Genomic DNA, 144,179 nt, shown 5'->3' on the forward strand with positions numbered 1-144,179 from the left:
GCAATTCTTGGCATATCTATTGTGTAACAAAGCCAAGCAATTCTACCTTTAGATGTTTGGCTTTCAGCACTGTAGCTGTACTGGAATGAATTCAAAACCATTTCAGAGAGGCTTCTGGCTGTTGGTAATAGTGCAATTAATCAAGGTGCTCTTTGATTTATCAGTAGCACCTTTAAACACCCTACCTCTTTAAGCCAATTCCTATGACCATAATCAGATGCCCAGTTCTATTACAAACCCTTTCTGAATAGCTGCGTACCTGGATCTGAGAAAGAAAGAAGGTCTGCAAGGCTCTACTCGTGAAGGCTGTTCACATTGCTACCTGAGGCTGCTATCGTTTTAATCACAGTATGATAATGGGACCTTATCTTCTCCTAATCAGCCTCCGCCTCTGAGTGTAAGACCATGGATGAAATCACTTATCATAGTAGATATTCTTCTGGTGTTGTGCAAAGAGTTTAGAACAAGTCAGGACTTGTTTCCAAGTCTCAGCTGCCCCGTGTAGTTCTGGTAATTCTCTTCGCTAAGCCTTAGAGCTACGTGGCCTGATGTCACGTGACCTCCGTTTCTTCCACAGTAGGAATTGGCTTAAAGATCTAACTGTAAATGGTTTTGTTTGTTTGTCTCTTCTGCTGGAGTCTCTTCCGGCATAGACCCGGATACCCACATATGGTGTTAGGCCTGGCCGACTTTAACTGTCTGTCTCACTGAGGCAGTTGGCAGAGTTAGTAGAGAGTGTGAATGACAGGATTAGCCAACACACACACACACACACACACACACACACACACACACACACACACACACACACACACACACACACACACACACACACACACACACACACACACACACACACACACACACACACACACACACACACACACACACACACACACACACACACACACACACACACTACTCATCCCCAGCCCTGCTAGTACACTGACCCATAATCTAACTAGGTGTGTAGATGTTGCTATTCCTGTCCCTGGTCACTTCTAGAAGTCTCCTGACTGAGCTACTACATTTGCAAGTGTATACAAATAGAGGAGCACTACTGTTGCCAAGTCTGAATTACAACTGAACTGAGCTTCAATCTGCATGTTCTCCAATCAACAATTAAACCCCCTCTAAATTGGCCCATTGTTGCTTTCTTTGCTATATGGAAATATTCATAGTTAAGGACTAGTTAACATTTCACTATGTGTTTCTTGCATAAAAAATTGGCCCATGCAGGTAGTGTACTATCAGACTAAAGTACACAGGAAATAGAGCTGAAGTACACAGGAAATACACTTACAATGTTGGCCAACAGGGATGTCTGTCCATCTGGGTGTTTTCTTTGTGTGGGGATGAAGATGAAGCAGATTGTGGGTGGGGATTGTATCCCCTGACCCCTGTCCTACTTTCAGTGAGAGTTGCATTGAATTATACACATAGGATTGGTGGATATAGGCTCTCTCATGATTACTCTGTGATGTATTGAGAGGCACTCAGGAAGAAGGCCAGTTCGTAGCTAATCCAGAGTGCGGGTGTCATCGGCCAATCTTCAGACAACTGCCAAGGTGGATAGAGTGTCAGTATGGCCCGGTATTTCTCATATAGTCACAGTGATGATGACTACCAGTCAATGGATCAGTGGCAGTGCAAGTGGTCCTGTGTGGCTTAGTCGGCAGAGCATGGTGCTTGCAACGCCAAGGGTTAAGGGGTTTGATTCCCGCTGGGGCTACCATATGTTAAAATGTATGTGAGCGTGACAGTGAGAAAAGAGTCCGCCAGATGGAATATTATATCTCAAGTGTGAAGACTCCAAGTTGGCCCACAGTTATCTCATCACAAGGACATCTTGTGTGACATTGAGAAGATGGTGGGTGTGTCTCTCTGCCCAGGCGTTGCTGACGCATGCTAGATCTTACCACGCCTGGATAAGGTATTTTACGTTTCAGCTAATCACATCATATTTTATCGCAATCTGGTGCCCGATTGCACAGTTGATGATGTGGCACGTGACCATTGACTGATGCATGCAACATCTGAGTTGGTGGAAAGTGACTGGTCGCGTTGATTGGTAAAATGCCTATCCAGACATTTGTAAGATCTGGCATGCGACAGCGACACGTGCAGAGGAACGCGCTCTATGGCATGCATCTCGATCTGATTGGCTGTCACAAGCCTACTGAGATGGGTTGTAAAAGAGCCTACTATACCAGTCAATGGGTGTTCTGTATGTGGGTATGCCAAGCATTCAAGAGCTGAAGTCACAACTTCTTTACCAAATAAAGTGTTAAGTTACTTCCCTCTAGTGGTGAATACCATAACATTATTATAATTATGAAATCTAACTCTCATCCAGCTTCTATCATATAATGAATGGACCAATCCCAGATATCTATTTACTTCCGAGGGGAATGTTCTGGGAGTTGCTGCTGGCAAATTCCCTCACCATATTGAGTTAATTACTTTGCAGAATGGATTCGTCCATAACCTTCCTCAACCTTTTCGCATCTCAATTCCAGTGAAACGCAGTACTTATCTGTGCAAACGCTGGCGCTGGGACTTGATGATAACCTGTCGAACACATCAAATATGTTAATAGATGCAATGTAATTAGAAGAGGTTGATGAGGAGTGGTGTCCCTGAACACAGATTGGATCCGGAGGAAAATGAAGTGTCTTTGTGTGTTGAACGAAACACTACACTTCCTTCTCATAAAAGCAGTGTTCCCTGCAGGATGTGACCCATATCATAACCAGTGCGTTTAAACAAATCTGATGGGTTGTACATGATGACTGAAACTGATCACTTTTTTGTGTGTCTTTTGAAACTTGAAACTTGTCCTCTATGTACAGCATGAGTGCCACCTTGTGGCAACGAGCCCAACATTACATTTTTGTTGAGCTTTTAAATGGTAAGCTAAGGGGATCAATGGAATAACTTGTTAACCTAAAGCCCCACGCTAATACATGACTTACAAGCAATATACATATATCCCAGTTGAAGTAGAAATCTACCAATTGGAGAAGGAAAGAGAATGGAAGAGGAAGAGAGAAAAGTGGAGATAAGGGGACAGAATAAGAAAGAAGGAGAGAGAAGGAGAGAGAAGGGGAGAGACGAGAACATACTGAGATTACCAAACCTCAGTGTTGTTTTCTTAGTTCTACCCCTGGTTACTCCCCCAGTCAGTGTCCAGACCACTAGCGCTCCCTACACTCTGCCAGGGATGAGTCAGCCACTTGGCAAACCTTTTCAACTCAGCGAGAGGCTCTGACCTATAGCCATGGTTACAGCAAAACACAGGGAGACCGCATTATCTCACTCTACAAAAGGTGACATCTCTCTTTTGGAGAGTTACAGCGAGACAATGTTTTTATAAACATTTTAAGAGTTATTTAACTTGTAAGATGTAAAAAAATAAAAAAGCTTTTTCCATAATAGAGGTGGGGTGAGCACTTTCTTATTGTTTCAATTAAGGACTTTTGCTTTCAGCCACAAGTATAACATATCTGTCTACCAACATCTCCAAGCCATATAATCCAGTTTTGGGGTTAGGTTAACACCAGTATCAATAGTAATATTAAAGACGACGATGGATAGCTAGCCGATGTGGACAAGGAATGACAGCCACACTCACCTCCTGGTACTACAACTCCTGCCCTGAGATGACTAGTCAATGGGAGCACGTGATTGGTTGCTTGGCTAGTCTTTACAGAGCCCTGTTTGTTGTGTCTTCACTACTATCCCAGCATCCCCCACCACCGTGGCTCATCATATGCATCTCTTCAAGATGGGAAGTCACAAGTCCACCAGAACCCATCAGACCCAATAGGAACACAACACTCTTCATCTTGATCTGTATGAATCCTCTTACTTGATATGTGATACACTGAAATAATCATGCATTCATCATTACACCGATTTGTTTGTGCTTAAAGGAGAGAGAGAGAGAGAGAGAGAGAGAGAGAGAGAGAGAGAGAGAGAGAGAGAGAGAGAGAGAGAGAGAGAGAGAGAGAGAGAGAGAGAGAGAGAGAGAGAGAGAGAGAGAGAGAGAGAGAGAGAGAGAGAGAGAGAGAGAGAGAGAGAGAGAGAGAGAGAGAGAGAGAGAGAGAGAGAGAGAGAGAGAGAGAGAGAGAGAGAATTCTCAGCTCGGGGTCACATTGACAACTCTATCACCTACCTGCCCAACAGTCCTGTCGGGTCATTGGTTAGAGTGCAATTTGATATGATCAGATGATTGTTCGGTATTGGGTGGATTTTTCTCTGAGCTCAGCTGAAATCATCTAGAAAAACTCAACCTCAACCTCCTACCAATAGCATTTTCCAGAGCGTAGTTTGTTTTATGCTTAATTAATGAGTTAGAGAGAGAAGAGGTATGAAAATGATAGATCATGGATTTGACTGGATCAGTTTATATAATCATCTGACTACAATGACTGTAGACAGTCTTTCAAAGCAAGCAACGCTGCGTTCTACACACAAGAACAACTGTTTTCAGTGGACAATGGTCAACTGTTGTCAGAAGCATGTGAAATATATTTCGGAAGAGACAAAGAAACATTTATCATGAAGTAAAAATCACTTTCTCCCAAACGCTTCCTGAGAAGAATGCAAAACAGATGCTGGCCAGAAAGTTGAGGGAGTTCGTGGGAGGGTGAAGTCAGTAGAACAGGAATTCAATGTGTTCTGGAACTTGATCAAAACATTTTTTAACCTCTTTTAATGAAATGGTAAGGGATTATGTTGTTACTGTAGGTTAAGCTTTTTGTAGTTTATGCATACCTACACTTTGGACACCTCATATTTGGAAGTCTTAGCTCAATAGTAAATCAACTAAATCCGAGCCCTCCTATTTCTGCTCTAGTTAACTGTAACACTTATCATTCCTACAGTTCAGGCATCTATTCATAATGGTGAAACACGACAGCATATTTCACTTCTTTTTTTTGACATGAGCTTGACATGAATGGCTGTGCCTACTCAGTAGTCAGGGGGTGTATAGGGCACACGTCTGGCCAACTCCACAAGTGAAAAGAAATGTGTTCATTAACATGCACAACCATCCATTTCCTCTGAAACAGGCCATTGTCTCAGACAAAACGTCGGTGGGGATTGTGGCAACCAGAAGGTCCTAAAGTCTAAGAGATCAATACAAATGGCCATGCATGGAAAATCCTCTTCACAATCACAGGTAAAGTGGTTTAACGGTGGAGGTTAGGAAGGCGCATAGGGGGAGAGGGTGAAAGTCCTCTTTGTTTGTTTTGCCTAATTCGTTGGACAATGCTTTCAAGGCCTGTGCAATCATATGAACATTAGATAGCCTATTATAATATAGTGCAATCTAGTGTTATCCCTTTCTTACACATCAGTTGTAAACCTGGAAGCTCAAATTCAGCTCAATGTCATACAAAAGAATGGTATTCAAACAACACTGTAAATGGACCACTATAACATGGTAAAAGACTGGCATAGCCATCAATGGTGAATTCTGTGTGAGAATACAGTGGAGTGAGAGGGTGAAAAAGAGCCTATTGGTCAGTGTGCTGGACTGGCAGGGTGGTTGACCAGAGGCACTAGGCCCTCCCCACACCAACTATAAAAGCCTATACTCTTTGTCCCTCCACAGCCACTACTCACTCTCATCCGCAAATAACCTTTGTTCCAGTCCGAGACTCACTGGTAAGTCAAGATGTTCTACTGTATCTGCTTGTTTGGAGGCATTCGTTCATGGACTTTGATTTGGGGATTTGTATAGTGTAATGACAGGCTTAAAAGGTTATTTTAAATTGTACGAGTATCTTCATTACTCCCCGCTAATCACTGAGCTGTCCTTTTGTTGTTGTTGAGAGAGAGGTCTGAGAGATAGAATGTCATCATGTGATGTATTTAAGTTACATGACTGCTTACAGGTGTAGGATCTTAATGTTTTATCACCCTGTTTGCAGGTTCCTCCAACGAAGGAAACGTCTTGTAGTATATTTGTGGTATATTTGAGGTTTCAAAATGCTTCGGAAGTTTGTCATTTCCACTTTGACCTTTCAGACTTGATTTTCCCTGATGAGAAATGTTTCAACCCCTACGAAAAAAATGTCCATTTGGTTATTATCCCCATAATAATTCATATTTCCTGTTGCTGCGGGACTATTTCCCTGCTGTAGCAAACTCAAATGAATTAAGACCGTGTTGTTTATGTCACATGCTAGGCCTAGAGATGAAATGCTTTTTTGCTCTACTTTGTAGATCGCATTACAAACCACAATGACTGATCTGGAGAGTTCACTGGCCACCATCATGGAGGTGTTCCATAAGTATGCAGAGAAAGAAGGGGACAAGCACAAACTGAAGAAATGTGAACTGAAAGACTTGATCAATGAGGAGCTGCCAGCCCTTACAGGGGTGAGTATATCACTACCACATTTTCACTACAATATTTAATACGTTGTTGTTTAAATTGAACATGCGTTTTGGATCTAGGCTATGTTTACAGCGTATGTGCATTTATCAATAAATCATAGGTCTACAGACTTTGTTGCACTAAGCTCATGAGGCCTTCGTACATTATTATTCTAGAATCAATGGGTGAAATGACCATAAACCAGCCGTAAATATTGCCGAATGCACCTTTAGCCAATCAAATATGACCATATCTTATCTACTGTTTTTGCCCTCAGCAAGTGAAGGACCAGGCCACTATGGACAGTTTGATGGAGAGCCTGGACACGGATGGAGACTCGGAATTGGACTTCCAAGAGTTCATGACATTTATCACCATGGTAACTGTCTGTTGCCATGATTTCTGCGAGCACCATGAGGACGAGTAGCTAGGCACCAGTTAAACAAGAGAGAGAGAGAGAAAGCGAGTAAATTATGAAGTAGGAACTTTAGTTTGATACAAAAAAAATAAATGTCAATGAAAACGTTGTATTTTTCCTGTTGGTCCCATTTAGTTTCAATAGGTTTCTTATACCCTGTTTGCCTACAAAGGGTTAACGCACTTTGTTTCATTGCCTGTGTCTTGTCAGAGCTGACAAAACCAAATTGGTTTAGTACTGAAACATCATAGAATAGCTTTTGCCAACAAACCATAGAGTACTTTCCTTGTTATACTGTAAAGCTAAGCCCCAAGGTAATAGACTCATGCATTTCTGCGGCTCTAAATTGGTTAAAGTGTTATCACTAACAATGCATGTATAATCAGCTACGTTGGACGTGGTTAGGCAAGTAAAAACAAGTATTCTCCAGTTTGATTTTGAACCCAAAAAATGTTGACGAACTCCAGCCATTATCTTGAACTGAATTCTGTTTTTATGAAAGTTGTTTTCAAATTGAACTGTGCTTTGTGAGATGCTATTAAAAGTATAACATAGAGAATCAATAAAGATGATCCAGTGAATACAAGGACATGCTTTTCACCAGTTACACCATGTCCTTTTTTACTTGAGATTCATACCATTCATATGTCTGTCTCTTGTAGAAAAGTTGTGATGTGTGCCCCTGAGTGGCAGTGTTGCTCCGTGGCAAAAGCATTGGCACCTACTGGACCTAGCGACTGTGTAAAAATATATTGAATCGGCGACACGGAGAATGTATACATCTCCCTGATGCATCCTCAGTAAACATCTCCATACTATCATGACTACGTGCCATACGTGCTACCTCTTGATGTCTGTCACCAATTCTGTGTTTCAACTGTGCTGGGAATGAAGAGACAGTGAAAGCAATAAACGGAGTGGTCCCACTGAGCCAATGGCAACGCTCTCCTGGGAGACCATGTTCTCAGAAAGTATAAACACAACGGCTGACACAAGATGAGATTTTTCTCTCTGAAAAAAAAAACAGTACATCAAAATACCTTTTTAGAATGGACACGTACAGGGTCAATAGTTTTGTGACGTGATGGGTTAAACGTGGACAACATTGACCAGTTCACTGTAGTGAGGGGGGTTCGCAGAGGTGCTAGGCTCCCCGTCCGTAAGTAAGAGCATTTCACTTTTTAAAAAAATTAAACAGCATTCTCCTGTAATCTAGAGCCATAATCATTACGCTTGGATCGATGTCAAAAGGTACATGTTTATTTTGATGCACGTCTAAGCATACCTCTTGAGCTGTCTGTGTCCCTCTGAATGGTGGTTAATTTTTAAAAGAAACAACCTGCGCGTCTCTGCTAAAAAGAAGAGTAAGAAGATTGAAAGGAATGTGAGTCCTATTCAGTACGTCTAGTTATTGCCTTCTTTTCTAAAGTCTACCAACATTGCCAGCTAAGAGAGTCAAACGAGCTAGCCGCTCTAACGCGCTAGTCTGAAATGGCTTTTTTCCTATGGACATGACACCGCTGGGGACAGTATACGTATTGTGGATGTAAAATGTCAAAAAGTATTTACGCACACGGGACATAAAAGCCTCATTTAAACACCCTTCAACACAGGCTGCTGCATCTGGTGCTGAAACATAACGTAATGGTCTGGAGAGCTGCCTCAGCCCCCAGTGTGAGACCAGGAAATAAAGTGGATGGGCAGTGCTCCAAAACTCTGAGGGAACATTGTGAGTTGGCAAATAGCTTGTTTTTACTCCTCAACAGAGACAGACGTTAATGGCATTTGGGGAAAAGTTTTAATTGGACTATCAATCTCTGACGCACTTCCTTGATGGATTCCTGGTCCTTTTGACGCGACTAGGCGAGATGTATGTGTTGCGTGTGAGAATAGACAGCAGAATGTTACCATGCACACGGTGCATCTGTTAAAACATGCATGCACCTGAGTGCATGATCAGAAAATGCATCCTTCTTACTGGTTGCGGCCATCTTAATTGGCAGGGCCTCATTGGATGATGGCCTGTGGTACATCCCTGCTACCCTTTGAGCGGGCGCAGATGGAGAGATGTAGGGATGTGGTCCTGTCGTGTCCTCTGTCAAAGGCTTAATAAACTGCCTATTAGAGATTCTCTCCAAGGTGCACTGTCGTGCACCTTATTCAAAGAGCAAAATAACCTTTGAACCAGGAATGCAACTGTATGTGTGCGCCTACGTTGTTCACCTGTGGTGGTCACACCAAAAAAAAACGTCTGCTTGGCCACGGTGTCTAATGAGTCGGTCCAACTTGGAACATATTGTTCAACATAAATGGCAATAATAAGAATCATGAAGCTGCATCATCAGTCCCATCAGACCCTTCAACACATCCCAAGGAGCTGCAGGTAACAGCTGGGCTTGAATATTGTGTAGTGGACGTGTTGTGGAAATGGAATGTTGAGACACCAAACAGATGGTCCAAAAATAGCTCCAGCTGTTTCATTACTTGAGTGGACTGTAAATAGACCTTATTCACATGGGATATTCCCACTGGAATCAGATCATATATATATTGGCTTTGTCTCCATACACAGCTGTACATACATATGATAGATCTCGTATCCAATCACTTAGACATTAGCTGGAACGTAGAGATGGGACCTCCTTTTAATCTCTCCATAATTCTTTGCAATCTAGATTACATTATGCTACTCTTGGTAAACAAAGGGATTAGTAACTGTACAGGTGTTTTTTTGCGCTGGACAGGATCATTATATGCCTTCAATTCCTGTTCTATTCAAAGATGACAAAGCATAAATTTGCAGATAATTCTTTGAGTTTATTTACTATATATGAACTGCTGGTGCAGTGTGTGTGTGTGTGTGTGTGTGTGTGTGTGTGTGTGTGTGTGTGTGTGTGTGTGCGTGCGTGTGTGTGTGTGTGTGTGTGTGTGTGTGTGTGTGTGTGTGTGTGTGTGTGTGTGTGTGTGTGTGTGTGTGTGTGTGTGTGTTGAGCAATACTGTTCCTGATCCAACAATGCGCCTAACTGGAAAATAAATTGAGTTCCACTGCAATTCATTCTGGGAGTTGATCTAGGAGAGCTGTGATGGGGACTCTGTGGGGTAAATTGAATGCCATTTAAATTCCCATCAACCCATCTGTTCTGTTTATTACCCCCTGTTGAAGTTTGGACATTGGACGTGACGTTTCAACGCTGAAATACTCTGGAAAAACCATCTCTGTAGAAGCTACCTATGAATATGACATACTGTGGGAACAAATGATGCAATGACAATATTCCCTGTGTTAATAGGTTATTAATGGACTATCAGCATGTCGCAGTATCAGTCTTCTCTCTTTACCTGTGTCCCAAATAAGCACCCTATTCCCTATTTAGAGCACTGATTTTGACCAGGGCCCATAGGGTAGTGCACAAAAGAAGTGCAATATGTAGGGAAAAGGGTACCATTTGGGACATATCCATTGTGTCTCTGCAACACATTGTCGTGGCATGACAGTGCATCTCCCCTGTTGGGACCAGCAAGGTCTAAAGTGGAAATGGGGAGCATTGTCACTCTGGTGGGTCGATTGCTTGTTCCTTTTCCCATAGTCACCAACTGAGGAACCATCTGTTTCATGGAACTAGATAGGTTACCACAATGGGACTCAATGACAATTACTGACATAGACTGACATAGACTGACTGACTGTGGAACTTTAATTAATGACAGTCAGGCACCAATGGTGACTTTCCTTTCATGACGTACAGTATATGTAAAAATGTTAGTATTTTTAATATTATGTTAATGTTAATATTATATTGCTGTTACCATGCCACCAATGGTAACAGCGATCCTAAGGAACCAAGGGCATAAAAAAAATCATTGGCATCTCCATTGGGCGATGGTATTGTCAGCCACGGGTGGTTTTTGGCTGACTGTCACAGATTGGCATTAATTGTCATGAATCTTGACCTGGAGGCAGCTCTGCAGAGTTGTCACTAGCTAGCACAGCCACAAAGTAACATAATTAAGAACTTTTTTTTGCAATATAGACAATTTTGACTTTGCAGCTGGCCCATCTAGTGTAAATCACAGCCACAAAGTAACATAATTAAGAACTTTTTTTTGCAATATCGACAATTTTGACTTTGCAGCTGGCCCATCTAGTGTAAATCACTCAGGTCTGCCTCCAGGGAAGATTAGTGACAATAAACGTCAAGCTGCCTGTGGGTCCGGCCATGGAGGATTGGGAAAATGTCAGTGACAACTTGTTACTTTTTTACTCTGGACAAGTCCCCCACTTTATCATCACCACAAAGGTAAAGATTTGTGTTCAGTGAGTGTTTCAGGTAAACCGACTGATTAATTTAATTAATGAGTGACTGAGAGATTAAGAAAACATCGCCCCAGGGCAAGCATAACAGTATTTCCAGTTCGTCCACCCCTGAGACAATATTATCAAGTTTCAAATATCTTAAGATCTGTTCTACAGGGAGAAGAATAGACATCTAAATCTATTAAATCAAGTGAACATGAACCTGGTTCGCCGTGGGCAAAACTGGTTGGAATGACATCAATTCGACCAGGCTTCTATTAGCTTTTAATCCACAAAAAGTGAAGCTTTTGCGAAAAGATAAGAATCATAGGTAATGCCCACTAATCAATTGCATTCAATGTACAGAGCAATTGTGTTGTCACGCCCTGACCTTAGAGATCCTTTAAATTCTCTATTTGGTAGGTCAGGGTGTGACTAGGGTGGGAAATCTATGTTTATATTTCTTTGTTGGCGGAGTATGGTTCCCAATCAGAGGCAGCTGTCTATCTGATTGGAGATCATACTTAGGCAGCTCTTTTTCCCACCTTCTGTTGTGGGATATTGTCTTTGTGTGTTTCATGTGTTTGGACTCCTAGCTTTATGTTCGTTGAGCTGTTTATTGTTTTTGGTGGAACATTTAAAATGAAAAGAAAATGTACGCCTACCACGCTGCACCTTGGTCTCCTTTTAACGACGGACGTTACATGCGTCAACATCGATATGCATTTGAAATTAATCAACAGGTTTCTGGTTTTAATGACATTGAATAGTTTTGCACACTGGTTTGGAGGAAATATTTCCCTTTCAGCGACAATTGGTATCTGTTTTTTAGTAAGGAAGAAAAGGAAGTTTCATTCCAAATCGCTATATATCCATTTTCAGAAATGTTGGTAAATGAACTTTTGTTGTTTAAAAGGATCTGACCCTTTGTTACTTACAACCTCATGCTAATCACATTAGCCTATGTTAGCTCAACCGTCCAGTGGGGTGGGGGTGGGTGGGTGGTGTTAAAGAAATGATGAAAGAGATTGGCGTGTTTTTTCACTATCCAATCAAGGCATGGGGTTGTTCAATGACAGACTTGATGGTTTAATTTCAGTACTGCAAGTTTTTACACAGTCAAATGTAACAAATAAATTTACATTTACATTTAAGTCATTTAGCAGACGCTCTTATCCAGAGCGACTTACAAATTGGTGCATACACCTTATGACAACCAGTGGAACAGCCACTTGCATCTAAATCTTGTTGGGGGAGAAGGGGGGAGAAGGATTACTTACCCTTACTTACCCTATCCTAGGTATTCCTTGAAGAGGTGGGGTTTCAGGTGTCTCCGGAAGGTGGTGATTGATTCCGCTGTCCTGGCGTCGTGAGGGAGTTTGTTCCACCATTGGGGGCCAGAGCAGCGAACAGTTTTGACTGGGCTGAGCGGGAACTGACTTCCTCAGTGGTAGGGAGGCTGGATGAACGCAGTGCCCTTGTTTGGGTGTAGGGCCTGAAGAGCCTGGAGGTACTGAGGTGCACAGCTCCGTAGGCGAGCACCATGGTCTTGTAGCGGATGCAGCTTCAACTGTGGAGAGCGGAGGAGCGGGGTTGAGAGAACTTGGGAAGGTTGAACACCAGACGGGCTGCGGCGTTCTGGATGAGTTGTAGGGGTTTAATGGCACAGGCAGGGAGCCCAGCCAACAGCGAGTTGCAGTAATCAAGACGGGAGATGACAAGTGCCTGTAAATGCATGTTTTATAAAGAAATGTACAAATGATACATTTGTGAAATATAAAAAGAAACTCAATTCAATACAGTAATATGAGATCTGTACGTAAACATTTAGCAGATGCTATTATCCAGAGTGACTTACAGCCAGTGCATTCATTTTACGATAGCTAGGTGAGACAGAGAACACTCCATTCCAGCTAAATAATAGATATATAGCATTTTACAAAAATAATTCTGAAATGTATGAATAAAAAAATCTGAGAACAGTAATATTTTACACACACATGAAGGTAATCATTTCTGATGAAAAAACACAAATGTGAAACATTTTTGGATATAGTGTTTAGGAAACAAACTCCGTAAATATACTACACTATAAATCCTGCTGGTCCAGTGATACATTACCCGCATCATCTATCAGCCATGCAGATAGATCTCCAGTGATACATTACCCGCATCATCTATCAGCCATGCAGATAGATCTCCAGTGATACATTACCCGCATCATCTATCAGCCATGCAGATAGATCTCCAGTGATACATTACCCGCATCATCTATCAGCCATGCAGATAGATCTCCAGTGATACATTACCCGCATCATCTATCAGCCATGCAGATAGATCTCCAGTGATACATTACCCGCATCATCTATCAGCCATGCAGATAGATCTCCAGTGATACATTACCCGCATCATCTATCAGCCATGCAGATAGATCTCCAGTGATACATTACCCGCATCATTTATCAGCCATGCAGATAGATCTCCAGTGAGCTGTAGTGGCCTTGTAAACAGTGCAGCAGATGCAGATGTGGGCCAGAGGACAGCGACAGCCCCAGGTATGAAAGCCACATGGACATTTAAATCCATAAGCCTCTAAATACCTCTATGGGGAGTGACTTCCACAGCAGGGTGGGACTCAAGGATGATCTCTCTTCTTCTGTTTCCAAGGATAATTTTTAAAAAGTACTACGTCTGGCCGAGGTTCAAGGATAAGCATACGATAAACATACATCAGGCCGATCTGCACCAGATAAGACTACTACTGGGGTGAAAAGGTGTTTTTTTTGTCCAGGGATATGCTTAATCTGGGTCTGGTAAACTCCTAACCAACATTTTCCTGGTATTTCTGGTACCATTGGAGCTGTTTTGAGAATGATTATAGCCCCTGACAGGAGAGCTATATTTATGTCATTATATTAATACCATAAAATCATGCATGTGGGTCAGGGTTGTCATCTGGGGACCATGAAGACCAATCATCAAGTTATCGCTGCATTTACTGTAAAGCACTTTTTTTTGTGACGATAAACCTTTGCTTAGAGGAGTCATCATGGTTTCATTATGTTGGCATGGCCAGATGACTCTTGGCTCCTGGAATAATGTACCTTTAACATTTTTGTAATGGCATTTTGATGAAAGCTGCAGCAACATCGGTCATTGTCCTAGTTGTGGATCATGAGGATAATATCACTATCATGATGCCACTGCAGGCATACAGATCTACAGATCATAGACTGGTTTTGTACAGGTGAGAGGACTATATTCTACTTGTTAAACTCAGATCTATAATCCGAGATCTTGAATTTGAAGTGCACACTGCAAAGCTTCCAAAGTCTGTCTTTAGCCCCACAAACACTTGCTTTCAAGTTAAAACTCTGTAGACACATAAACTCATGACTTACATATCTGAGAGCACAGTTGTACCCTTGGATTTCAAACGTCAACAACATAGACAAACTCGGGTAGACGTTTACCCTTACACAATGCAATCTGCTCAAATGTTCCTGTGAAGTTGCAGAGCAGGTGGAACGTTGAAGAGTTATGGGGATAGCTTGGCTTCTCTGTGACATTCGTTAATGTAACTGGCATCCCCCGGGTTTACATCCAATCTGCAGGTACCAGCCTGAGGCAATAAAGTCCATTTCGACTAAAAGTAGGCTAAAGTTATCTGGACTGAAATTTCAAATTAATAAAACATTAATGACAATATGATTTATCCAAGGTTGGATGTTCAGACTTTAATCAGATAGCGGGTCTTACAAAGGGTCATATTACATATTATTAATAGATTGTCTATTGAATGGCATGTGTAATGATGATATCGAGGATACGACCTGCCATTATATGATATCCATACACGGAATCAGGCGATTTGACCTCTATTATAAAGGTTTCTCTGTATTTAAAATGAATTGAACACTTAGGCAGTGAATGTCTTTGCCACAAGTCCATCAACAGGTTCCTTCCACATCTCCAATATTTGGAGAAACTGTTAGAGGGCCTGGTTGTTGGTTGTACCATCTCGTGTATAACCGACCCATTGGCACATCATGCCTGGCTGTGTCTAAACGAATGCAACCAAACTGATTGATCAACCGTCCAAATGAAATAATACTGTCTGCTGCTGCTGCTGCTGCTGGGCAGGGTAGTGGGCAGTTGGGCACCGGAACTGTCTCAAGCCCAGAGCAGATGATCACTCATGGCCAGATCATTTCCCCCCTTGCCTCAACGGACAGATTTTTAGGAACCCAGCCATATTTTACATTACAGCAATGAAATAGTGAAATATAAATTATAATCTGACATAGACAAGTGGACATTCACGGGAAGCACACACGCATACACACACGCACACGCACATGCACACACACACACACGCACACGCACACGCACACACACACACACACGCACACACACATACACACACACACACACACACACACACACACACACACACACACACACACACACACACACACACACACACACACACACACACACACACACACACACACACACACACACCCCTAAAGCTAATACACAGATTTGTTTGAGGACACAATCCTGGTGTCTCTGGAACGCTGTATCCTGCCCTCCCCTGGGCATACCCTTCCATCATGCTCTCTCAGTCCTTGGATAAACAGACATCCCGCCAGGACCGCCTGAAATTGATTGTGCGTTTGCTGAGATTAAAGTGCTGTCTGGGAACACGGCGTGGGGAGGCTATTGAAAACTGGTAATGAAATTAATGGAAGCATGAACATGCACTGTAACAGAAAACTGTCATTTAAGGTATAATCAACAGTCAACAAAAAAAAACATTTAAATGTTTTACTATTTACTGCACACTGTAAATTATGTTGCATTGTGGGGAAATTGCTGTATTTCGAATGGTACTGTAATTCCACCTCACAGAATACAGTACCGTATCTGTAGAAGGCAAAAACATTTTGACCGCTAGTGGGTGCATGGTATTGTTGTTTCTGTTTGATTAACACATTTTGAGGTATGCCTTGTAAGAGTCTATATTTGTTGCACCCGTGAGTGAGAATGCTGTAACCAATTTAACTCATATGTGGTTATTTTGCCCCATCAATTTCATATGTATACTGGACAGAGTGGAGTGGCAGCAAGTCATTAATTGTAATGTGTATGCTGGGAGTGGGGAAGCAAGTACAAGGAGCGCAAATGTAATAGTAAATAGAACATAGTACGAAACACGAAAAGCGTACAGTCATGAAAGAGAAACAGAGTCGATAACGCCTCAGTAAAGAACCAAGGGGAATGACAGATATAGGGGAGGTAATCAGGAAGGTGATGGAGTCCAGGTGTGTGTCATGAGGTGCAGATGGTGGCAAGTGTCGCGTAATGATGTGGCAACGTTGAGCGCCGGAGAGGGGGAGCGGGACTAAACTTGACAAGCATTTTGCCATGTCCTTTTGGTCTGGTTTGCCCTGTAGCCGCTGCCAGTTTTTTCAAAGGCCTCTAGAAGTGCAAGTTATATAAAACACCAAATATGCATTAATATGCTGCAATGTGTTAACACTGTACCTAGCAGCCAACCTGCATGCACCACTCCCTTGTAATTACAGTAAAATACTGTGAAATACAAACTCCTCCCCTAAATCAATTTCATTCATTCATCCATTCATTCATTTATTCATTCATTCATTCCGATTACGGTAGCATTGACTTTTTTTTTTTTTCAGTATAATACAGTCAATTTTACAGTATTGCAGTGTATGTCATTATACAGTACTTGATTTTGTACAGTATTTATATTGCAGAAGGTGTACTGGGCAGCAGGGTAGCTTAGTGGTTAGAGCGTTGGACTAGTAACCGGAAGGTTGCAAGTTCAAATCCCCGAGCTGACAAGGTACAAATCTGTCGTTCTGCCCCTGAACAGGCAGTTAACCCACTGTTCCTAGGCTGTCATTGAAAATAAGAAGTTGCCTAGTTAAATAAAGGTAAAAAAAATAAAAAATAATGAAATTCAGAATTTTACTTGCCACCAAGCTGCCTGGAAATGCAAATCAAATCAAATTGTATTAGTCACGTAGACCTTACAGTGAAATTCTTACTTATGAGCCCCTAACAATAATGCAGTTAAAAAACAATACAAATAAAATACGAATAAGAATAAGAAATGAAAGGAACAAGTACTTAAGGAGCAGCAGTAAAATAACAATAGCAAGGCTATATACAGGAGGTTACCGGTAAAGAGTTAGAGTGCGGGGGCACCGGTTAGTCGAGGTAATATGTACATGTAGGTAGAGTTATTAAAGTGACTATGCATAGTGTCGTGTCTTTGGCATCATTAAAGTGAAGACTTATTTTATCAATTCAATTCTCTGTAGTTATTATTACGTGATTAAAGTAATCATGTAAATGTAATTAACTAGGAAGTCGGGACACCAAGGAAAATCTTAAGATTACAACGTTATAATTTTCCTAATATAACTCCAGATATTTTCATATCTGATCAATTAGTCTTCTAAAGAATTAATTATTCTTTACCTCACGTTAGTCTCAATCCAAACATTGTACATTGTTGGTTATCTGCACGAACCCAGCCTTTACTATGAATCATCCATACATCAATTGTCTTAATCATTTATTTACTAACTAAATAATCACAGAAATGCATTAACAAACAAATAGTAGATATGGTTACAAGGAAATGATTAGGGGAGGTTCCCTAGTGGGCAAAGGCGATATGACAGCTTGGTGGACAAAGGGAAGTGGGTGTGGACTGAGAATGACAGGAAAGACAAAAATGAGGAATTTACGACCTGAGATAACAGAACCTGGGTGTTAGAGGAAGAGAGGGGGAAGCCACTCGCTATACCCAAAGAAGGCCACGTCATGACAATAGATAATAACAGAGAGTAGCAGCGGCGTTCCGGGTGGGCAATGCAAATAGTCTAGGTAGCCATTTGATTAGCTGTTCAGGAGACTTATGGCTTGGGGGTAGAAGCTGTTTAGAAGCTTCTTGGACCTAGACTTGGCACTCCAGTACCGCTTGCCGTGTGGTAGCAGAGAGAACAGTCTATGATTAGGGTGGTTGGAGTCCTTGACAATTTTTATGGCCTTCCTCTGACACAGCCTGGTATAGAGGTCCTGGATGGCCGGAAGGTTTGGCCCAGTGATGTACTGGGCCATAGGCACTACCTTCTGTAGTGCCTTGTTGTCAGATGGCGAGCAATTGCCATACCAGACAGTCATGCAACCAGTCAGGATGCTCTCGATGGTGCAGCTGTAGAACCTTTTGAGGATCTGAGCACCCATGCCAAATATTTTCAGTCTCCTTAGGGGAAATAGGTTTTGTTGTGCCCTCTTCACGACTGTCTTGGTGTGCTTTGACCATGTTAGTTTGTTGGTGATGTGGACACCAAAGGACTTGAAGCTCTCAACCTGCTGCACTACAGCCCCGTCAATGAGAATGAGTCCTATTGTTCTTGTAGTCCACAATCATCACCTTTGTCTTGGTCACGTTGAGGGAGAGGTTGTTGTCCTGGCTCCACACGGCCAGGTCTCTGACCTCCTCCCTGTAGACTGTCTTGTTGTTGTCGGTGATCAGGCCTGCCACTGTTGTGTCATCTGCAAACTTACATTTGTTGAAGGCGTGCCTGGCCATGTAGTCATGAGTGAACAGGGAGTACAGGAGGAGACTGACTTGGCGGATGTGTTGTTACCTACCCTTACCACCTGGGGGTGGCCCGTCAGGAAGTCCAGGATCCAGTTGCAGAGGGAGGTCTTTAGTGCCAGGGTTCTTAGCTTAGTGATGAGCTTTGAGGGCACTATTGTGTTGAATGATGAGTTGTAGTCAATGAATAGCATTCTCAAATAGGTGTTCCCATTGTCTAGGTGGGAAAGGGCAGTGTGGAGTGCAATAGAGATTGCATAATTTGTGGATCTGTTAGGGAGGTATGCAAATTGGAGTGGGTCTAGGGTTTCTGGAATAAGTGTGTTGATGTGAGTCATGACCTGCCTTTCAAAGCTACAGATGTGAGTGCTACTGGTCGGTAGTCATTTAGGCAGGTTACCTTAGTGTTCTTGGGCACAGGGACTATGGTGGTCTGCTTAAAACATGTTGGTATTACAGACTCGAAAAAGGGAGAGGTTGAAATGTTACTAAGACACTTGCCAGTTGGTCAGCGTGTGCTCGCAGTACATGTCTTGGTAATCCGTCTGGCCCTGCGGCCTTGTGAATGTTGACCTGTTTAAAGGTCTTATTAACATCGGCAGCAGAGAGCATGATCACAGAGTCATTCCAGAACAGCTGGTGCTCTCATGCATGTTTCAGTGTTATTTGCCTCGAAGCGAGCATAGAAGTAGTTCAGCTCGTCTGTTAGGCTCATGCCACCGGGCAGCTCTCGGCTGTGCTTACCTTTGTAGTCTGTAATGGTTTGCAAGCCCTGCCACATCCGACGAGCGTCAGAGCTGATGTAGTACGATTCGATCTTAGTCCTGTTATGACGCTTTGCCTGTTTTTAAAATGTATTTATTTCATCTTTATTAAACCAGGGAAAGCCCATTGAGACCCAGCATCTCTTTTTCAAGGGAGACCTGGCCAAGAAGGCAGCAACAATCAATACATTACATAATTAAAACATACAAAAATGCAATACAACAACATGATCCAGCCAAAAAAAAGCATTTTACACTCCTCTGTAACAGAGTTTCCCATCAATATTTTAAATTAATTCAGTGGCACTAACATATCTAGATGAAACATGGATTCTAGATTATTCCATGCATCTGGCGCACAAGAAGAGAAGGCAGAGAAAAGTGGCCTGAACAAACTTCTTTCCAGCCATAAGAAGCAAGCCTTATTACAAAAATAAAAACCCAATTTCAATTTAAGCTGTGTCACAAGATTATCCACATGAACTTTAAAGGACATCTTGTCATCCAACCAAATACCTAGGTATTTGTAGGTTGACGTTTTTTCAATGGATAAGCCACCTGATGTGACAATGCTAACGTTCTCTGGCAGAATTCTAGATCTGGTAAAGGTCATGAATTTAGTTTTTTGTACATTCAAGACCAGTTTGAGACCATAAAAGGAGGCCTGCAGTGACTGAAAAGCAGTCTGGAGCTCTTCAACAGCCTGAACCAGAGAAGGAGCACATGAATACATAACTGTATCATCTGCATATAGATGTAACTTTGCTGGTTGCATCCCTTTTCCCAAATTATTTTAAAAAATTGAGAACAACACAGGAACTAAAATGGAACCCTGGGGCACACCTCTATTAATCTCAAGAAAGCTAGACTTGTGATTGTCAGAATATACCCATTGTAATTCTGCCAGAAAGATAGTTTCGAAACCAATTTACTGCCCCTTCACTGAAACCAATGTTTCTGAGTCTATCTAATTCATGGTGAACTGAATCAAAGGCCTTTGATAAATCCACAAAGAGAGGAGCGCAATGTTGCTTTTCATCAAGTGCATTTATGATGTAATTTGCCACTGCCATAGCTGCAGTTGTGGTGCTGTTCCCCGATCTAAAGCCAGACTAAACCCCGCTCAGTATGATGAGCTTTGAGGGCACTATTCTATTAAATTAACACGTTTTTAAAACTGTGAGTTCTGTGAGTCGGTAGAGATTGCATGGGATCTACCTGCCCAGGGTTTGGTCGCATATTACCAGAGATAAACAAAAAACGCATAACAATATATCTCAGTTGCCCAATGCGTGAGGACTTGTTGGAGCCAGCACCATTGTCAATAAAACAAGTCTTTCGACACAGAAAAAAAATAATTCAATAGTTTGAGATTTTGGAAGTATGCCATCAAGTGTATGTCCAATTGCGTTTGAGAGTAGTACAAATTTAATTGTAGAGAGACACTAAGTTCCTGGTGGTATTGACATGTTGTTCAATACCACCGGTGTTCGCAAATTGTAGGGCATAAGGTGATGATAATTCACTCCCCCAATGATAATTCAGCCTATTTAATCCAGAATGCCATTGAGTAAAGAGTAGGCACAGTAACAGATACATAATGCAGTTTTTTTTTCTCTCAATCCAATAACCGCTTCTCCACTCCTAGCCTTCAGTGCACACCTGCGCTAGCATAGCAGGCCTTGCGCGCAGACAGACACTCCTGACACGGCGAGCTCCAACTCCAGAAAGGTGTAGAAAATAAAATAAACGCCTTCTCAATCTGAAATCTTTGAAAAAGTACATTTCGTAAAATAGGGAGTGAGATCTAAACGTAATAGTTGTTATATACAGCATCCACCTTCACATAAAAAGTGTTTGCTTCTGTAAACAGGATCAGGGTCAATAAAACATAAAAACTCTTTAAACTCTGATCTCAAGGATCACACATACAAACGGACAGACTAATTGGCTACCATCTTGGGTTTGAGAGATCCCTCTGCCAGGACGGAGGGGTTTATCATTATCATCATCTGAGAGGAGGGGTTTTGATGGTTCGTCGGAGGGCATAGCGGGATTTCTTAAAAGCTTCTGGATTAGAGTCCCGCTCCTTGAAAGCAGCAGCTCTAGCCTTTAGCTCAGTGCGGATGTTTCCCGTTATCCTTGGCTTCTGGTTGGGGTATGTAGCTACGGTCAATGTGGGGACAACATCATCGATGCACTTATTGATGAAGCCAATGACTGATGTGGTGTACTCCTCAATGCCATCGGAGGAATCCTGGAACATATTCCAGTCTGTGCTAGCAAGACAGTCCTGTAGCTTAGCATCTGCTTTATCTGCCCACTTTTTTATTGATCGAGTCACTGGTGCTTCCTGCTGCTTGTAAGCAGGAATCAAGATAGAATTATGGTCAGATTTGCCAAATGGAGGGTGAAGGAGAGCTTTGTATGTGTCTCTGTGTGTAGAGTAAAGGTGACATGCTGATAGAAATGTGGTTAGACAGATTTAAGTTTCCCTGCATTAAATTCCCCGGCCACTAGGTGTGCCGCATATGGATGAGCGTTTTCCTGTTTGCTTATGGCGGAATACAGCTCATTGAGTGTGGTCTTAGTGCCAGCATCAGTTTGTGGTGGTATGTAGACAGCTACAAAAAAGTAGATAGTGTGGTCTACAGCTTATCATGAGATACTTTACCTCAGACGAGCAAAACCTTGAGACTTCCTTAGATAATGTGCACCAGTTGTTATTTACAAAAATACATAGTCCGCCTCCCCTTGTCTTTACCAAACACCTCTGTTCTATTATGCCGACACAGCGTATAACCAGTCAGCTGTATGTTGATGATGTCGTCGTTCAGCCACGACTCCGTGAAGCATAACATATTCAAGTTTTGAATGTCCCGTTGGTAGTTTAATCGTCCGCGTAGGTCATCGATTTTATTCTCCAAAGATTGCATGTTTGCTGGCAAAATGGAAGGCAGTGGGGTCTTATTCGATTGCCTACGATTTCTCAGAAGGCAGCCCGCCCTCCGGCCCCTTTTTGTTTACCTTCCCTTCACGCAAATTATAGGGATCTGGGCCTGTTTCCGGGAAAGCAGTATGTCATTCACGTCGTGCTTGTCAGACTCGTTAAAGGGAAAAAAGGATTCTGCCAGTTTGTGGTAAGTAATCGCAGTTGTGATGTCCAGAATTTATTTTAAGTCATAAGAGATGGTAGCAGCAACATTATGTACAAAATAAGTCAGAAAATAAGTTGCAAAGAAACAAGCAAAAAAAACACAATTGGATGGGAACACGTTCAACCTTCTTCTCCGGTGTCATCCTGTGAAATTCAAATGTATGTCAATCTCTTTACAGTGTGGGTTCAGCTTTTGTCAGGAGAGAACATTAGAAATAAATGCTTTGGACTAAAGCGATTCTTAGTCAGAGAAATCACATTGTCTGGCACTACTGAGACTATGACGTCTAATATATTAGCAAGTGTCGACTCTAATTCACTCAGCAAAGTCACGTTATATCAGTAACCAAATAGATGTTGATTGGAAATGAAGATGTGGAGCTATGTGTTGATTAACTATTTCTGACAGACTCCCATTAAATCATGTTTATGGACAGACAAATAAATAGGCCAATAGTCAGTGGTTTCATGTATCGACATGTTGAACAATACAATGCCCTCCATAGACGGTCATTGCTATAAGAATAAAAATCATCCCTTTCGGGGGAGTCTTTCTTTAGTCACCTGTAATGTTGGACATGGGCTTGCAGTAAATGCTTAATATAGGTATATTCTGCTCTCCTTGAGATCTGTGGAAGGAGAGAGGGAATGTAGCGGAAGGATTTATTTCTCCGGTCATCATTTATACCGTATGAAGCGTGGGCAGGATCCAGGGCCCTGAAGGAAAGGGCAGAACACAGCTGATATGAGGAAGAAGGTGGGGAATTCAAGCTGACAGTAGAGGCCGTGGGAGAATGAAGGAGTGGAGGATGGGAGACTCTCCTCTCGTTCAGCGGGCTGAGCCGATTTACTGAGTGACTACTGACTTCCACAGGGCCACTGATATTTTGAAAGAGAAAAACAAAGTACTTTAAGCATATGTTTTCGTTTCAGTCTCCTTCATCTCCTCTAACTGAAGCTAATTGTATGGATTTTTTTCTATTGACACAAAAAAGGTCAAATTACAGAGGAGGAACTTCTTGATGCAGTTAAAGCCTTTAAGTCTGGGAAAACTCCTGGGCTGGATGGCATACCAGTTGAGGTATACCAAACCTTTTTTGATATATTCAGAGGACCATTATTAGCATGTTTTAACCACTCCTATGTAAATGGAAGATTATCAAACACACAACAAGGTCTGATTTCATTATTAATGAAACAGGAAACAAGTGGGAAATATAAATATCCAGTCACTTTAAAAAATTGGAAGCCACTTACACTTCAGTGTTGTGATGCAAGAATTCTAGCAAAATCTATAGAATTAAAATCTATAGAATTTAAAAGGTATTGTCGGACATTATTCATTCTAATCTGACAAGTTTTTTACATGGACGATACATTGGACATAATATAAAGCAAGTACTGGAAAATATATAACACTATGAAAAATCTAGGATACCAGACCTGCTATTCATAGCGGAATTTGAAAAGGCTTTGTCACGCCTTGGTCTTAGTGTTTTGTGTTTTCGTTGACTGTTTGGTCAGGCCAGGGTGTGACAGGGGTTTGTTTTGTTGTATTTCGTATTGGGGTTTTGTGGTTATTGGGATTGCGGCTGAGTAGGGGTTTTGTATGGGCTTGGCTGCCTGAGGCGGTTCTCAATCGGGGTCAGGTGATTCTCGTTACAGAATCACCCACCACACACGGACCGAGCAGCGTGTTAACAGGCAGCGACAGCATGAGCAGCGAAGGGAGGACGTTATGGACAGCAGAAGTATGGAGTATACTACGTGGGAAGAAATAGACAGGTGGGCGGTCGACCCAGAGAGAGTGCCGGCGCCCGCCTGGGATTCGCTGGAGCAGTGCGAAGAGGGCTATAGGAGAATGGAGTCGAAGAGAAAGACATGGCAGCGACAGCATGAGCAGGGAAAGGAGGATTAATTATTCGGAGAATGGACATGGGAAGACGTGTTGGATGGCAAAGGTTGTTACACTTGGGAGGAGATACTGGCCGGAAGAGATCGCCTCCCATGGGAACAGGTGGAGGCACTAAGGAGAGCAGAGGCAGCCGGAGATAGGAGTCGACGATACGAGGGAACACGGTTGGCAAGCCCGAAAAGCAGCCCCCAAAAAATATTGGGGGGGAGCTTACAGGGTGTAGGCCATGCCAGGTAGGAGACCTGCGCAAACTCCCTGTGCTTACCGGGGGGCTAGAGAGACCGGGCAGGCACCGTGTTATGCTATGGAGCGCACAGTGTTTCCAGTGCGGTGCATAGCCCGGTGCGATTCATACCAGCCCTTCCTATTGGCCGGGCTAGAGTGGGCATCGAGCCAGGTAAGGTTGGGCAGGCTCGGTGCTCAAGAGCTCCAGTGCGCCTGCATGGTCCGGTCTATCCAGAGCCACCTCCACACACCAGTCCTCCGGTAGCAGCTCCCCCTGTGCGTGTCCTCGCTCCAGTATCACCAGTGCCAGCACCACGCATCAGGCCTACAGTGCGCCTCGCCTCTCCTGTGCTGTCGGAGTCTCCCGCCTGTTCAGCGCTATCAGAGCCTTCCTCCTCTACAGCGCTGCCGGAGCCTCCTGCCTGTTCGGAGCAGCCTGAGCTGTCAGTCTGCATGAAGCAGCCAGAGCTGTCAGTCTGCATGAAGCAGCCAGAGCTGTCAGTCTGCAAAGAGCTGCCAGTCTGCAAGGAGCTGTCAGTCTGCAAGGAGCTGCCAGTCTGCAGGGTGCTGTCAGCCTGCATGGAGCAGTCAGAGTTGTCAGTCTGCATAAAGCAGCCAGAGCTGTCAGTCTGTATGAAGCAGTCAGAGCTGTCAGCCTGCATGGAGCAGTCAGAGCTGTCAGTCTGTATGAAGCTGCCAGAGCTGTCAGTCTGTATGAAGCAGCCTGAGCTGCTCCTTGCAGCTGCCAGTCTGCAAGGAGCTGCTAGTCTGCAAGGAGCTGCCAGTCTGCAAGGTGCTGCCAGCCTGCATGGATCAGTCAGAGCTGTCAGCCTGCATGGAGCTGTCAGAGCTGTCAGTCTGCATAGAGCAGCTAGATCTGCCAGTCAGCCATGATCTTCTAGATCTGCCAGTCAACCAGATTCTTCCAGATCTGCCAGTCAACCAGTCTCTTCCAGATCTGCCAGTCAACCAGAATCTTCCAGATCTGTTAGTCAACCAGAATCTTCCAGATCCGCCAGCCAGCCAGGATCTACCGTAGCCGGCTACCTACCTGAGCTTCATCTCAGTACTGGGCTTCCTCTCAGTACTGGGCTTGCTCTCAGTACTGGGCTTTCTTTCAGTACTGGGCTTCCCCTCAGTTCCGGGCTGCCCCTCAGTCCCGAGCTGCCCCTCAGTCCCGAGCTGCCCCTCAGTCCCGAGCTGCCCCTCAGTCCCGAGCTGCCCCTCAGTCCCGAGCTGCCCCTCAGTCCCGAGCTGCCCCTCAGTCCTGAGCTGCCCCTCAGTCCCGAGCTGCCCCTCAGTCCCGAGCTTCCCCTCAGTCCCGAGCTGCCTCAGTCCCGAGCTGCCCCTCAGTCCCGAGCTGCCCCTCAGTCCCGAGCTGCCCCTCAGTCCCGAGCTTCCCCTCAGTCCCGAGCTGCCTCAGTCCCGAGCTGCCCCTCAGTCCCGAGCTGCCCCTCAGTCACGAGCTGCTCCTCAGTTCAGTGGGATTCTGGGTGAGGACTATTAGGCCATGGTCGGCGGCGAGGGTGGATTATCCCAGGACGCGAAGACGAGGAACTATGACTTTAATGGAGTGGGGTCCACGTCCCGAGCCGGAACCGGCACCATGGACAGACGCCCACCCGGACCCTCCCTATGGTTTTGAGGTGCGTCCGGGAGTCCGCACCTTAGGGGGGGGTTCTGTCACGCCTTGGTCTTAGTGTTTTGTGTTTTCGTTGATTGTTTGGTCAGGCCAGGGTGTGACAGGGATTTGTTTTGTTGTATTTCGTATTGGGGTTTTGTGGTTATTGGGATTGCGGCTGAGTAGGGGTGTTGTATGGGCTTTGCTGCCTGAGGCGGTTCTCAATCGGGGTCAGGTGATTCTCGTTGTCTCTGATTGGGAACCGTATTTGGGTAGCCTGGGTTTCGCTTTGTATTTCGTGGGTGATTGTTCCTGTCTCTGTGTAGTGTTCACCAGATAGGCTGTATAGGTTTCACGTTCCGTTTGTTGTTTTTGTATTTATTAGATATTTCATGTATCGTTCCGTTTTTCTTCATTAAAGACATGAGTAACCACCACGCTGCATTTCGGTCCGACTCTCTTTCTACAAACGAAGAACGCCGTTACAGGCTTTTGATAAAGTATGACTGGAGTTTATTTATAAATGCCTGGAACATTTCAATATTTGAGAATCTCTTATAAAATGGGTTAAAATAATGTATAGTAACCCTAGGTGTAAAATAGTCAATAATGGCTACTTCTCATAAAGTTTTAAACTGTCAAAAGGAGTGAAACAAGGTTGTCCAAAATCGCCATGTTTATTTATTATGGCCATCGAAATGTTAGCTATTAAAATCCGATCAAACAATAATATCAAGGGATTAGAAATACAGGGCTTAATAACAAAGGTGTCATTGTACGCTGATGATTCATGTTTTCAGATTATGATCAGATTAATATTGCCATTGAGAAAATTCAAAACAAAACGAGACATGACCTTTTTCAAGGTCAGTCTCGCAAAAAGACGCATTCTTGTGTTCTAACTACCCGCTATTCAAAGCGTTCTGAACAAATTAAGGGAATCGTTCACAAACATTGGCACATTCTAAAATCCGATCAAAGTCTCGGTAATGTGTTTTCGGACCTTCCCGTGGTCGTATTCTCGTGGGGCAGAAATCTCAGAGATCAATTGGTACACTCTAATTTACAACCCCAAGATATTCCTGAACAACGTCTATTTGCGCCCCTACTGGATGGAAATTACAAATGTAATGGCTGTGCTCAATGCAATGGCACTTATAAATGTAGATCCTTCAAACACCCACAAACAGGGAAATCGATCCCAATCAAAGGTGTTATTACGTGCTCCACTAAGGCAGTTATTTATCTTATAACTTGCCCTTGTGGTAAAAATTATGTGGGTAAAACAAAGCGCAAATTAAAAGTACGTATCTCAGAGCATCGTAGCACCATTAGGTGTAAAAACTTTATTTACCCAGTTGCGGCTCACTTCTTGGAGGCAGGCCACTCGATTTCGTCTCTGCATTATATTGGCATCGAACATGTCACTCTCCCTAGGAGAGGGGGTGACCTTGATAATTTATTGTTAAAACGAGAGGCTGCCTGGATCTTTAACTTAAAGACCCTTGCTCCCTTCGGTCTCAACGTAGACTTTGATCTGAAGCCATTCTTGTGATTATTGTGACTGTGCCATTGTAATTGTTTGTAAGCTCGTGTAGTCGAAAATGAATTTATGATCTTATTGCTATCCATTTGCTGTTTGTATGCTGTTCTTTGTATGCCATTTTAATATTTGATAATTAACCAATGATATTAGGCCACTCTTGGCCATGATTACAGACACCTGTGTCTTTTGACACCATGTAAACGAGTCATCCCGCAGTGTTTGTGATTATATCCTGATGAAGACAGCTTGGCTGTCGAAATGTTTGTAATTACATTTTTGCATCTGAGCTTCTAGAGTGTGATGCTCTCTTTTATTTTCAAGTTCTTTTAAATCCACAACTTGGATCCCTCAACAGCCCCAAAGAGGAGCTAGATAATTGTCTAACCTCTGGATTACAACCAAATTATGATAAGTTTACTATATTACATATTGGATCACTAAAAAAAATACTGCTTTGACTTACCATGTAATAAAATGGTCTGACGGGGATGTGGACATACTCGGTATACAAATCCCGAAAGAAAGAAATGATCTCACTCCAATAAATGTTAATAGAAAGTTTGCAAAAATAGATAAGATCTTGCTACCATGGAAAGGAAATTCCTGTCTATTTGTGGGGAAAAAATCACCCTGATTGACTCTTTAATCATATTTCACCTAGCAAACAATCTTTTGAATTACATGAGAAATAAATATTCAATTTTATTTGGAATGGCGAGCCAGACAAACGGGCCTATTTACAGTGGGGCAAAACAGTATTTAGTCAGCCACCAATTGTGCAAGTTCTCCCACTTAAAAAGATGAGAGAGGCCTGTAATTTTCATCATAGGTACACTTCGAGCAGCTTGGTTTGAAGAAATCAACTGTGGGAGCAATTATTAGGAAATGGAAGACATACAAGACCAAAGATAATCTCCCTCGATCTGGGGCTGCATGCAAGATCTCACCCCGTGGGGTCAAAATGATCACAAGAACGGTGAGCAAAAATCCCAGAACCACACGGGGGGACCTAGTGAATGACCTGAAGAGAGCTGGGACCAAAGTAACAAAGCCTACCATCAGTAACACACTACACCGCCAGGGACTCAAATCCTGCAGTGCCAGATGTGTCCCCCTGCCAGTACATGTCCAGGCCCGTCTGAAGTTTGCTAGAGAGCATTTGGATGATCCAGAAGAAGATTGGGAGAATGTCATATGGTCAGATGAAACCAAAATAGAGCTTTTTGGTAAAAACTTAACTCGTTTGGAGGACAAAGAATGCTGAGTTGCATCCAAAGAACTCCATACCTACCGTGAAGCATGGGGGTGGAAACATCATGCTTTGGGGCTGTGTTTCTGCAAAGGTACCAGGACGACTGATCCGTGTAAAGGAGTGGCCTAGCCAGTCTCCAGATCTCAACCCCATAGAAAATCTTTGGTGACACCTGGAGTGAGTTGAAAGTCCGTGTAGCCCAGCAACGGCCCCAAAACATCACTGTTCTAGAGGAGATCTGCATGGAGGAATGGGACAAAATACCAGCAACAGTGTGTGAAAACCTTGTGAAGACTTACAGAAAACGTTTGACCTATTATGTCATTGCCGACAAAGGGTATATAACAAAGTATTGAGATAAGCTTTTGTTATTGACCAAATACTTATTTTCCACCATAATTTGCAAATAAATTCATAAAAAATCCTATAATGTGATTTTCTAGATTTTTTTTCACAAATTTTATATGTCATAGTTGAAGTGTACCTATGATGAAAATGACAGGCTTCTCTCATCCTTTTAAGTGGGAGAACTTGCACAATTTGTGGCTGACTAAATACTTTTTTGCCCCACTGTATATAATGACTATGAATTCAGAGAGCAGAAATGATAAAATATTAAAGCATTAGACTTTTTACTAAAGGCTTCAGTCATACAAAAGTTATACTTAAATCCAAATTGGTTCTCTAGCAAATTAGTAAGAATGTCTCACCCTATGTTCAAGAAAGGCCTTTTTCCCTTTATTCAGATTACAACCTCTCCCTTTCAGTTACTTGAAAAGGAAATCATCTCCCAAATATTGCTATTTTTAAAACATGCCTTAGAAAGTTGGTTGCAATTGTAACGGCGTTCTTCGTTTGTTGAAAGAGAGTCGGACCGAAATGCAGCGTGGTGGTTACTCATGTCTTTAATGAATGTAATGACGATACATGAAAATAACGTAATATACAAAAACAACAAAACGGAACGTGAAACCTAATTACAGCCTATCTGGTGAACACTACACAGAGACAGGAACAATCACCCACGAAATACACAGTGAACCCCGGCTACCTAAATACGGTTCCCAATCAGAGACAACGAGAATCACCTCAGGCAGCCAAGCCTATGCAACACCCCTACTCAGCCGCAATCCCAATAACTACAAAACCCCAATACGAAATACCACAAAATAAACCCATGTCACACCCTGGCCTGACCAAATATATTACGAAACACAAAACACTATGACCAAGGCGTGACAGCAATTTCAATTTAATCCACCTGAAAAGACAGACAGCAAAAATTGTGGTTAAACTCAAATATACTGATTTAGGAAAAATAAATACATATATATATATATATATATAATGTTTAAAAAAGGTATAATCTTCGTAAATGATATCATAAATACGACTGGTGGAGTTTTGACATACATTCAGCTAACTAAAACATATGGAAATGTCTGCTCAACCCCAAATTACAACCAACTAATTGCAGCATTACCGCAAAAATGGAAGAGGAAAGTGGAAGGGGGAAAAAGTCCCTGCATTAAATACCATAATTGTTTAAAGAAAATCGTGATAAATAAAAAAGTATATCAGTTTCATTTAAGGACCAAAAAATTTACAGTGCCATATAGATTTCAAAATGGTTGGGAAGTATAGTTTATGAACTGATACACAAAACGTATAATTGTTCTATTAAAAATGTTTTATACAGAACACAATACTAATGTTTTAATTTAGGAAGAGTTCAGAAATCAATATTTGGTGGAATAACCCTGAATTTCAATCACCGCTGTCATGCGTCTTGGCATGCTCTCCACTAGTCATTCACATTGATGTTGGGTGACTTTATGCCAATCCTGGCACAAAAATTCAAGCAGCTGATCTTTGTTTGATGGCTTGTGACCATCCATCTTCCTCTTGATCACATTCCAGAGGTTTTCAATGTGGTTCAGGTGTGGAGATTGGGCTGGCCATGACAGGGTCTTGATCTGGTGGTCCTCCAAACATATTTATTGACCTGGCTGTGTGGCATGGAGCATTGTCCTGCTGGAAAAACCAATCCTTCGAGTTGGGGAGCATTGTCAGAGCAGAAGGAAGCAAGTTTTCTTCCAGGACAACCTTGTACGTGGCTTGATTCATACGTCCTTCACAAAGACACATCTTCCCGATTCCAGCCTTGCTGAAGCACCCCCAGATCATCACCGATCCTCCACAAAATGTCACAGTGGGTGCGAGACACTGTGGCTTGTAGGACTCTCCAGGTCTCGCACCCACTATGAAATATGACCAGTTGTCATGTTCTGCAAATAAATGTTCTAAATTACAATATTTTTATTTGGAATTTGGGATAAATATTGTAAGAAGTTTATAGAATGAAACAAAAATGTAAATTTTACCCAAACACATACCTATATATAGTAAAACCAGAGAAACTGATCATTTTGTAGTGGTCTCTTAAGTTTTTACAAAGCTGTATATGGGGGATACAACCTTCCCAGATACCTATCACGTTTCAGGTAAGACCCATATAGAGACAGTGTTGAAGTAACAAAAGTTTATTACTAGTACAGGGACAGGCAAAACAACAGGTCAATGGCAAGCAGGGGTCAGTAATCCAGATAGGGTGCAAAAGGTCCAGAACGGCAGGCAGTCTCAGGGTCATAGCATGCATGGGTCAATAATCCAGTGCGGTTTGGTAAGGTCCAGAACAGCAGGCAGGCTCAGGGTCAGGGCAGGCAGAATGGTCAAAACGGGGCTAAACAAAAAAAAACGGAACTATAACAGACAGGAGCAAGGGGAAAACCGCTGGTAGGTTTCACGAAACAAAACGAACTGGCAACAGACAAACAGAGAACACAGGTATAAATACCCTGGAGATAATGGGGAAGATTGGCGACACCTGGAGGGGGGTGGAGACAAGCACAAAGACAGGTGAAACAGATCAGGGTGTGACAGATACATTCTCCCTTGACACTGTCTGTCTGAGTGGAGGGAGACCGAGGCAGATATCTGTGCAGGGTCTAAGTACTCTCTGCCTTTCTTAATGAAGGAATTCCAGACCTTTGTCATGGTTGAAAAAGCTGGTTGTATAGACCCCTTTCTGTGTTTGCAAACATTGCCGCACGAGGGCGATGCGCGAATGTTTGTGACAGAACACGGGGCAGTTCTTTTTGAACGGCAGCCAAAAAAAAGTCTCTATTTACATGTTGCTTATGAGTGCATTTCACGCTAAGTTTGGATTATAATTGGATATTAAGGCTCGTGTATGAATGTCCTGTTTAATATAATGTTTGTGTCATCATCTAAAATCGCCTGGTGGATTACACTTAATGGCTCTTTGGCTAGCTTTTGCTATAGTAAATGTTGTTACAGCAAACGTTGTCAGCCCATGTCAATGAATGTTAGCGTTCTAGCTAACAACTGATGATCCAAAATGGTTATTTTGCAAAGACCACAACAAAATATAATCTTAGCGACTGTTCAAGTAATAATCCAAACATTGTTGTAAGCATTTGAAAACCCCCAAAAGTTGATTTTGTCGTCAAAACATACGGGAACAGATGGTGATGGCTTTCTTACTGCAAACAAAAGTCGCTCTCATCTGAGCATGACTTTAAGTGTGTTGTGTTCTGAAAAGGGACCTGTAGGTCATTGTACCCCTTCTATGGGTTGTATTTTTCAAAATAGCCTGGAGATTGTGGAGACACTCAGAGAGTGTAGGACAATGTGACAATCAGGAAGCGAGGTGCTTAGATTTGTCTTTTATCCCAAGCCATTGTTTAAATGACAGTCAGAGACGCGTTGACACGTTGATAAATGAGCACGTCTAAAAAGCAAATGAGGTGCAGGACACATATCTAAATGAAGGTCATTTGTTAAGGCAGCATAAGGCGTAAGCTATAATTGCGTCTGTGCACCGATGTTTAATAACATGAATATTAAGATGGGACCTTATCTTAACTAACTTCAAGCCCAGTCGTCCCTGGTTATATATAAGATTAAACTCTATGCAAATAGGGAATGTAACGTTTTGATGAAAATAAACAAACTGATTGATAGGCATTAACCTTAAAAAAGGTTTCCTTCCCAGACTTTTTGCATACAATTGCAACTCTCAGTTCAGTCTTTTCTTTGAGTGAAAGGGTCCGCCAAAAATATGTTGCAAGAATAATCTATTTGGCTTTAATATTTTGCACAGGATGGCATTTTCCAAAAACATTGAATTGCTGTTGGTGATATTTAGTAGAGGCACGTATAAACATTCTTACTGTATACACTGTGAGACATTTGTCCTTTAAGAAGCCTGATCTGCAGGAGGAACATGATCTTGTAATGGCTGGAGCACACTGAGACACAATGTCTGTCCTCGGAAAGGGATTTAGTGGCCAGGGTCACAATCCTACTGTCGCCATGTCCTCTCCACTGGTCTCTCACGACATCTGAAACTTTTTTGTATCATCCTCAGAGATTTGGATCTACGTGCACTATGGACCCTCTGGGACAAAATGCATTCTTCAAACAGAACTAATGAAGATGCATTACGGAACAGACCATCTTACTGGAAAATGTGTTCATTCTCGGAGAGTCAAGTGGCAATGTTATCCTCTCATTTCTTGCAAGTGATTATTGACCATTGTTTAAGTACATTTTTAAATAGGGCATCGTGACACATGATCGAAAAGTATTAAATGGTTAATCCAACTTAAACTAAGCTCAGGGAATGTGATACAAGCTCTCAATTTGCATGTGCATAACAGTACAGCAATAGTCAATAATGAATTTTGGCTCCGTAGAGGTTTCCTTTTCAGACATCCGACATCTTTTCAGATTCTAGCTGTACAACTCCCTCTGTCTCTTAGGCAGGTATGTTTTTGATTTGTTAGATGACACAGGTGAAGGGTTTGAAATGAGAAACGCGTTGGCCCTCAGACACGGGTGAATAAAGCAGAGAGAATTTGCTGGGTCAGTGGAGCAGGGAAACGACGTCTGACGGCTCACCTCTCTTAACCCTTGTGATGGATGGGATCTCTTACGGCACTTAACTGGTTTTGAACAAGTGAGTTGAGTTCTATTGTTATACAAGCTCAGTAACAGTGTTGGTAATCACTCAGTAATCACCTCATTAGTGTGACTGTGTTGATTTGGCTATGTTGCGAGGCATTCAAAAACAGTCCACAGATAGAAACATCCGTTTATTTGCCTAATTAGAATATTTTTCAGCATCACGTCCTTTTAGCTTATTATTGTCCGACATTTATCCAGCGCCGCCACAATGTACAGTCTGACTGTGGCCTCTTTGTAAGGTTGTCTGCTTGTTCAGATCTGATGGCGTCTCGGCTTCGTTTATCATACTGATTGATTGAATGTGACTGTGAAACCACAGACAGTATTTGCTCCCCATAGTTTGCCTGACCACCTCAGATTCTAATTGTGCCATGGCCTTACCAGAGGAATATCAAGAGAACATTGCGATCTAAAATTAGGCATTCACAGGATGCCTGAGCTCGGCACAAATTTTGTCCCGGCATTCTTGTGTTTCATATTCCATTACTGGCATATTGAATTTGAACAACATTTAAACCTAAAATGGCGTTTAAATACTTCATGTATGTCATTTAGAGAGTTATTTGTATTTTATACAGAGGGTTTAAAGATAAGGTTTTCGTGTATGAACAAAAACGTGATTGTGGCATGTCTTATAATGCATATTCTGTAGCTCAGTTGGTAGAGCATGGCGCTTGTAACGCCAGGGTAGTGGGTTCGATTCCCGGGACCACCCATACGTAGAATGTATGCACACATAACTGTAAGTCGCTTTGGATAAAAGCGTCTGCTAAATGGCATATATTATTATTATTATATTACCTTCAACACAATGCATTACAGTACATGCAGGCTATAAGTAGCGTTACTACATGTTTGTAATACACGATTTATGATAGCCTACCCCTTAATCCTTTTGCTGAACTGTTCAGATGCATCAAAGATCCCAGCCATGAGACCAGCTATAAACTGACGAAACATGACTATATAGATAAGATGTAATGTAGAATGGCTTTCCGTTTCAGCCCAGCTCACATTTCTCCAAGCTATTAGTGAACAATCTTGTCTCTCAATTGCCTCAATCTTGAGCAATCAGGCACCAGAAGGGTACAAGTCTAGCTGATGATGGCTAGCTACATTTCTAATGACAAAGAAAATGAACAGAGAGCGACAGAGGATATGTTCCAAATGACACCCTATTCCCTATATAGTGCACTACTTTTGATCATAGCCCTATTGGCCCTGGTCAAAAAAAAAAATTCTGAACCATGTACATAGGATGGATCATGGAGAGTATCACACTAATCTCTACAGTGGAGCAAAAGTATCATGGATGGACATGTCACTTTATGACAGGTCTTCTGTCATGTTTACAACTGTAATGGAGGTGGTTTGTCGATCTACACTAGCATTATGGGTAGCCTTGACTGAGTAGACTGAGACCTTGAAGACTTCTGTTAGCTCCCTGAGGGTTTAGCTCCCTGACGGTTCCCCTTCGATCATACAACAACCACATTATTGTAAAATAACATGTTACTGCAATGACTAGCACTACATTCTTAGAAAAAAAGGGTTCCAAAAGGGTTCTTCAGCTGTCCCCATACTAGAACCTTATTGTGTTCCATGTAGAACCCTCTGTGGAAAAGGTTTTACCTGGAACCAAAAAGGGTTCTTCAAAGGGTTCTCTTATGGGGACAGCCGAATAACCCTTTTAGGTTTGTAAAAGTGTACTGGTCTGTGAATCTTTCCATAATCTAAACCAGAGCTTATCTATTCACACGATCTAGTTTACATCTGTAAAGCATCCTGGCACAAGGAATAGGATGTTTTTCCACCTAAATCACAGAGGCAATAGCTTATGGACTAAAAATATGTGCTGGTGCACAAGCAGGCAACCTAGTCTCAAGGCAATTGGTAGGATTTGGTACGTGAAAATATGAATCCTTATAGTATGATATATTACATTACATTAGGTTACAATAAGAATGGAATAGCGGTCATTTAATATCATAAATAGGCTAACCTCTTATCCGGCGGTACAATATCATATGAATTGGAACATTACTTATCGTTCATCATGAGGACATATACTACTATATGACTTTCTCTGAGACCAGGCTGCTTTTTGAGTGGTAATGACAAAGGTTAGGATCATTTAAGTAAAGTCAAATCAAATCAAATGTTATTTGTCACATGCGCCGAATACAACAGGTGTAGTGAAATGCTTACTTACAAGCCCTTAACCAACAATGCTGTTTTAAGAAAAATACCTAAAGAAAAAGAAAAAGAAATAAAAGTAACAAATAATTAAAGAGCAGCAGTAAAATAACAATAACAAGGCTATATACAGGGGGTACCGTTACAGAGTCAATGTGCGGGGGCACCGGTTAGTCGAGGTAATTGAGGTAATATATACATGTAGGTAGAGTTATTAAAGTGACTTATGCATAGATAATAACAGAGAGTAGCAGCAGCGTAAAATAGGGGGAGGGGCAATGCAAATAGTCTGGGTAGCCGTTTGATTAGATGTTCAGTAGTCTTATTTATGGCTTGGGGGTAGAAGCTGTTAAGAAGCCTCTTGGACCTAGACTTGATACGATACCGTACGCACTACCCTCTGTAGTGCCTTGTGGTCAGAGGCCAAGCAGTTGCCATACCAGGCAGTGATGCCTCGATGGTGCAGCTGTAGAACCTTTTGAGGATCTGAGGACCCATGCCAAATCTTTTCAGTCTCCCGGGAGGAAATTAGTTTTGTTGTGCCCTCTTCACGACTGTCTTGGTGTGCTTGGACCATGTTAATTTGTTGGTGATGTGAACACCATGGCTCTTGAAGCTCTCAACCTTCTCTACTACAGCCCCGTTGATGAGAATGAGGGTAAGGAGAATTAGATTAAGGTTAGGAAGAGTTAGAAAGAGTTAGCTAAAATTCAACTCGAACACGCAACCTTTGGATTGCTAGACGGTCGCAGCATATGGACATCCATCCTCCCTGGCCAACCTTCCTACTTTGGTTTCTGTCTAAAGTAACCAGACCATTAGTACATATCATACATGTTGGAGGTGCAGACAAATACGTATAATATCCTTCGTAAGGATCTGAGGCCAGCCTGAAGCAGGAACAAGCGGTAATATACTGTACTGTAAGGACAGCAAAAGTCATGGATAGGCAGGAGAGGACATTTTCAGTTTTTCCTCCTTTGTGGGATTCTTGTGACCTGGCCAAAATTTGGTTAGAACCACACTGCTGTGACATTGTCCTTTCCCAATTACAAGCCATCACGTGAAAGTGAACCTCACAAAAACACAATCTCTACAAGACTTTAAAAAACAATAATAATTGGTTGCTGAGGACAGACTGCCTCAAAGCAACTAAAAGCAATGCCACTGACCTTTATATAAAATATTACTTATTTCACACTTATATTCGCACCTGATCTGATTCACAGTGAATCTTCTACAACTAGTAAGATATGTCAAGGGCAGAGCAGGGTAAAGTATGAATTTAACATATTGAATGCATTTACAGTGGCTTGCAAAAGTGCTCACCCCCCTTGGCATTTTTCCTATTTTGTTGCCTTACAAGCTGGAATAAAAATATATATATATATTTTTTTTTTGGGGGGGGGGGGGTTGCATCATTTGATTTACACAACAGTATGCTTAGGGTCATTGTCCTGCTGGAAGGTGAACCCCCGTCCCAGTCTCAAATCTCTGGGAGACTGAAACAGGTTTCCCTCAAGAATTTCCCTGTATTTAGCGCCATCCATCATTCCTTCAATTCTGACCAGTTTCTCAGTCCCTGCCGATGAAAGACATCCCCACAGCATGATGCTGCCACCACCATGCTTCACTATGGGGATGGTATTCTCGGGGTGATGGGAGGTTTTGGGTTTGATGGCCAAAAACCTCAATTTTAGTCTCATCTGAACAGGGTTCCTTCTTCCATATGTGTGGGGAGTCTCCCACATACCTTTGGCAAACACCAAGCATGTTTGCTTATTTTTTTCTGGCCACTCTTCCGTAAAGCCCAGCTCTGTGGATTATACGCGTTAAAGTGTCCCTATGGACAGATATTCCAACCTCCGCTGTGGAGCTTTGCAGCTCCTTCAGGGTTAACTTTGTTCTCTTTGTTGCCTCTCTGATTAATGCCATCTTTGCCTGGTCTGTGAATTTTGTTGGGCGGCCCTCTCTTGGCAGGTTTGTTGTGGTGCCATATTCTTTCAATTTTTTAATGATGGATTTAATGGTGCTCCGTGGGATGTTCACAGTTTCAGAAAAACATTTTTTAACCAACCCTGATCTGTACTTCTCCACAACTTTGTCCCTGACCTGTTTGGAGAGCTCCTTGGTCTTCATAGAGCCGCTTGGTTGGTGGTGCCTCTTGCTTAGTGATGTTGCAGACTCTGGGGCCTTCCAGAACAGGTGTATATATACTGAGATCATGTGACACTTAGATTGCACACAGGTGGATTTTATTTAAGTAACTAACTTCTGAAGGTAATTGGTTGCGCCAGATCTTATTTAGGGGCTTCATAGCAAAGGAGGTGAATACTTTTGCAAGGCACTGTATTGAATGCTCATTCACCAGTCTCAGATGAAGGATCTTCATTTGATCACCCTGTTGTAGGAGAACATTCCTGCAGTGCATGACTTCACACTTGTAGTTTATTTGACATTTAAGAAGGCTTCAGAAGTTTGTAATTTCCACTTTGAAATTTCAGACTTGATTTTCCCTTAAGAAAAATGTACCATCCCCTACAAAAATATCCATGAACTATAATCCACATAATAATTCACATTTCTTTGTAGCAGGTTGCTTTTAGAATAGTTTGTTTTAATATTTATGTTTTTGCATTGATTCATTGATATTATACTACACGGTCTGTAATTGATTGGACATATCTCACTCGTTATTGATATGGTTTGTCAGTTTAGACGGTTTAGGTCATCCCATTTATCAATCTTCTCTACCTTGGCAGTCATTCTGACTGTGATTAAAAGTTCAAATTGTTTGGATTTCCTAACTCTGGTGATGGGAAACCGAGGCTTTCTGAAGGCTTCAGCGCTTTCACCTAATTGTGTCGTAAAACAGTTCATTACTCGGAGCTTTATAATCTGTTCACAATGCATATTAGTGTCATCTGCTGATCAGCAGAAAATAGCAGCGTGTGATTATCATATATATATTTTTTTCTCTACTGTTTCCATTAGAGCTTTGTGGTGCACAGTAAATCGTCGGCAGTAGTAGCCTATAATCAGTTGGAATACCAGGTTTCCATCATGCTTCCCTTTTTTGCCTTCACGTTTACTATTTTTCAAAAACGGAATCTATGGCGTTATTTAGGATGGTTATATTACACTAAATGAAACAAATGATTTGAACAACAGTGCAGAAAGTGTGGTTTCAAGTAAAAAATATTTTCAAAATAGTGTGCCTTCAACAGGATTTGACCTCGTACCCTCACGTCACTGAATGGTCCACAATTCCCTACTACACCTTCTAAGCCACCAGTCCGGTGACCCTTCCTGTCCAAATTCCTAACTATATTTATAAGTACAGTGTCCAGTAGTGATCGGTGTTTGAAAGCAGAATTGAAAAAAGCACTGGAACCTCAACGAAATCAGTGGGATCTTGCATTTTTCGACACACTGTCTGAAAGGCACGTGATCAAATGAAGCTTCGGACGTCAGTGATGATGTACTTCTGATAAAGTGATACACGCATCCGCACACTGCTTCTAAGTTAGCTGCTTAGCGATTTTGACACATGCCTCGGAGCTCCGGTATCAAACGTAACATCGCTACCTAACTCTGGCTGGATTCCAATCGGAATGATACAACACTTTGCAAACCAGCATAATATGACTTGCCGATGTGGCCTGCAAAACAGACGTTTCAGACCACTGTGTTGTGGTATAACAACAAGAAATATGGTAATGTCAAAAAATGAATGCACTGACGTATGATAAATAATTTCATTTTTATAATAAAATATTAACTTAAGAGCTCACTTGGGAAAGGCTATAGAACTGACAGCTATCGAATCCAACAACCATGCCTCTGTCACTAGCAAACACAGTCATGGGTTGTACTAGTACCAAAAACAAATCACTGAAAAAGCACCCTGGGAAATAAATATGCAAATAAGGCTGGTCATCGTACAGTGTTAAAACCAACACTCAAAAACGAGTTACTTTAACTCCATAGATATGTATGCTGAGAAAGTGTAGCAGCATCAGCTCTAATGAAGTATTAAATTATGTCTGAATTTGCAAAACCCATGGTGTTAGAACACAATCTTGGGGTGTTCATTTATCAACACTTTAAAAAGTGTGAGTTTAACCCTATTTTGGTGGGTTCATGTTTAATTACTAAGAAAGTGTTAAATGTGCTGTGTAGGAGTGCTTATTCATACTGACTATATGACAGTATAAGTCCATGTATATTACTATTTCTACGCTGTATGCAGAACACAATTAATCCTGGACTTCTCTGACATCCTGACCTCAGGGGATTAAATATGCCATTGGTATTTGAAAATCTTAAAACCTGTCTCATCGGAAAGAAGACCGTCTTCTGTTTATGTGTATGCATTGTATATTTTCTATACATTTACTCATCTACTCATCTACTCTACAGTCTTTGGGGACAGTGAATTTCTAGATGTTTATAGAGGTTTTATAGATGTTACATTATTTTTGCTGTCCCAAAAAGTATTTAATTTTTCAGTTCTGTGTATTTTTTATTGGAATTTGGGAGACAATAAGACCACGTATCTACTGTTTTGTGTAACAGACCAGGTAATGTCATTAAAAAGTTGTTATTAACAGTCTAGTAAGTCTAATAATGACGGCACAGGATATGTACAGATCTCGAATACAGCACAACAACATGCCATTATCAGAAGTATGTTTAGGAATCAAATTCCTAACAACATCATTGGCATGGCAATAACTGTCATATTTCACATATAATATCTTTACCATTATTTAATTGGATTCAGTTATCTTTGTATTAAACCTGAAACTAGTCCTTCAAAAGTGCCTCAAAATTACATGAAAACACAACAAATGAACAATTATGAACAATGATTATTTGGATGGATGGCGTATTTGTCCTGTCCAACCTGAGTTGGTGAATATAGAATAGTTGTTCTAAACCTTCCATCTGGCCTTCCAGGGTTATGGCTGCATGCCTACCCACAGAAAGCAGATGCTGACTGGCCTTGCCAGTGCCTTGCCAGGCAACCCAACTGAGCACTGCATCATGTTATCTATGGAACAATGCTCTTATATTATCCAGGATGTACTTAAGTGTGTGTGTGTGTGTGTGTGTGTGTGTGTGTGTGTGTGTGTGTGTGTGTGTGTGTGTGTGTGTGTGTGTGTGTGTGTGTGTGTGTGTGTGTGTGTGTGTGTGTGTGTGTGTGTGTTTGTGCATTTAAAAATGAGACAACAACACAGCATGGTAGCAACACAACATGACAAAGACACGGTAGCAACACAACATCGCAGCATCACATCAAAGGTGGCAGCACAAAACATGGTGCAAACATTATTAATCACAGAAATCTATTTAATTAGATATTCAATGAGGGAAGAAACCAAAAGCATAAATGCACAGAGAGAGCAGCAATATCTGAAATAGTATCGCAAGTGAGTGATTAATAAACAAAATGACATGATTTATGAACGGTTTTTAGACCATCCCATTTCAAATGGATACTGTTATAGGATGGATAACATAATTTTCAGTCCAAATGACCTTGCTGGATTAATAGTGCAGAGATGATATGAGATAGATTAGGATGAGGTTTAGTGTATGATGACTAACACGTTACAATGCAATAATCCGTGACAGGCAATCACAATCAAATGCTAAGCAGCGTCTAATTAAATATAGGCTTGATGGGTTTATTATGGCATCTGAACTGAACAATCTATAGAGTATGCGTCAAAAGTGTTGGGTCTCATGTTTTGATGCTATAGCATGAAAGCACAGCGGGATATGCAAGCCCTGGCATCGCTTGTACGCGCGTGGAGCTGTCTTTGGTGCTGAATCTCCTTCCCTCTCTCTCGCCCTCTTTCTATCTATTTGACGCTTACTCTCTCTCTCTCTCTCTCTCTCGCGCGCGCGCGCGCACGCACGCGGGCTTGCAAATTAAGCAGGTGAGATGCTCACTGCGTGCTCAACATTCTGATTGATTGCCCTTTGGAGTCGCGACGATGCCAGTGCGTCGGAACGCACCAGAAGTAACCAGCGATCCTTGATGAAAAACGTAAAGCTATTGTCCATATAAATATAAATAGCGACTTTTGTTGTTTTTGAAAAAACGTCTTTAAGATGATATTTGTGAGAAGGTCTCTACGATTTAATCACATGGCTTTTACAAAAATATATCGAGGATAGAGCTGGAAAGCCACAGGAACATTCTGAGCGGCGGCGCGCACACGTTTGGACCTATTTTCTGGAGACCACCGGCATATGCTGTAACGCAAATGGGATAAAATGCCTGCTCTGTTGGCGAAAATGAGCTTGAGAAGCGCCTCGTGGTTCTATGCATTCAGTGTCGTTGTTTTGAGTATTTGTGGATCCACACATGCAGCAAGTAAGTCAATTGCAAGTATGTTTACAGTAGACTCGCCTATTCGATATCGGTGTTTAAGGTTGCCAAATATATCTGTCACACTCTGATACTCATCCAACTCAACTTTTGGTATGATATTTGAGAGGTGTATATCATTTTCCCATAATGATTCTGGTGAGCTATTGTTTTAACACATTAGGACACATGTTATGTTAGGCTAAGAAAATGCATTTGGTGTGCTTTGAATTCATATTCAATTGTCTTGTATTCAATTGCATGGTGTCTATGTTGACTTCAAATTGACAGGTGTTAAATGCTTATTAGGCTACTCAATGTGGCTGTTTTGGAGAAGTCATAGGGCGGCGCACAATTGGCCCAGCGTCGTCCTGGTTAGGGTTTGGACTGTGTAGGCCGTCATTGTAAATACGAATGTGTTCTTAAAACTTCTTCGGGTTCGGTGTCCCGTCATTGTAAACAAGATATTGTTCTTAACTGGCTTGCCTAGTTGAATCAAGGTTCAATAAAAGTCAGATGAGGTCGGCTACTGTATCAGGTGGTTTGCGGGGACACTCCCTCTTTCCATCACCTGGTGGCAGTGTTTCACACTATTGTTCACGCACGGGATAAAATAACCATGGTCCTCTTTCAGAAAGTTGTAATGGACCATTGCTATCAGTTTTGCCTGAGTCATCCTTCAAAAGCTCTTCAACATCCTCCAATAGTCAGCTGCCTCACACCGCAAAGCTGAACAGAAGAGAGGGTAAGTATTGCCACGTTCACTGTAAGCAAAATATTGTCAGATCTCTTGAGGGATTTGGCTGTGTTGGCCTGCATTATTAGAATCAGAAGCTTAGATTCAGATTCAGAGATTCAGAGTGTTTAATAGTCACATGTACAGGGTTGCAGGTGTGATTGCAGGGTAAAGTGAAAATCTTCAGCTCCGAGCTCCAACATGCAAGGACAGTATGAAATAAAATAATGAAAATGGTCATAAAACAACAACAATAGAAATAGCACTATATACGTCATACCTCTAGCAGTGATGAATAAATACATGTCCATTGGGGTGGAGGCAGAGTAAAGACTGTTGAGAGGGTGAGGGGGGATGACCATAGGGGGAGCAGCATGACCACTGAGTGGGTGTGAGGACCAAGTGAAATAAAAACAATGACAATTATGCTAAAATGAAATACATCAATAATATACATATTAACAACTGCAACAGGGATGAATGTCATTCTTAATTGTCACACACACACACACACACACACACACACACACACACACACACACACACACACACACACACACACACACACACACACACACACACACACACACACACACACACACACGCACGCACATTTTACCCTTTCCTGCTCCAGGAGAGGGTGGCTGGGCCCCGGAGCGGTCAGACAGACAGCCTTGGCTCCAGCTGGACCTCAGGGAGAAGATGGAGATCACGGCCATCGCTACACAGGGCCGTTCAGGGAGCTCTGACTGGGTGAGCAGCTTTATGCTGCTGTTCGGTGACTCTAGCCTGGCTTGGAAGCAGTACGGACAGAGCGAAGACACTGGGGTGAGGCTCTGCCTGTCTGGCAGGTTGATGTTTATTGTCATGAGTCTTGCCCTGGAGGCAGAACTAAGAGGCTTTTCCTTCTAGAGGGGCCAGCTGTAAAGTCAAAATTGTCTATATCATATAAATTCATGAAAACTACAATGTCACCGGATTTAGGTTAAAAGTTGGGTGAAAAAAATATGAAATTCCCTTATGTTAATTACTAATTGTCATGTCCCTTCAAAAAGCATAATAAGAAAAATAATATTTGTGTAAGTCATAAGAAGTAGGGATTCATTTCAGGTCTTAACGGGATTCCTTCCTTGGCAGATATTATAAGACATTTTAAAGCTGTAAAGTAGAGATTTTGGTTAAGTACAGCAGAGAAAAGTAGAATGCGAAAATGAAATGTTTTGCTGTAATTAATGGAAGAAAATAGAAAGAAAGAAAATAAGAATGAAATAAAATGTCACACTTCTGAAAATACCAAATGTAAACTTTTGTTTACCTCATCAACCCCCAGCTATTTTCTGCTCTCTGTACTTGAACGCTCTCACCCCAGAAGCTTCGGGTGGCCGCTTGAGAGTTACACAGAGCATAAAACACAGTCTTTTGGCCTCTAGGGTACAGCGCTTCCTTTTTGCTTGACTTGAATTACTTTATTTTTGGGGGTTTGAACTTTTGAATTGATTTCTGTGGCCACTGGGCCCACCAGAGACAGAGGTCGCATTGCTTCTTCCCATGCTGAAAGGCTAAACAAATGGGCTCAGATGGGCTTAGGCCTCCACAGAAGAATCAATACAAGTCATGAAAGAGCTTTATCTTCCCCTTAAATCTCATGTTCCTCCTCGTTCTTCTCAAAAGTTGTGAGGAAGAAATAGAAAAACTGCATCTTGACACAAAAGCAAAGCCCTCAATTTGCCCTCGTTAGTATCATTGACTGTCTACTATTCCTGGATTTTTTTTCACATTACCTTTGAACGAATGATTACTTTTCATGATCTGTTACCAATTGGAAAAAAACTTTGATTTGAATGTGTTTGACCGTTCTAGTCAGTACTGTATCTATTCTCCCTCTCCTCTTCCCAGCAGACATACAGAGGGAACACAAACTCAGAGGGTGTGGTCCAACACAAGCTGGTCCATTCCATCACAGCTAGGTTCCTACGCTTCATCCCACTGGACTGGAGCACTACGGGATGGATCGGCCTCAGAGTGGAGGTCTATGGCTGTGCATACAGTGAGTGGATCATCACATCGGGCTGTCTCTAGTTAGGATCTTGTTTGTGTTAGTGATGCGCGGATCAGCTGTTTGTTCACCCGCAACCGTCCGTGATAAAGTGAAAATCGGAGGCCCGCAAAGTTTTTGACGGGCCTTTTTAGATAGGTCTATGCTTATGATTTCCGAAATTTTTGTATGTTATTTGTTACTCAACTTGTCTATAATTAGGTACAGTTAAAGTCGGAAGTTTACATACACTTAGGTTGGAGTCATTAAAACTTGTTTTTCGACCACTCCACAAATTTCTTGTTAACAAACTATAGTTTTGGCAAGTCGGTTAGGACATCTACTTTCTGCATGATTACAAGTAATTTTTCCAACAACTGTTTACAGACAGATTATTTCACTTATAATTCATTGTATCACAATTCCAGTGGGTCAGAAGTTTACATACACTAAGTTGACTGTACCTTTAAGCAGCTTGGAAAATTCCAGAAAATGATGTCATGGCTTTAGAAGCTTCTGATAGGCTAATTGACATAATTTGAGTCAAGTTGTTATTTTGAAGCAACAGAAGACATCAATCAGGAATTTAAAGCTTGGTCGCAAATTAGTCTTCCAAATGGACAATGACCCCAAGCATACTTCCAAAGTTGAGGCAAAATGGCTCAAGGACAACAAAGTCAAGGTATTGGAGTGGCCATCACAAAGTCCTGACCTCAATCCTATAGAACATTTGTGGGCAGAACTGAAAAAGCGTGTGCGAGCAAGGAGGCCTACAAACCTGACTCAGTTACATCAGCTCTGTCAGGAGGAATGGACAAAAATTCACACAACTTATTGTGGGAAGCTTGTGGAAGGCTACCCGAAACGTTTGACCTAAATTAAACTATTTAAAGGCAATGCTGCTAAATACTAATTGAGTGTATATAAACTTCTGACCCACTGGGAATGTGATGAAATAAATAAGATGAAACTAATCATTTTCTCTACTATTATTCATACATTTCACATTCTTAAAATAAAGTGGTGATCCTAACTGACCTAAGACGGGGAATGTTTAGTAGGATTAAATGTCAGAAATTGTGAAAAACTGATTTGAAATGTATTTGGCTAAGGTGTATGTAAACTTCTGAATTCAACTGTACATGTAGCTTCTCTTCTGTCATTATTTGTTGCCCTGGAAGAGTAGATAAATCCTTGCTCACCAGAATAATGTCATAAATTGATAGAATTAATGCTTTAACCAAGTTGACTAAAGTTTGTTTTCGCTTTTCCTCTTTAATCTCTGCTTCTCTCGTGCAGCAAAGACGTTTAGGGACCGGGGAAAAAATGCAATAATAAAAAATGTACAACTGGAAAGATTATTTGGCTCACGTACAGTTAAGCCCTAAAGCTTAGGTTTAGGCTATGCACTAACGCCAGACTAAATAATGAAAGAAAAACCTTAATGTAGCCCATAGATAAGAATTGCACAAGAATGATACATTTATGGATTTTTAATGCATTATTTCTCTTTATTTAAGTACTTCGTAACGACCAAACTTGTGGCAACTGAGCTGCCACCAACTTGAAGGAGACGATACATTAACTTTGCTGGAGTATTGAAACTCATCATCCTGAGATGTTTTTAAAACATTAATTTATTTAAGTGTTGTCCAACACCTTCCTAGGGTCTGGGAGCACTAACAGAAAAGGTTGAAAACTATATTTTGGTGTTTTGAATCCTGTTTAGTGCAGAATTAGATACCTTCTCTTTTGGTGCGGTTTCCTCCCTCTAAAGCTTCTAAACACCATTATAATGTTTTGAATTCTGTCGAGTGCAGAAATAGATCCCTATTTCTGACGTGTCTTAATGTTTCACTTTGTTTTAAATATTTGTCATTTTATACCATTTTGGCAGACATTGTCAGGCATAGTGTTCAAATCACCAGCAGTAGCTGTAGGTTGACCTGAAAAAATTGAGGATTCTGCTCTTGCCTCTTTTGTTGACAACCAGGTTCTTCTTCTTATTCTTTGGTATTATGGCGGTCCGCAAAGAAATGTTGTAGGTGCCTACTGCCACCCACTGTATCGGCTGTGTATCAGCCAACTAGTTGGTAGTATAAATTCATTACACTTTGTGAAAAAATTACACTACCAACTAAACCTACAACCATCAAAACCTCACCACTACTTGGCCCAATCGGATTATTTTGGTAAAATGAAATGAACAAATCATTGAAATGACTTGGGGTATTTTGACAATTTATTGAGACTGCTATGAAATGACAGAGGGGATACAGCTATGTAGGAGAAACAGATGGAAGGGAGCATGGAATTTAACCCCGGTCTTCGGTGGGGAGAGGGGTGACGTGTCTAAGCCAGCTACATTAGGCCTACAGCTATACCACAGGCTCTACACGACTTGCATTCATTTTTATTAAGTATGGTATATAGTGCATTCGGAAAGTATTTAGACCCCTTTCCGCATTTTGTTACGTTACAGCCTTATTCTAAAATTGAATAAATCGATGGTTTTCCTCATCAATCTACACACAATACCCCGTAATAACGAAACAAAAACACATTTTTACAATTTTTTCAAATATATAACAATGAAAAAATATTATATCACATTTACAGAAGTATTCAGACCCTTTATTCAGTACTTTGTTGAAGTAGCTTTGGAAGTAATTACAGCCTCGCGTCTTCTTGGGTATGACGCTACAAGCTTGGCACACCTGTATTTGGGGAGTTTCTCCCATTCTTCTCTGCAGGTCCTCTCAAGCTCTGTCAGGTTGGATGGTTGTCCTTCTGGAAGGTTCTCCCATATCCACAGAAAAACTCTGAAGCTCTTTCAGAGTGACCATTCGAGTTCTTGGTCACCTACCTGACCAAAGTCCTCCCCCGATTGGCTCAGTTTGCTCAGTTTGGCCAGGCGGCCAGCTCTAGGAAGAATATTGGTGGTTCCAAACTTCTTCTATTTAAGAAATATGGAGGCCAATGTGTTCTTGGGGAACTTCAATGCTGGATACATTTTTGGTACCTTTCCCCTGATCTCTGCCTCAACCCAATCCTGTCTCGGAGTGCTACAGACAATTCCTTCAACCTAATGGCTTGGTTTTTGCTCTGAAATGCACTGTCAACCTTATATAGACAGGTGTGGGCCTTTCCAAATCATGTCCAATCAATTGAATTTTCCACAGGTAGACTCCAATCAAGTTGTAGAAACATCTCAAGGATGATCAATGGAAACAGGATGCACCTGAGCTACATTTGGAGTCCCATAGCAAAGGGTCTGAATACTTTTGTAAATAAGGTTCTGTTTTTTATTTGTAATACATTTGCAAATATTTCTAAAAACCTGTTATCGCTTTGTCATTATGGGGTAGATTGATGAGGATTATATATATTTTTTCCAGTTTAGAAAAAGGCTGTCAAGTAACAGATGGGATCTGTTGGGAGGGATCTGAATACTTTACGAATGCATTGTATGTTGGTTGTTTTTGTTGTTGTTGTCAATTTCAATTCACCCCAGAATAGTTTTACAGTGTGGCTGTGTGGCTGAGCAGGTAACATTCAAATGAAATGTACTATGTTGTTGCCCCTCCCCCTGTTTCTAATCTGTCCAAATAAACCGTTGGAAAGATAAATGTGGAATTCCACTCAAAAAAAATACCAATAGGCCCTTATCATCAATCAATAAACCATTGATTGTATGAGAAACACAGTTTTTGTGTTTTTATGCTGCCTTTTACATGCACTGAAACCCCCAAAAGTGTTGTTTTCACAACAGTCTTAAAAGAAAAACACCAATATTCAAGTTGAAGAAGCACTTTGGGTGTTTCAGACTATTTTGTTTCTGTATTAGAACACATTCTGTGTATTAAAACGCTCACATTGGGTTTACATTCAAATACCCCCCAAACACCAGATCTCAGATTAGGTGCACTACTTTTAATGGTTATTTTTAGTGCAACTGCCCTTCATCCATACAATATGTGTGTGTGTGCGTCTGATTATACACTAATGTATTATAAAGCGTTAGCACAAATTTTAACATTATGCTAATATTCACTATATGGGTAATCTGACTGTGCTTTCTTCATGTTTATCTTCATCCACTATTGGTTGACAGAGTCAGATGTGGCAAACTTCAACGGCAGGAGTGCTCTGTTGTACCGGTTTAACCAGAAGTCCCAGAGAACGGTGAAGGATGTGATCTCCCTCAGGTTTAAGAGCTACGGGGCAGATGGGGTGCTGGTGCACGGGGAGGGACACAGAGGAGACTACCTGACACTGGAGCTGCACCACGGGACCCTGGCTCTGCACCTCAACCTGGGTAAGCATAGGCCAACGGTCTCATACAACTACTATAAGGGAATGGTGTTATCATTATGACAAAATCAAATATACAGTAAAAGATGCGGATTCTGAAAACTCCTCATTCAACCTACTGTATCTGTGTTGTACTCTTCTTCCCTCCTCCTCCTCTCCCTCTTCCCTCTCTCCAGATGACGCTAAGCTCTACCCCAGCAGTGGGAATGTATCAGTGGGCTTGGGCAGTCTCCTGGATGACCAGCTCTGGCATTACGTCCTAGTTAAACGCTCCAACAAGCAGGTCAACCTCACTGTGGACGGGCACACACGTCAACTCAGCACTACAGGTGTGGAAGACTCACTGGAGGTGGACTATGAGGTGCGTCATCACTCATTAATGTACTGTATTTCATTAGAGCCACTGCAAATTATGCGGCATAATTCATTATGCGCCATCAATCATTCATTCATCCATACATTACTGAATGATATATATTTAAATGTTGTTGTTTTTTGTGGTGTAATCCATCAGTAATGTTTTGTTATGAATCCCATTCTCTTTGTGTCTCAAAGCTCAGCTTTGGAGGAATTCCTATACCCGGTAAACCAGGAAGCTTCCTTAGGAAGAACTTCAATGGCTGCATAGAGAACCTCTACTATAATGGAGTCAGCATTATCAACCTGGCCAAGCGACGCAAGCTCCAGATCCACAGTGTGGTAGGGATCTATACTATACATAAAGCATACTGAATGTACACTGGTCTAGCATACTGTATGTACCCCAGATCCACAGTGTGGTAGGGATCTATACTATACATAAAGCATACTGAATGTACACTGGTCTAGCATACTGTATGTACCCCAGATCAACAGTGTGGTAGGGATCTATACTAAATATAAAGCATACTGAATGTACACTGGTCTAGCATACTGTATGTACCCCAGATCCACAGTGTGGTAGGGATCTATACTATACATAAAGTATACTGAATGTACACTGGTCTAGCATACTGTATGTACATCCACAGTGTGGTAGGGATCTATACTGATACTGAATGTACACTGGTCTAGCATACTGTATGTACCCCAGATCCACAGTGTGGTAGGGATCTATACTATACATAAATCATACTGAATGTACACTGGTCTAGCATACTGTATGTACCCCAGATCCACAGTGTGGTAGGGATCTATACTATACATAAAGTATACTGAATGTACACTGGTCTAGCATACTGTATGTACCCCAGATCCACAGTGTGGTAGGGATCTATACTATACATAAAGCATACTGTATGTACCCCATGAAAAAAAAAACTACAGAAATCAGAATGTTTCAGATTAAAATAACGTACTGAACAATATGTGTTATTAAATGTACTAACTGTGAGCTTCTGCTGCTCTGTACTATAATTGTGCATATTCTAGTTTCTACTTTCATCCTTTGCCTATATTTTAACAGTATTGCAAACGTTTTTGGTTCCTAATGTTAAAAAAAAAGCTGTCTGCGTCATGAGATTTTTATGATGCTTTATTATAAATAACTAAACAATTGGGGACTTATTTTTTAATATTCAGTATTGTAGTCAGTTTCAATTAAGAAATTACCAATGATCCATGTTTAAGATTAAATAATTGATTACCAATTCTTATAAACAAGGCTAACCCTCTACTGCCCATAATTCCTAAATATATGCCTAAATAACATACCCAAAATAAAAACAATTCCTGAACTATGTGGACTGCAGGCATAAATGTGGTACCTACAGAGAGCAAGCATCTGTGAGACTGCAACTGTAGTGTCAAGACATTATGTGGTTCATTCCTGAGTAAGTTCCACACGAGACAAACCATAGCAGAACATACTCTGAAACAGTATTTTGCCCGTCCCCGGGCAGGCTTGGGTAGAACAGGTTAAGGCATTTGCCCTTGTGTTTGTTCCCTGTAAACAAAACTCAGAGATTATTACCCTGCACCAAGAGCCCAGCATCAAGCCTTCTTGTTTATAATGTCTTTAAAATTACATTTTCTAGCTAACTGGTTTTCATTTGAAAGGGTGGCAAGGCTGTTCAACCTGCCTTGGCACATTGCAGATCTTAGATTGTTCTTTGGAAGTTTCAGCTTACTGAAGGCACGTTCACCTCCAGCTACTGTTGCAGGCATTGTACAGAAGATTTGCAGTGCAACGCATATCTCTCAAAAAAAATGCAACTTGTGGATGGCATGTAGGAGCTCTACAGGAGAAAGTGGCACCGTATATCATCTTTAGACCGCACCTCATTTTCAAATCCATCTGTGAGATCTTTGTGGAGTACTTGTTTCACAATTTGTGGCAAGATACACACACATTTGGGTTTGGTGAAATCTCCTTGCGTATAGCTGCAATCGCGTGGAACCGCAAGCACTGTGTTGCGAAATCCAGTGTCTGACTTCTGTTCATTTTCCTTTGTCATCTTCAGTATCGCCAGAGAAACATTTTATTTGTTTTCTGTCGGCTCCTCTGTTAGCTGTGAAACTGAGCAGTTCCGCCCCGTTCATTTGCCACCGTGGTGGCTTCTGCCAAAAGAGCGTCACCATTGATTATGCAGAGCCTGTATTTCTTCCTGTAGTGCCTTAATGTGAGCTGCTTCAGTGTCCACTGAAATATTTCCTGACTGCAGAATTAGGCTTCTATACTCAATACACTGCAAAACTCTTACCCAGAAAGTGAGCAGGAAGATTGCCTTGAAAGACATTAAGTAGCTTTTCAGACCTTTTGCCTCAGATTTGGCTTCTTGTTTGTCAGGCTGCAGCTAGCAAGAAGCATGTCTAGGGCCTTGATGATAGACAGTAAATGAGTTGCCACTGGTCGGACCGCAGCAATACACGCACTCCATCGTGTGTCTGAAAGGCGGTTAAGACAGCAGCCAGTATTTTCTTTGAGAATGGCCCATCGCTCTGGGCTGGAATTGAACAGATTGTACAGACGATTCACACAGACAAAATAAGGTTGATACTCCTGGGCACGGCTGAGCTACATGTACACCCACAAGAATAAGAGTATGGGAGGCACACGGTGAGTATGTGGCCAGTGGATTATTTTGCTGTGTGTGTGCCTGAACTCCCTTCACTTTCCCTGACATATTTGTACCATTTATCATAGCCTTGACCACGGCAATCTGCTATGTCAATACCATGCCCTTCCAATGCACTCAAATCACTTCGGAAATTTCACTGCCTGTCTTTCTAGCAAAGTCTTTAAATTCAAGAAAACGTTCAATTAATTCCCAGTCACCTGTTTCCTAAACTTTATCTTTGTGTACATATCTCATCAAGAATACATTTAGCTCAGTATGGGAAATGTCTGGAGTTGCATCACATACAACCGAGTAATAGATTACATCTTCTCTTTCATAAAGTACTGTTTTCAAAAACCCTTTGACCACATATTCCTATGAACTCGTTGTGGCTCTCAGATCTGAGGTAATAAGACTGTCGTGCTCCTTTCCTTTTGTCCGTGACTTTCTGTAAGTGCTCACGTAATAGCGGGTCATAATTTGACGACAGTTCAAGGAAGCCTAGGTAATGTCCATGATGCACATCATCAAGATCGAGTGATTTCCGTCCGAATGGTAGATTCCTAGATGCGATGTACAGTGTCATCCAAAATCCTTTCTAGAAGTGCTCTGTTTTTATACATTTCGGACTGGATTTGTTTCTGCAGCTGACTGTCTATACCTGTAGCTGTTGTTACGGTATGCTGGATATTTTTTCATTTCCAGTAACAGTTCTTGTGAGACACCATCCTCATGCTCTGGTAGTGTGTCATACATTCTCTGCCATTTCACTGATGATATCGTATAGCCATCCTTACTACTCAGAGAACTGGGTGAAGGTTTACTTTGCTCGTGAGAAAAAAAGAACACATGGAATGCAATATAATGCCTTTACACTCTTACTATAAATAAGCCAGTCTCTCTGCAACTTTTCTCTTCTGCTTGCTGACTTACTGTAAATAGTTGGGGAATGGCTTGCCTTCTGAGTCTGGGTGCATGCTTTTATACAGTTCTGTCTCCTCACCACATCAGCTGGCTAGTCTGCGAACAGTAGCTTCCCTTTCCAAACCTCATCTTCCACACTTCGAATCTGTCCATTCTCTTCCTTTCCCTTATTACTTGCTTGTTCAGTCTCTTCTGTCACTCCTTTACTGGCACAGCTGCTACTCCTTAACTCCTCTTCATCCCCCCTGCTCTCCTCTGCATCAGAGTCTGTCTGACAGCTTTCTGCTGACCTGGGGCTCTCTAGGCACTAGGAAATGAGTAAGCAAAGGGAAGTTTAGGTTTAATGTTCACTCCTACAAAGGTTACCATACTAGAAATCTACTACAAAATGAAAAAACGTTTTAATAGTATACAGTTGAAGTCGGAAGTTTACATACACTTAGGTTGACTGTGCCTTTAAACAGCTTGGGAAATTCCAGTTGGTCATAAGTTGACATACACTAAGTTGACTGTCCCTTTAAACAGCTTAGAAATTCCAGAAAATGATGTCATGGCTTTGGAAGCTTCTGATAGGCTATTGACATCATTTGAGTCAATTGGAAGTGTACCTGTGGATGTATTTCAAGGCCGACATTCAAACGTAGTGCCTCTTTGCTTGACATCATGGGAAAAATCAAAAGAAATCAGCCAAGACTTCAGAAAATAAAATTGTAGACCTCCACAAGTCTGGTTCAAGTCTGGTTCATCAAATGCCTGAAGGTACCACGTTCATCTGTACAAACAACAGTACGCAAGTATAAACACCATGGGACCACGCAGCCATCATACCCCTCAGGAAGGAGACGCGTTCTGTCTCCTTGAGATGAACGTACTTTGGTGCGAAAAGTGCAAATCAATCCCAGAACAACAGCAAAGGACCTTGTGAAGATGCTGGAGGAAACAGGTACAAAAGTATCTATATTCACAGTAAAACAAGTCCTATATCGAAGTAACCTGAAAGACCGCTCAGCAAGGAAGAAGCCACTGCTCCAAAACCGCCATAAAAAAGCCAGACTACGGTTTGCAACTGAAAATGGGGACAAAGATTGTACTTTTTGAAGAAATGTCCTCTGGTCTGAGGAAACGAAAAATAGAACTGTATGGCTATAATGACCATCGTTATGTTTGGAGGAAAAAGGGGGAGGCTTGCAAGCCGAAGAACACAATCCCAACCGTGAAGCACGGGGGTGGCAGCATCATGTTGTGGAGGTGCTTTGCTGCAGAAGGTACTGGTGCACTTCACAAAATAGATGGCATCATGAGGTAGGAACATTATGTGGACAATTATGTGGACATATTGAAGCAACATCTCAAGACATCAATCAGGAATTTAAAGCTTGAGTCTTCCAAATGGACAATGACCCCAAGCATACTTCCAAAGTTGTGGCAAAATGGCTCAAGGACAACAAAGCCAAGGTATTGGAGTGGCCATCACAAAGCCCTGACCTCAATCCTATAGAACATTTGTGGGCAGAACTGAAAAAGCGTGTGCGAGCAAGGAGGCCTACAAACCTGACTCAGTTACACCAGCTCTAATAAGTTGGGCCTAAATTGACCCAACTTATTGTGGGAAGCTTGTGGAAGGCTACCCGAAACGTTTCACCCAAGATAAACAATGTAAAGGCAATGCTACCAAATACTAATTGAGTGCATGTAAACTTCTGACCCACTGGAAATGTGATGAAAGAAATAAAAGTTGAAATAGATCATTCGCTCTACTATTATACTGACATTTCACATTCCTAAAATAAAGTGGTGATCCTAACTGACCTAAGACAGGGAATTTTATATGAAATTAAATTGCAGGAATTGTGAAAAACTGAGTTTAAATGTATTTTGCTAAGGTGTATGTAAACTTCTGACTTCAACTATACATATCAAATAGAATTCGTATTTAAGTGTGTCTAAGTCATCATGTGCCTAACTTTACAATAAAAAAAAATGTGTCTAGTTATGCTGCTGCTGCTATAAAACAACTGCCTCACCTCCAAGGTCCACTATTTCAACTTCATGTGGTAGACACATGTTGGGATCTTTGTCTACGGCAGTAGTAGTACTAGAATCTAACAGTATGGATAGGTCGACTACATTTTAGGTTTTAATTTTAGTCTTATTAGCTATCCAATATCACACAAATGTTGTGGAATAATAGCTAATAGCTAAATAATAGCTAATTAGCTAGCCATAGCTGGTAGTGGTAGCTCATCATTATCATGTTAATACTGTAATTACTGCTCTGACCGAGCCGAGTGAGTCAACGGTGGGCAGTTCCCTGCAGCTAGCAAGCTATCAAGCTAGCTATATTGGCAAGCTCGGCTACTCAGTTCGGCAGGCCGTCTACACTGACTTACCACTCAAATCCTTCTCCTCTTTTTTTCTGTGAAAAAACGTAGTGAGTCATTTTTTCATTAAATGTTGCTTAATCCATCTCCATTTCCTTTCTTTCCTTTTCTGGAAACCCGATTTTGTTTTTGAGGGGGACATAGTGGTTATCTCTCGTGACTGCTTAGGCTACATGCTTGAGCAACTGTCAGATCAGAGGTATTGTTTCTTCACCTCGTGGAGAATGGACCAAACCATGTACATTATGGGGGGGGTTGCCTGACCTGATTATGGTTATACGTTTTCATTTTCATCACAGATTCTTTTGTCTAACATTTTTAAAATTATTAACAAATAATTTTCTAAACATTTAGGGGCCCTTACCAGGCTAGGGCCCCATGAATCATCGATGCCCCCCTTAACGTCGCCCTTGTATATACATACTACACTCCAACTGAATAAACTCCAATAAGAATGACTATTAAAAATTAAAGTCATTCTATACGTTATGCCTAAATGACCCAGTATGGATGAATGTGGTGTGTTTTGCATTAAAAACCAGGTGATTCGAGCCCTGAATGCAGTTTGAAAGCTGTGCTATATCAGACCGTATACCATAGGTATGACAAAAATATATATTTTTACTGGTCTAATTGCGTTGGTATCCAGTTCATAATGGCAATAAGGCCCCGCGGGGTTTGTGATATATAGGCAATATACCACGCAGTGGTAGGCGTGCATGGCCACGCAGTCAAATCAAATCAAATGTATTTGTCACATACACATGGTTAGCAGATGTTAATGCGAGTGTAGCGAAATGCTTGTGCTTGTAGTTCCGACAATGCAGTAATAGCCAACGAGTAATCTAACCTAACAATTCCAAAACTACTACCTTATACACACAAGTGTAAAGGGATAAAGAATATGTACATAACGATATATGAATGAGTGATGGTACAGAACGGCATAGGCGAGATGGAGTAGATGGTATAGAGTACAGTATATACATATGAGATGAGTAATGTAGGGTATGTAAACAAAGTGGCATAGCTTAAAGTGGCTAGTGATACATGTATTACATAAAGATGCGGTAGATGATATAGAGTACAGTATATACATATACATATGACATGAGTAATGTAGGGTATGTAAACATTATATTAAGTAGCATTATTTAAAGTGACTAGTGATATAGTTTTACAATTTCCATCAATTTCCATTATTAAAATGGCTGGAGTTGAGTCAGTGTGTTGGCAGCAGCCACTCAATGTTAGTGGTGGCTGTTTAACAGTCTGATGGCCTTGAGATAGAAGCTGTTTTTCAGTCTCTCTGTCCCTGCTTTGATGCACCTGTACTGACCTCGCCTTATGGATGATAGCGGGGTGAACAGGCAGTGGCTCGGGTGTTTGTTGTCCTAGATGATCTTTATGGCCTTCCTGTGACATCGGGTGGTGTAGGTGTCCTGGAGGGCAGGTAGTTTGCCCCCGGTGATGCGTTGTGCAGACCTCACTACCCTCTGGAGAGCCTTACGGTTGTGGGCGGAGCAGTTGCCCTACCAGTTGCCGTACTCTCGATTGTGCATCTGTAGAAGTTTGTAAGTGTTTTCAGGTGACAAGCCGAATTTCTTCAGCCTCCTGAGGTTGAAGAGGCGCTGCTGCGCCTTCTCGACGACGCTGTCTGTGTGGGTGGACCAATTCAGTTTTTCCGTGATGTGTACGACGAGGAACTTAAAACTTACAGTCATGGGTGAACAGGGAGTACAGGAGAGGGCTGAGAACGCACCCTTGTGGGGCCCGAGTGTTGAGGATCAGCGGGGTGGAGATGTTGTTTCCTGCCCTCACCACCCGGGGGCGTCCCGTCAGAAAGTCCAGGACCCAGTTGCACAGGTCGTGGTCGAGACCCAGGGTCTCGAGCTTAATGACGAGTTTGGAGGGTACCGTGGTGTTAAATGCTGAGCTGTAGTCGATGAACAGCATTCTTACATAGGTATTCCTCTTGTCCAGATGGGTTAGGGCAGTGTGCAGTGTATCAAGGGACCCCGCTTTGTGTCGTGCATAAAAACAGCCCTTAGCTGCGGTATATTGGTCATATACCACACCTCCTTGGGCCTTATTGCTTAATCATGAATTTGTTTTGTGTCATGAAGGTTCACACCTCTCAAAATACATTTTCAAAACTACAATGCTGGAAGATGATGCATATATAACATTAAATGGTGGTTAGGAAGAGGCAAAGTAGGTACAGTTTTCCCAGTCCATTACAGAACGCCTCTGCTCTGTCTATTTTAATGTAATTTTGTACAGCTCTCTCTAGAACCCTTTGGTGACCAATTACAGGCAGGCGCTGAGCCATGGACACCCACTCCCTCCCAGCCTACGGTGAGCTCTGTCTGTGGAGGTAATGTGTATGTCCCAAATGGCACCCTATTCCCTATATAGTGGTATACAAAAGTAGTGCACTATATCTGGAATAGGGTGTCATTTGAGACACACCCAATGTGAATATATGGTAGATGGACATGTTGAGGAGGCGGCATTAATGAGAAATGAAAGGAAGCCACTATTGTCATTATTTTCAGCCCAAATGGGCATCTGTGCAGAAGGCGTACCTGGTAAATTGCATAGTTGCCATGGCAAATGTTCAGGTATTAGATCAAACAGAAAGTGCTAAAATGTTCTGTTTGATCTAATACAATACTTGCCCATTGTTTGGCCCTCTTTGTCATTCAGCTGAACCCATTGCCGTCCATGTGAACTGTGGAAGCCAATGAAAGAGACTGTAAAAGGTATTTGAGATGCTGCCTGGCAGATAGTCTGTAATATGTTAGGCGACAGTTTCAGATTTGTATTTGTATTTGTATTTATTATGGTTCCCCATTAGCTGCTGCCAGGGCAAGTAGTGATGAAGTCAATCTCTCCTCTACTTTGAGCCAGGAGAGATTGACATGCATGTTATTAATGTTTGCTCTCCATGTACATCCAAGGGCCAGCCGTGCTGCCCTGTTCTGAGCCAATTGCAATTTTCCTAAGTTCCTCTTTGTGGCACCTGACCCCACGACTGAACAGTAGTCCAGGTGCGACAAAAGTAGAGCTTGTAAGGACCTGCCATGTTGATAGTGCTGTTAAGAAGGTAGAGCAGCGCTTTATTATGGACAGACTTCTCCCCATCTTAGCTACTGTTGTATCAATATGTTTTGACCATGACAGTACAATCCAGGGTTACTAAAAGCAGTTTAGTCACCTCAACTTGCTCAATTTCCACATGATTTATTGCAATATTTAGTTGAGGTTCAGGGTTTAGTGAATTATTTGTAACTAACTTATTCCTTGCCACCCATTCTGAAGCTAACTGAATCTCTTTGTTAAGTGTTGCAGTCATTTCAGTTGCCGTTAGTAGCTGACGTGTATAGTGTTGAGTCATCCGCATAGACACACTGGCTTTACTCAAAGCCATTAGTAAAGATTGAAAAAGGTAAGGGGCCTAGAAAGCTGCTCTGGGGAATAACCGATTCTACCTGGATTGTGTTGGAGAGGCTTCCATTAAAGAATATCGCCTGTGTTCTGCTAGACAGGTAACTCTTTATCCACAATATAGCGGGGGGGTGTAAAGCCATAACACATACGTTTTACCAGCAGCAGACTATGATCGATAATATCAAAAGCTGCACTGAAGTCTTACATAACAGCCCCCTCAATCTTTTTTATCATCAACTTCTCTCAGCCAATCATCAAGTAATTTGTGTAAGTGCTGTGCTTGCTGAGTGTCCTTCCCTATAAGCGTGCTGAAAGTCTATTGTCAATTTGTTCACTGTAAAATAGCATTGTATCTGGTCAAACACATTTTTTTTCCTAAAACTTTATAAAGGGTTGGTAACAGGCTATTTGAGCCAGTGAAGGGGGCTTTACTATTCTTAGGTAGCGGAATGACTTTGGCTTCCCTCCAGGCCTGCGGGCACAAACTTTCTAGTAAGCTTAAATTGAAGATATGGAAAATAGGAGTGGCAATATTGTCCACTGTTATCTTTCAGTTATTTTACATCCAAGTTGTCAGACACCGGTGGCTTGTCATTGTTGATAGAGAACAATCTTTTTTTTTTCCTCTTCCACACTCACTTTATGGAATTGAAAATTACAATTCTTGTCTTTCAATTTGTAGTACGTTTGCCAATCGGTTGTGCAGCCAGACTTATTTGCCATTCCTTTTGCCTCATCCCTCTCAACCATACAATTTTTCAATGTATTAATCCACTGGAATTTAACAGTTGTTACAGTCATTTTGTTAATGGGTGTATATGCTTATTAGTAACTGGGATAAGTTATAAATGTTTCAAGTGCAGACAGACTGCCCAGCGCCGGAGTTCTGTTCTCCTCTGTGGCAGGCAGCAGGATCGATGATGTATTCACAGCTAAGCTGAGCACGTGTATCGGACAAATACTGAACTCTGTATTCACTCTCAATGCTCCTTCACTCTCCCTGGGACAGGAAAGCTGAATTAGTGATAACATTTGACATTTCCATGACCTTTCCACTCAGATGACCATGAATAACATTGCATCTGCTAGTGTGTGTATGTGTGTGTGTGTGTGTGTGTGTGTGTGTGTGTGTGTGTGTGTGTGTGTGTGTGTGTGTGTGTCGTACAGTATGTCAGTCACGCATGCAACATTCATTCTGTATGTGTCACAGGAAAGGACCTCTGACTCAAAGGACTCCAGAACAGACACACAAAAGGAATGACTTCCTGTACTGTGTACAATTTCCGTCTCTTTGAACAGTTGCTAATCAGCACGTCTCAATAGAAGAGAGTAGTAGGCTACCACTGAATGTGTATAGCATTGATTCCTACTTAGCCTTTCCTCTGTTCCCCAGGGCAACGTGACCTTCTCATGCTCTGAGCCCCAGCCTCAGATGGTGTCCGCCACCTTCCTGTCCTCCAGCGGTAGCTACCTGTCTCTACCCCTGGGTCCTCTTGGGGTGTGGGGGCTGGACGTACACTTCCACTTCAGGACCTGGAACCAGGAAGGACTTCTGTTCTCCACCGGCCTGGCACAGGGATCACAGCACCTGGTGTTGCAAATCAGCGGAGGTCAACTGCACCTAATGGTCCATGGAGCTGCTGAGCAGAACACCAACATTTCCATAGGTTAGCAGCTAGCTAGCTAGGAAAAAGCCACCTAATGGCATGTCACATTGACTTTGGGGTCGCTAATGTTTGCTACGTTTGCAGGTAACAATGAACTGGCAGCATTATGGGACTGCAGTAAACGTAGCCTAACCCATGCTTTGTTTTTCTGTGTTCTGTTTTACTAGAAGTCGGTGTCACTGATGGCCTGTGGCATTCTGTTAGTCTGAGCTACAGAGATCGGATGGTTTCCCTGGTCTTGGACAATGAGCCAACATCTACCGTGGACGTACAAAGTCATGCAGACTCAGGCAATAGTGTATTTTTTGGAGGTAAGACGGCAGTCTTTTAGCTATTGCTTATTGTTGGTGGAAAATTGGTAATGACTGTGTCTTAAATTATGCTTGAATTGTTTAAGTGTGTGTTTTAATTGGATCATTGTTTCATCAAAATGTGTTTGATGACTATTCCTGGAATGATTTAGCAATACAAATATTGTCATGATTTCCAACAGGTTGTCCCCAATACAGTGGTGACTGTAAGAACCCTACTGTGGCCTTCCAAGGGTGCATGCGTCAGATCTTCCTAAACAACCAACTTATGGATCTACCCCATGTGCAGCAAGGGCTTTTGGGTAATTACAGCAAGCTTCAGTTCGACATCTGTGGGATCCGCAACAGGTATGCTCACAAAATCTCAACAATTCATGTTTTTATATCTTGTATTTAGGCTACAGTATGTCATCTGTGACACTGTTCTATGCAATATACGTGAAAGTATCTCTGTGTCTGTCTCTTCAATCTATCAGTATAACATGTGTATGACCTGAGATCAGATGGAAGGACTCCCATTACAACAGAGAGCATTTTGCTTGCTGGATCCTAAATGGCACCAAAAGTAGTGTACTATATAGGGAATAGTGAGCCATTTGAGATGCATCCCCCTGGACTGTATGCCTGTACTGTCACACTGCCAAAGCCAGAAACATCCTCTGAATAATTTGTTCCCATCCCTCTAAGGCAGCTGTGTGTGTGTGTGTGTGTGTGTGTGTGTGTGTGTGTGTGTGTGTGTGTGTGTGTGTGTGTGTGTGTGTGTGCGTGTGTGTGTGTGTGTGTGTGTGTGTGTGTGTGTGTGTGTGTGTGTGTGTGTGTGTGTGTGTGTGTGTGTGTGTGTGTGTGTGTGTGTGTGTGTGTGTGTGTGTGTGTGTGTGTGTGTGTGTGTGTGTGTGTGTGTGTGTGTGTGTGTGTGTGTGTGTGTGTGTGTGTGCGCGTGCGTGCGTGCGTGCGTGCGTGTGTGTCTCTCCCATCCCTCCCTGGGCATATATCCCTGCCAGTATTGATTTGCCTGTGTGCCAGCTCTGACTATTAGACTGAGTGAGAAATATGTTGTGGCTGTGCCAGAGCAGGCAGCAGTGATTAGGTTGACGCGCTCCAGGAGTCACACTCTGTTTCCTCCCTAAGCCTGCTCTATGGAGGGGTGGAGTGATGGAGGGAACTGGCAGAGGAGACAGCACAGACAGTGGCTATATCGAGGGTTATAGACAGTGGATATGCAAGGACACAACACTATGATAGAGGAACTGCCTTATATATATCTCTTTTATCTTCTATTAATGGCTTTTCATGTTACTGTATGCAGCTCTGCAGTCATGAGTTATGTTCGGAGTGTGAACATGTCTCTCTCTCTCCATAGATGTCTGCCTAATTTTTGTGAGCATGACGGACGATGCACCCAATCATGGGATACTTTCTACTGTGACTGCTCAGGGACAGGCTACACTGGAGAAACCTGTCACAACTGTAAGTCAAACTGTCACAACTGCGGCCCAAATGTAATGCCCATGATAAATTTGGGCTGACTTTGGATATCCTATGGGGCTAGTTAGAGACAATCGGTAAAATACACAAGCTACATGGGACAATGTGTTAAAATTCCAATAGCTCCAAATTTCAAATGCTTAAACACCTCAAACCAACAATACATTTTAGTATTTTCCTATACAAATATTGAAAGTATTTACTGAGAACTAAAAGGTGTGTCATGTGAAAATATTGTCTCATTTACATTGTGTAATTTATTGATGGTCTCTAACTAGCCACAGTGATAGGCTATCCAAAGTCAAACCAATTTTGCCATGGTCGCACACCAGCTGGCTAAAGCTAATTGGCTAAATTATTTGGTTAACTCTTCCCACTGGTGAAGACACACAAGAGACACCCACATCAAACTACACCCCAAAACCACATCACGTTTGAATTCAGTCATAGCATTTCTTAATGAACCAATTCTAAAACCAGGCCAAATCAAGAAGTGCAGTCGCCTTTTAAACTGGCTCCTTCATGATAGTGAACATCTTCACCTGTGAAAATATACAGTACAAATACACTCAGTGGACAGTTTACTAGGAACACCACCCTGTTCGAGAAAATGGTTTGTTCCTACCGACAGTGAGTCACGTTGCCGTGGCTTGCTATATAAAGCAGGCAGACAGGCTTCGAGGCATTCGGTTACTGACCGAAGCGATTTTGAGCATGGTATGAGCGTCGGTGACAGGTGTGCCGATTCCAGTATCTCAGAAATGACCGACCTCCTGGGCTTGTCACAAACGACACAAACGACAAACGAATGTCTAGGGTTTATCGAGAACGGTGCGATAAATAAAAAACATCCAGTCAGCGGCAGTCCTGTGGGCATAAACAGCTCATTGATGAGAGGTCGAAGGAAAATGGCAAGAGTCATGCAAGCTAACAGGCGGGCCACAAACAGGAAAATAACGTCACAGTACAACAGTGGTGTGCAGAATGGCATCTCGGAATGCACAACTTGTCGGTCCTCGGTCCTTGTCATGGATGGGCTATATGCAGCAGAAGACCACACGAAGTTCCACTCTTATCAGCGAAAAACAAAAAGAAGAGGCTCCAGTGGTCACGCGATCACCAACACTGGACAACTGAGGGGTGTGAAAACATTGCCTGGTACGACGAATCCCAGTTCCTGTTGCGTCATGCTGATGGCAGAGTCTGAATTTGGTGTAAGCAGCATGAGTCCATGGCCCATCCTGCCTGGTGTCCACCCGGTACAGGCTGGTGGGGTATTGGTGTGGGAAATGTTATCCTGGCACATGTTAGGTCCCTTGATACCAATTGAGCAACGTTTCCATGCATAAAGAATTCAGGCTGTTCTGGAGGCAAGAGGGGTCCGACCCGGGTGTACCGGCACTAGACGGGCCCCTGAGTGTATATTATGTTTAATATACTGTATAGAGTGACTAAAGTTACATTAGTGTTTCCACTATTTCCCGTCACTGAACTCTCATTGATATTCCCATCAGGGTGTCATAAATTGTGAAGGGGAGGGAACTTTACTGACTGCTGAAATATAAAAGCTGCCGTGGCTTTCTACTTCACACCAATACCGTTCACACATTTTGCATGTGACAAGAAAATGTAATTGAGCTAGTGCTCTTGGCATACTGCAACACACGTATGGGCTATTGATATAAGTACTCATCTTGCTTCCCACAGCTATTTATGAAGCGTCATGTGAGGCACACAGACAAATGGGGAGTACGTCTGGCTACTTCTACATTGATCCAGATGGGAGTGGTCCTCTAAAGGCAGCACTGGTCTACTGCAACATGACTGGTGAGCTCATGGCTTGGCATAGCCTGGTTAAACCAGACTGAATTTTAGTGAAGCAATGGTGAGCACAGCGTTTGGTAACCGGGCTAGGCCGGGGAAGCTGCTGGTGCAGTTTTGGATATTCTCAATGAGATAATATGAGGCTAATGCGATTAAGTGTGTCCACCACTTTACACATCTTTGTTTATCTCTGGTGTACTTTTCATACAGTTGACTAACCTGAATTAAATTAATCATTAGAAATGTGAAGGACACCTATCCTGGAAAACAAAATTACATTCTAGTAGTCTTTCTCATGCTAATATGATAATCTGGATTATCCACTGTGCTGTTAACCAGATAATCCTGTATATAAATTAAAATGCCTGCTCTGTCTTCCCTATAGAGAACAAGGTATGGACAGTGGTGGGCCACAACAACAGGGGGTCTGTGAATGTGACTGGAGCCACAACAAAGAAGCCGCATGTGATGCGGTTCAACTACACTGTCTCCCTGGAGCAGCTCCGCACTCTGATTGGACGGTCTGAGCACTGTCAACAGGAAGTGGTCTACAGCTGCAGGAAGTCCCGTCTCTTCAATACTTGGGGTGAGTCTTATTGGAAGCCTGATAAGTGCAAACAGTATACAGAGAGCTCAAGTTGAATTCAAATTACATAATGGATTTCTGCCCCCCCCCCCAAAAAATAATATTCAGTGAGTTCAAAGTATTTCCGAACCCTCTGTTCCCTTTGATTCCAACTCCAGCCTCACTGACTTCTTCGCCTGTCTCGCCTGGGGATTTTTTGTTTCTCGTATGAAATATTGATGCGGACGGTCTTGTTTTAGATACAGGCAAGACAATATGTCAAGACAAGGTACTTCACCAACTTCAGTGGAATTGCCGACAAAATCAATTAGTCTCCCTTGGCAGACGTTTGCCTCCCACAATGTGCGCAGGGTCGGGTTTACAAGACTAAAAATCAATCATGTGTTTTCTATGATGGCAGAAGGTAAACCTCTGTGTGTGTAGTAGGTGAACATGTCCCATGGGCCAAGCAGACCACATTGGCCAGACAAAGAGTATAGTTGATGATGTAGTAAATCTTTTTTTCATTTTCGGTAGAGATTGCATGACGGAAATAAATGTGCATTGGTTGTAGACGGGAGGCCCCTGTCGTGGTGGCTGGACGGGAGTGGAGAGAAACAGACCTACTGGGGAGGCTCTGTACCTGGGGTCCAACAGTGCTCCTGCAGCCTGGAGGAGAACTGCATCGACATGAACTACTTCTGCAACTGTGATGCAGACACTCACTTGTGGTACAGTGGATGCCAATGTGTTTTATGACCTGCATTAACAACATGCATGTGTTTTTACCAATCAGTCTTTCCTTCTATAAATATAAGTAAGTAATAAGTATAATTTCTTAGAGCTTTGAGTGCATCTTTAACTTGAGTAAACTGAGGTCATGTCTAAAATGATCTCGACTTTTTCCAACAGGGTAAACGACACAGGATTGCTGTCCTACAAAGATCACCTACCACTGACTGAGATTGTAATAGGAGACACCAACAGGACAGGCTCAGCAGCTGTATACAGAGTCGGCTCCCTTCACTGCAACGGTGACAGTAAGTTTAGTTCAGTTCATATAATTATCCCAAAAGCGAGTGTGCCAATAATAATTCTAGATTTTGTTCATACAGAATATGCCAACAAAAATTCTGTCACTGTAATTTTTAACACCAGGGAAGAGTGGAGCAAGTTCTGTATATCTGTAACAGCAAGGGGGAGTGGGGTAAATTATCCCAGTTTTTACATTTTCAGTTACTTAACTTTCTAACTGTACTTTCCTGTATTTGCAGGGTTCCTGTGGAATGCAGCCTCTTTCTACCCTGGGTCATCATCCCTCCACTTCCCTAAGTTCCTGGCTGAGCTCAGTGCGGATATCTCTCTGTACTTCAAGACCACAGCTTCCTCTGGTGTTCTCCTGGAGAACCTGGGGACCACTGACTTCATCACCCTGAAGTTGACCAGTGAGTTGGTCTCTCCCTGAATCCCAAATCAACCAAACCCTAATCCCTCCCTAGGCACTTGTGTAAATGATAGATGATCACCTCAAGTTGAAACCTTTTCTGTTTCTAGATGAAAGATGACTTGGTATTTGATTAGATAGTTCTGATAACATTATGGAAAACTCTGGTTGAGTGGGGAGAATACATTGGTCCGGGAGCCAAAGACTACAAGCCTAAGACAAATCCATCTTAAACAAAAGTGGGCCACGTTTTGAAATTGAATTTCTGTCTGTCTGTCCCCCTCAGCTCCCTCAGCTGTAACATTCATCTTTGACGTGGGAAACGGCCCGGTGGACTTGACGGTGACGTCCCCTGTCCCCCTGAATGATAAGCAGTGGCACTACGTTAGGGCTGAACGCAACTTGAAGGAGGCCTCCCTGCAAGTGGACCAGCTGCCCCTACACACTCTGGAGGCCCCCTCTGAAGGGCACTACCGTCTGCAGCTCAAAAGCCTACTGTTCATAGGTAGGCACTAGACCCAGGTCAAACCATAACAACACTTTCTTTGCATATTAGCTACTGTTTAGTTCCACATTGGAAGTAGTATTCTTCTATTTCTAGAGCATTTTATACGTACTGTTTATACTTCCTGTGTTTCCTACTTCCTACTTCCTGCCAGGAGGATCCACCTTCAAAGAGAGCACTTTCCTGGGCTGCATCCGTGCGTTGACCCTGAACGGCGTGACCCTTGACCTGGAGGAGCAGGCCAAGTTGACCCCAGGAGTGACCCCAGGCTGCCTGGGCCACTGCAACGGCTCTGCTAGTGTCTGTCATAACAGAGGGCGGTGTATGGAGAAAAACAGTGGATATGTCTGTGACTGTACACACTCTGCCTACAATGGACCACACTGCAAGAAAGGTGAGTAACAGCAATAAGCTAAAAAAGATTGCGAGAAGCTGAGTTAATGTCTGTCTTTGGGGTTAGGAAATTGTAGATTTGAAAGTATGAAAATAGATTTAGAAAAGTATTATTTCAAAAAAATTTGGGGAATGTATTTTATTTATATCACAAGGAGTGATCAAAGCATGTATTAGAAAGATCAGAGATACTTTCTTTTCAACCCCCATTGGCGCATTCATTTCCATAAATCTGAAACTAATATCACAGGCCAGGACATATTCTCTGTTGGATTGAATTCCATTCAAAAGCTGTGTTCATGCTGGCCTGGCTGACACACAACAGGACTCCTGCTGAGACGACGCCACCCATTATGGATGAATCCTGTATTCATCCACTGGCATCAAAGCAGGTTTTATCACTTCAGATATCACCTATTCACAGCATTTTGAATGAGGTTTCTGGACAGAGTCGTGCTTTAGGGGAAGGGGCACTTGGTACCTCAGAGAATGTGAGACTTCTGTTTGATCCATTGATGATCTAGCCGTGTTTCTTTGAGTTTTACTCTTTCAAGCATCCCTTTTGTTCTGACCCATTCAACATTCAGATAAGCCGGTTCTTGCAAATGCTGTCGGAATCAGTGTCTGAGATCAACAGCACAATACGGCACTACTGAATAAAGAGCCTTCTACACTAACAACAACATCTGTGTTTGTATCCCTGTAACAGAAGTGTCAATGTCCTTCGAGAGTGGATCCTCGGTGACCCTTGCCTTCCAGATGCCTTTCCCAGTCATGCACAACAGAGACAGAGGTAGCCAGTCATCTAGCAGTCAGCCAATCCATAGCCAGTCGTCTAGCAGTCAGCCAATCCATAGCCAGTCCACAGCCATCTATGCCCACAACGGCGAGTCCAGAGAAAACGTTGCCTTCAGCTTTCTGACGACTCACACCCCTGCCATGTTACTCTGTGTCAGCACCTACCATCAACAGTACCTGGCTATCATCCTGGCTAACAACGGTAGCTATCTTTTTGCTATCTCCATCCATTGTTCTCTTCGTGTTTATCTCATAACAACATTGTACGATTAGAAGCTTTTTTCTGACTTTCTTAACTTTTGTAGGGAGTCTGCAGATCTGGTACCGTCTGAACAGAGAGAAGAGAGCAGAGATCTTTACTCCCAAAGTCTCCAACCTAGCCGATGGGCAGCTCCACCGTGTCCAAGTACACCGGGAAGGCAAAGACCTTTATGTCCAGGTCAGTGATCTCTATCGGAATCTATTTCAACATAGCAAAGCATTATGTTTACAGCATAGACAGTCAGCCCACCGTGATGGCATGTTGAACTGTATTTGGAAATGTTTTCTTTTTTCTTAAAACAGATTGACAAAGACATCGACCAAAAATACAACCTTTCTTCTGACATGAAGATGAACACACTACGATCTCTGACTTTAGGTAAAGTCACAGGTACATCAGCAGGACATGCTGGTTTGGATGAGGAAGTGCTTAGGGCAGGATCCAAGGGTTTCATTGGCTGCCTGTCGTCTGTCCAGTTCAATCATTTGACACCGCTGAAGACAGCCATTCTGAGTCGTGGAAGCTCATTGGTCCATGTTCTTGGCAATCTAGTTGAATCGAACTGTGGAGCCTTGGCTGATAGTACAACTTCACAATCAGCATCTGGTGAGTTTAATAGCATTGATGTGAATCATGTTCGGCTTCATAAATATTTTATTTATGTCATTTTTTATCATGCAGTGCATTCGGAAAGTATTGCGTTTTTCCACATTTTGTTACATTACAGCCTTAATCAAAGATTAATTAAATTGTTTTTTCCCCTCATCAATCTACACACAATACCCCATATTGACAACGCAAAAACGGGTTTTTAGACATTTTTACAATATTCAGACCCTTTACTCAGTACTTTGTTGAATCACCTTTGGCAGCAATCACAGCCTTGGGTCTTCTTGGGAATGATGCTTCAAGCTTGGTACACCTGTATTTGGGAGTTTCTCCCATTCTTCTCTGCAGAACCTCTCATGCTCTGTCAGGTTGGATGGGGAGTGTCACCGCACAGCTATTTACAGGTATCTCAAGAGATGTTCGATCGGGTTCAAGTCTGGGCTCTGGCTGGGCCACTCAAGGACATTACGAGACTTGTACCGAAGCCTGCATTGTCTTGGCTGTGTGCGTTGGGTCGTTGTCCTGTTGGAAGGTGAACCTTCACCCCAGTCGGAGGTCCTGAGCACTCTGGACAGGTTCTCATCAAGGATCTCTCTGTACTGTCCTCCGTTCATCTTACCCTTGATCCTGACTCACAGTCCCTGCCGCTGAAAAAAATCCCCACAGCATGATATTGCCACCACCATGCTTCACCGTAGGGATGGTGCCAGGTTTCCTCCAGACGTGTCGCTTGGCATTCAGGCCAAAGAGTTCAATCTTGGTTTCACCAGAGCAGAGAATCTTGTTTCTCATGGTCTGAGAGTCCGTTGTCATGCTGTCATGTGCCTTTTACTGAGGAGTGGCTTCCGTCTGGCCACACTACCACAAAGGCCTGATTGGTGGAATTCTGCAGATGGTTGTCCTTCTGGAAGGTTATCCCATTTCCACAGAGGAACTCTGGAAATTTGTCAGAGTGACCATTGGGTTCTTGGTCACCTCCCTGGCCTAGGCACTTCTCCCCCGATTACTTTAGTTTTGGCTTACTTATTCCATTTAAGAATGACTGAGGCCACTGTGTTCTTGGGGGAAGAATTTTGTTGGCACCCATCTTGAGAACTGTGCCTCGACACAATCCTGTCTCTGAGCTCTACGGACAATTTCTGGTTTTTGCTCTGGCATGCACTGTCAACTGTGGGACCTTATATAGACAGATCTCTATTTTTTATATATATAAATTTACAAAAAAATCTAAAAACCTGTTTTTGCTTTGGCATTACGGGCTATTGTGTGTAGATTGAAGAGCGAAAACATTTATTTAATACATTTTAGAATAAGGATGTAACGTAAAACAAAATGTGGAAAAAGGGAAGATGTCTAAGTACTTTCCGAATGCACTGTAAATCCAAATTATACAAAGGGTTGTAACGGCTGCACAGAGTGGGTCTTTAATGACTCATTAACTTGACCTCTCTCTTTCAGGTTTTGACATGAGCAGGCATAATTACTAAATTAAATGACTCATTGATTGAAATGCCTTTATAAATTCCACGTAGCCTTTCATCGTCCACCGAATATAATTGAAGGTCATGTCTGACATCTCCTTTGTTTGCTTGCTTCCTCTTCTGGAATAAATCCCTCAGAGGGTGTCGATAGGGGCGTAGATCGACTGAAGAAGACAAGAAGTGATTCAGCAGTCATTGGAGGTTAGCCAGAAGATCATCCCCAGTTATCTGTGTTTCTTCACATGATAAATTATGTAGAAAATTATTTAATTTCTGTCAATGTGCAGCCATTCTCCCTGAAACAGATACTTTTTACATTTGGCGTAGTAGGAAGGATTGGGATATTCATGTTGACCAAGTAACCCCCAGAATGATTAACTTTAAAGTCAAAACAATGTTCTCTGTCTCAGGTCTCATCACAGCTGTGTTCCTCATCACCCTCTGTGCCGTGGCTGTGACGTCGTGCTTCCTGTACCGCCGCTGCAGCCACAGCCACACCCACCCCCAGGAGAAGGCCTCCATCTCACAGAAGAAGGATTCCAGACACAGCCCGGAACACAGCTACCCTGCAGGCCTGGAGAACAGCTATCCTGTAGACTTGGTCTTGGACCTAAACCTGGACCTGCACAGCTCTGTGAGTCACAGCAGAAAGGAGTACTACATCTGATGCCACCATAGCCTTCTTTGCCCAATTTCCTGCCTCCTGTTCCACACGCTGTTCTGCCTGGCCTCAAATACAGAACAGGCCCCGCTGGGTAGAGCAGCCATTCATCACAAAACCCAGTGTTAAGTCACCTGACTGTTCCCGGGCTATCTAGGAGCAGTGATCATTGGTGATCCATTCCCTGTGTGGCTACAAGAATGACCCAATGGAGGATGGTCATGCCGCAGTGTTATATCTCAAAGGCTGTTTATTGGAGCATGGGAGCTGCACCTCTTTTGATGAGCGATGACAATTGGAGAACATTTATTGTGTATCTACTTCCTATTACATTGCTCTAAAGTCAGGAGACAAAAAGCCTCAATGAATCGGATCCACCCCAGTGACTTTATAAGCCCGCTTTACATAGGCTTCCATTCTGAATGTACAATTAAAGGGATTTATTCATTTGGGGTTGGTTGGGCACTGGTACTCTAACTCACTTAATTGTATTCACTTGTGGATTCTGAACGTGATAATGACTAATTAATGATGTTCGACCATCTGCCAAGGCAAGGTCTGGGAAAGCAATGCACCTGCTCTTGCTCCCTGGCTAACTGATCAAATCTCACTGAAAAGCATTGTGACTATGTGCCAAGGTCTTTGTGGCTGGCCCCTTTTGTTCTCGGAACACGTCGTTTCTTTTTCTGTTCCCAGTATGTTTGCTGCGAACCTCACTGCCAATAACCCTCGTCCGCCATCACCGACATCCCCTCGACACGTTATGCTTTTATGAATCACCAAAGGGTGGTGCAGTAAACTGATACTAGATGTCTGAAAGTCAAAATGTAGTACGGTACAACGTTATGTGATTGCGCTAGTAACGTTTGAAGTGAATTGTCTCTCGACCTGTAGGAGATAATCAGAGGGAATCTAGGGTATAAAGGTAGGTTCATTCTCAGGAGAGCTCTTGGTCCTGGTTGATGTTGTGAGTTTTGTTGAACGGAGAAGTACAGTGTTGTACAAATTTGCTGCGGTCTCCTCCACAATCCATGTTACTTGCTCTTACGTTGGTAAAACGGCAAGGCTTTATCTTTTGCACAATTAGCAAACCAACAGAACAAGTAAATTGTACAACAAAATCTGTTTAGCAAGCTTGCAAGCTATACAAAGGAAACTGTATTCAGGGGATGATTTTCTGTCATGAAAGACGCATGATAAAGGATTGTTATTGCCTGGTTATATTATTTAAAGTGCATTAGGTCATTTATCTACAGTATTTTATTGTAAAAGATGTACAAACATCACTGACACAATTATTGAATACGGTTCATTTAAATATTGCATTTATTTTGAATTTGTTTTATAGAATTCTTCAGGTATATTGTAAACAAATGTATATTTAATAAAGACATTTTTATAGCTTCATGTGAATAAGAGTATATGTTGTGATTTGATATATGAAATGTGTTATTCTTATCTCGCTTTCCAAAATCTGTCTTTTTGCCTCTTCCGTCTGAGCTTGGGTCAGTACAAAGTACACACTTTTATCTGTCCTATTGCCTTAAAAACATTTATTATCAACGTCTGACATTGTGATTAATCCACAATATAATTGACCTCACGCTATCACAAACCAGAAAAAGAAAACTCCTAAAGAAAGTGCGGGTAGAGCATATTTATGAGTAAAGCTCTTATGCGGCCATTCGTTTCTTTTTTTTTTTTTGCCTTCAAGGCAAGCTTTCGTTTTAGGAGACTAGGGAAAAGTGGGGTGGTTGAATGATTGAAATGACTGGTGTTATCGTATATCACTGGGGAAGAAGCGGTTCTAGAGGAGTGATGAAGTAGAACATTACCCTCTCCCCTGCCCTCAGCTAGTTAATAATACAATTACAAGCTGTGGGCTGATCCTAAAACCAAAACCGTATGTTAAACTATGGTCCACATTCACTGCTGTTGTTCTCCTCTCTTTCCTCCTATCAAAATAAAAATGGCATGCAGTGGGAGAGGAAGGCCTGGCTCAATACTTAAAAGGTGGTACTAAGCATTTGCACATAAGCAAAGTTCGCACCTCCTACTAGTTCAACTTATTATCAAGCAAAAGAGAAAACGTTCAAATAAATCTAGTCTGGATGTTGAGAAACAACAAAGCCAGCAACATTAGCCTCAGGTTGGTTACAGAGGGAGAAAATAATAGAATCGTTGACTGAGTACTACTGGGACATACCGGTAATGAGACTATGTATCTTCCTCTAGCTGTTGTGACAGCTACAGAGATAGACATGTTGAAGATGACGATGTCACATTAACTGAGAGAGCTTTGTCTTCCCCAGTTCTCCACCTGTCTGATTAGCTACTATCTAAAGGAATGATCATGACTGCAAAAATGGATTCATTTGTTTATTACATACATTTATTGCAGTCGGGAACTTATTGTGTTTTTCCCAGTAAAAGTTATGAATTCATAGCTTGTTAGTAGGCCATTTTCAGTCCGTTGCTAGACTGAGTGAAAGAGGAGAACAGCATGGCGCTTAGTCTTTGACTGTAATGATGCAGCAACCAGCATCCATTATGCATCGCGCTCTCTATGTCCTGCTCTCCTCCGCTCCCTCATTACACCAGGTTAACCTTTCCCATAAGCTTCCAATCTATCCATCTACCTATCCACAGACTGATGAGGGTAAGGGCAAATGTGACTGCTTCAATTCTACTTCCATTTGCAAACTAACAGAATACATTGGCCTCTTTGAGTAATATTACGGAATGAGGAAATGTCTAACGTGGAATGTAATGGGTTTAAAAAACTGACAAAAAAAGGAGAGAAAAAAACGGGCATTGATGAATGTGCCGACCTTGTAGACAGGATATGAAACCTAAAAATAACCGGAAAACAAATAAGGCATGTCTAAAGCGTTTAAGTCAAGGTGCGGGCAGCAGACAGTCGGGTCAGAGGCATAAACAACTTGGCCAACAAAATTACCAGCTGTCACTCACAGCCTGTAGCCAAACATGGACACTCAGATCTTTCTCCAGGGACACTCATGAAAAATATCCCTAAGATTCAGCTACTGTAGCTGTGCCACTTGACACTCCTTTCACACCAGAGCCACATGACATCAATTTCCTAGCGAGTGGCTAATTTCTTTGAGACTTGTCAAATAAAGACGACAATAACAGTGATCAGTGGGACCTTTCAGGCTCCTGGGTGAGGGTTTGAGATTTCCTCCTAGGACCGAAGGGCTAACTCTAACCCTTGTGATGGAATGTCAGAATTATCTGTGTCATCTCTGGTCCTGAAATAGCTCATGGAGAACAGAGATTGATAAGGAAGTACTTTGAGCTTCAATGGGTGTAGCTGTTTGAACCAAAGACGATTTGCAAAAGGGAAACACAAGAAAACCTTTATTTGTAAGGTAGGCTAGGAAGTTGAGCCTCTGTGTGGGAGGACAATAATATTCTGCTCTGTCTCTCACTGCTTCCATGCAGTAAATTGCCTGTCATGGCATATTTGCACTTCCAGCCAGCCACAACATTAGGAGAGGCAAGTGTATCTCAACCTAGTGCGTGGCCGTGCATGGGTGTGAAGAGATCATGAATAATTACAATTATACACTATACAGCTGTCTTAATTACAGCTGTATAGTGTTTTTGACAACATCTAAGTAAATCTAGCAAAAATAATGACTTCCTAATAAGACTCTTTTGAGGGTAGTAAATCCAGAGAAATTGACTGTGAAGAGGCACATCTCATACCGTATGTTGATTACCAGTCTTGAAATTGCTCAGGTACAAAAGAGGACTAGATGTTTTTCTAACGCTTAACTACCCCATCACAGCCTCTTCTCCGTGCCATCATCAGTAATCAGAACATCTTGTCATTTTCAGCTTGATAACAGATACTCTTCAAAGTAGGTAATACTTACTGTGTAATCAATTCTGGTGAAGACCGTAGGAAGCCACTCTTCCCTGGAGGGAGCGAGCCTCCTCAATATTTTCTCAGCTGTGGCGTTTACCCTCAAGACCTCGATGCTCTGGCAGCCTAGCGGTGGCCAGGCTCTCATCAAGCACAGGTCACATGAAATGACAGGCTGAGTGTTGTGGTTGAATGTCCACAAAGGCAAGAAACAACAAGGGGAACTCCACAACACACGCATCAACACCACACACACACACACACACACACACACACACACACACACACACACACACACACACACACACACACACACACACACACACACACACACACACACACACACACACACACACAACACATCCAGCCTGAACTGCATAATCAGCCAATCAAGACGTTGATGTGATTATGCCGCCTTTTTTCTGCCTGTCAAATACGGGACTGGATTTCAATTCTAGTCTTTAGGCTACTTATTATGTAGGTAATGGACTTCGTTTAAAATGACAATTTATATCAGTAAACACACTCGTGATTAAACCTGCCAAGTGGGCATTTTCATCTTTGTTAAAGTATGTAGGCCCATTCCACAGGTAAATGTTTGTCTTTGTAATCATGTAATTGCCTACACAACTGAGCACCATCTGGCCCTCCTTAGAAACGGTTTGTTTAGCATCGGCAGACATGACAACCAACATTAGTTTCAGTTTCACTGAGAAAGCGTGGCGATTAAAAAGACATTATGTTTACAGATCACCTACCCTGACTGCTAGGACAATACTCAACTAGCAGTCACAGAGGGTAACCATGTGCAATAACACTTAGTTTTTCTATCTAGTTTCAAGGGAGAGATTCAGCTTAGTTCTAAGTCTGTCAGGAACTCTTACGTGTCTTAACACTGCCTAGCTGTCCACTGCCTAGCTGTCCACTGCCTTGCTGTCCACTGCCTAGCTGTTACATTTAAGTCATTGAGTAGATGCTCTTATCCAGATCAACTAGTGCCTTGCTAAAGGACAATGTTGACCATTTCTTCACCTAGTTGGCTCTGGGATTCAAACCAGACACCTTTTGGTTACTGCCCCAACTCTATTAATTGCTAGACTACCTGCCGCCAGTCCACCCACTAGTTTTCCTGTGTATGTCTCTCTCTCTCTCCCTCCCTCCCTCCCTCCCCTCCATAACCCGAGCCCTCACTCTATCCCAGGACTCTATCCGTGTGACACTATCACTCTACCCGATAGAAGGTCCCAGGCTTCCTGTGTGTGCCTCCACTCCTCCTTATCCCCTGGACCTATCCATAACACCATCCCAGCCAGTTCTATTGTGTGAGACAATCACTCAGCAGCTGTGGCCCATTTGTAAAAGGGAGGGGCCTGCATGCTTAACTCATGGCTACGTAAGAGACCATGTCTACCAGGGGAATTAGCAGATCAGCTCACAGAGCAACAGATGTGGCCCACACCCATTCGAGGGAGAGAGAAAAAAAAACATTGCGCATGGGTCTCCAACTTAACACCACTGTCAACTTAACAGCAAAGCAGTTGCACAAATTCATCAAGGAAAGGGAGTTAATGAGTTCTGGAATTGGTGAGTTCTGCATTTCTTGACATATATCGTTTCTATTAAGGAGTTTGTATTGCCATTCTATGATAGACTTTGTAGACAAGTTGCACTGTGAGAAGGACAGAGAGAGAAAAGTGAAGAGAGCTTCCAGCCAACGTCCATAATATCTGGATTCATTCTGTCATATCAGTGATTTTCAGATTGAGGAATAATCCTGACAATGCATGTAGTCATTGGTGTCATTTGTGTGGTTTTGAATAGTGAAATGCCCACTTTGACTGTATGAGAACATCTCCACTCTGTTAACTGCTCTAAAATACTTAACCACCTTGAGATATTGTACATGTGAAAGAGGAGGCAGCTATGTTTAATTTAAGAAATAAGACGTTCACTATTTCTCTGCATTCTGTAAATCCAGCACTGACTGACATCATCATGAAGGCATCAACCACAGCAGGTCCGGCAAAAACCATGACATCGCCAGAAGCCTTCGAACAAGGAATCATTGAGGTCGTCACCCGTCTGGTCACACAGAATTTCACAGAACACTTCACACAACCCTTCAGAGCTGGTAAGTGTACCACATTCTTCTACACGTGATGCAACCGTAGACCTACTAGGTAGTACTCTCCGGTGGTATTTAGGGACGTGCTGGACTAGACAAGAGAGGACAAACTTGGCTTGGACCAGCTGTGAAGACCAAGCTAATCCAAAAGGCTTGTGTCCTCTTAAACACAACCTAAAACAAATCTTTATGTAGATAAAAGGATCCCGCGCAATCCTACTACTATCCTCCTAAGTAATGTTTTATGCATGTTCTATGCAAACCCATTAGGAAATACAGGTATATTAATTAAATGCCACACTGTTCTGTGTGCATCCCAAATGGCACCCTATGGGCCCTGGTCAAAAGTAGTGCACCGCAAAGGGAATCAGGTACCATTTGGGATGCACACAGAATCTATGCCAATATTGTTAGAGGTTCAGAGCCCAGAGCAGGTGACTGAGGAGGTTGGAGGTTGCACTAGAGATGGTCCTCTGGTGATATGGGGAGAGGAACACCCGCAAAAGAGAAGACAGACCATATGAATGATATGGCTACGGTGATCAATCTCACTGGGAATATTTCATCACATGATAAAGAATGCTACCAAATACCCTGTGGAAGTATTTTGTAGTAATCAACTGCATGCAGGTTATTTATTGAATTATAGTTTGAGTGTATGAGAAGTAGAGGAGTAAGATAATGGAAACGGGAAAAGAGATCTCTAGACAACAGGAAATGTCTTCCTCGGGAAGAAAATATTGCTTTGGAACAGTGAAGACAGAGACAGAGAGACAGAGAGACAGAGAGAGAGACAGAGAGAGAGACAGAGAGAGAGACAGAGAGAGAGACAGAGAGAGAGACAGAGAGACAGAGAGACAGAGAGACAGACAGAGACAGACAGACAGACAGACAGACAGACAGACAGACAGACAGACAGACAGACAGACAGACAGACAGACAGACAGACAGACAGACAGACAGAGAGACAGACAGAGAGACAGAGAGAGAGTGTTAGAAGGGGGTATCACCCTATGGACATACAGATTATGGGGAGTGTCTGTTTATCAGCCAGCTGCAAACCCAGAGAGGAGTCTGGGTAAGAACACCTCTAGCACCACAGGTCCTGCTCTCGTGATAAGGACATCCTGACTGGTAGCAGCTCAATTTCACACTCTATCTCTCTCACTCACACACACACACACACACACACACACATATACTCACATACACACAAAAGAGTACCCTCACATACTCTGAAAATAAAATGAGCATCTGAAAACCGTGTGGTTAAATACAGATGTAGGATCTTAATTTGACCACCCTTTTGCAGGAGCACTTCCTTGCAGTGCAGGAAATGTAATGCCTTTAGTGTTTATTATACTTAACTTGTAGTATTGAGTATATAGGCCAATTCTCTTGGGAATTGGCCTATATGGATATGGCTACATTTTTGTGTTTTTTACAGAAGGTTTTAAAAGGCTTCTGAAGCTTGTAATTTCCACTGAAATTTCATACATGATTTTCCATGACGAAAAATGTATCAACCCCTTCAAAAATGTCTATTAATTATGATATTTAAATGATAGGAGGCTGTCTGCGCTCTTTAAGGGTTACTACTAAATCGTGTTGGTTCTAGGTGCGTAGGCGTTCAAATAAGAATACTGGAGGAGATCCAAAACTAAGGCTTGAATGCAAAATAAAGATCTAGCTAACCGCAACCCCGGATGATTACTCCTTGCTAGCGTTTCCACCCACTTAGCTTGAAGCTAGCCCGGCCAGAGCTCCTGTGCTACCACCGAAGCATACTCCTGGGCTACAATATCCGGACCCTCGACCGGTCTATCGATGTCACCGCATGAAGAGGAATAAACAGACTCACCCCATCGCGACGTCCTTGCTTGCTAATTCGGCCTGCTAGCTGGTTTAGCCCCGTTCCGCTAACTGCTACCTTGTTTAGCCCTGGCCTACTAACTGTTAGCGTGTTAGCACAGGCCTGCTAACCGTCTGAATCGCCGCGTCCCAAACACTCACTGGACCCATATTTACTTTCCCTTTTCGATGTTTTATTTGTTTATACCTTCCGGTAACCTGCCTCACCCAATGTGATACGGAATCGCCAGTATTTTTTATTTTTAGAACACACTCAAGAACCTCCAGAAGCTAACCAGCTAACTAGCTACAAGCTACTTAGTCATTGTTAGCCACTGCTAACTGTTTTTAACCTGGATAACACTCGCCAGTCCAGCTTCCCTGCCACATCCACCGCTGCCCCCCTGGACACTGATCACTTGGCTACATAGCTGATGCGTGCTAGACTGTCCATTAATCACGGTACTCCATTCTGCTTGTTTATGTTTTATCTGTCGGCCCCAGCCGCACTCAGGCTCTGTGTGTAGTTAATCTGCCCCCCCCCCCCTGCCTAGCCTACGCCATTTTACCTGCTGTTGTTGTGCTAGCTGATTAGCTGTTGTTGTCTCACCTACTGTTTTAGCTACTGTTTTAGCTAGCTCTCCCAATTCAACACCTGTGATAACTGCATGTCTCTCTCAAATGTCAATATGCCTTGTATACTGTTGTTCAGGTTAGTTATCATTGTTTTAGTTTACAATGGAGCCCCTAAATCCACTCTTCATACCCCTGATACCTCCTTTGTCCCACCTCCCACACATGCGGTGACCTCACCCATTACAACCAGCATGTCCAGAGATACAACCTCTCTCAACATCACCCGGTGCCTGGGCTTACCTCCGCTGTACCCGCACCCCACCATACCCCTGTCTGCGCATTATGCCCTGAATATACAGTGCCTTGCGAAAGTATTCGGCCGCCTTGAACTTTGCAACCTTTTGCCACATTTCAGGCTTCAAACATAAAGATATAAAACTGTGAAGAATCAACAACAAGTGGGACACAATCATGAAGTGGAACAACATTTATTGGATATTTCAACAAATCAAAAACTGAAAAATTGGGCATGCAAAATTATTCATCCCCCTTAAGTTAATACTTTGTAGCGCCACCTTTTGCTGTAAGTCGCTTGGGGTATGTCTCTATCAGTTTTGCACATCGAGAGACTCAATTTTTTCCCCCATTCCTCCTTGCAAAACAGCTCGAGCTCAGTGAGGTTGGATGGAGAGCATTTGTGAACAGCAGTTTTCAGTTCTTTCCACAGATTCTCGATTGGATTCAGGTCTGGACTTTGACTTGGCCATTCTAACACCTGGATATGTTTTCATTTTTGAACCATTCCATTGTAGATTTTGCTTTATGTTTTGGATCATTGTCTTGTTGGAAGACAAATCTCTGTCCCAGTCTCAGGTCTTTTGCAGACTCCATCAGGTTTTCTTCCAGAATGGTCCTGTATTTGGCTCCATCCATCTTTCCATCAATTTTAGCCATCTTCCCTATCCCTGCTGAAGAAAAGCAGGCCCAAACCATGATGCTGCCACCACCATGTTTGACAGTGGGGATGGTGTGTTCAGGGTGATGAGCTGTGTTGCTTTTACACCAAACATAACGTTTTGCATTGTTGCCAAAAAGTTCAATTTTGGTTTCATCTGACCAGAGCACCTTCTTCCACATGTTTGGTGTGTCTCCCAGGTGGCTTGTGGCAAACTTTAAACAACACTTTTTATGGATATCTTTAAGAAATTGCTTTCTTCTTGCCACTCTTCCATAAAGGCCAGATTTGTGCAATATACGACTGATTGTTGTCCTATGGACAGAGTCTCCCACCTCAGCTGTAGATCTCTGCAGTTCATCCAGAGTGATCATGGGCCTCTTGGCTGCATCTCTGATCAGTCTTCTCCTTGTATGAGCTGAAAGTTTAGAGGGACGGCCAGGTCTTGGTAGATTTGCAGTGGTCTGATACTCCTTACATTTCAATATTATCGCTTGCACAGTGCTCCTTGAGATGTTTAAAGCTTGGGAAATCTTTTTGTATCCAAATCCGGCTTTAAACTTCTTCACAACAGTATCTCGGACCTGCCTGGTGTGTTCCTTGTTCTTCATGATGCTCTCTGCGCATTTAACGGACCTCTGAGACTATCACAGTGCAGGTGCATTTATACGGAGACTTGATTACACACAGGTGGATTGTATTCATCATCATTAGTCATTTAGGTCAACATTGGATCATTCAGAGATCCTCACTGAACTTCTGGAGAGAGTTTGCTGCACTGAAAGTAAAGGGGCTGAATAATTTTGCATGCCCAATTTTTCAGTTTTTTATTTGTTAAAAGAAGTTTGAAATATCCAATAAATGTCGTTCCACTTCATGATTGTGTCCCACTTGTTGTTGATTCTTCACAAAAAAATACAGTTTTATATCTTTATGTTTGAAGCCTGAAATGTGGCAAAAGTTCGCAAAGTTCAAGAGGGCCGAATACTTTCGCAAGGCACTGTATTCTACCATGCCCAGAAATCTGCTCCTTTCATTCTCTGTCCCCAACGCTCTAGGCGACCAGTTTTGATAGCCTTTAGCTGCACCCTCATACTACTCCTCCTCTGTTCCGCGGGTGATGTGGAGGTAAACCCAGGCCCTGCATGTCCCCTGGCACCCTCATTTGTTGACTTCTGTGATCGAAAAAGCCTTGGTTGTCAACATCAGAAGCCTCCTCCCTAAGTTTGTTTTACTCACTGCTTTAGCACACTCTGCTAACCCTGATGTCCTTGCCGTGTCTGAATCCTGGCTCAGGAAGGCCACCAAAAATTCTGAGATTTCCATACCCAACTATAACATCTTCCGTCAAGATAGAACTGCCAAAGGGGGAGGAGTTGCAGTCTACTGCAGAGATAGCTTGCAAAGTAATGTCATACTTTCCAGGTCCATACCCAAACAGTTCGAACTACTAATCTTGAAAATTACTCTCTCCAGAAATAAGTCTCTCACTGTTGCCACCTGCTACAGACCCCCCTCAGCACCCAGCTGTGCCCTGGACACCATTTGTGAATTGATTGCCCCCCATCTAGCTTCAGAGTTTGTTCTGCTAGGTGACCTAAACTGGGATATGCTTAACACCCCGGCAGTCCTACAATCTAAGCTAGATGCCCTCAATCTCACACAAATCATCAAGGAACCCACCAGGTACAACCCTAAATCTGTAAACAAGGGCACCCTCATAGACGTCATCCTGACCAACTGGCCCTCCAAATACACCTCCACTGTCTTCAACCAGGATCTCAGCGATCACTGCCTCATTGCCTGTATCCGCTACGGAGCCGCAGTCAAACGACCACCCCTCATCACTGTCAAACGCTCCCTAAAACACTTCTGTGAGCAGGCCTTTCTAATCGACCTGGCCCGGGTATCCTGGAAGGACATTGACCTCATCCCGTCAGTTGAGGATGCCTGGTCATTCTTTAAAAGTAACTTCCTCACCATTTTAGATAAGCATGCTCTGTTCAAAAAAATGCAGAACTAAGAACAGATATAGCCCTTGGTTCACTCCAGACCTGACTGCCCTCGACCAGCAGAAAAACATCCTGTGGCGGACTGCAATAGCATCGAACAGTCCCCGCAATATGCAACTGTTCAGGGAAGTCAGGAACCAATACACGCAGTCAGTCAGGAAAGCTAAGGCCAGCTTCTTCAGGCAGAAGTTTGCATCCTGTAGCTCCAACTCCAAAAAGTTCTGGGACACTGTGAAGTCCATGGAGAACAAGAGCACCTCCTCCCAGCTGCCCACTGCACTGAGGCTAGGTAACACGGTCACCACCGATAAATCAATGATTATTGAAAACTTCAACAAGCATTTCTCAACGGCTGGCCATGCCTTCCGCCTGGCTACTCCAACCTCGGCCAACAGCTCCGCCCCCCCCCCGCAGCTACTCGTCCAAGCCTCTCCAGGTTCTCCTTTACCCAAATCCAGATAGCAGATGTTCTGAAAGAGCTGCAAAACCTGGACCCGTACAAATCAGCTGGGCTTGACAATCTGGACCCTCTATTTCTGAAACTATCCGCCGCCATTGTCGCAACCCCTATTACCAGCCTATTCAACCTCTCTTTCATATCGTCTGAGATCCCCAAGGACTGGAAAGCTGCCGCTGTCATCCCCCTCTTCAAAGGGGGAGACACCCTGGACCCAAACTGTTACAGACCTATATCCATCCTGCCCTGCCTATCTAAGGTCTTCGAAAGCCAAGTCAACAAACAGATCACTGACCATCTCGAATCCCACCGTACCTTCTCCGCTGTGCAATCTGGTTTCCGAGCCGGTCACGGGTGCACCTCAGCCACACTCAAGGTACTAAACGATATCATAACCGCCATCGATAAAAGACAGTACTGTGCAGCCGTCTTCATCGACCTTGCCAAGGCTTTCGACTCGGTCAATCACCATATTCTTATCGGCAGACTCAGTAGCCTCAGTTTTTCAGATGACTGCCTTGCCTGGTTCACCAATTACTTTGCAGACAGAGTTCTGTGTGTCAAATCGGAGGGCATGCTGTCCGTTCCTCTGGAAGTCTCTATGGGGGTGTCACAGTGTTCAATCCTCCTCAATCCTCCTTTTTTCTGTATATATCAATGATGTTGCTCTTGCTGCGGGCGATTCCCTGATCCACCTCTACGCAGACGACACCATTCTATATACTTCCGGCCCGTCCTTGGACTGTGCTATCTAACCTCCAAACGAGCTTCAATGCCATACAACACTCCTTCCGTGGCCTCCAACTGCTCTTAAACGCTAGTAAAACCAAATGCATGCTTTTCAACCGTTCGCTGCCTGCACCCGCACGCCTGACCAGCATCACCACCCTGGATGGTTCCAACCTTGAATATGTGGACATCTATAAGTACCTAGGTGTCTGGCTAGACTGTAAACTCTCCTTCCAGACTCATCTCCAATCGAAATTGAAATCAAGAGTCGGCTTTCTATTCCGCAACAAAGCCTCCTTCACTCACGCCGCCAAACATACCCTAGTAAAACTGACTATCCTACCGATCCTCGACTTCGGCGATGTCATCTACAAAATTGCATCCAACACTCTACTCAGCAAACTGGATGCAGTTTATCACTGTGCCATCTGTTTTGCCACTAAAGCACCTTATACCACCCACCACTGCGACTTGTACGCTCTAGTCGGCTGGCCCTCGCTACATATTCGTCGCCAGACCCACTGGCTCCAGGTCATCTACAAGTCCATGCTAGGTAAAGCTCCACCTTATCTCAGTTCACTGGTCACGATGGCAACACCCATCCGTAGCACGCGCTCCAGCAGGTGTATCTCACTGATCATCCCTAAAGCCAACACCTCATTTGGCCGCCTTTCGTTCCAGTTCTCTGCTGCCTGTGACTGGAACGCATTGCAAAAATCGCTGAAGTTGGAGACTTTTATCTCCCTCACCAACTTCAAACATCTGCTATCTGAGCAGCTAACCGATCGCTGCAGCTGTACATAGTCTATCGGCAAATAGCCCACCCATTTTTACCTACCTCATCCCCATACTGTTTTTATTTATTTACTTTTCTGCTCTTTTGCACACCAATATCTCTACCTGTACATGACCATCTGATCATTTATCACTCCAGTGTTAATCTGCAAAATTGTAATTATTCGCCGACCTCATGCCTTTTGCACACAATGTATATAGACTCCACTTTTTTTTCTTCCTATTGTGTTATTGACTTGTTAATTGTTTACTCCATGTGTAACTCTGTGTTGTCTGCTCACACTGCTATGCTTTATCTTGGCCAGGTCGCAGTTGCAAATGAGAATTTGTTCTCAACGAGCCTACCTGGTTAAATAAAGGTGAAATATTTGTTTTTTTTTAAAGGTGAACAATCTTACAATGTGCCCTTGAGCAAAGCACTTAGCTATAATTGTTCCTCTATGTTGCTCTGGATAAGAGTGTCTACTAAATTACATTAAATCTTTCTCTTGCATTCAAGCCTCAGTTTTGGATTTGTTCCTTTTTTCAGACAGTGTGCGGGTCTCCATCTCCTCCATTTATTATAATTTCATGCAGGATTATTTTCCTGCTGTAGCAAACTGCCTCAAATTAAGATCCTACATGTGTATTGGCGCAAAACATGCATGATATATATATATATACAGTGGCAAGAAAAATTATGTGAACCCTTTGGAATTACCTGGATTTCTGCATAAATTGGTAATCAAATTTGATCCGATCTTCATCTAAGTCACAACAATAGACAAACATAGTGTGCTTAAAATAATAACAATCTAGTCTATATTGAAAACATCATTTAAACATTCACAGTGTAGGTTGGGAAAAGTATGTGAACCCCTAGGCTAATGACTTCTCCAAAAGCTAATTGGAGTCAGGAGTCAGCTAACCTGTCCAATCAAGTCCAATCAATGAGACAAGATTGGAAATGTTGGTTAGTGCTACCTTGCCCTATAAAAAACACTCACAAAATGTGAGTTTCATATTCACAAGAAGCATTGCCTGATGTGAACCATGCCTCAAACAAAAGAGATCTCAGAAGCCCTAAGATTAAGAATTGTTGACTTGCATAAAGCTGGAAAGGGTTACAAAAGTATCCCTAAAAGCTTTGATGTTCATCAGTCCACGGTAAGACAAACTGTCTATAAATGAAGAGAGTTCATCACTGTTGCTACTCTCCCTAGGAGTGGCCGTCCTGCTAAGATGACTGCAAGAGAACACACAATTCTCAACAAGGTCAAGAAGAATCCTAGTGTCAGCTAAAGACTTACAGAAATCTCTGGGACATGCTAACATTTCTTTTGAGTCTACAATACTTAAAACACTAAACAAGAATGGTGTTCATGGGAGGACACCACAGAAGAACACACTGGTGTCCAAAAAAAACCATTGCTGCAGAAGAAGACACTGCTGTCTGAAGTTTGCAAAAGTGCACTTTGATGTCCCACTGCGCTACTGGCAAAATATTCTGTGGACAGATGGAACTACATTACATTTAAGTCATTTAGCAGACGCTCTTATCCAGAGCGACTTACAAATTGGTGCATTCACCTTATGACATTCAGTGGAACAGCCACTTTACAATAGTGCATCTAAATCTTTTAAGGGGGGTGAGAAGGATTACTTTATCCTATCCTAGGTATTCCTTAAAGAGGTGGGGTTTCAGGTGTCTCCGGAAGGTGGTGATTGACTCCGCTGTCCTGGCGTCGTGAGGGAGTTTGTTCCACCATTGGGGGCCAGAGCAGCGAACAGTTTTGACTGGGCTGAGCGGGAACTGTACTTCCTCAGTGGTAGGGAGGCGAGCAGGCCAGAGGTGGATGAACGCAGTGCCCTTGTTTGGGTGTAGGGCCTGATCAGAGCCTGGAGGTACTGAGGTGCCGTTCCCCTCACAGCTCCGTAGGCAAGCACCATGGTCTTGTAGCGGATGCGAGCTTCAACTGGAAGCCAGTGGAGAGAGCGGAGGAGCGGGGTGACGTGAGAGAACTTGGGAAGGTTGAACACCAGACGGGCTGCGGCGTTCTGGATGAGTTGTAGGGGTTTAATGGCACAGGCAGGGAGCCCAGCCAACAGCGAGTTGCAGTAATCCAGACGGGAGATGACAAGTGCCTGGATTAGGACCTGCGCCGCTTCCTGTGTGAGGCAGGGTCGTACTCTGCGGATGTTGTAGAGCATGAACCTACAGGAACGGGCCACCGCCTTGATGTTGTAGCGGTATTTATTAGAGAGAGGGGTAAAGAAAGATTTTGTTCGGGCGCCAGGCAGGTATTAACCCTGCCGAAAGGAAAAGAGTAGAATAGAGAGAGTACCACTACCAGACCCACACACATCAGCAGAAGAGACTGCCTAGAGTGTAGCCTGTTTACCAGATAGCCAGTGGAGAGAAAAAAGAATACACACCATATAAAACCCACATCACAGCACAGGGGTAACCCAAACAAGAACACCTCACACAATAATACTAATACTAATAATGGCAGAGCAATTCAACAGCAACTTCATACAAGAACGAACCCAGTCATCAACAGTCATCAGCAGGGAAATAATAGTCCAGCTCTAATGAACTTCAATGGGCAGTGCATTTAACAAATAGAGAGTCTGTTGCAGGGTAAAGCACTGGAATGAGAGCGAAGAGAAAGAGAGAGAAAAAGATCAATCTTAGCTGTGGTCTTCAGGCCTGCTGGTGTCTGACTGTCCGATGGTTTGTTGGTTTGTTTGTTAAAGCTTCGCAACAATGTTGCTACTAATCCATGCGATCCATAACGGGCGCGGTCCCATACAAAAACAACCACGATCTAAAGCGATCACACCGATGATTGAGTTAAATACTTTATAAACTACAAACGCTGAAAACAAACAAAACTTCTACAGCACACACAATCAAACTGTCGCGCCACCCAAGAGTTCCTCCCCAAACAGCTGAACAAGCTCTCTTTATTTCCTCCTTCCTTACTGCTCATGCGCTCTTAAAGTGGCAGCGCACTGTGAAGGCTCCGAGCAGATTTCGCCACAATGTTAGTTGAGAACGACAGGGTGTTGTCCAGGATCACGCCAAGGTTCTTAGCGCTCTGGGAGGAGGACACAATGGAGTTGTCAACCGTGATGGCGAGATCATGGAACGGGTAGTCCTTCCCCGGGAGGAAGAGTAGCTCCGTCTTGCCGAGGTTCAGCTTGAGGTGGTGATCCGTCATCCACACTGATATGTCTGCCAGACATGCAGAGATGCGATTCGCCACCTGGTCATCAGAAGGGGGAAAGGAGAAGATTAATTGTGTGTCGTCTGCATAGGAATGATAGGAGAGACCATGTGAGGTTATGACAGAGCCAAGTGACTTGGTGTATAGCGAGGATAGGAGAGGGCCTAGAACAGAGCCCTGGGGGACACCAGTGGTGAGAGCGCGTGGTGAGGAGACAGATTCTCGCCACGCCACCTGGTAGGAGCGACCTGTCAGGTAGGACGCAATCCAAGCGTGGGCCGCGCCGGAGATGCCCAACTCGGAGAGGGTGGAGAGGAGGATCTGATGGTTCACAGTATCGAAGGCAGCCGATAGGTCTAGAAGGATGAGAGCAGAGGAGAGAGAGTTAGCTTTAGCAGTGCGGAGCGCCTCCGTGATACAGAGAAGAGCAGTCTCAGTTGAATGACTAGTCTTGAAACCTGACTGATTTGGATCAAGAAGGTCATTCTGAGAGAGATAGCGGGAGAGCTGGCCAAGGACGGCACGTTCAAGAGTTTTGTAGAGAAAAGAAAGAAGGGATACTGGTCTGTAGTTGTTGACATCGGAGGGATCGAGTGTAGGTTTTTTCAGAAGGGGTGCAACTCTCGCTCTCTTGAAGACGGAAGGGACGTAGCCAGCGGTCAGGGATGAGTTGATGAGCGAGGTAAGGGAGAAGGTCTCCGGAAATGGTCTGGAGAAGAGAGGAGGGGATAGGGTCGAGCAGGCAGGTTGTTGGGCGGCCGGCCGTCACAAGACGCGAGATTTCATCTGGAGAGAGAGGGGAGAAAGAGGTCAGAGCACAGGGTAGGGCAGTGTGAGCAGAACCAGCGGTGTCGTTTGACTTAGCAAACAAGGATCGGATGTCGTCGACCTTCTTTTCAAAATGGTTGACGAAGTCATCTGCAGAGAGGGAGGAGGGGGGGGAGGAGGATTCAGGAGGGAGGAGAAGGTGGCAAAGAGCTTCCTAGGGTTAGAGGCAGATGCTTGTAATTTAGAGTGGTAGAAAGTGGCTTTAGCAGCAGAGACAGAGGAGGAAAATGTAGAGAGGAGGGAGTGAAAGGATGCCAGGTCCGCAGGGAGGCGAGTTTTCCTCCATTTCCGCTCGGCTACCCGGAGCCCTGTTCTGTGAGCTCGCAATGAGTCGTCGAGCCACGGAGCGGGAGGGGAGGACCGAGCCGGCCTGGAGGATAGGGGACATAGAGAGTCAAAGGTTGCAGAAAGGGAGGAGAGGAGGGTTGAGGAGGCAGAATCAGGAGATAGGTTGGAGAAGGTTTGAGCAGAGGGAAGAGATGATAGGATGGAAGAGGAGAGAGTAGCGGGGGAGAGAGAGCGAAGGTTGGGACGGCGCGATACCATCCGAGTAGGGGCAGTGTGGGAAGTGTTGGATGAGAGCGAGAGGGAAAAGGATACAAGGTAGTGGTCGGAGACTTGGAGGGGAGTTGCAATGAGGTTAGTGGAAGAACAGCATCTAGTAAAGATGAGGTCGAGCGTATTGCCTGCCTTGTGAGTAGGGGGAAGGTGAGAGGGTGAGGTCAAAAGAGGAGAGGAGTGGAAAGAAGGAGGCAGAGAGGAATGAGTCAAAGGTAGACGTGGGGAGGTTAAAGTCGCCCAGAACTGTGAGAGGTGAGCCGTCCTCAGGAAAGGAGCTTATCAAGGCATCAAGCTCATTGATGAACTCTCCGAGGGGACCTGGAGGGCGATAAATGATAAGGATGTTAAGCTTGAAAGGGCTGGTAACTGTGACAGCATGAAATTCAAAGGAGGCGATAGACAGATGGGTAAGGGGAGAAAGAGAGAATGACCACTTGGGAGAGATGAGGATCCCGGTGCCACCACCCCGCTGACCAGAAGCTCTCGGGGTGTGCGAGAACACGTGGGCGGACGAAGAGAGAGCAGTAGGAGTAGCAGTGTTATCTGTTATCAGTGTTATTCTGAATGGCTTCAGAAGAAGAAAATATGAGAACGGATCACACCAGACATCCCAAGAATATTGCTGAACTGAAACAGTTTTATTAAGTGGAATGGTCCAAAATTCCTCCAGACCGTGATGCAAGTCTGATCCGCAACTACAGAAAACGTTTGGTTGATACTTATTGCTGGCAAAGGAGGGTCAACCAGTTATTAAATCCAAGGGTTCACATACTTTTTCCCACCCTGCACTGTGAATGTTTAAAACGGTGTGTTCAATAGAGACATAAACACGTATAATTGTTTGTGTGTTATTAGTCTTAGCATACTGTGTCTGTCTATTGTTTTGGCCTAGATGAAGATCTGATCAAATTGGATGACCAATTTATGCAGAAATCCAGGTAATTCCAAAGGGTTCACATACTTTTTATTGCCACTGTATATGATAAATATATTTGTTCATCTATTCAAGTTACTGGCCCAATGCTCTTAACCGCTAGGCTATCTTCCGCCCTACCAATTCAAATGTGGTTTAAAATGGTTTCAAAGATTTCCCAAAAGAGTAACAGTCTTCCAATTAAACCAGTGTTTCCCAACCCCTGTCCTTGAGTCCCCCCAACAGCACAGATTTTTGGTGTAGCCGCTGATTCAACTTGTCAAGGGCTTGATGATTAGTTGACAAGTAGAATCAGGTGTGCTTGTCCAGGGGCCATAACAAAAATATATACTGGTGGGGGTACTGAAGGACCAGTGGTAATTGTGCTCTCATTGTTTTATAAAGGGTAGGACAAATATTGTGAGACAGTTTAGAAAAGAAACAAATGTGTCTTTCTGTTTCTCTCGTGAAATCTGAACATTTTTAGACCGCATTTGAATCAATAACTGACAAAGCTTCGTCATTGTTAAACCCGGCGTTATGAAGAGATTATCTTACAACAAGGATAGAGTCACTTTCTCTCACTGACATGCATCATGTAGGCTATCTACATGAAAACATTCCTCTGAGAATCTTCTCCGCTCATATTCCCCTCGGTTTGTTTGATAAAGAACAGCTATCACAGTGCCATCCAACACAGCATGTCACACCAGCCAAAGTGACCGAATTAAACCCTTAACTCGCTCCCCTCTTCAGTGACGTGTGTCTGCATCGAAGTGACTCTGTACTGCGGTTGTTGTTGACGAGCCAATACGACAGGCTCAACGTGATGCTGTCTAAGAAGAAGGCAATGCCAAAGGGACGCAGCATGCCTTGGACTGTCATAACAGCCTTGGGAGACAGTGAAGAAGCAAAGAGATCATTATAGAATGCACTCACTGGTTAGAGTAGAATTGTCATGCAGTAATTTTTTATTTTTTTTTGTGAGGGAGAGTTCATTGAGGTGAGACAATCAGATGTTGATCAGCAGGTGTGTGACTATCCTCTGTATCCTTTATGCATCTGTTTCCTGTTGACTTAGATGCTACAAATGTGTCAAAAAACTAAGTTGTGTTGTTCCCAAGAGAGCAGTACTGAACGTCAGGTATTAAAATGTAGTTTACATTCATCAAGCTAATGGGCTGAAGACAAGTAGAACTTTTTGCAACCAATTGTGTTCTAACTAACTGAAGTAAAAAGAAAAAAGCACAACAGGTTTAAAATAATATATAAAATACATGATAAATTCCACATCCACTACCACCGTGGTATGTGGATCCTAACTTGCCTTCCTGTCAAAAATCTCACTATTTTATGTTACCATTCTGTGTTTACTTAACCCTTTACACTTGTGGGAGTTGGCCTACATGAATAGGTCTAATTTTAAATGTTTCTTACAGAAGAAAGTATATGCATAAGCATGGTAACAAGTTAAAGCGAACAGCTTGGAGATGATCAAATCAAATCTAATTGTATTTGTCACATGTGCCGAATACAACAGGTGTAGGTAGACCTTACAGTGAAATGCTTACTTTCAAGCCCTTAACCAACAATGCAGTTTTAAGGAAATACCTAAAAGAAAAGTAAGAGATAAGAGTAACAAATAACAAAAGTAAATAACAATAGCGGGGCTATATACAGGGGGTACCGGGACAGAGTCAATGTCAATGTGCGGGGGCACCGGTGTCGAGGTAATTGAGGTAATATGTACATGTAGATAGAGTTATTAAAAGTGACTGTGCATAGATAATATCAGAGAGTAGCAGGGGGGTGCAATGCAAATAGTCTGGGTAGCCATTTGATTATCTGTTCAAGGAGTCTTATGGCTTGGGGAAGAAGCTATTTAGGAGCCTCATGGTGTCACGCCCTGGCCATAGAGGTTTTTATTCTCTATTTTGGTTAGGCCAGGGTGTGACTAGGGTGGGCATTCTAGTTTCTTTATTTCTATGTTGGTGTGGTTTCCAATCAGAGGCAGCTGTCTATCGTTGTCTCTGATTGGGGATCATATATAAGTTGTCCTTTATCGTTTGGGTTTTGTGGGTAGTTATTTTCTGTTTAGTGTCTGCACCTGACAGGACTGTTTCGGTTATTTTGTTCGAATGCTTTGAGTAATACATTTATCATGAACACTTACCACGCTGCGCTTTGGTCCATGCCTTCTGACGAGAGACGTGACAGAACTACCCACCACCAAAGGACCAAGCAGCGTGGCCAGGAGGAGCAGGGATCCTGGGCCCGGGAGAAGAGTCAGTGGAGGACCTCATGGACATGGGAGGAGGTTATGGCAGGGGACAAGACCCTGCCATGGAAACAGGCGGAAACAGCAAGGGAGGAATGGCGGCGATACCAGGAGTCACAGCAACGAGGCAAGCACGAGAGGCAGCCCCCAAACATTTTTTGGGGGAGACACACGGGGAGAGTGGCAGAGTCAGGGTTCAGACCTGAGCCAACTCCTCGTGCTTACCGTGGGGAACGAGTGACCGGTCAAGCACCATGCTATCCAGTTCTGCTCACCATGCCTTCAGTGCGCATCCACAACCCAGTGTGCTCTGTGTAAGCTTCCCGCAGTGGCCGTGCTAGAGTGGGTATTCAGCCAGGACGGATTGTGCCGGCTCAGTGTTCATGGCCTCTGGTGCGTCTCTTTGGACCAGGTTATCCTGTGCCAGCTCTACGCACGGTGTCCCCGGTTCGCCAGAAAAGCCCAGTGCGACCTGTTCCAGCTCCCCACACTTGCCGGGCTAAGGGGGTATCCAGCCAGGATGAGTTATGCCAGCTCTGCGCTCCAGACCTCCGGTGCTCTGCGCTCCAGACCTCCGGTGCCTCCACGGTCCAGTGTGTCTTGAGCTGGCTCTACTCACTATGCCTCCAGTGCGCCATCATAGCCCAGTGCATCCTGTGCCAGCTCTCCACACTCACCGAGCTAGAGTGGCTATCCAGCCAGGATGTGTTGCGGCAGCTCCACTCACTAGGCTGCCTGTACGTCTCCTCATTCCGGTGAGACCTGTTCCAGCTCCACGTTCGAAGCCTCCAGTGATGATGCATGGCCCAAAGCCTCCAGTGATGATCCAAGGCCCAAAGCCTCCAGAATGATGATCCATGGCACGAAGCCTCCAGTGATGATCCATGGCATGACGCCTCCAGTGAGGATCCATGGCCCGAAGCCTCCAGTGAGGATCCATGGCCCAAAGCCTCCAGAATGATGATCCATGGCACGAAGCCTCCAGTGAGGATCCATCGCACGAAGCCTCCAGTGATGATCCATGACACGAAGCCTCCAGTGATGATCCATGACACGAAGCCTCCAGTGAGGAGCCATGGCTCCGCAGTCTGGAGCCTCCAGCGACTGTCCCTGGTCCGAAGCCTGCAGCGACGTCTCTGGTCCGGAGCCACCAGCGACGGTCTCCGGTCCGGAGCCACCAGTAACGGTCTCCGGTCCCCAGTTCGGCATCTCCAGCGACGGTCCGGAGCCTCCAGCGACGGTCCCCAGTTCTGCGCCTCCAGCGACGGTCCGGAGCCTCCAGCGACGGTCCCCGGTCCGGAGCCTCCAGCGACGGTCCCCGGTCCGGAGCCTGCGGCGACGGTTCCCAGTCTGGAGCCTGTGGCGATGATTGTTGGTCTGGTTCCTCCGGCGATGATCTGCGGCCCGGTTCCTCCAGTGAAGGTCCATGCACCAGGGCCGCCACCAAAGCGGAGGGATCTGCGGGTGGAGGGGGTCTATGTCCCGCACCAGAGCCGCCGCCGTGAAGGGATGCCCACCCAGACCCTCCCCTTTAGAGTCAGGTTTTGTGACCGGAGTCCGCACCTTTGGGGGAGGGAAGGTACTGTCACGCAGTGTTATTTTGTTCGCGTGTTTTGAGTAATACATTTATCATGAACACTTACCACGCTGCGCTTTGGTCCATGCCTTCTGTCGAGAGACATGACACTTGGACCTGGACTTGGTACTCTGGTACCGCTTGTCGCGCGGTAGCAGAGAGGACTGTCTATGACTAGGGTGGCTAGAGTCTATGATAATTTTTAGGGCCTTCCTCTGACACCGCCTGGTATATAGGTCCTGGATGGCAGGAAGCTTGGCCCCGGTGGTGTACTAGGCTGTTATTAGAAATTATTAGGCCAAAAATGAGGACACCTGGAAAATGTGGAGTAGGTGCAACATAAGAAAACAAAAAAATGACAAGGGTTTGAGTGAGAGGACTAAATGGTGTCTCCAAGCGGCCTAGAGCAAGCACATGTTTGTTTTGTTTGGAACTCAGCCCTGCATCCTCCACCATCACACAATTCCTTTGGTTGTTTACGCAATCCAAGAAAGGCCCATTATAAATCGCAATCTGGGTCAGGTGGGAATCATTTGAAAGCTTGTTCTATTGCCAAGTTATAAAACAAGATCAGACAGTGTTCACAGGGCAAGTCAGGGAAATCGCCATTTTGGTGCGCATAGAAAGGAGTCGAGAGTGCATTCAGGTGTGTGTTCCACTGCAAATTTTCGTTACAATAGAAAAACATAGGCTCATCAGTCAAAACCCATACAGCGCCGTGAAGCTCTGAGCGCCGACGTCATGTATAGAATGCTATTGTACAGACACTGTGTTCCAAATTTGGCTGCTTATCAGTGCCAAAATCTGCTATTTTCAATTGTGTACATGTACAAATGTAAAGGGCTACTCAAACATCTCAGTATGATCATTCAGTCTCGTTAGTGTCTTTCCTGCCTGTAATCTTGCTCCAGCTCAATGACTCACTGAGGTTTAAACCTGAGGAGTCAAGTCTGGGTCCACTGCCTCAAATTAGACCTGTCCCCCCCCATTCTCTCCACTCTCTCTAGCCTTGTTTATACCTGGTTCTAACATGCATCCTTTGTCCTGATTTTATCCACATTCTGACTATGCCCACATTGTAGCCGTATACAGATGGTAGTAAGATGTATGTCTTATCCATGTACACTGTGTATGCATTGTGACCAGATATCCTGGCCCCTCCCTGTATGCAAATTATTTGACAGTTATTCTTTCAATATATATTCATTTTAAGACACATATTGATGCAATAAGTCGATGGTGTCACCTGTCAATGATTCTAGAGGGCGGGATGATGATGGATGAAATGGGTTCACTATCCAGATCGGTCTACACTGGTAAGATTTCCAGACATAATGCTTCTGACTACCTCCGGAGGTGGTCAGGATGATCTGATCGCCATCAGATCCCAATGCAGCGTTTAATCATCTACATCTGTCTAAAAATGTGGGCATAATCAGAATGTGGACAATATCAGGACAACGGACGCAAGTTAGAACCGGGTATAAACGGGGTTTCTCTCTCCCCCCACTTCTCTTTCTCTCTTCACACCTCTCACAAGTTAATGAGAGGAAATAAAGCATCTGTCAGGCATGTCAAACGGCCTGGGCCCAGTAGACCAGGCAGGGAACTCAAGGTCACCTCATTGGCTCAGAGCAGCACCATAGTCATGTCTTGGAAGAGTGCCTGCGACACGGCCTTCGCCTCGAACTGCTGCTTTGACAGCTGGGAAATCAGAGTAGAAATACATTTATAAAGCTAGGGGAGAAGGAGGAGATAGAATGAGCTGCTGCCATCTTAATCAGAGCATGGATTGCTGTAGGTGTCGTAGCCTTTGATAAAGGAACTGCCACACACCTATAGGTAGCTCCTTCACAGGCGTGAATCATTTGTGGCGTTATGTTGATCCAAATACAATAGCCAGATTCAAATTTTATGTTACATCATCCATTCACTGGAAAAGACCATTGCGATGCTTTTAAATGCTTTAACGTTTGAACAACCTTCTCTCATGAGAAGGGCAGATACTATTGATGTTGCTGCCTTTGGGGCGGCCACTATAGGGACAGGCACCGTAGCAGAAGGGCAGATACTATTGATGTTGCGGCCCTTGGGGCAGTCATTATAGGGACAGTCACCATAGCAGAAGGGAAGATAGTATTGAGTAACTATAGCATAAGTGATACATATATAGTACAAATACATAGGCCATACAGTATACTACAGCCTAGCCCACTTACTGCGCTGGGCTCTGACTGTACTATTGCATCGTGGATGATGTCATTGAGGAGGAAAGGATGGGACTGTGTGTTGAGACCAGTTCTACACTAATCTTCCTCCAGAACATCTGGCGTGCGGACGAAGCCCATGTGGCCATCATGTACGGAACTGGGTATGGGGAGAACATTTGCTTTAGAATGGTTAAATATGCTGTAGGAAATTGTATAGGGAAAGGGTCTAAGATAGTGTTGTTGACTTTAATAGAGAAGTACTCCCAAATGGCAAACATTATTGTTTCAGCAAATCTCTCTCGCTCTTTCCATTTCTCTGACACCCACATGAATGCATAGATGTCCTTATTTTAAATCAGCTGAACATTATCTTAGCTGAACAACCCCCTCAGATGCCCTCTAGCCCATACCCCCCCAAGCAATAATATACTTCTCCAACCTCTTAAAGCCATAACAATAAGTGAATGGCCCCTGCAGCACCAGGAAGCCCATACTTACAGTACATTACACCGCTCTCCTTCATATGAGGCTCTCTGTCTGTACCTCATTAACTACAGAGCGCTGGGCCAGAGCCCCAAATGATCTCACTACAAAGCCATCTCATCTCAACCTCCTCTCCAAGGACTGCTGCTTCAAAACAAAATAAATGTAAATGACCGTCATTTTGGCCCCTGCCTGGCCTATCAACCACTCTATACCCCTGGGCAGCTGAGGGGAGGTCAGAGAGAGGGGAAACATCAGAGGGATATATGGGGGAATGTTACAGTCAGCCATCATCCCTTTATCAACCCTCCAGACGAGCTTCAATGCCATAAACTCTCCTTCCGTGGCCTCCAACTGCTCTTAAATGCAAGTAAAACTAAATGCATGCTCTCCAACCGATCGCTGCCTGCACCTGTCCGCCCGTCCAGCATCACTACTCTGGACGGTTCTGACTTAGCATATGTGGACAACTACAAATACTTAGGTGTCTGGTTAGACTGTAAACTCTCCTTCCAGACTCACATCAAACATCTCCAATCCAAAGTTTTATCTAGAAATGGCTACCTATATCGCAACAAAGCATCCTTCACTCATGCTGCCAAACATACCCTCGTAAAACTGACCATCCTACCGATCTATAATTTAGCACAAACAACTACCTCTTCCCCTACTGTATTTATTTATTTTGCTCCTTTGCACATTCTTCCACTGCAAATCTACCATTCCAGTGTTTTACTTGATATATTGTATTTACTTCGCCACCATGGCCTTTTTTTGCCTTTACCTCCCTAATCTCACCTCATTTGCTCACATTGTATATATACTTATTTTACTACTGTATTATTGACTGTATGTTTGTTTTACTCCATGTGTAACTCTGTGTTGTCATATGTGTCGAACTGCTTTGCTTTATCTTGGCCAGGTTGCAATTGTAAATGAGAACTTGTTCTCAACTTGCCTACCCTGGTTAAATAAAGGTGAAATAAAATAAATCAAAATCAAAAGACCAACAGACTGCCTGGAGTTAACTTGGGAATCTGGGACGCCCTCATGAAAAGAACCCAGCTAATATCAAAGCAAAGCTCATACTCTACCTTTCCATTGTAGTGATACTAGAGAATATACTCCCCTATATGTCACATTTGCATCAGCATTGTCTTGAAAATATTCAATATAACAATCTGATGCGAACTGGGTCAAGGTTTGAACCGAGAACAACAAGCGCTACAACTGTTTGTACTGTACTAGAATTGAACTAGAATTGCCACGTACAACTCCCCACTGTATTTAGTCTCCCCACTGTATTTAGTCTCCCCACTGTATTTAGTCTCCCCACTGTATTTAGTCTCCCCACTGTATTTAGTCTCCCCACTGTATTTAGTCTCCCCACTGTATTTAGTCTCCCCACTCTGTTTTGATCTTACTTTGAATAAGGTCATGGAAAGTGAAGAAGGAGACAATCTTGTCACTATCGATGAACAGGAAACTATTACCCCAAACAAAAATATTGTGTTAGGTTCCAGGTTGTATGTTAATTCTAAATAATCCCAGAGCAGCAACAATGCATGTTTCTAAAGCACTATCATCATGTAGCCTGACATTAAGCTGTGGGGCAGAGGAGATAGGAGATATGATGCCCCTGCCCTGGTCTCGTGGATATACCAGCAGAGTTAAAGCTATGCAGGCAGCATTCTGGTAATCGATTAGCTCTCCTTTTGGGAAATTATTCTGTTCTCAGACACATTTAGTCCGCATACAAATATTTGTATCAGTCAGTCAGTAGGACTGTGGAGTCTATTTTGTGCCATGCCACCAACTACCGGCTCAGTCTCCCTGGTTGGGCTCCAGTGCCACTTGTTCCCTCCCAGGGGGGACATCCTGTGGATGGAGTTCTGCTCTGTCTTGGGGAAACAGATGTTTTGGATACAGAAACAGTAGAAGAGGCATGCATACAGCATACTGTGGTTATGTCCCAAATGGCACCCGATTACCTATTTAGTGCACTACTTGAGACCAGAGCTCTATGGGCCCTGTTCAAAAGTAGGGCACTATATAGGGAATAGCGAGCCATTTGGGATGCTATAACTCGGCAGCAAGGGGAACCAGCAGAGTCCCACACTTAGGGGAAGCGAGAGACACTTCCCTATTTGTTCTACTGATTCATCTTCTTAGGGCTAAGCCCTAGAGTACTGTAACTTGCAGTGGCACTTGTTCAGTCTCTGAAAAAGAATTGTACTGTGTTGTGTTTGTAACTATCTTCTGCAGATATGAGTCTTTAAATAAGTACCACCTTGTAATCAACATTGGAGAAGGCGTGTTTGCGGAGGGGCGTGGTTTATATAGCTAGAAAGCTACTCAACTTGTGCCAAAGATTGACTGTAGGGTGTCAGCAAATATAATTAAAAGTTTACACTATTCATCTATGGCAAATATACTTATGTCTCCCCTTTCATCTGTGTCTGGTTTTAGCTACTTACTGGCTAGCTAGGTCTCCAGCTAGCATTGCACAAAAGGAGGGGAAGGGTCGTTCAAAACTCTGACGCAGTTGTCATGTCAACACATCCATCAGTGCTGCCGTGAACTGCGTCACAATAGACAAACTGCAGGCGTATGAAAAACACATTGACATCGTTGGTGCAATTTCAATGTTGTTTGAGTCGCTTTGTGTGTCACCAAATTAGCTTGAGGTGATTTTACTACAACACTGCTCACTACATCCACATTTCTTGACGTAGCCATTTCAAAGAGATGTCAGTCAATGCAAGCTCATGAATATAAGCTCCCTGCCCACTCAGCCTGTCTTTTCAAACTTCCAGGTAGTTAGCTATGAGAGAAATAGTACTTTTTCTCAAATATTGAGCATTTTTATCCACACAAAATATTATGGGTGATAGTTTTTAGTCACCCAAAAGGCTTTAAGGACACACCTCAAATATTGCCACCCCTCTCTAGATTAAGGAACTATGGGGTATGGGGTCAAATCCTGTTGTAGGCACACTATTTAGAAAATAGTTTTATGTGAAACCACACTTTCTGTACAGTTGTTCAAATAATTCATTTAATTTAGTATAATATAAGCTTCTGTCTTAAAACTTGTTTGGGATAGGGGGCAGTATTTTCACGTCCAGATGAAAAGCGTACCCAAAGTAAACTGCCTGTTACTCATGCCCAGAAGATAGGATAGGCAGATAATTGGTATATTTGGATAGAAAACACTCTAAAGTTTCTAAAACTGTTAACATTATGTCTGTGAGTATAACAGAACTGATATGGCAGAACTGATATGGCGAAACCCCGAGGACAAACCATCTCTCAAAAAAACTAAAATCAGCCTACCACTATTTTTAATGGCTATCACTTATATAGTTCCTAGGGCTTCCACTAGATGTCAACAGTCTTTAGAAAGAGTTTTATGCTGGTTTTTGGAAAAATTAGCCAGAAATTGTAGTTTTTCTAGGTGGCTCCCATTTTGGCTGTAGTGTTTCCAAGCGGGTGAATGAGAGCGCGTTATTTGGTATTTTTCTCCGGTAAAGACAATAACGATTCTCCGTCTTAAATTGTATCGTTTATTTACGTATTTGGGTACCTAAGGTTTGATTATAAACGTTGTTTGACTTGTTTGGAAAAGTTTATTAGTAACGTTTGGGATTCATTTTGTATGCATTTTGATGGAGAGAAACTGTGTGGAATATTGACTGAAGCGCGCCAGCTAAACTGAGATTTTATGGATATAAAGAGGGACATTATCGAACAAAAGGACCATTTGTGATGTAACTGGGACCTTTTGGAGTGCCAACAGAAGAAGATCATCCAAGATGGCGTAGCAGTCAGACGTCTCTATCTTATGTCCTGTCGTGTCCCTTGTATATATCTTTTTACATATTTTTCTTTGCATATCTTTTAAAAATATTTTCCTAAACCTCAACTTCTAAATACTCTCCTGCAACCCGCCTCATCCAATGTGGTGTGGATCTGCTTTTTTCTAAAGTATTTCTATTTACTTCGGAACTGGAGTCCCTCAACCTCCCTTTGGTCGTCTTTCCTTCCAGTTCTCTGCTGCCAATGACTGGAACGAACTGCAAAAATCTCTTCAACTGGAGACTCATATCTCCCTCACTAGCTTTAAGCACCAGCTGTCAGAGCAGCTCACAGATCATTGCACCTGCCCATCTGTAAACAGCCCATCTATCTACCTACCTCATCCCCATACTGTATTTATTTATCTTGTTCCTTTACACCCCAGTATCTCCACTTGCACATTCATCTTCTGCACATCTACCATTCCAGTGTTTAATTGCTATATTGTAATTACTTTGCCACCATGGCCTATTTATTGCCTTACCTCCATTATCTTACCTTACACTCACTGTATATAGACTTTTGTTTCCTACTGTATTATTGACTATGTTTTGTTTATTCCATGCGTAACTCTGTTGTTGTATGTGTCGAATTGCTATGCGTTATCTTGGCCAGATCGCAGTTGCAAATGAGAACTTGTTCTCAACTAGCCTACCTGGTTAAATAAAGGTGAAATAAAAAATAAATACAACATTCAAATTTCCAAAAAAGTTAGGGCCTTTTTTACATCGCTATTTCTGACTTTCGTGTCACACCTGCCTGGTTGAAAAAAGTTTTTCAATGTTTTTTTTTATTTTTATTTATTTATTTTATCTCATTTTCATGGTATCCAATTGTTTTTAGTAGCTACTATCTTGTCTCATCACTACAACTCCGGTACGGGCTCGGGAGAGACGAATGTTGAAAGTCATGCGTCCTCCAATACACAACCCAACCAAGCCGCACTGCTTCTTAACACAGCGCGCATCCAACCCGGAAGCCAGCCGCACCAATGTGTCGGAGGAAACACCATGCACCTGGCAACCTTGGTTAGCGCTCACTGCGCCCGGCCCGCCACAGGAGTCGCTGGTGCGCAATGAGACAAGGACATCCCTACCGGCCAACCCCTCCCTAACCCGGACGCTAGGCCAATTGTGCTTCACCCCACGGACCTCCCGGGTGAGGCCGGTTACGACAGAGCCTGGGAGCGAACCCAGAGTCTCCGGCGCAGCAGTACAGCGCCCTTAACCACTGCACTGTCCTCAGATAATTGCACTGTATGCTTTCGTAAAGCCTTTTTGAAATCTGACACAGCGGCTGGATTAACAAGAAGTTAAGCTTTATTTTTGATGTATTACACTTGTGATTTTATGAAATTGAAATATTTAAAATACTGTAGTTTGAATTTTGCACTCTTCAATTTCATTGGATGTTGTCGAGGTGTCCAGCACCCCTTTTCCAAAGATTAAGCATCCTAAATAATGCCATAGATTCAGTTTTTTTAAATTGTGAACTTGAAGGCAAAAAAGAAAAGCATAATGTAAACCTGGTATTCCAACTGATTTTAGGCTACTACTGCTGTCACGTTGTCATAACGAGGAGACCAAGGCGCAGCGTGATAAGAATACGTTCTTCTTTAATGAAAGAGAAACACTGAACAAAGTATACAAAACAACCATGCCGCTATCAGCCACGAGTGCTCAGCCACGAGTACACATAGAGAATAACCCACAAAACCAAAATGGAAATGGCAACCTAAATAGGATCTCCAATCAGAGACAACGACAAACAGCTGCCTCTGATTGGGAACCAATTCAGGCCACCATAGACCTATATATATATATATATATATATATATACCTAGACAAGACAAAAACACACATACCGCCCTCGTCACACCCTGACATAACCAAAATAATAAAGAAAACAAAGATAACTACGGTCAGGGCGTGACAACTGCCAACGACTTGTCTTGCACATAGTCAAGGCCCCCAGTACCAAAGCAACCCCAAAACATTATCAAACCTCCCCCATGTTTTTTTTCATTGGTCCACAGAACATTTTCACTGTATTTGGGGTTGTTCAGGTGGGGTTATGCAAAGTGCAATGGGGCTTTCGTTTGTCTCTTCAACAGTACGGTATTTTGTGTTCGTAGCTAATGCATCTTTTTACTATGTGCTTGCTTTCGCAGGAGTTCTGACAACAACTTCTGCAGATATGACTGAAACAAACTCAGCCGCTTTTTTAGGTAAGTATATTAATGTTTTCAGAATTCACACATTGATACAGACAGAAGGTGGGGAGAGAGAAATGCCAACACGTTGTCTACACCAAAGTGTGAAGATGCCTACAGTGGCGGACAAATATATTGCCAACATTGCACTTTTTTATTAATATTTCCCTATTTCTTTAGAACTCTGTCCCTGGTGGGGCTTGTCGATTCACCTCTGTGTCCAGTCTGCCAAAAAATACTTTCCTGACACTCACCTCCACGCATTCTGGTTTTGTCCCATCATTCAGAATTACTGGGGGGAAAAAGTTCTGAGCATTCCCTCAGTCGTCCTCCATATTACCATTCCTGCATCCCCATCACTCTGCATACTAAATTACTTTGATGATGACGTCCACCTGTGTTTCCTCTATGTTCAAGGACAAACAACACTTCCTATTGATTTCATTAACAATCACCCAAAAAGTGACCCAGTCAACATCAAAATGGCACCTCCTACCAGGGACCAACACTCTATGGGTGTTAGTTTGTGAACACTATTTCGGTGGATCACATATAATGCTAACCAGCAGCTTATCCACTAGTCTTGCTTAGTCTTGTACGGTCCTGTCCTGTCCAGTGTTTCCGTCTCTTGTTTTGTCCTGTTTTGAAATGTCCCTATTTTCTACTTGCCTATTTTTATCCTTACCCTACTTATCCTTATCCTTACCCTACTTATCCTTATCCTTACCCTACTTTATCCCTACTTATCCTACTTATCCTTACCCTACTTTATCCCTACTTATCCTACTTATCCTTACCCTACTTTATCCCTACTTATCCTACTTATCCTTACCCTACTTTATCCCTACTTATCCTACTTATCCTTACCCTACTTTTCAGTTTTTTTCTTACTTTTTGGTTGTAGTTGACCTTCTTCACTATAATAAACCGTTTTTATGTACATAGATTTGAGATCAGAATTTTAACACCCACGGTTTTTAATTGAACACTTTCTTAAGACATGATATGTTATCCCACCGAAATAGTGTTCACAAACTAACACCCCTCGAGTGTTGGTCCCTAACACCGTGCTCCATGGCAAAATATGTGGGTTGCCTCAAGTTTACGGTCTTGTCGTCAACTCCAATTCGAATGCTAATCCGTTATAGCCTAGTTTGCAGTCCACATCGTTCTACTTGCATTGCTTCAGTATGGAAATACATGGTTAAACATAGGCTATAGCATTTGCTCTGTTATATGGGCTAGGCCTACTGTAAATTGCAGTCTGGACATGGACATGCCAAATATAGTCAATAAGCATGATTAAATTCACTAGGCTATTGATAAGGCCTAAAAAGACTGTTTCTAATTCTAATCGAATTCTAATATGAATTTAACAACAACTTGTTTTAAATAGGCCATGTCTCAATATAGTTACAGGCACATGATTGCTCCCCGTGGGCAACTTCTTAGACTATGGAGGGTTTTATGCACATCCAAACGTTTCACAGAAGCTGGATAAAGATCCAATGTAAAGAGAAAGGGGGGTCCACTCACTGCTATACTGCTCGCAAATGTAACGATTTATAAACATCATGGAACCATCTTACAGATCATATTTGCACTTCTCCAGAAATTGCATGGCAATTGAGCCATTTAATCTACGTTACCACAAACCCATGGATGGGGAATATTTCTAATAAGTTTGGTTTTTAATCAAATTAAACAAAAAAAAACAATGAATCTGCTTTTTTAAACAAACAACGATATTTCCAAGTAGGATCGTGTCTGAAGCATGATGTCTTAAATCGCTCACGTTCTATGGCACTGTGTGCACACGTAGGCCTTAATGCCATTATGCATAACATTCACGCCTCTATTCACACTTCTCCTGTCAATTGTATTGTTGCCTATGTGCGAGGCAGATTCTCAAAAATATCTGCCGTTGATATGACATTATACACTCTTAGGTTCTAGGTAGCACCTTTTGTTCTGAGAGTGTTGGAGGCGTGGATAGTTTGGAGGAGAGTGTGTGTCTTTGGTAATGGATGGATTTGAAAATGGGGATGGATAGCCTACTGAACAAGCAAAATGAAGTATGCAGGTATGTGAATTGTGAATAATGAAAAATCAGGATGGCAAAAACGTCCAAAATATTTGTAAGCAATCTTAGTAGACCATTTAAAACCTCTTTATTCATAGGCTAGTTGGCTAATGGCCAGGATAAAAAATAGGAACCTATGAGTTGTTGCTAAACCAGTCTTGATGAAAAGAGAAGGCAATTTTTGGTTTTAATCAAATGAAACGATTCATCATATTATGTTTCTAAATATGAGATTAACCGGCACAAAATGCACATCTCTCTTCCATGAGCACTGTGTGTCATGGCTAGACTGACTGCACTTCCGGCTCTCAAACCCATTCCATTATCAACTGCATTACCATTCAGATTGTCTTAACTTCCCATTAGCGCTGAATGAAATGGTCACTTCTGCTTGTGTTTTTAAAGGTCATGAATGGTCGAAATCGTGTTTTGCATGAGATTTTATGATATTTGGACGAGACATTGATAAAGTTTGATCATAAAGTTACTGGTCCCCTCCCCATGTCAAACACTTGGATTCAGGAAGCGGCATTATTAAAGGGATTGGGGGTGGCATCATCCTAAATCTCATTTTAATACCCACCAAAAAAAAAAAAGAAAGAAAGGAAATTATTACAGCCTCCACTCTTCTGGGAAGGCTTCCCACTAGATGTTGGAACATTGCTGTAGGCACTTGCTTCCATTCAGCTACAAGAGCATTAGTGAGGTCAGGTGATTAGGCCTGGCTTGCAGTCGGCGTCCAATTCATCCCAAAGGTGTTCGATGGAGATGGGGTCAGGGTTCTGTGCAGGCCAGTCAAGTTCTTCCACACCGAGCTCGACAATCCATTTCTTTATGGACCTCGCTTTTTCACTGGAGCATTGTTATGCTGAAACAGGAAAGGGCCTTCCCCAAACTATTGCCACAAAGTTGGAAGCAATAGTCATCTCAATAGTCGTCTCTAGAATGTCATTGTATGATGTAGAGTTAAGATTTCCCTTCACTGGAACAAAGGCGCCTAGACCGAACCATGGAAAACAATTATTCCTCCCCCACCAAACTTTACAGTTTGTACTAGGAAATTGGGGCAGGTAGCGTTCTCCTGGCATCTGCCAAACCCAGATTCGTCCGTCAGACTGCCAGATGGGGAAGCGTGATTCATAAGTCCAGAGAACACGTTTCCACTGCTCCAGTGTTCAATGGCGGCGAGCTTTACACCACCACAGCCAACGCTTGGCATTATGCATGGTGATCTTAGGTTTGTGTGTGGCTGCTCGGCCATGGAAACCCATTTCATGAAGCTCCAGACGAACAGTTATTGTACTTATGTTGCTTCCAGAGGTAGTTTGAAACTCAGTAGTGAGTGTTGCAACCGAGGACAGACTCAGCGGTCCCGTTCTGTGAGCTTGTATGGCCTACTACTTCGCAGCTGAGCCGTTGTTGCTCCAAGACGTTTCCACTTCACAATAACAGCACTTACAGTTGATCGGGGCAGCTCAAGCAAGGCAGAATTTTGACGAACTGACTTGTTGGAAAGGTAGCATCCTATGACGGTGCCAACAGTCTCTGAGCTCTTCAGTAAGGCCATTCTACTGTTTGTCTATGGAGATTGCATGGCTGTGTGCTCTCTTTTATACACCTGTCAGCAATGGGTGTGGCTGAAACAGCCAAATCCACTTTGAAGGGTGTCCACATACTCTTTTGTATATTTAGTGTATTTGTACTGTACACTTTGAAGTAGACAACATGTTGGCATTTCTCTCTCTGCCCATTCTGTCTTTATCTATGCGTGATTATGCGCGACTAAGATCTTTTCACTCATATGGACAAACTCCATATTAATGCCCATGATTTTGGAATGAGATGTTCGACAAGCAGGTGTCCACATACTTTTGGTCATATAGTGTATGTATAAATATAAAAAGGGAGAGATATTCAAATTATGCTACAGATGTTGTAAGAACACGCAGGGGGATATGGACATGACAAGGCTGGGTGTGAACAGACAGAGAGCGAGCACGAGCAGCCTTTCCCTGAAGCCTACATGCCTCAGTCTCAATTACCATCCTGTCTCTGACCTCAAATAGTGAGAGTTAATAAGGCCTGTGAACTCTCCTCTCCAAGCTCAAACATGTATTCTCTCAGTACTGACACACACACTAACACCTCTTACCCTCTTACACCCCGGGTAGCTAGTCTTTTGAATGCAGCAACCTCCTACTCTCAGCTCAACCTCCGTCATGTCATCCACTACATTTGTGCCCCTGTACAGGGAGAGTGGTTATCGGTGCACGTATCTTGATAATGACTTGGTGTGTGCAACATTCACTATATAGTGTGCTACTTTTTGACCAGAGCACCAGGGGCCATGGTCAAAAGTAGTACACTATGGAGGGAATAGGGTGCCATATGGGACACAGCCTTGGAAGGGGTTGCACATTTTAACGAAAATGATTAATTAATCATTAATGATAGACTTACTCCTCTGATGAAGCAGGTAATTAAGCGTTAATGAGGTACTGAAGAACCACACACTGAAGCGTCCCAGCACACTTATTTTTATTTTTTACTTGGCACTTTTGAAATGTGTGACATTTTTCCCTGCAAGTTGTTCTGGGAAGTGTGTGTGTGTGTGTGTGTGTGTGTGTGTGTGTGTGTGTGTGTGTGTGTGTGTGTGTGTGTGTGTGTGTGTGTGTGTGTGTGTGTGTGTGTGTGTGTGTGTTGCACTATAAGATAGGTTGAGCTGACACACATTGAGCTGATTGGAGTGTGTGTGTCCCCCGGCTAGATTAAAGTCAAGGTGGATTGGACAGCTGTTCCATTGCAATAACTTATACTTAGCATCTCCTTCATCACTCTTTATTTAGTTTCCCTTCCTCTTTTGACAGGTAGAAAGGCACCTTCTACCTGTCACTGTTTCAGTGAGAGAATAACATTCAGTCAACAGGCCCTGCGCTCGACTAGCGTCCTGTCCAGGGGGTGTACTTGTACATCAAGCTGCCTCCACGCTTCAGACACAGGATAATCAGGAGATTAAAGTCAACAGTATAGCTGCATTGGGGAGTTCTAGGGAGTCTCTGTGGGAATGGTTGAGGGGGTCTTCAAGGGTTCAGGCTTCACAAGATTGTGATATTGAAAAAGGAAACTATGACATATTTTATATCACTATCATGCACATGTTCCCTCACACATAAGGATGGCTCTGTTGCGGAAAAACTGATACATGTTTGATAGTGTCTTGATGCTGTATTGTTTGTCCTTCATGTTCTAATACTTTAATGTTACCTCTTCCTTGTGTTTTTTGTCATAAATAATTATAAAACTTTTTTTTTTTAATTAAACAGTATAGCTGCACTCAAACTCATATCATATACTGTAAACACAACTCTGTCAGTACTGTATAGTGTAAACCAGAGTCAAACTACAGAGCTAAGCTAGTGTAATGAAGGTATGGTGAAATCTGAAGGGAAATGTAACGATAAATCAGTAGGTACTGTACATGTCTGTGTGTTGACTACAAGGCTCTGTCTCTCTAATGTCATTATCGTGTTGTCTGTTCTGGTGTCATTGCAGTGGGAGCCGCCCACGTAGAGGATGGATCCTTTGAAGCCATTTTCGGAGGTGAGAAATATATCAATCACAATGTATTTATAAAGGCGTTTTTATATGAGCAGTTGTCACGAGGCGCTATACTTTAACCCGGCCTAACTCCTAAGCTTTAGAGATGGTTATCCAGATCTGGTTAGCACTATTGTTCTCTCTATAGTCTGAGAATGGAACCAATGCCATGAGTATCACGTAAATGGAAAGTCCTCCACTCATTGTTTCTGGTTTCACCTACCTAATTGTTATAGTTTCGCTAGTCATGCGGAGGAAACAACGCTCTGCCATGAAAAGCCATGAACTTTACTTACATTTGAAGTCAATTAGCAGGTGCTCTTATCCAGAGAAACTCACAGGAAGTGCCTCGCTCAAGGGCACATCGACAGATTTTTCACCTAGTCAGATCAGGGATTCAAACCAGCGACCTTTCGGTTACTGGCCCAATCATATTAAACGCTAGGCTACCTGCCCGACTCAACCCACCTAAAATCAGTTAACTAAAATCTAAAAATAGAATGTCGCTTTGACGTTCTCGCTCGCGATTACTACTATGATAACGTGTCTTACGGAAAAAAACGTATTACACTTTAAAAGAGTACTCTATATTTTCAGAAACCATTCTCCTCTCTCAGTCGGTCTCATTTCTACTCGTCTCTCTCCCTTCCCAGGAGTCATTTTTGCCCTGCTCCTGGCGTTGCTCCTGGCGTTGCTGGTACTGCGCTACATTGTCAAGCATAAGGGCACTTACCACACCAACGAGGCCGACTGTGGTGATTCCGTCGACAAGTTTGGCGGTGACTCTCAAAGCGAGCAGGTTCAACTAGAGATTTTGGACAAGGAAGAATAGAAAGAAGGATACTTCATTTGAAACAGGATCTTGTTCCATTTCTAAACCAGGGCCAATATTTTCTATGGAATTGCCTATGATGGTCATCTAATTTCAAGACAACATTTATATGGGGCCTACAACCTTCTCAGCTCTGCAGATTTTGCTACGAAGTGACAAAATAATTAGATCACTTATTTTTGTATTGCCCATATAGTATATACACTATATATGCAAAAGTATGAGGAGACCCCTTCAAATTAGTGGATTGGCTATTTCAGCCACATTACAGCCTTATTCTACAGCTTTATTTCCCTCATCAATCTACACAAAATCTCATAATGACAAAGCAAAAACAGTTATTTATCTATTTTTGCAAATGTATTTTTTTTTAACTGAAATATCACATTTACATAAGTATTCAGATCCTTTACTCAGTACTTTGTTGAAGCACCTTTGGCAGTGATTACAGCCTTGAGTCTTCTTGTGTATGACGCTACAAGCTTGGCACACCTGTATTTGGGGAGTTTATCCCATTCTTCTCTACAAATCCTCTCAAGCTCTGTCAGGTTAGATGGGGAGTTACTGCACAGCTATTTTCAGGTCTTGGGTTCAAGTTCGGGCTCTGGCTGGGCCACTCAAGGACGTTCAGAGACTTGTCCCAAAGCCACTCCTGCATTGTTCTGGCCGTGTGCTTAGGATCGTTGTCCTGTTGGAATTTGAACCTTCAAGCCAGTCTAAGGTCCTGAGGGCTCTAGAAAAGGTTGTCATTAATGATCTCTCTGTACTTTGCTCAGTTCAACTTTCCCACAATCCTGACTAGTCTCCCAGACCCTGACACTGAAAAAAAATCCCCACAACATGATGCATCATGCTTCACCGTAGGGATGGTGCCAGGTTTACTCCAGACATGACTCTTGGCATTCAGGCCAAAGAGTTCAATCTTGGTTTCATCAGACCAGAGAATCTTGGAGAATCTCATGGTCTGAGAGTCCTTTAGGGGCTTTTATTGGGCACACTCCAAGCGAGCTGTCATGTGCCTTTTACTGATGAAGGGCTTCCGTCTGGCCACTCTACCATAAATGCCTGATTGGTGGAGTGCTGCAGAGATGATTGTCCTTCTGGAAGGTTCTCCCATCTCCACAGAGCAACTCTGGAGTGCTGTCAGAGTGACCATCCGGTTCTTGGTCACCTCCCTGACCAAAGCCCTTCTCCCCCAATTGCTCACTTTGGCCGGGCGACTAGCTCTATGAAGAGTCTTGTTGGTTCCAAACTTGTTCCATTTAAGAATGATGGAGGCCACTGTGTTCTTGGGGACCTTCAATGCTGCAGAAATGCTTTGGTACCCTTTCCCAGATCTGTGCCTCGACACAATCCTGTCTCGGAACTCTATGGACAATTCCTTCGACCTCACGGCTTGGTTTTTGCTCTGTCATGCACTGTCAACTATAGACAGGTGTGTGCCTTTCCAAATCATGTCCAATCAATTGAATTTATCACAGGTGGACTTCAACCAAGTTGTAGAAACATTCAAGGATGATCAGTGAAAACAAGATGCACCTGAGCTCAATTTAGAGTCTCATAACAAAGGGTCTGAATACCTATGTAACATTAGAGTGTCTAGTTTGAGAAACAAACGCCTCACAAGTCCTCAACTGGTAGCTTCATTAAATAGTACCAGCAAAACACCAGTCTCAACCTCCGTGAACCAGTGAACCAGTGAAGAGGCAAATCCGTGATGCTGGTCTTCTAGGCCGAGTTGCAAAGAAAAAGACATACCTCAGACTGGCCAATAAAATGAAAAGAGTAAGATGGGCAAAAGAACACAGACACTGGACAGAGGAACTCTGTCTAGAAGGCCAGCATCCCAGAGTCGCCTCATCACTGTTGATGTTGCTCAGTTGTGCACCAGGGCCTCCCACTCCTCTTTCTATTCTGGTTAGAGACCGTTTGCACTGTTCTGTGAGGGGAGTAGTACACAGTGTTGCACGAGATCTTTAGTGTCTTGGCAATTTCTCACATGGAATAGCCATAATTTCTTAGAACATGAATAGACTGACGAGTTTCAGAAGAAAGTTATTTTTTTCCGGCCATTTTGAGCCTGTAGTCAAACCCACAAATGCTGATGCTCCAGATATTCAACTAGTCTATTGAAGGCCTGTTGTAGTGCTTCTTTATCAGAACAACAGTTTTCAGCTATGCGAACATAATTGCAAAATAGTTTCTAATGATCAATTAGCCTTTTAAAATGAGAAACTTAGCTAACACAACGTGCCATTGTAACACAGGGGTGATGGTTGCTGATAATGGGCCTCTGTACGCCTATGTAGATATTCCATAGAAAACATGCCGTTTCCAGCTACACTAGTCATTTACAACATTAACAATGTCGACTCTGTATTTCTGATCAGTTTGATGTTATTTTAAGGGACACATTTTTTTGTTCTCATTTCTTTCAAAAACAAGGAAATTCTAAGTGACCCCAAACTTTTGAACGGTAGTGTATGCTCAAAGTATTAACATCGCAAAATACTGTATCGGTGACTAAATGTGGTCAAGTTTATGTTGAAGATAATGCATGTCGGTTGTTTTATCACATGAAAATGCCATTCGATAAAGTGTGGGTATGTATCAAGCTACACATTTGATACATTTTCATTGTCATGGATTAAATCAGCCAAACTTTTTTCCCAATTAAGAGTTTACTTGTATACCCAGTCGAAGAATCGGATTATTCAACACAACATCTGGGTTCAGGAAACCAAGATATAGGGGCAAATGTTTGCACTTCAATAGTGTGTGTTAATGAGATTTAGAAGCTTATGGAGGATTTTGTGTTTTCTATTTTCATCAAGCTAGAATAGAGCGATGCAGTGCCCGGGGCTGCTGAAGGGCAGTTCTGAATCCTTGAGTAGCGCCAGGCAGCGATATGTGGGTTTAATGCAATTCCAACAACCCCAGAAACGTTCCTGCAGAGCTGAGACAGCACACTTTGCAAAAAACCATTGTGCCTCTGGGAAATCATTTTACTCTAATTGCGTATTATTCTTGGTTGGGATACAAGACAATACAAGCCAATCTCAAGATCATACATCACCTGATCTACGAGCTGGCAAAGAGCACTTACTTTTGGCCATTTGATTGCAAGTTGAAAGTATTTATTTCCATTTGTCTTCCTAATCAAAGTATGGGACAATTGCTAACCTTTCTCCAAACAGAGTTTTCCTTCAATTCTCTAATCAAGTCCAACTTCAAAGCCAGTGACTCAACGTGTTTGAGTGCAGTAGCTTGAGTGCTCTGTCTGATTGAGGTAAAGACAATAACGCCATTGAGACATCCATCCAACTGCCATCCTCACCGACAACATATCAAATCCTATTGATCAGGGAGGAAAACACTTACAAAACATGTGCCCCAAATGGCACCCTATTTCTTATTTAGTGCACTAGGCTACTTTTGACCAGGGCCCTATGGGGGAAAAGGATGCTAAACAGGGAATAGGGTGCCACTTGGGACTCGGCCGTGACTTCAGCAGGGCCACTGACACCTCTCAAGGAGATGAACAACTTTTCTAAAAGAGTCATTCCAGGGTCACTGAAGCCATAGCCTGGCCTAGACAGCTAAATACAAGCACAAAGGCGCTTGAAAGGCAATAATCAGGAAGTCAGCCTTGCAACCAGCAACCAGCAACCAGCCGCACTTCCCGTTCAATGTAGTTTTATTATTAGGAATCAAATAACAGTTCAAAAGACACCCATCCTGTTCTCTTACAATTGTATCCCAGCTTTCCTCCTGGCCTTGGTGCGCGGAGAACATACTGTTTTATTGCGACAATAATCCATACTTTGATATGGCCCTGAAGGCATCAACATAAATTCATTTCATCTCGACTGCTCTGTGAAGCTTGAACAATGGCAAAGCCAAAGCTGGTGACTTTTCCCATCTCTTCTCCTTCTGTCGACAAAACGGCATAAAATGCAAATACATGCTAGCATTCTCCGTGGATGAACGCGGCAGTACTCTCCTAAAGACACCAACGATGAAAACACATTGAATTTCTTTTGAACAATGTAGCTACCTCACTCTCTTTGAGTTGTAGCTAATTCCAGTAAAAGAGGATACGGTACGTGAATTAATGAACGACTTGACTTGGAAGCCCATGGTACCATAGTCTGAGTTGTGTAGATTATCGCCCTTGTTAGATAATAGGCTAAGTCTTGTGTGCTTCCCAAACAGCACCCATAGAGCTCTAGTCAAAAATTGTGCACTACAGAATGTACAGGAAATAGTCTGCCATTTGGGACAGAGACCCTGGATGTGTTCAGACAAAGGAAAGAAGAATGGGAACAGGAAACTCATTGAATCATCTTGTTAGAATATCCCCATGGCTTACAATAGGCGCGGTCCCAAATGCAACTCTATTCCCTGGTCCCTGGTCAAAAGTAGTGCACTGCGTAGGGATTAGGGTGCCATTTGGGATGCACATTTAAGGTTCTGGAGCTATTGAGAAAGGAGAGTTTTGCATAATACAGCAGCAATAAAACAGAAAACACTAAATTCCAGCTCATCCAAGTGTTGCTCTATTCTATTCTTCAGCGAATATCCTATAAGCTATAATGAAGATATGTGACTTAGCCCCTGACATGGCAAGCTTCCTAGGAGAAAGGACTTCCATTCCAGACTCAATTACTATTTCAATACGTTTCCGCTATGGATATTGAATATTGCAAGATAAGCAGTTCTCGCAAAATTGCTATCACAAAGTCTGCTCCGGGGTTTATGTTAAGGCTTTTTACGCTTCTGTTCAAAGGTGCATTGGGAAGGTTATGAAGTACATTTTTTTGGGGGGGGCAGGGTTACAGGAATAAATAATCCAGTACCTGCCTGTGAAGACGGATGCTACATTGTTACAGCCAGGAATAGTTTCTGCGCTCAGCACTTCCCCAAAGAAGTGAATGTCAAACTTGTGAATGTCAAACTTGTGAATGTCAAACTTGTGAATGTCAAACTTGTGAATGTCAAACTTGTGAATGTCAAACTTGCAGAGAGAGGGGATCCCCAACAGAGCAGCGTTAGAGAACTGTTAAACCAACTCAGTGTTAAAGATGAAATCGGCATAAGGTGAAACAGTGCCACTGTTCGCCCTCAGTGCATTTGTCGTGATTTTTGTTCTGCTGATGAAAATGGAGGAGAGGAGCAATCAGAATCGTGGACCAAAAAATATTCCAGTACATACTCATACTCAACCAATGCAGTGTTAAAACAGTGTTCAACCAATGCAGTGTTAAAACAGTGTTCAACCAGTGCAGTGTTAAAACAGTGTTCAACCAATGCAGTGTTAAAACAGTGTTCAACCAATGCAGTGTTAAAACAGTGTTCAACCAATGCAGTGTTAAAACAGTGTTCAACCAATGCAGTGTTAAAACAGTGTTCAACCAATGCAGTGTTAAAACAGTGTTCAACCAATGCAGTGTTAAAACAGTGTTCAACCAATGCAGTGTTAAAACAGTGTTCAACCAATGCAGTGTTAAAACAGTGTTCAACCAATGCAGTGTTAAAACAGCTTTCAACCAATGCAGTGTTAAAACAGTGTTCAACCAATGCAGTGTTAAAACAGTGTTCAACCAATGCAGTGTTAAAACAGCTTTCAACCAATGCAGTGTTAAAACAGTGTTCAACCAATGCAGTGTTAAAACAGTGTTCAACCAATGCAGTGTTAAAACAGCTTTCAACCAATGCAGTGTTAAAACAGTGTTCAACCAATGCAGTGTTAAAACAGTGTTCAACCAATGCAGTGTTAAAACAGTGTTCAACCAATGCAGTGTTAAAACAGTGTTCAACCAATGCAGTGTTAAAACAGTGTTCAACCAATGCAGTGTTAAAACAGTGTTCAACCAATGCAGTGTTAAAACAGTGTTCAACCAATGCAGTGTTAAAACAGCTTTCAACCAATGCAGTGTTAAAACAGTGTTCAACCAATGCAGTGTTAAAACAGCTTTCAACCAATGCAGTGTTAAAACAGTGTTCAACCAATGCAGTGTTAAAACAGTGTTCAACCAATGCAGTGTTAAAACAGTGTTCAACCAATGCAGTGTTAAAACAGCTTTCAACCAATGCAGTGTTAAAACAGCTTTCAACCAATGCAGTGTTAAAACGGTGTTCAACCAATGCAGTGTTAAAACAGTGTTCAACCAATGCAGTGTTAAAACAGTGTTCAACCAATGCAGTGTTAAAACAGTGTTCAACCAATGCAGTGTTAAAACAGCTTTCAACCAATGCAGTGTTAAAACAGTGTTCAACCAATGCAGTGTTAAAACAGCTTTCAACCAATGCAGTGTTAAAACAGTGTTCAACCAATGCAGTGTTAAAACGGTGTTCAACCAATGCAGTGTTAAAACAGCTTTCAACCAATGCAGTGTTAAAACAGCTTTCAACCAATGCAGTGTTAAAACAGTTTTTAGAAGAATTCACAAGCTTGTAATTGCAAAACTAGGCAGAAATGCTGAAGAAACGTGATTCAGAAAAGAGGGAACAAACGGTGTTATGCTTTGAACTGCTTTTAATTAAGTCTGTTCCTTTCTGTTTACTTTGATGAAACATTGTTTCCTTATTAGGCTCACTGTACCAAAGAGAGCTGCATCTCCATAAAACTAAAGGGAACATCATCCCCATTAACAACTGTTACTAATTTATATACCTATTAGTTTGGTTTTGAAAGATTCATACAACACAAGAACAGTACACTGCCCTCTGATCCCAGAGACCATAATAACCTTGTGTCTCACTCCCACGATCCAACATGCATTTACTGTCCCCAAGGAGGCTGCCTGCCTGTTTGCCTGCCTATATACCCGCCTTCTTGCCGAGCTGCCTGTGTGGCTGGCTTCCTGTACAGATAGCCTAGCAGGGAGCCTGCCTCTACCTGCCTGGCTCTCTACCTGCCTGCCTGTCTGCCTTCCTATCTGTCTGTCTGTCTGCCTGCCTGCCTGTCTGACTCTCTGCCTGTCTGCCTTCCTCTCTGCCTGCCTGTCTGCCTGCCTGCCTCTCTACCTGCCTGCCTGTCTGCCTTCCTATCTGTCTGCCTGCCTGCCTGTCTGCCTCTCTGCCTGTCTGCCTTCCTCTCTGCCTGCCTCTCTAGCTGCCTGCCTCTCTGCCTGTCTACCCTCCTCGCTGCCTGTCTACCCTCCTCTCTGCCTGCCTGCCTGTCTGCCTGCCTGTCTGCCTTCCTCTCTGCCTGCCTGCCTCTCTAGCTGCCTGCCTCTCTGCCTGCCTGCCTGTCTGCCTTCCTCTCTGCCTGCCTCTCTAGCTGCCTGCCTCTCTGCCTGTCTACCATCCTCTCTGCCTGCCTGCCTCTCTGCCTGCCTGCCTCTCTGCCTCTCTGCCTTCCTCTCTGCCTGCCTCTCTAGCTGCCTGCCTCTCTGTCTGCCTGCCTGCCTGCCTGCCTGCCTGCCTGCCTGCCTGCCTGCCTGCCTGCCTGCCTGCGCTCAGCAGTAAGAGGTGATATACGCCTAATCATTATTACTCTATGATAACTGATAAATAATCCTCATATGAACGGTCACTAGGGGAAATTGGCTTTTGTTATTTCATGTGTAACCGCATTGCACCTGCAGAAGCCCAATCAGCAAGACAAGTCAGCCAGCACTGAATCATCTGCAGGTAGTCTGCTAGGCTTTATTGTCATTAACAAACTACTGGAATTGTGTTTGTGTGTGTATATGGATGGGTTATTTTGGGTCCTAGAGTATGTTCACTTTTTTCATGTACTGTAGTTCCATCTTATTTTTAAATAATAATAATAATAATGACTGTTTTTTGAATACAGGCAGAGCATTGAAAGGTCTCTGTACTTTGTTTTCTCTCGCTCAGTGTGAGAAGCCAGTTCCAAGTTCCAGTTGTCATTCCAGACTTAGTTGTTGTGACAAACTTTTGACCAGATAATTCAGTTCCCTGGGTGTAATTATTCAGTTGACTGCAGGCACATTTAGATTTAATTAAAAGTGAGAGCCCAATATCACTTGTCATTGCACCTGACACCCTGGCGTTAACTTTGCAGCTTTGCATTCATTAGAGCAGGCAGTCATTTTGTCACATCTCCTTTGGAATTGCCTAAAGTTGTATCTTATTTACAGCATAATTCTAGCAGAATATAGTGTACATCCTTAGGCATGAAAGTAACAAAACAGAGGTGTGTGTGTGTGCGCGCGTGTGTGTGCGCGTGTGTCTGTGTGTGTTTGCAGAGGCCTTCCAGGTTCCCCACAGTCATAACACGGTAGGAGCATGGCTGTGTCTTTGCACTGCCAATTATCACTCCGGAAATTGACTAAACAGACTAACTACATCACACACACAGTGTGTGGGGTGATTGATGTGAGAAATCTGCTTTAAAGCTTGGTCTCTAATTAGATGAAACAGGAGAAAAATAGATCTCACAAAACATCTTTGCTCACCTTACATGGCCTCTGCCAGGTTTTGCTTGAAAGGCAGAGGCATCTTCAGCATCTTTTCGACACTCTCTGAGAAGGCCAGATACACTGCCACTGTCATTTCCGGACTGTCGAAATCAAATTGAATTCTTTAGGTCAAATAGCTACAACTCTTCAGGGAAATATCCAGAGACAATATACAGTCTGTACAACAGCAACAATTACAAATGAATAAAGTGCTAAAGTAACTATTCCTAATATCGAGTACATCCCAGTGCTTAACGGTAAACACAGCACCTTTTGATGTGTGATTTGACTTTTTATGAACAAAGTTTTCCTGTGGAGAAATAGAGTTGTTCCCTCTAACTGGACCAATAGCCTTGTTTGGTATGCAGGTCCACCTGCAGGTCCACCGGAGGCCCCAAACATAACAATTCATTGGCTCTCGTTCTCCTCGGTGTCAGATCCCACATTTCAACTCAATTAAACCCCATTTGATTTCAGAGCTGCGTTTGCGGCATGAGTGTGACTAATTGAAAAGTGAGCGGAAAGGAAAGGCAATTTTCTCACCTAGAAATGACTCACCGACTCGTGGCACAATGCGTTTGTCTTTCTCAAATCGATCAAATGGTTCAAGCCTCTGCTCAAACTTAGGAACAGTGAGCCTCATTATCACGTTGGAAAGGTGGATGAATGATGCCTATTCATCCATCATTACATATCATAGGGCTTTCTCTCTTTGTGCTCGTTCGCCATGAGATGAGGAAATAAGAATGACATCATTTCGCACAGACGGGGCAAATACAGTTCATTGTTCCAAGTGTTATTGTTAAAGCCTCTTAATCCTGGGATTTAAGAGTGATTAACATTTTGTTTTCATAAGATTAAACAATGGACTAAAAGCTGTCGTGTTAATCACAAGACATTCTTATAAACTAGGGGAATTTGTTATTTTATTTCATGGTTAGCACCAACCAGTGCTAAAAGACTTGCACTCTCCTGGATAAGCTCTTGAAAGTTAGTCCATTCATACAAATACATCTAAATTGACTTTGCCTTTGAGTCATTCCATTGGACCACCTCCACTACAGTATTAGCAGGGAGTTTTTATAACTAACCCAAGATAGACGAGCCTGTCGCTTCCAACGGGAGCAAATTAATCACTGCGTGCAGAACAAGCAAGAAGGTGGGCAGAGTCAAACACCAGCTACTGAGATCTTTTTCGCGTTATTTGTATATTTCAGTTAGGGAACGCCTACTCTGGGAGGTGCGCGTGTGCACTCTAAACAACGCACTTTTTAAAAAACTTTGGCAAAACGCAGTCCACTCTGTTTGTTACAGCTTTTAGTTTGAAAGCAGAAAGCTGTATGGAGATCAACATGTTTCATCGATGAGAAAATCAACAGAATATCGGCCAAAATCCATCTTGCTTGATATTCTCCCATTGCCGGCCACTGGGCTTCCATACTAGTGAGTGGAAATGCCAACAGGATGCTTCGCGTTTTTATGCATCCAGTTTAATATATGGCTCATCGTTCTGTCTGTGGTATTAGATTTCCTGTGATAGTGAGACACTTCCCTCTGATAGTGAGACACTTCCCTCTTGTGGTGTAAAGGATCCTGTAGTTGTATGGAAGTCAAATGTTCCGGCTGCGCCACCCAGTGGTAAATTCTAAGTACTGCAGTGAGAATACTGGAACACTGGTGATCAACATTCATTCAAAACAACCACTCCTTCTGAAAGTAACGTCTTCGACAGAGGGCGTGACAGTTGGTGATAGAGTGGGGAAATGACTAGTGAGAAGAAGCATCATTTTCATTCAACCTCAAAGTCCCATTTTCATTTTGATGTGCTGTGCAGAGGTTGGGTTTAGAGTTGAGGTTTAGGGAATGGGTTAAAGGTTAGGATTCGAACCGTTAACATAGACTCAGGCCATGGGAACTTATTTGTACATTTGAACTGTCCTGTGATGACCTGTATGACTGTGTTGAATATCACTCCCTTGACCACATTTTATAAAGTGCCTGGGGAAGCGAGGGCCTCCACCGTGGGAGATTATATGGATTTATTTTATTATCAAGTAATAAAAGTGATCCGAACATCTGTTTTATTACTTTTATTTTAAAAAAGGTGTGCCAATACTGATGGAGAATTACGAGGCGATAGACTGATTTACTGGACATCAGGACTTACAGCTGACTTGTAAGTCCTGACGTACTTCAAAATTCCAAGTATGGCAGTACCAAGTACCTCAAGTAAGGAATGCATAATGGATACCATGCCAAACAAAAGCAAAAGGCTCAGGAAAAAAAAGTGTTGGCAGCAAAATTACAAAGGACGCTTTATGTTGCTCTTTACCATCGAGCAAAACCCAGCAGACCAGTCTAGCCCAATTGAGAGTGGGCTAGACTGGCAGAGACGGAGTGTTTGTTTCTAGAAATAAGGCTGTTTTGAATGGGCACATTCTGCTAGTATTGATAAACAGGTCTGTTGGCAGGCGGCTGATGTGGGCAGGGGTTTGAGTTAGCCCAGGCCCAGACGCTCAGACCGTTCTGTTGGAGGGACGCCAGTGAAATTCTCTGGCCTGCTAGAGGCAAACGATTATGTGAAGAAGACCGCCAAGAGCATAATTTCCCGTTAGAATGGGAATTAGAGAACCACACACTTAGTTCAATCCCATCAGTCACTAGGAAAACGGATGGATGAAGGAAGGATGGACGAAGTGGGGTGCACATGCAGATGTGCTGAGTCACAGGCCATTGTGACATCCCTTCCTCTGTCTCAAAACAACAAAGATCCATCTATGTGGTCCAAGCCAGGCCAAGGGATGATTTCAGAGAAGAGGACAGAGGGGGTAACATCTATGGGATGGAAGAGTGAGGACAGGGTGGAGGACTGGATGTGTTGGGATGATGTCTGGACCTACTGTAATAAGACAGTTATTGTTAACACATTACACACACACACCAATGGAGGCTCCTCAGACGAGGAAGGGAAGGACCATCCTTCTCAGTGAATTTCAGAAAAATAGAAATAGACAAACAATAATAAAATGCAATCCTTTTTAGATAAAACTATAGTAAATATATTCAAATGTCACCAAATACCTAATTAAAACACACTGTTTTGCAATGGTCTACAGCACATATGTCAGAGTCAGGCCACATCCGGCCCGCGAGAAGGTTTTTTACGGCCCCTGGGATGATCTTGATTTATTATTAGAACCGGCCCCCAGACCGCAGCAAGCCGGCAGCCCGCAGATCTTTTACACGCACCAATACTACATTTCCCACAATGCAACGGTGACGCACCGAGCAGTAGGCTGCTTCATTTCAATATTTATTGGCACAGCAGTTGTCAGCATCACAGTAAAATTAACTTTCAGATACCCATCAAAAATGGCAAAACGGAAGGTGGACACTGAGAACCGGGGTTTCAAACAAGGTGGGAGTCGGAGTATTTGTTCACGGAGGTAGCTGGAAAACCTGTGTGTCTTCTGTGTGGAGAAAGTGTGGCGGTACTGAAAGAGTATAATCTGAGACGACATTATGAAACGAGGGACAAAAACAAGAATATGGACATGGAACAAAGGCTACAAAAGGCAGAGGAATTAAAACGAGGCCTCAAATCTCGACAGGCTCTGTTCAAAAAAGCCAAATCACAAGGCCAGGCTGCTGTCAAGGCCAGTTTTATTTTGGCAGAAGAGATCGCTAAATCAGCCCGGCCATTTACGGAGGGGGATTTCATCAAAAACTGCATGATTAAAGTTTGTGACGAAGTTTGCCCAGAAAAAAAGGCAACTCTTTTTAAATGTGAGTCTGAGCAGAAACACCATTGCCGAGAGAGTAGACCAGTTGTCCATCAATCTAAAAGAGCAGCTTGTGAAAAAGGAAAAGATTTCATTGCATATTCCTTGGCTGTGGATGAGAGCACCGACATTTCTGACATTGCCCAGTTGTCAATTTTCATCCGGAGAGGGACTCCAGCCTAAGCGTGACAGAGGAGTTTTTGGCTTTACGTCCTATGCATGGCACAACTACGGGGCATGATTTGTATGAAGAGGTGTCAAGATGTGTAAATGAGATGGAGCTGCCTTGGGAAAAACTCGTGGGTTTGACAACCGACGGAGCACCTGCGATGTGTGGACACAGGAGCGGACTGGTGGCGAAGATACGGGAAAAGATGCAAGAGGAAAACGCGACAGGTGAGCTGACAGCTTATCATTGTATCATACACCAGGAAGCGTTGTGCGGTAAAGCCTTGAAAATGGAGCATGTAATATCATCACGCGCACAGTTAACTTTATCAGAGCCAAAGGTTTGAATCACCGCCAGTTCAAGGCATTTCTGACGGAGTTAGAAACGGAGCATGGTGATTTGCCTTATCACACAGAGGTGCAAAGGTGCTTCAAAGATGTTTCGAGCTTCGTGAGGAGATTTGTCTGTTCTTGGACAGCAAAGGGAAAGACACAACACAACTCCGAGACGAAATGTTTCTGTGTGAAATGGCTTTTCTGTGTGACATTACGAGTCATCTGAATGCAATGAACTTGCAGCTGCAGGGTCGGGATCGTGTCATCTCTGATATGTACAGTACAGTGAAGGCATTTAAAACCAAACTGACTCTGTGGGAGACGCAGATGCGGAAAGAAAATTTGAGCCACTTTCCCAGCTGCCAGACCATGAAAGAGAAGCTCTCTACCAGTGCGTTCCCGAGCGCACAGTTGGCTGATAAAATAGGTATGCTTGCCGCTGACTTTCGAGCCGATTTGCTGACTTTGAAGCACAAAAAAGCAGGTTGGAACTGCTGGTAACCCATTTGCTGTTGACGTGGAAAGCTCACCACCAAACCTCCAAATGGAGTTGATTGACCTCCAATGCAATGATGCACTGAGGGCAAAATATGCGGCAGTGGGTGCTGCGGAGTTCGCCCGTTTCCTCCCGACACAATGCCCCAGCTGCGCATCCAGGCTGCTCAAACGTTGTCTATGTTTGGCAGCACATACCTGTGTTTTCTTTGATGAACTTGAACAAAACATCACACAGAAGTCGATGGACTGCTGAACACCTCCACTCAATTCTGAGGATTTCCTCAGCTCAGAGCCTACCCCGAACATTGATGAACTTGTGGAAAAGATGGGACACCACCAAGTATCACCCTCAACCTCAAACAAGTGAACATTACTGTGCAATCACATATTTAGAGTTTTTACTCAGTTCAAGTTTAAAAGTTAAAGTTTAATATTTGTTTTCACTGCATGTTACTTCTCCTTAAACAAAGTGTTGTTTTTGATTAATAGATTTTTGCACTTTATTTTATTGTATTTCAATCAATTATATTTTAAAAATATTTCAGTTGAGTGGATGAAAAAATTGCTATTATTGTTTTTTTCTTTGAAGTAAATTTAGCCCACTTTTGCTAAAATAGAAAATATAGGCTACTGATGGTGCCTTGAATAATTTAATGTTCATGTTATGGGGATTTTTATATAAAGGAAATTTGTCTTTTGTGTCTGTTGAAAATTAAAGATTACTGACAGAGCCATAAGAAAATATTGCTTTAATCTGATCATATTGGAATATATTTGTTAGGTTTTCAGTAGGTTCAATTAGGTTCACTAGACTATATGCGTCATTTAAAAAAATTTCAATGAACATTCGAACAGTCCGGCCCTCGGCTTGTAGCTAAATTTTTATTTGGCCCTCCGTCCATTTGACTTTGACACCCCTGGTCTACAGTAATCTCAACAGCACCCTCTAGGGTAGCACCATGGTATAGCCGGAGGACATCTATTTTCCATCCTCCTCTGGCTACATTGACTTCAATACAAAACCTAGGAGGCACGTGCTCCTCACCCCCTTTCATAGAACTTCCCGAAGGACGTCCTCCAACCAATCAAAGCTTTTGCAGTATGAACTAACATGTTGTCCACTCAACCAAAGGATCAGAGAACTAACGTACATGTGTGATCTAGAAGCTTGGTGAGTTGGTGACATTGTTGGATAGATTGAAAGATTGAGACAGTGAATGGTGATAGATTATCATTTTTACGTTACTATTCCATTCAAATGAATTTCTTCAAACTACAGGAGACGTAGGAGGTGGATTAATCCTTGCTTGGACTAACAAATTCTTAGCTCTTCTGTCTAACTGTGTTGTGTTATTGTTTTTTGTCTTGCCTGTTAAATCCTGTCGCACCCTCAGTGGAAGAGTTGAGCTCTCCAACAGCATCCATCTGTGATGAGCATGTCCTGCACTGAAACCTAGCCACTGAACACCTCTACCCCTGACCTGCACTGAAACCTAGCCACTGAACACCTCTACCCCTGACCTGCACTGAAACCTAGCCACTGAACACCTCTACCCCTGTCCTGCACTGAAACCTAGCCACTGAACACCTCTACCCCTGTCCTGCACTGAAACCTAGCCACTGAACACCTCTACCCCTGTCCTGCACTGAAACCTAGCCACTGAACACCTCTACCCCTGACCTGCACTGAAACCTAGCCACTGAACACCTCTACCCCTGACACCTAGCCACTAAACACCTCTACCCTGTCCTGCACTGAAACCTAGCCACTGAACACCTCTACCCCTAACCTGCACTGAAACCTAGCCACTAAACACCTCTACCCTGTCCTGCACTGAAGCCTCTGAACACCTCACCTGACCTGCACTGAAACCTAGCCACTGAACACCTCTACCCTGTCCTGCACTGAAACCTAGCCACTGAACACCTCCTAACCTGCACTGAAACCTAGCCACTGAACACCTCTACCCTGTCCTGCACTGAAACCTAGCCACTGAACACCTCTACCCCTGTCCTGCACTGAAACCTAGCCACTGAACACCTCTACCCCTAACCTGCACTGAAACCTAGCCACTAAACACCTCTACCCTGTCCTGCACTGAAGCCTCTGAACACCTCAAACCCTGACCTGCACTGAAACCTAGCCACTGAACACCTCTACCCTGTCCTGCACTGAAACCTAGCCACTGAACACCTCTACCCCTGTCCTGCACTGAAGCCACTGAACACCTCTACCCCTGTCCTGCACTGAAGCCTCTGAACACCTCAAACCCTGACCTGCACTGAAGTCAGGCCTCTCGAACACCTCAGCTCATGTCTTATAACCTCATTCAGTCACTGCTGTGATCCCTTCCCAACACTGTGTAAGTATCAGCATTCAACATCAACTTTCATTCCCATTCCCCATACTATTTTACAAAATAATTGATTTATTAAATCTTAGGGTTAAAATAGTTTGTCTTTGATGATTTTTTAAACACGCTTTGTGGACTCTGTGCAGTCTGTGGCTATACTGTGGGTCTCCCATCCTCCTATATTTTCAAGTCACCAGCCTCCACTGACACCCAGAATCATATTAAACCTCTATACAACCAGAGCCTCCCAGCCTCTGAGACAGAATCATATTAAACCTCTATACAACCAGAGCCTCCAAGCCTCTGAGGCAGAATAATTCAGATGTGTTAAATAGTAAATAAAAAGGAGGATTAAAAGCGAGCTAATTAAAACATCCAATGAGTTTATTGACCTCTCTGCCCCAATCCCTGCAATCCCCTCTCCACAGGAGCAAAGAACAGCTTTATGAATACCTACACACACACACCGCCAAGTCCTAAGTGAACTGAAACACTACATGCCAGTTTTACAAATGCCACCAGAAAAAAAGTAGCTAAGTAGCTTAGTATGCAGAAAGCCGTTTAGTGCTCATTGTTATTTCTGGATACTGTGAGAAAAAGTGCCAGAGGCAATTTAGGCCATTGCCTTTGAGTGGCTGTGTGGTCACTTGTTTTTACGACGAGTCTGAAGCAGTGAAATAGTACATAATGATGTCTGGTTTGAGTAACAACGTACACACACACACACACACACACACACACACACACACACACACACACACACACACACACACACACACACACACACACACACACACACACACACACACACACACACACACCCACCCACCAGTAAGAGCCAAGTCCTGAGTGAAGTGAAGTGAAACACTACTACTGGACTCCTGATCAGAGGACCGGACCTCACCTGGGATTGAAAACTCACCAAGTCTGCCAACGCCTGTTCCTGTTCAAACAACTTCTCTCTCGTTTTTCACCCAGATCATCTTGTCCCAATTTTACGCATTACTTGTGAATTCACTTTGAGGTTTGTTCCATACTGGCAGTTGTTTTTTCTGGGCCAAATCAAACAATAGCCTGATCTGCACTTTGTATCGCAATAGGGACAGGTTTAAAAAAAAAACTTTTGTGTGGTGCTAGTGAAGTTCTCCACCTAATCTATTGCCTTCAGCAAACTTATAAAACTTAAAACATTCTGACTAATTTAACACTAAGAGGATACAGGTCTAAAATGAAACATAGAGGCCTTTGACTTCTTAAGGTGACCCAGAAGATGACTTACTTGACTTAACTAGGAATCTTTGGCTCCTAGAAGGAGCACAGAAGACCATTGATAAATGTCCTTCATCTCACTTAGTTTTGAGTGAGATGTTCCTCCAGGTCACACCAGTTGACGCCTCTCTCAGTCATTTCTACCTGGATGTCTCTCTATGGGAGAATCTCAATTGCATACTTCTCGAGTCCTCTCTCATCTCTCCTCACGTCCTCACCAAAACCCATTGGAGGAGAAGGTCATAGGGGAGGGACCTCTGGCGTTCTCATCCATTGGTTTGTGAGAAGGAGGTGAGAAGAGAGGAGAGAGGATGCGAGGGGTATGCAATTGAGATTCTCTCCAAGCCTTTCTGAGTCGAGAAGATACGTCAGGAGGTACCGAAAGACAGTTAAAAAATGTCACTCAAACATTTCATAGCTCTACATGCTTTCAGAAAGAATAAACATCACTGTCTCTAAGCAAGTTTATTAAATGTGTTTGACATTAGGGTTACATGAGTGTTTACAGCAGGCTTAGTGCCAAATTAGATTTACAGAACTATCCATAATCGAAAGCTGTTAAAAAGTGAGCTAAGTGCATAATTGAGCAAACACTGTAAAGCTGAGAATGAATCAATGGAACATTCATCCACACCTGGACTACCACCAGAGAAACTGTCTGAGAAGTGTTTCTCTCTCTCTCTGATTGGTTAACTGACAGAGGTTATAAGGGCACCTCTTGCCACCTAGAGAGACAGAGGCATGATTCAATAAACGTCTTCCTCAATTTGTCAGATAGTCGGCAGTAGGCTACATGCCAAGTTCAACTTGGCTAACCCAAATAGCCTAACCCAAATAGCTAGCTACACTCGTAGACAAATGTGTTCCAAAAGCGTTATTCGGCTGTCCCGGTAGGACAACTCTTTTTGGTTCCAGGTAGAACCTTTTTGGTTTCAAATAGAACTCGTTTCGTGTAGAACCCTGTCAGGAAAGGGTTCTACCTGGAACCAAAAAATGGTTCTTCAAATGGTTCTCCTATGGAGACATCGGAAGAACACTTTTAGGTTCTAGATAGCACCTTTTTTTCTAAGTGCTTGTTAAATAAGAGGCCAAACATTTGATGAAATGTTGTTACATACAGCATTTCATATATCTTCTCCATTTTACCAAAATTTGGGATAGGGTTTTTTCTTGCTTTTACCTGTTCGAGGTTGGCTCGCTGCCGCTCTCCCTGAAAACTCCAGTCAGGTTTTGGCCGATTTCACATTTGAATTCTGTGTCGTCACACGACTTCCGGTAATGACCGTCTTTGGCTTTACCTTGAAGACCGTCTCCTAGACGTTGAACTGATGTGCCCAGTGGGTAGCTAACTCAGCTCGCTAGCTGTGTTTGACGGAGGTATACAGAATGTAAACAACAAACTGTAAAGTAAGTTAAGGGCAGATAAACAATCACACAAAGAAATGATTGAAAACACGGTACATAAAAGTGTATGCTTCTGGCTCAGTATATGGGAGGCCAAAATGTATGTTCTCTATAACAGGATCGATATTATGAAATGACCATCAGCCCTTTTAAGAGAGAGAAAGTTTTTGTTTAACTGCTGCGCATTTAATCTAGTAGTTCCCTCTTCCTCCTCTTTTTCAGCCCAAATAGTTTCAATATGCTCATTATGGGCTAAGTCTATTGCAAGCATTATTCAGGATATATTGCCTCATTAATCTAATGTATCCAACCCAATAAATGGTTGAATATCCAGTTAAGTCACAAGAAGACATATTTCCCATATATTTAAGGGTCGTGATAGAATGTGGGATATCCAAAATCCAATTGTAAATTGACCTCGGAATTTGTTGAGCAAATTTAGGCCCACACCATGCCTCTCTACCCATACCCAGCTGGCTTTCATCACTCTAAGAGAAAAGAGGGAAACGACTGCCAAGCAAAGCAGGGCCTTAACCATAACTCACCCTCTGCATGTGCCTTGAACAATGTGATGGTTGATTAACATTTGACATTTACAAGTCTGTGTGTTGAACAGCGGTCCTATGCGTGTGACTTTTGGGGGGGTGGACATGAGCAAGTGTTCAGTGATGCAGAGGAGGGAAGGGCCAATGGAAATGGAAACTGTCATGTTTCCAGGAAAAACATCTCCCGGTCAGCGACCATAATCCCATCCATTGAAGTGTACGGATGAAGCCAATAGGCATTGGAGAGGGAGCGAGAGAGTGCAGGCCTTTCGACGGGGGACTTCGCACGGCTTGTCAGATCAATTTAAGCAACTAAAGTAATAATGACATCCACTGATTGAATATGAGATTGTACCTTTACATAATGCTGCTGTCTGAGAACATCGTGACAGAAATGTTGCCAATGGTCATTTTGTACATTTATTAAAAGCATCAATTCCCCTCAATGTACTTAGAACATTTCATAACTAGGACCAAGATCTAAAATGTATTCAAAATAGCTTCTGAAGTTTAATGGGAAAATATGCTCATTTTTCATTTCCTGAAAACTTCTTGTATTGGAGATAAGACATTTTCATCAGACAGTGAGTGACGTAATGCAAACCAAGATTAAACACCCAGAGGAAACTAAATGTGACATTCAAAAAAGAAAAAACTAGGCTATTTTTCCACATACTGTAGGTATAATGTATTTACTGTAAAATGTTTTCGACAAGGATGCTGTTATTGGATGAAATAGGAAGTGTCAGCTCCTTGCTTGTCCTGTTGTGTTTTTTCTGACAGGTACTCAAAGCCACATGGTATAGTGTAGCAGCTGGCTATGGCATAGTAGACTGGCTACGGCATAGTACCACATGCTTGCTATTGTAACACAACCTTAGTTATCAAATCCATCCCCTATCAAACCAATAATGACAAAATACATAAAAAAATATGACAGACAGCCTCGTATACAACAACATTAGCATTAACAGGGATCTTTTATCGCTCTCTGTTCTGCTTGAAGCGAGTGTTAACTGCTCGTCCTAAAGTGTTAGATTTTTTTCATCCACTACAAGGGGATGCATGAGTTCATGGGAAGCCGCCATGTTTATCGTTGTGAGTATAGCCTGGGCCTCGCTAGGCCCATACCTCATGTCAGCGCTGGGGAACCAGGGAGAAGCCAACCGACCGACCGGGGCCCTAATCAACTACAGATGAGTGGAGGGACAGAGCCCGGCCAAGAGCAGAGGAGGCCCCACTCTTTAATAACACTAGAAATAACAGACTGGGGCTGTGGATGGCGGGTCCCAGAGAGGCCTGGCCCACTCTCAGTTTTTCAGCTCCAGCGTCACAGTCTTCTCCTGAAGTCATCACCTGAGAAAGCTGGGACGTGGGGCCCCACAGCCCCTCGGGTGTGAACACAGTTTTTCCGAAGGAAGGGGCTCACTCTACCCACATAGAGTCAGGTAGCCCGAGTCGAGACACTCTCAACACCAAGAATCTGCTTTTGACTCAATGCAGTCGCCTCTCCTCTCGTGTCCAGGCTACAGTAGGCCATAATGCAGACACTGCAGCACACTCATATATGAAAAGGCAAAGCCGCAGAGGTTAGGAACTTTAACTTTGTGCTGGTCACAAATAATACAACCACATGTTTGGGTTCACAGTATAGAGAAAGAAGTATACTACTATCCAAACTCCAAAAGAGACATAATTATTCTGAGAATTTTCTCAAAACAGGTCATATTGACATTGGTCCCACAAAATCAAAACATCCCACAAAATCAAAAGTATAGACATTGGTCCCATAAAATCAAAATAGTAATGACTTACTGTACAAAAAGGGTCTTGATCTGAGTTCTTGTAGATGTGTTACGAAACACACTTAAACACCACACATGTCCATTAAAACAAGGCAAACCCACATAATAGATCCTTAAGTAGTCGGACGGAAAGTGTGGAGTGTAGAAAGCACCCAAACACAAGTGTTCCCCTTTGGAGTGTTCCCATCTGTTGATCGGGCTGAGGGGGAGAGAATTCCTTCACACGTATTTATTTGTGCTGGCTTTTCCAACTTCTGATTAGCCATACTGATTACTGGGCTTATGTGAATGAATGGAAAACAAGGCCTTGTTTCTACTGTAGCTACCAGTGTTAAAACAGTAGGCCTCCTCTTCAATGGCACTGCTGCTGCCTGCTAACAGAACAAACATCGTAAGTGACATTTGCATATATTTGTTTGACATTTTTCTCTCTCTGTAAATACATTTTATGCAGTTACTGTTGATCCTTAGAGGCCTCCTTAATTGCATTCTTCGTTAGAAACATTTGCATGGTTCTGTAAGGTGGTGTCCGTGCCTTTTGTTGCATCACGGCATACAGTGCCTATGCTACTTGTCCAGAGTGAGTGGTAGTCGCGGGTCATAAACCTGATGCCCTAGGACCCGAGGTGAGCTGTTTGTCTTCCTCCATGATCACTGTGGTGATCACCTCACCTGCTGGATGCCACGGGTTATCAGACAGGTCAAGTTGAGGAAAGTAGATGTCTGAAGACTGCTGGATTATATATTACTCTGTTATTTATGTCTGGGAGATAACTGCTTCCAATATTTTTACCGAAATTCCAACTCCGGTCTTGAAAAGACTTCCAGTCAGATAAAAAATGAGAGAGGAACATTCCTCATAAATCCCATTATCCTGTCTCTCCAAGTTGTGCCAGCCAGGTAGACGTGATATTCAATATAATGAGTCATTACACAGCGGAGCTTGGCAGTAGGATCGAGTGGAGTTTATTATGGGAGTTCATTATTTTGGGAACTGGGAAAAGGAGATAGGCCTATCACACTGGGCACACACTGGTTGAATCAACGTGGAATAGACGTTGAATTGACGTCTGTTCCCAGTGGGATGTTGTTGCCCGTAAAATTCCGATAGTGAAGAAAACTATGCATCTTTTCTTCATAATTCATGTGAGTCCAGCAGAACTTTTATGGTATTGAGTGAAGAAAGAGGACAAATCAAATCAAATACAATGTTTTTGGTCACGTACACATATTTTGCAGATGTTATCACGGGTGTCGTGAAATGCTTACATTCCTGGCTCCAACAGTGCAGTAATACCTAACAATACAAAACGATACACACAAATCCCCAAATTAAAAAAGAAAGAAATGAACAAATATAGAAATATTAGAACGAGCAATGTCAGAGTCCAGAATATAAATATATAGTATAGGATGTGGTATGTAGACGGTATGGGCAGTATATGAATAGAAAAGGTGTGTACAGTCATGGCCAAAAGGTTTTGAGAATGACACAAATATTAATTTTCACAAAGTCTGCTGCCTCAGTGTCTTTCGGTATTTTTGTCAGATGTTACTATGGAATACTGAAGTATGATTACAAGCATGTCTTAAGTGTCAAAGGCTTTTATTGACAATTACATGAAGTTGATGCAAAGAGTCAATATTTGCAGTGTTGACCCTTCTTTTTCAAGACCTCTGCAATCTGCCCTGGCATGCTGTCAATTAACTTCTGGGCCACATCCTGACTGATGGCAGCCCATTCTTGCATAATCAATGCTTGGAGTTTGTCCGAATTTATGGGTTTTTGTTTGTCCACCCGCCTCTTAAGGATTGACCACAAATTCTCACTGGGATTAAGGTCTGGGGCGTTTCCTGACCATGGACCCAAAATATCGATGTTTTGTTCCCCGAGCCACTTAGTTATCACTTTTGCCTTGTGGCAAGGTGCTCCATCATGCTGGAAAAGGCATTGTTCGTCACCAAACTGTTCCTGGATGGTTGGGAGAAGTTGCTCTTGGAGGATGTGTTGGAACCATTCTTTATTCATGGCTGTGTTCTTAGGCAAAATTGTGAGTGAGCCCACTCCCTTGGCTGAGAAGCAACCCCACACAAGAATGGTCTCAGGATGCTTTACTGTTGGCATGACACAGGATTGATGATAGCGCTCACCTTGTCTTCTCCGGACAAGCTTTTTTCCAGATGCCCCAAACAATCGGAAAGGGGATTGACTTCACCCCAGTCAAAATGACTTTACCCCAGTCCTCAGCAGTCCAATCCCTGTACCTTTTGCAGAATATCAGTCTGTCCCTGATGTTTTTCCTGGAGAGAAGTGGCTTCTTTGCTGCCCTTCTTGACACCAGGCCATCCTCCAAAAGTCTTTGCCTCACTGTGCGTGGACTTTCTTGGGCGCCCTGAAGCTTTCTTCACCACAATTGAACTGCTCTCCTTGAAGTTCTTAATGATCCGATAATTGGTTGATTTAGGTGCAATCTTACTAGCAACAATATCCTTGCCTGTGAAGCCCTTTTTGTGCAAAGCAATGATGACGGCACATGTTTCCTTGCAGGTAACCATGGTTGACATAGGAAGAACAATGATTCCAAGCAACACCCTCCTTTTGAAGCTTCCAGTCTGTTATTTGAACTCAATCAGCGTGACAGAGTGATCTCCAGCCGTATCCTCATCAACACTCACACCTGTGTTAACGAGAGAATCATTGACATGTCAGCTGGTCCTTTTGTGGCAGGGCTGAAATGCAGTGGAATGTTTTGGGGGGATTCAGTTCATTTGCATGGAAAAGTGGAGGCCGGCTAGTGGTGAGTGTTTAAAAGTCTGATGGCCTGGAGATAAAGTGAGTCTACTGCCCAATTTGCACTTCATCAGGTACCCCAAAAATTTGTGGTGATGTTTTTCAATCTGAAAAGCATGATTACACACATGCATTATGTCATGATGCATAGAATCACTAGGAATTCCGTGTTTGCCAAAGCACCGCGATGGCAGCCTTGGATGATTACTCCTGTACATTTACTCGTTATTCACTTTTTTAAGTGTGTGTGTGGGGGGTGATTCGATTTAGGAAGCTGATTAAGAGTAGGTTACTTTGATCTCGACAATCTGAGAATATATCAGTCTGATTCAAATTAGCTCAACAATGACAACCTGCACCTAAGTGATTGTAACATGCGTGAGTCTGTGGGGTGGCCCATGGAAGAGCCTGAAAGTGCTGCAGCCTTATATCAGTGACCAATGGGGCTTTGTCAGACCTAAGCCTCCCAATCCTTCGTCCCAACTCGAAGCACATGTGGAGCTAGCCTCATTCGGTGCGCAGCTCCACTCCTCATTAACATGTTTATTTTCTCGCACTTGGAGAAAATTGAGCATTAGGAGTGGTGAGAAGGCTAGCCTGGGTGTCAGCAGTCCTGTTAGCTACACTCAAAACCCAAACTATAAGGTACCCCAACTTCAAGTGTTGAAAAGTACTTTAAATAAAAATACTTTAAAGTACTTCTTAAGTAATTTTGGGGGGGTATCTCTACGTTACTATTTTTAATCTTTCCCAACTTTTACTTTTACTTCACAACATTCCTCAAGAAAATAATTACTTAAAATAATTACTTTTTACTCCATACATTTTCCCTGACACCCAAAAGTACTCTTTACATTTTGACAGGAAAATGGTCCAATTCACACACTTATCAAGAGAACATCCCTGGTCATCCCTACTGCCTCTGATCTGTCAGATTCACAAAGCACAATTTCTTTTGTAAATTAGTTTGAGTGTGCCCCTGGCTGTCTGTCAATAAAAAATGAAAATCGTGTCGTCTGGTTTGCTTAATAAGGAATATGAAATAATTTGTACTTTTACATTTACTTTTGATACTTAAGTATATTTAAAACCAAATACTTTTAGACTTTTACTCAAATAGTATTTTACTGGGTGACTTTCACTTTTACTTGAGTCATTTTCTATTTTGGTACGGTATCTTTACTTTTACTCAAGTATGATAATCAAGTACTTTTCCACCACTGCAAAACTTACCCCTTCCCTTATACCTACCTCATCTACCTACCTCACCTACCTCTTCCCCATACTGTTTTTATTTACTTTTCTGCTCTTTTGCACACCACTCCAGTGTTAATCTGCTAAATTGTAATTATTCGCTCCTATGGCCTATTTATTGCCCACCTCCTCATGCCTTTTGCACACAATGTATATAGACTTTCTCTTTTTTTCTACTGTGTCATTGGCTCGTTTGTTGTGTTATTGGCTTGTTTATTGTTTACTCCATGTGTAACTCTGTGTTGTTATCTGTGTCACACTGCTTTATCTTGGCCAGGTCGCAGTTGTAAATGAGAACTTGTTCTCAACTAGCCTACCTGGTTAAATAAAAGTGAAATTAAAAATACATTTAAAAAATAAATACCTGTGGGGTACAGACTGGAGTTTACAGTTTAGTCGGCCAGCCATTTCCCAGTAGGTTGGGCAGCAGAGATATCCCTTAAATCCCAAACCAACTCCTATCTCCTACCTCCTTGACACTTGTAGAGATCTGAGATGACTCGATCCGTGTCCACTTTTACCGTCAGGAGACCCAGTGTGTGCACCCATAATCTATTCACAGGAGAGAAACGTACTTTAGAGCCCTTCCTTCTACACTGTAGAGGACAAATAACACACACTAGCCTGACTATTCAAAACATGTCAGCTTGGTAGGCACTTAGGAGTACTATACCTCACACACTGTTTAATTAAATAAATGGTGGTCTTCAGTTTCTGTTGAAAGTATAGAGGCAAGGCCAAAGTGAAGGCTTACTTCAGTATTTGATACAAACAAATCATTTCCTGAGTAGGAATGAAGACTACAGTCCTAAAGCCCACTCGGTACTCTGCATGACAGCGAGCATAACCCACTACCCTCCCCTCCTTTAAAAAGTTCACAGCTAATAATCTCTCATCATAAAAAAACAAGATGAGAAATGGTAGCAATTTGTCTTCCAAAAGAACAACCTAACGCCCACAGAGGTCAAGTCCCTTCCATTAAACCCAGTTGTGATTCATTGGGCTGGAGAGAGAAAGAGTTAGAGCTGTCATGGAAAAAGCCATGACCAGACGGAAAGGTAAAGCTTATACAATGACCCGACCGACCAACTCTTCCCCACCCTGTTTTGCACACACAAACTATGTCGACTACTCCAACATCTGTCCGCAATCACAGGTCTCTCAAATCAAATTCAAATTCAGGATGACTATATGGCTGAAAGTGTGTGTGTGTGTGTGTGTGTGTGTGTGTGTGTGTGTGTGTGTGTGTGTGTGTGTGTGTGTGTGTGTGTGTGTGTGTGTGTGTGTGTGTGTGTGTGTGTGTGTGTGTGTGTGTGTGTGTGTGTATTCAATATTATGTACGATGGATGATACATTACTGTACCCATAACAATAACGATGAGAGCGCAGAGAGATTTTCACTGAACTTTACTGGGGAAGAAGACTTGTATTTCCTTGTAGACTCTTTATTTTCTTCTTCCACAGATCAAGTGCTTGGCTAGATATGGCTACTCGGATCTGAGTAAAGGGTAAGGGCCACTTCTGGATTTAACAATGGGTTTAATCCCTTCCTTTCTCTGTGAACCAGACAACCCCGGACTTCCCCTCTCTGCCTCAAAGAGAAGTAAACACAAACAACGTGTAGCAAATGAAACGATGCCAAATCGCAACCTTCGGCAGCCATTTTGATTGGCGGTAAGCTCCTGTAACTGTTCCCAGACCTATGTGACAGTATCAGATTTAGCTAGGTTGTTGTTGTTTCTCCACTAGTGCTGCACCCTTATAAGTACAGCACCAATTGACGGCTGAACAAGGCGGCCATCCAACAGCTTGAGTTCTGATCTTCGAGCCAGTTGAGTCTTTTGAAGATCCAGTGCTTCAGTCAGTGTTTCCGTAAAATGAAGGGCGAGAGCAGAGAAAGACGTTATGCTCACTTCAAAAGAAGCATCATCCACACCAACTCGTCAGACCAGACTCCAACACTGTCAGAAGGCATCAGTATCAGGAAAACAGCAATGCTGTGAACATGAATAACCATGGTCAGTGGTTTTCAGATATACATATACATGGATTGTGTAGAACGGTCATAGCGCCAAATTCCACGGCCTCTGTCCTTGTAAATTGCCGACCTGCCCTACAAGGGTTCTGGTTTTCACCTCTAGGGGCAGAATCCCTTGCTCTAATAAGAATGTAATGTCAGTCAATAACTGCAGGGTGAGCAGAGGGGACCAGGGGGGGGTAGCTATTACTTGAGGGTAGAGACCAGGCAGTGCCTCAAACCTATTAAATTTGAGTATTGTATTGGATACTCTATCTCAGCTAATTTGTTTACATTTCCCATTGTTCAACCTAAACTGTCCTTGGTTACGAAACTCACAAACAAGTACATCTTAGTCCCTTCATGCCAACAAATACTTTGTGAAGGCAGATGACATATAAATGGCATTTTCTTTTGTTTTTCCTTCAAAGCACATCAGTTTTCTGAAGCTCTATATCATGGATTCAGGTACAGAAAGATGTGATATTTGAGAAGAATGCAAAATGACACAGCACTCATTTCACTTTATGAAGCTGGTTATAGAACTAAATGCTACCCAGTAAAAGGTCAATGAGTAACATTTAAAACTGTTTTCAACAGATTTACTAGTGTATTCAAATCACCTCTGTGTGTCTTGTTAAACACTATGGGAACAATCTTTGATTTGCCATCTAGAACTGGGAACTAACCACAGTTTCACCCTGTCCCCTGCCAAACAATATAAACATCTCTGAATTGTATAACTCTAAATCGGCAATTCTTTAATTAGCTCATGTTAAGAGTGCAGTTTTGTTCATGTTGCGTGTTTATTTCTTGACATGTCAGATAGAGCTAAACTGAATCCTACCTTCACAATAACCCTATAATTTGTGTCATACTACAGCTATTTTAACAGCATTTTATAAATCATATTTCAGATTGAAGTAGAATGTCAGATCTGAACTCCATCATGACAATAATGGAACTGTGCTTCAAATGAATGTCAAAACAGAGATGGTTTTTATCAACTCCTTTTGTTCTCACTACAAACAGTCAATTATTCATTTTCAATCATACAATTTACACGCCCTCTGCAATCTACATAATTACAGTGCTACCGAGACAGCTTCACTAACTAAGGTCTGTGTGTCAGTTTCCTGTATGTTATCCGGACAGATACCTCTTTATTTCAAGTCAAACTTTAATTTAACTGGATGTATTTCTGACCGTAAAAGTCATTTAATGGTGCCAGATTGTGGTATATCATAAATAGCTGCTTACTTGTTATTGGTTTGTTTATAAGCACCAACAACAGTGGCTCTATGGTAACGAAATAGGTTTCCCCATGTGTTAATTTGTTCTTCGCTATGGCAGAAACTTTCCCTCCAGTGGACATGACGGTGATTTCAAACACTTGCTTGGATGGGACACTTTAATAGCCAGCTATGCCAAATGATTTCTGGTGAGTGTTGTTCATAGGGGGGAAACAGACGCAGAAGAACAGGCACAAAATAACCAACTGGTGTTTAGTTCTGGAATTGCACTCAATTTAAGCCCTGTGTTTTTATCACTGTGTTTCTCAACATACATTTGTCACCATTTTTATTCGATTAAGCTTTAGGACCACAGTAATGTTGACTGATTTCATGTGCTCAAAGTTTCCATTAGAGTGTCAACCCCAATACATTGCTCCGGTCGACAATTGGGCAAATATTTAGTTGATATGTGGATCCACACATAAACAGTGGTTATGAAAGATGTAGGAACGCTATGTCATTGCCAGCAGCTGGATATATGAAGCCAAAATACATTGCGATTGACTGATTAATCAACAGGAACAAGAACAGAGAGAACTTTTCAACCCCGATCCTCTATTCAGTGTTTACTGACAAGGTGTAGGAGTAAAGGGTGACAGATTGAACAGTAATGAAGGGTATAGATTGAACTCCTACTTTTTCAAAGACGTTAACTTGCGACCACGGCCAAGTCAAAGCTGTCAAGCTATTCTGTGGTGTGCTTCACTGTCCTTTCTGTGGCTGTTTGTTTTTACTGACACTGTTTCAATGTGTGTGCTGCAGATGGTTCAGGCTCCGTGGTCAATGTGGTCGGTCAGAGGCTGTGTGTGTTTTTCCACTCCCTGTCAGACAGCAACACCTGGGCGACCCAACCAAACCAATCACAGTCTGGGGTGTCAACATCACTGCAGCCTGAGTACAGGACATATCAACGTGTTAGAAAAACATTGGCCTCCCTGGCCCAGTCCACATGATTGGTCGTAGCAAAGTCATGATACAGTGAGGCTCTATTTTATTCTATCCTATTCTATTAGTTTCTATTCTATGTGATTATAATCCTGTCCCTTGTGTCTCCTTGAAGTTGTCAAATTTTTACCAGTCCCTATTGGCAGTGTTAATCATTCACTTCAGTTTCCCTCAGCATTGAATGATCCAATATGATCATGTCCTGGAAATACTGTCCTACTACTAGGATCCATTGGCCAAGCTAAGCCGTCACAGAGGAACAAGGCATTTTACAAAAACTGTCCATAGTTTGCAAGTGTATTTAATGGATTGTGGTTTGGGGAGTTTCAAAAGCCCATGGACATGACAGCATTTCTTTGTTGAAATCAACAACAACAAAAAACTCTCCAAGACAACCCTAGGCAACCATTACCACATTCATCATTGAACCAGAAGCAATAAGTCATCTTTATGGGAAGAGTGTCTGAAAAGCTCCCAGCATCATTGAACCATGCACAACCACATGGTAACAGGGTTATGGTAGAGCCCTGTAGCCCGGGAATACCTGGCTATCTATTATATACTATTGCATGGGAGAAAGTGGCTTTGGAAATGTTTGGTTGCCAAAGTTCATGCACTAACATAAAAATGATCTGAAATTGTGTATATTAAAAATGTTTTAACCTAGCATTCAAGTATAAGGTTAGAGGCCCGGGACAATAGCCAGCATTTAAATTGAAATGAGTTATTGCACATAGCTCTGAGGGCGTTCTCCATGATATCAAAGGTTGCAAACGATTATGTAAGTACAATACGTACAGTTTGTCCTCGTTGTATATATCATAAAAAACTCCGCCTTTAAAGGGGCAATCTGCACTTTCTAAACCAATTTTTAAAATGTAAATGAATGATACTGTATATATATATATACTCATTGATTCTTGAATAATGTAACCTCTTGAGCTTAGTTCAACTGTCGTACTCCATCAGACCCAACATATAAGCTTGTTTTACTCTTTTGTTTGTAAACAATGTCATTAGAAACGATCACCGTATAACCTCAAAACATGGTTACAACTATAATTTTGATAACATGGATACTCAGTCCTTGAGTCCATAGCTCTGTGCCCCTGTCTATGAATTTCAGAGTGGATACATTTCTCCAGCCCCATCCCTCAGATGTTTATCAAAACAGTGGCGGGGCAGAAATGCAGATTGCCTCTTTAAAGGTACATCTCTCAATTCAATTCAAGGGGCTTTATTGGCATGGGCAACTTATGTTAACATTCTCAAATCAGGTGAAGTAGATAATAAATAAAAGAGAAATAAACAATAAAAATTAACAGTAGTCTCTCTCTCTCTCTCTCTCTCTCTCTCTCTCTCTCTCTCTCTCTCTCATATTTCCTGAAAGCGCTTTGCACCAATAGCGAGCAGCCCCACTGTACCTGGTGCAGTGAACCAGCGCTCTGGATTGGTTCGACAACTGGAGGAGTGTACAGTATGTTAATGCATTAGGGATGACAGCATAACAAATATATAAAAAAGGAAGGAGTCAATTGTGTTCGGTTCACGCACGACATTTCTAGCTGCTGTGCAGTTTGAAAAGTTTGTCTAACTTGTTACAATCAAAAAGCTATTTTGGATGTATCGGTCTGGTATACCAAGAGGAATAGTGTCTGCGCATATTTGGAGCTTCGACGTATGAGACGTTCTGTACATCGGAACGGAGTCCTTGTGGATTTTTATATGATACAGAGCTTTATCAGGTCGTGTGTCTTCGAAAACTATCTGCAAGAATAAGAGGGAAACGTATTGGATAGTCTTATTCTGTAGACTTTCTTAGTGAGATAGATATACATCATGTTGGGGAGTACGGCGCAGTATGCAGCTAAGAAACGGAAGAAGCCTGTTCAGAAAATGTAAGCAACTCTGAATATAATTTTCAAGTTTAAAGATACGGCTAATTTGTGTAAAGGAAATATTACATTACATTGCTTCACTAAATCAAGTTACGCAAATAAGACCGATGTGCATGTTTACTACCTTTTGTCATAATTTTATGGGTGAATGCATTTTTACGATACACACATTGATTGACGTGTTATGTATCAATCTACAATTTATCATATTCTATGAATAATATGCATATAATAATATGCATATTATGATAATGGTTTTGTGTTTAAGTTGTGCGTAAAGTTGGTATAGCTCTGGGTATCTGCAGTGATTCTGCAGATACAACGATGCCCAACTAATTTGAGACTACTGTCTCGTTCCAAACCATTTTCATTCGATTTGTTATCTATACAATCTCTATTTAAGTTCTCAGTATTTTCCACAATAGCCTGCTATAAATGCTTCCTCAAGTCTTTAGGGTTACCTTAAGATTGAGTTTTGGTGTGTAGTTATGGTCTGGCATGGAAATGGTAGTCTTGCATTAGTCATAATCAAGTTGAAAATTGGCTGCGCTCTCATGCAATAGTTACATGTGGGAGGGAGAGCAGGGAAAACTGGGTCGAAATTTTGTAATTTAATAGACCTGCGTTTTTTTTCCAGTCATGAGGAACAAACTTTTTTCCATTTAAAAAAAATTCCTCTGCAAATTACGATATTTCGAAGTCACACAAAGTTATACAGTCGTATTCTCTGGCAAAATACTTGAACAAATCGTTTTTTTAAATGTTTCAATATATTGCACTATTCAGAACATTTTGGTCCCAAGATTCCAGCAAAAGTCTAATTTTAGTTCATCTGACTTTCATTTATCTGCATGTCCAGCCCTTATATTTACATAAAGAGTTGCATTTATGAGATGTCAATAAATAAAAAAGATCAAGCATGAACTTGATTTAAAAAATGAATTTATATGAATGCTGTAAGTACATCAATTGTTTGCTCACTGGGAAATGAATATCCAACTTGTCAGTGACAACTGTATTAGGAGTTTCTGTCAGCAATTCATTGAGCATATTACAGTGTTATTGACACATTGTCAATGGGATTTCCAATGATCTTCTATATAGAAGAACCCCTTACCTTCTAATGACTCTTACGTAGCTTGGTGAGCAACATAGATCAAAAAACATGTGTGTGTTTGTGAGAGTCTTAGCGTTTCATAGAATGCATTTAATAGTTTGTAGCTCAAACCATTCGGACTCTACAGACATTTCTGCATAAAAAACCTGCCCCGGGCCCCTTCGGGTTCCGCCCTTGTCTCACAAATACTGCTCTAGCTCAGCCACCGGTAATCAAACAGACTAATGGTTGGTATTTACGGATGCAGGAGAATTAGACGATTCCAATGGTACAAGAAGACTGTAGCTCAGACGCACAATGTTTTAAAGGAGTTCGAAACGCACCAGCGATACGGTGGGACCCATTGAGTTAATAATTATGAGTAATTACTTTATTATTACCTAGTTATAACCTTATGACCCTATTCAGCAAGTATTTTACTCCATTTTGAAAAAGTATTTTCTTCCTCCAATCTCCACACTTTCTACCAGCCCGATATGTAAACATGATATTTTCATCGCTCTCTCCCTCTATCAGATTTCCAGAAGGTTGGAACAATGGCACAGGGTAACCTGTTGGCCTTTTATAAAGAGAAGATTGATGATATAACATTACCTACGGCAGGAGACAGTGTCTACAGTTCCATAATGTCCAATAGATTGAGCTTTTTCTACCTCCACAATGATATCATTGTGTGGCTGCTGTGTGCAGACCAGGCTTAATCTGCCTCTCAAATGGCACTCTATTCCGTGTACAGTATAGTGCACTACTTTTGACCCGGGCTCATAGGGCTCTCTGGTAAAAATGTAGTGCACTATATATGGAATAGGATGCCATTTGGGATGCATCGCTAGTGTTTTAGTAGACATTCCTCTGAGTATGATACTCAGTCCGCCAATCTCACTAGGTCACTGACTTATAGTTGGTGATTTTCCGTTTCAGAACAGAAAAAGCATGACTCTGTGAATCAAATGAGAGTGACAGACAGACAGACAGACAGACAGACAGACAGACAGACAGACAGACAGACAGACATGGAACCGGACAGACAGACAGACAGACAGACAGACAGACAGACAGACAGACAGACAGACATGGAACCGGACAGACACAGACAGACAGACAGACAGACAGACAGACAGACAGACAGACAGACAGACAGACATGGAACAGACAGACAGACAGACAGACAGACAGACAGACAGACAGACAGACAGACAGACAGACAGACAGACAGACAGACAGACAGACAGACAGACAGACAGACAGACAGACAGACAGACAGACAGACAGACAGACAGACAGACAGACAGACAGACTGACAGACAGACAGACAGACAGACAGACTAGACCCTGGCTCTCCAGTCCACACCAGACCCTCGGCCACCCCTCCACCGCTGGCCTGCCACTTGACAGTGACGTCACATGGCTACATTAACCGTAACGGACCTCACCAGAAGCTCATTATGGTAACACTTGAGCCGGAAGTGACTCGGCTATTTTCGGCAGCAAGTATGTCAACGGATTAATATGACTTTGATGGTGATGACCATGCATTCACATCCCCACATTTTAAAGATTTACTTTAAGGGACCCCTATTCCCCATCCACAGATGTGGCTACAACCTTCACCATTACTTCACAGACAGTGTCCTGGCTGTTTGGAAAGAATGTTAGACAGTATTTACCTTGTCTTTTTCTCTTCTTTACCAAACAGTTTAGAAAGAATGCTAGACAGTTTTGATGTACTTGTTATTTTAGACATAGAACCTAATCTTATTCAGGGGTTGTTGCTAGACTGACTCAGACAAAGTACCTTTGTTTGGGAGTCTGGGAAAGCAGTCTTGCAATAAGATGGTAAAACTCTGCCAAGATAGATAACATAACACTACACATCCATTGTTTTAAGAATTGGACCTACAGCATGAGTCATGGTGAGAGGGCCAGCGAGGTGGGCAAGGCGAACGCTGCAGGTTGAGCCATCCGAGTTTAATTCCAGTCTTGTTTTGTTGTGGTGGACCAGAGACAGATAGAGTTCTACTGGAGGTTATCAGGGTGGGAATGACCTTACCAGAGCCGGGCTCAAATAGTATTTGTGCACTTTCAAATACTTTAGCTGCCCTTGTTTGAGCTTGCCTGGCGCAAAGTAACCAATAGAATAGGCCCAAAAGGCAAAACCCTGCCCATCTGGAACTCCGTGATGGCTATGTCAAATGTTGAAAGTATTTGATGGAAAACAAATACTATTTGAATCCAGGCCTGGGCCCCACTATTTCCAAACGTGCACAGGCCTCTCGTGTCATGTGTCGGTTACAACACTCAAAATCAGATGACCTAGATCTGGTTCCTCTATCACTCCTCCTCTGTTCAGCCATCAGGTTGACCTTTGGAAGACTGGCCTGTTATCTATTTTGGTTCAGATCTCGTCCGTCTGGTTTGAACTGTTTATGGAAAGGTTGGCCATTTTAATGATGTAAGCCAAAATGCTACAAGAAGCTAGCACTTATCTC

General features: G+C 42.8%; 4 protein-coding genes and 1 long non-coding RNA gene across 8 annotated transcripts in view; 4 read left to right on the plus strand and 1 right to left on the minus strand.

Moving 5' to 3' along the window:
* The first annotated feature begins 5,552 nt into the window (after positions 1 to 5,552).
* On the plus strand, positions 5,553 to 7,416 carry LOC118363704 (protein S100-B). Its single transcript, XM_035744849.1, has 3 exons — positions 5,553 to 5,676; positions 6,238 to 6,393; positions 6,669 to 7,416. The coding sequence occupies exons 2-3, from the start codon at positions 6,256 to 6,258 to the stop codon at positions 6,816 to 6,818; spliced, it is 288 nt and encodes a 95-aa protein (XP_035600742.1). The 5' UTR covers positions 5,553 to 5,676; positions 6,238 to 6,255; the 3' UTR covers positions 6,819 to 7,416.
* A 35,015-nt stretch (positions 7,417 to 42,431) lies between these two features.
* LOC118363706 (contactin-associated protein-like 5) lies at positions 42,432 to 73,328 on the plus strand. Of its 3 annotated transcripts, none has more exons than XM_035744850.2 (23): positions 42,432 to 42,865; positions 43,494 to 43,604; positions 44,230 to 44,423; positions 45,492 to 45,642; positions 49,745 to 49,948; positions 50,121 to 50,305; positions 50,500 to 50,643; positions 61,134 to 61,407; positions 61,575 to 61,718; positions 61,901 to 62,066; positions 63,079 to 63,185; positions 64,911 to 65,030; positions 65,413 to 65,613; positions 66,167 to 66,323; positions 66,505 to 66,632; positions 66,867 to 67,037; positions 67,323 to 67,541; positions 67,696 to 67,935; positions 68,644 to 68,934; positions 69,038 to 69,171; positions 69,297 to 69,600; positions 71,223 to 71,285; positions 71,495 to 73,326. In XM_035744850.2, the coding sequence occupies exons 1-23, from the start codon at positions 42,766 to 42,768 to the stop codon at positions 71,749 to 71,751; spliced, it is 4,065 nt and encodes a 1,354-aa protein (XP_035600743.1). In that variant the 5' UTR covers positions 42,432 to 42,765; the 3' UTR covers positions 71,752 to 73,326. The 3 variants fall into 3 exon arrangements, with proteins under 3 accessions (XP_035600743.1, XP_035600744.1, XP_035600745.1); XM_035744851.2 differs by having other exon boundaries at positions 45,495 to 45,642; positions 71,495 to 73,325; XM_035744852.2 differs by lacking the exon at positions 71,223 to 71,285 and having other exon boundaries at positions 71,495 to 73,328.
* LOC118363707 (uncharacterized) lies at positions 51,440 to 75,799 on the minus strand. Of its 2 annotated transcripts, XR_008087612.1 has the most exons (3): positions 75,648 to 75,799; positions 61,212 to 61,380; positions 51,440 to 54,213 (listed from the first exon to the last, which is right to left on the minus strand). It is a non-coding gene; the product is annotated as an uncharacterized LOC118363707 (long non-coding RNA). The 2 variants fall into 2 exon arrangements; XR_008087611.1 differs by lacking the exons at positions 61,212 to 61,380; positions 75,648 to 75,799 and adding an exon at positions 56,297 to 56,489.
* A 1,269-nt stretch (positions 75,800 to 77,068) lies between these two features.
* Positions 77,069 to 112,453, plus strand: LOC118363130 (cell adhesion molecule 2-like). Its single transcript, XM_035743831.2, has 5 exons — positions 77,069 to 77,221; positions 77,616 to 77,768; positions 103,227 to 103,283; positions 108,904 to 108,951; positions 109,602 to 112,453. Exons 1-5 carry the CDS (start codon positions 77,131 to 77,133, stop codon positions 109,778 to 109,780), a joined length of 528 nt encoding a protein of 175 aa, XP_035599724.1. The 5' UTR covers positions 77,069 to 77,130; the 3' UTR covers positions 109,781 to 112,453.
* A 27,722-nt stretch (positions 112,454 to 140,175) lies between these two features.
* The window catches only part of LOC118363708 (aryl hydrocarbon receptor-like), a 76,274-nt gene continuing 72,270 nt past the window's right edge, over positions 140,176 to 144,179 (plus strand). Inside the window, exon 1 of the mRNA XM_052488526.1 lies at positions 140,176 to 140,573. Coding sequence (XP_052344486.1) covers positions 140,515 to 140,573 — 59 coding nt within the window. The 5' untranslated portion in view covers positions 140,176 to 140,514. The remainder of the gene's footprint in view (positions 140,574 to 144,179) is intronic.

The sequence above is a fragment of the Oncorhynchus keta genome, chromosome 30 (genome assembly GCF_023373465.1).
Source record: "Oncorhynchus keta strain PuntledgeMale-10-30-2019 chromosome 30, Oket_V2, whole genome shotgun sequence".
In the NCBI taxonomy this organism is placed as follows: Eukaryota; Metazoa; Chordata; class Actinopteri; order Salmoniformes; family Salmonidae; genus Oncorhynchus; species Oncorhynchus keta.

Coding starts and splice junctions, on each gene's coding strand:
- LOC118363704 (XM_035744849.1), top strand. CDS start 6,256: ATGACTGATCTGGAGAGTTCACTGGCCACCATCATGGAGGTGTTCCAT. Junction 6,394..6,668: donor AGCTGCCAGCCCTTACAGGG/GTGAGTATATCA, acceptor TTTTGCCCTCAG/CAAGTGAAGGACCAGGCCAC.
- LOC118363706 (XM_035744850.2), top strand. CDS start 42,766: ATGCCTGCTCTGTTGGCGAAAATGAGCTTGAGAAGCGCCTCGTGGTTC. Junction 61,408..61,574: donor GAACACCAACATTTCCATAG/GTTAGCAGCTAG, acceptor CTGTTTTACTAG/AAGTCGGTGTCACTGATGGC. Junction 66,324..66,504: donor GATGCAGACACTCACTTGTG/GTACAGTGGATG, acceptor TTTTTCCAACAG/GGTAAACGACACAGGATTGC.
- LOC118363130 (XM_035743831.2), top strand. CDS start 77,131: ATGGGTCTCCAACTTAACACCACTGTCAACTTAACAGCAAAGCAGTTG. Junction 77,222..77,615: donor GTTAATGAGTTCTGGAATTG/GTGAGTTCTGCA, acceptor CTGTAAATCCAG/CACTGACTGACATCATCATG. Junction 108,952..109,601: donor CTTTGAAGCCATTTTCGGAG/GTGAGAAATATA, acceptor CTCCCTTCCCAG/GAGTCATTTTTGCCCTGCTC.